Raw genomic sequence first — 121,896 nt, 5'->3', positions numbered from 1 at the left:
TTGGTACAAGTCTTCTCTCAGATATGTGATTTGCACATATTTCTGCCAATGTATGACTTGTCTTTTCATTCTCTTAACAGTATTTTTTGAAGGGTAGAAAATTTTAATTTTGATGAAGTCCAATTTATCATTTTTTCTTTATCTATCATGCTTTTGATGTCATATCTAAGAAAATTTTGCCTAATTCAAGGTCACAAAGATTCCTGGACATTTTATAGCTTTAGGCTTTACATGTAAAGTCTATGACTCATTTTGATCTAATTTTTTTGTATATTATGAGGTATGGGTTGAACTTCCTCCTTTACATATACAGATCCAATTGTTTCAGCATCATTTTGTTGAAAAGACTATCCTTTCTCCACTGAACAGTCTTTGCATCTTTGTTAATTGTCCATATATGTGTGTGTTTCCTTCTGTTGTATTGATCTAGCTGTCTGTCTTGATGCCAGTACCACACTATCTTAGTGACTGTATGTAGCTTTGTAATAGGCCTTGGAGTCTGGTAATGCTAGGCCTCCAACTTTGTTATTTTTCAAAGTTGTTTTTATGTTAAGTCTTTTGCATTTCCATGTGAATTCTAGAATCAGCTTGTCAATTTCTACAAAAAAGCCTGCTAGGATTTTGATTAGGATTGCTTTAATGCTGCGCATTCATCTGAGGAGAAGTGACATCCTAACCGTCTCCTGACCTATGAACATGGAATGTCTCTCCATTTACTTAGGTCTTCTTTATTTTCTCTCAGTAATGGCTCATAGTTTTCAGTGTATTAGTCTTACACATCTTTTGTTAGACTTATCCCCAAATAATTCATATTTTTTATGGTATTGTGTGAAGGATTTTTTAAAAATTGATTTGAGAGGCAGAGAGGAAGGGAGAGAGAGAGATAGGAACATCGATGTAAGAGAGAAACATTGCTCAACCGATTGCCTCCTGCACGTGCCCCAACAGGGGATCAAACGGGCAACCTGGGTATGTGTCCTGACCAGGAATTGAACCTGCCACCTTCTGGTATACAGGACGATGCTCCAACCAACTGAGCCACACTGGCCAGGGCATGAAAGATTTTTTTAAACAAAAATTTAAGCTCTATTTAAATATAATTGACAAATAAAATTATAATATATTTTGAGTATCCATTGTGGTGATTTTCTATGCATTGTGAAAGGATTCCCCCCATCTAGTTAGTCAACACATCAGTCAACTCACATATACATCAGAGGTGTTTTTTTTGGTGAGAAATTTAAGTTCTATTCTCTTAGCAAATTTCAATTATACAATAGAGCATTATCAACTATAGTCACCATGTTATTATACTTTAGATCCTCAGAACTTATTCATCTTAGAGCTGAACGTTTGTACCCTTTTACCAACCTCTCCCTATTTCCCTTACCCTCCAGCCCTTGGCAACCACTTTTCTACTCTGTGTTTCTATGAGTTTGACTTTTCTTAGATTCACACATAAATGATACTATGCAGTATTTGTCTTTCTCTGTCTGGCTTATTTCACTTAACAAAATGCCCTTAAGTTCCATCCATGTGGTTTAAATGGGAGGAATTCCTTCTTTCTCGTGGCTTAATAATATTCCAGTGTGTGTGTGTGTGTGTGTGTGTGTGTGTGTGTGTGTGTGTGTGACATCTTTATCCATTCATCTGCTGATGGGTGCTTAGGTTGTTTTCCCATCTCGGCTACTGTGAATAGTGCTGCAGTGCACATGGGAGTGCAGATATCTCTTTTTTATTCTGTTTTCATTTTCTTTGGGTATATACCCAGAAGTGTGATTGTTGGATCATACGTTAGTTCTATTTAAATTTTTTTTTTTTTTTTTTACTGCTCTCGTTGACAACAGAGAAACTTATTGAGGCCCCAGGGCCCCAGGGTTCGGGCAGAAGGCTGACCTGCAGGCCCGAGGAGTTGGTAGAGGGGCCTTGTTTAACCTTCTCCTTGGGCACAGGTTGTGGTGTGGCCGCACTCCTTCCTGTGGCAGCTGGCAGCGTGGGGGTGCAGGCGCATGGAACACTTGCGGCAGATTACCTTGTTGCAGTTGTACTTCTGGGTGAACTGGCAGAACTTGATGATGCCGCCCCTCAGACGAAGCACCAAGTGCAGGGTGGACTCTTTCTGAATGTGTGGTCTGAGGGAGTGCAGCCATCCTCTAGCTGTTTGCCCCCCAAAATCAGATGATGCTGGTCAGGCGGGGTGCCCTCTTTATCTTGGATTTTAGCTCTGATATTCTCAGTGGTGTCACTGCCCTCAGCCTCAAGGGTGATGGCCTTGCCAGTCAGGGTCTTCACAAAGATCTGCTTCTCTGCGTCTCCTGGGGAGGCTGCTCTGCTGCCTCCTTGAAGAGAAAGAGGTATTTTTAATTTTTTGAGGAACCTCCATAGTTTTTTCCACAGTGGTTACACCAATTTACATTCCCACCAACAGCGCACAAAGGTTCTCTTTTCTACACATCTTTGCGAACACTTATCTCTTGTCTTTTTGATGCTAGGGATTCTAATTTCCATTGGAATGCAATTGAATTTTCTTTTAAATTTTCAATTGTGCATTTGGGAGAAACAGTGTGTATTCATTCATTCATTCATTCATTCATTCATTCATTCATTCATTCATAAAACAGTTATTGGGCAGTGGCCTCTGCTAGGTTTTAGAGATGCAAGGGTCTCTGCTTAAAATCTAGTGGAGGAAACAGATATTAAACAAATAAACAGGTTATCACATTGATCACTCTAGCAATAAAGAAAAAGAACAGCATTTGTATGATATAATTAAGATTCATGGGGGAGAGACAAAGGGAGACCCTTCTGAAAAAGGAACACTGAAATGAGACCTAAGAGCTGAGTAGAACTATGCAGGGAAGGAGCGAGCAGAATGTTCCAGGTGGGGTAATGCAGGCACAAGGGAGCAGGCAATAGCTTGGCCCCTTCAAGGAGCCGTTCTGGCTGGCTGGAACGAGGCCTGTGAGCTGGAGTGAGCAGAGAAGAGCCTGGGGACAGACGCAGGGCTGGGAGCAGGCAGAGCCAACTGCCTGATGAGATGACCACATAATTTATCATCCAGACTAGAGCACGTTTGAGACTGAAAGGGTGCTACTAATAATAATGTTGGGATAACAGGTCACCCTACTTGTAGGTCAAGGTAAAGAGTTCCAGTTTTATTCTCAAGGATATGAGAAGCCATTGGGGTCTCAAGGAAAGGAAGATGGGACCTGATTTGCACCCGGAGGGCCTGAGGTAGGACCATAGCACTCAGAAACCTCTCAGCATCCTCCCCATCCTTATGGGGGAGCCTCTTGAGAAAGTTTTGGGAAATATTAGAAGTTGGGAGTGAGAGAAGCAGCCAGGAGCCCAGAAGTGGCCAGTGGAGTCCTGCAGGATAGGCAGTGAGCTGGTTACTGTTGCTATGCAGCAGCCACCTGGTGGCCCTGCCTGACTATGCCACTGTCTCCTGCCTGCTTCCGACAGATGCCCTTCCCAGCAAGTGAATCGGTCCCCAGTTCAATAGGAAGGAGATAGTGATGAGAACTGTCCCACGGATGCCACAGGCTGATACGGGGGTGGGGGAGGGGGATGCTGCATTCTGCCCCAGTTGCAGGTAGGGGTGGGAGGGGAACAACCCCCTTATTACAGCCTAGCTCAATCTCGCTGTCACAGATTTTACAAGGCGTGAGTGTGAGATGCATGAATAAGGTGACAAAGCTCCTATTTTGGTGTCCCTGGCCTTCAGCATGCTGGCCTCCACCTCATTTCACTCACTCAGTACACTGTCTGCCCCAAGCAGAGGCCACGGCTGGCTCTGGCACTCACACATAGTGGAGTGATCATGGTGTTACCCCTCCCCACCCACACATAGATCCACAGAACACAAACTCCCCCCACCGGGGAGCTTTCGGTGCACAAACCAAGAGAAGATGGTAGCTTAGGAAGGAACCAAATCACCAAAGCTCCCCAAAGCTGTGTGTGCACACCCTGCAAATCAGTCTTTCTCTAAATGGGACTCAGGTCTCTTCTATGAGAACAAGAGGTAGCCAAAACCCAGGACCCTGGGCCATCTTCCAGGCCCAGGAGGCAAATCGTGACTGGTTTAAATGAGTCATGGCAACTCATTCCCTTGGGCGGTGATTGGCTGAGATTGGGAGAAGGTGGGGGATATGAGATCCAGTTTGGTTACCGAGATGCAGAGGGAAGTCTGCTGGGGAGGGCTCTTTTTCCCAAATTAAAAAAACAAAGCCTTGGCTGGAGAAGTCCTTTTCTCTCTTCTGCCTAATCTGTTTTCGCTCCCTGGACTGACCACATGATGCCAGGTGGTATAGCAGCCACTTTTTAACCAGAATGCAAGGAGCTAGAATGCAAGGAGCACGGTGAAGGAAGATGGCAAGGGTCTGGGTTCTTGAAGTCTTTCTTGAGTTGCACTAGTCCTACACAGACAAATGGCCTGTACTGTTTAAGCCGCTGCAGCCAGGCATTCTATGACATGCAGCCAAAGTCTGCCCCTAACTCCCACCCCCACGATGCAGCCGAGGCTTCCAGATTGGGGGACCCCTGCCTCAATCCTCAAAGGAGGAATTAAATGGCACAAAGAAGTGAGAGGCTCCCAGGATCCCGAACCCCAGCTTTGCCTCTTTCCACCTCGCTGGGTCTTGATGTCCACTTCTGCACAATGGGGGCATTGAATAGCTCTTGGCTCACAGAGTCGTTGGGGAGGTAATAAGATAATAAATGGGGTAGTGAGAAATAAATAAATTTATTCAGGAAATCACCAGATGTAAAGTAGATGTTCAATAAAAGAGAGCCCCTTCCCTCTCAGGACGTTACGTGGAACCACCCCTCCAGCCCTGGCTGTCAAGTCACACACATTCATCGTGCGTGTCACCCTTGTTGCCAGAAGATTTTGCATTATGGAACCTTGAGTTTTAAATGAAGCGTCAAATGTAATTTGGCAACACTAAGAATTAGTTATGTGATTGCCCTTAGAAAAGCCAGGGAGCTCAGTTTTGATTGTGAAATTGGTATCTGCCCACAGGGGAGGGGACCTCCCTCCCTCGCCCGGGGACATGGAGAAGGGGACAGGGACAAGGCTTTACATGGTCAGCACATTTCTCACCCCAGACCCTGAGAAGTGGGGCTCCTTGAGGAGTGACCAGGGGGCGGGGCTGAGGGGTGCAGCGTCCCCCGTGTCACTGCGGCCCCTCCTGGCTACCTCAGCCTCCCTGGCTTGTGCACTCCATCTGTCAGCTGCAGACACACATGTGGCTCCTGTCAGTCCTTCCCCTTTAAGGGAAGGGAAGCATTTCCTGAGAGGGTGGTGGGGGGAGAGGGAGACAGGCAGCCAGAAGGGAGGCCACATTTGTCTCGATGACAAACCAAGGACAAAAGCTCAGTCTGGAGCATTCCAGGAGGGGGCTGCCTCCTCCCGAGGATGGAGAGAGCCATCCTCCCCTGGCCTCGGGGCGGGTCATGTTCTGAGCGGGGAGTCAGTGTGCAGGGAGTGAGCAGCTGTGCGTGGCCACCCGGGCCCCACCCAAGTCACCCGCCCCCACCCGCTGTGGGCCTCCCCCTCCGAGGAGTCTGGGTTTAATTTTCTGGTCAGTGAGGAAAGCAGGAGGAAGGGGACCAGGAGGAGGAGAAGAAGAGCGAGCTGAAGTTCTAATGCGGTCGGCTGGGGTCTGTCACTCAGCACACAGCCCGCTGACGACTCAGGGCAGCCCCAGCTGTAAGCAGCCCATGATTTATGGACACTGAGTGAACTCCTGCGGCAGAAACCAGCCTTGAGATCAGAGCAGCAATAGGGCCCTTTTTTTGGCAGGAGACAGGGCCTGCATTTTTCTCATTCATGCCAAACTGCTTTGCACGGCAATTAGCTCTGTCCTCATTTAGTCTCCAGTCCCAAAGGGTAATGAAAGTCATATATCATCTTCAAGACTGCTAATTATTGAGCTCGCTTACAGGTAGGCTTTGTAACTGTGAGAAGGGCCTGTCGGCCCAATATTTATTACTCTTCCAATAAGTAAGCAAAGGGGGTGGGAGGGAGAGGGGGAAGGAGGGAGGGGGGGAAGAAGGGGGGGGAAACAACTTTCTGGAGAGACGGCCCAACCCCAGCCCCGGGATCTCTGACATACCTTCTGCAAATGTGCTCATCAGAGGGGAAACATCTTTATTCCACGGAGCCATTTTTCATGCCCGAACAAACCAGTCTGGGAGAGTGGAGAGTGGTGAGGAGAGGCCTGTGGAGGGGGCGGGCTGGGGTCTGCTCTGGAGGGGGGAAGGGGACTGAGGGGCACAATGGGGAGGAGAGCACAGGGAGGGAGCTGAGCAGGAAAAGAAGATAGAATCCCCCAGCCCCTGCCCAGGTCCAGAGCACCCGCACCCCTCATTCCAGGGCCTGCTGGCTGGATGGCAGAGGTGACAGTCAGGACCAGGGCCTGGGATTAGCTGCGTCTGTCACTTCAGGGCGTGGGCTGTGTGAGAATAATGCTGGAAAGGTTTTCATCTGAGCCTTTTGCTTTATTCTGCTGTCCTGCCACTAAGTGGACCTACTGCCTGGATTACAGTCTACACCAGCAGATTTCCATGGGTGTGGCTGACTAAGGGGGAAGTAGGCTCCTATTTCCATTCAAACAAACTTAAAAAAAATATAATGACTTTTCAGAAAAACCGAGCATAAACATTAGCCAGGGTTATCATGGTTATTTTAATTTATTTATTTTAACATTTACCCCTTTACTTTATTATATTATTTTTTTCATCACCATTTATCCCCCATATACCCTCTTCCACCTTTCCCTATCCTCTCCCCCCTGCAGTCACCACACTGTCCAACTCGTGGTTATTTTTAAATAGAGGATACAATTAAAGCAAGAGCTAAAGAAATACAAATATTTAAGTAGTGCTAGATGCCATACTCACTGTGCAACCAGTATTTATTGAGTTCCTACTCAATAAATGTGTTAGGCACTGTTCTGTGTGGGAATAAAGCAGAGGTCAAGATGGACTAGTCCTTGCCCTCATGGAGCTTCTAGTCCAGCAATCAATCTCTACGTAGTAATCCTGGGGTGCTTTTTTACACCCTGACTCACATAGTAACAACAGCTGACCACCCTGACTTGAGTTGCAAACATAGCTGACATCTGTTTAGTGTTTATCATGCGCCAGGCACTTCACTGAGAGCTTTGTGTGCACATTTCTCAATGAATCCTCACAACCCCTATGTGGTTGGCCCTGGAGCCATCCCCATTTCATAGGTAGGTTGAGTTACATGTCCAAGGTCACACAGCTGGTTAGGAATGGACTCATGCCATCTGGCTTTAGTCTGTTCTCTAAACCATGACACCACAATTCATGAATTGTGAGAGCAGACAAAAGGAATGTCTGCCTAAAAATTCAATGGATGAATTTTCCTCAATTCATCCTAAACCACGTAAAATTCTAGTTAATGACATTGTTTTGGCATCAAAAGCCATCATGAACAGATTTATCTCTTCCACCATCAGCAACCCTCCCACTCTGAGCCTTTATGGATGGTGGACTCACTGGTTTCAAACTCAATTGAAGGAAGACTATTAGGTTGATTTCCAGGTAGCACCAGCTGTTCTGGAATCCTTCGTGACTATGGGAGGAACGGTGGTATGCTGGAGTACCCCAACTCCATCTAGGAACATCATACTGGTTGCTTAAAATTGACCAGTGTAGGAATATTTACACTTTGGAAAATGGCAAATGCTACAAGTCAGGTTTTTTCGTTGGTTTGTTTGTTTCCTAAAGAAGACCTGCTTATTAAACATTTACCAGCACACCACTGGGGCAATCCCAAGGCAAAGGGGTAGCTCACAGTAACCTCATGGTAATTTCTTTCCACCCAAGGGAAGTACAGAGAGCACTGGAGAGGGAATCTAGAGACATGAGTTCTAGACCTGGCTTTGCTGCTAAGGGATCCAGATTTGAGCTCTGTCCTCAATCGCATCAGGTGGCCACTTAGGTGCCACCATAGCCACAATTAGGTAAGAAATTACTTTCATAAAGAGTCTAGAGCCATAAAATGAAGCTTAATTGGATTTCATTAAGTTTTTGCTCACATACATAAGGCAGTTCCACCATATGTGTATATAATGGGCTAGGGTTGTGGGTATATGTGTGAAACACATGTGGCTACGAGACATGCACAGGGCGTGGAAGACATTCCTTCTGCCTGCTCTCTCATTCTTCACGGTTTTGCAGCTAGACAGACAGGGCTAGAAAATCACGTCCTCCCACCTCTGTGACCTTTGGTGAGTGTCTTAGCTTCTTTGTGCCTCGGTTTCCTCCTCTGTGAAATGAGCATAGTCAATAGTGTCTATTCGCAGGGAGCCGTGAGGGTTGAATGATAGTGCACATTGGATGCTGGGCACTGACTTGTTACAGAGGAAGTGCCCAATACCCACCCTGTGCTGCTCCCATTTCTTCCCTACCTTGTCTCTTTCCTCTGGGGGAAAGGTGCCCCACACCCAGCTACCAGCTGCCAGGACCCCATACAGGTGACAGGGCTGAGACAGATGGGCTGCCCTCACCTCCTCCTCTGCTGGACCTCCCAACCCCCGGCAGCTGTGCAAACCTTTTTGTGTTCCTTAAGTTCCCATCACTGGGAGAGAGGAGTGATCCTAGAGTGTCATGTTCTCAGGTGTGGAGGCTCCAGCAGTAGGGGCATGGCCCTGGACTCTGTGGGCAGGTCAGCTGGAGGACACCAAGCAGGCTCTGGAACTCTCCAGTCTACTTACCCTGAGCCAGTCTGCCTTCTGCCCATGTGGTTTGGAAATGCCCTTCTGCACGGCCAGCTCCTGGTTCTTGTATGGAGGCCTGATCCTCTCTTGTGCATCTGGTGGTGACCATCTGTGGGGTGGATGCCACCTGCCTGCTTCTTCCCATGCTCCTGGTCCCTGACCTTGGCTCTGGGAGACTCCGCCTACAGTCTCTGAACACAGACACAGGAGGATGCTCTTTTTTTCCATCTTTCAGCTGTCCCTGTCCCGTGATCCTGAAAGATGGATCTATAAGCTTGGATGCATGCCCCGCCCCCCTCGTCCTCTCTCCTGACCCTCTGTCTGACCTCTTCAGCCCACCCTGCAACACACCTTTCATTCCTCCCCATCCTGGGCTTGTTTCTGTTTACTTTCTCAGTTTCCTACCATCCCATCCCCACTTACCAGGGTCTTGTCTTGTGGCCATCTTCTGGACCTTTGACTTAAGGCTTCCTGAGAGTAGGTTGAACACATCGAGCCTTGAACAGGGCAGAAATGAGTGGAACCAGGGCTTCTAACAAAGCCAGGACTCGAGGCTCCCTCCCTGGGCTCTGTGGCTCCCTGTGATGATGGCATCCTCTCTGCCCAGCTTCTCCTGATAGCAGAGACATGGTTGCCAAAGCAGTGGCCTCTCATCCAAGCCCATGGAGGAAGAAGGATATCTGTCCAGAGTCTTGTTTAAAAATTCTGGGGAGAAGTTGATTGTCCAAGGTTAGGACACGTGTTCAACCCTATCACTGTGCTGAGCAGATGGGGTCCTGGGACAGGCCAGGCACAGGCCACCTACCAGCTCTTGGGCACCATCAACACAGTGCTGTCAAGAAGAAGGAAGATGCCATGCTGAGCAAAGGCAAGTGACTCCACTGCAGGTGGAGATGGTCACCTGACGTTCCAGCACCTGCAACATGTGCAAGCAAAGCGGTGGGGCACAAGGTTTAGACACAGACGATGCTGCCCTGTTGGAGATTTGTCTCAAGAGAACCATAACCATGTTTGGAACTAGAGGGTCATCTTTTTATTTTTTCCCAGGAACCAGGAGTGATTACTGCAGAAATTGGCCAAGGTTCCATTGGGTGGCTCCAGCTGAGGTTGGGCTCCCAGCCCAGGAATGGGCAGGTGAGAAGAGCGGAGTAGAGGGAGTGTGTCTGCGTCTGGGCCTCAGAGTTGCAAGATGCTACTGGGAGCCAGGCTGCAGAAGTGGCCTGTGCCATCGGGCCCCATGTTCAGAGCCATTACAACTCCATCCTCTATCACCACAGAAAATCTCCTGAACTGTTGATTCCCAAACAGTGGCACCAACAAGTCAGGCTCTTTCCCAAAGGCCCCAGGGGATGGGGGCAGGGGGTCAACCAAAAGCTGAACCTTGCTTTCTGTGTGTGGGCTCTCCCTGCCTCACCAGACACAGATGTCGTGGACACTCAGACATGCCACCCTTGCACCTCTTGGCCTGAAAAGCCCCAGCCTGCTCCACAAACCCTGGCAGGTGAGCCTTGGGACAGCCTAGGATGAAGCAGTGACTAGAGGCCTATGATAATGTGGAACACCTGCCACAAGAAGTTGGGTCAGAATGAAGGGGTAATTCACTTAAATTTTGAATTCGTGGGTGGAGTTCTAAGTGAGAGCCACAGAGCAGGAAGTATTTTTCCCTAAATTTTGCTGTCCCATGGCTCTGAAAAGAGGGCATGGGTGGGGGGCCTTGTGGGTGGAGGATCCTGTGGGGTGGGGGGCCCTGTGGGTGGGTCTGTGGCCATGAATTCCTCACTCTTAATACTTGTTATTGGGTGGGAGAGAGTGGATTTCTGAGGCCAGGAGTGGGGAGCAAGGACTGTTTATATGAGGGGCAAGTTCTGGGTTTCAAATTGGGATACAACCTGGCTGGAGAGAGGGCCATGCTGCAGAGGGGGCCCTTGCACAATAGAGAGCAATAACTGAGTCACCCATGGGTCCCAGCCCTAGACTTGTCTCGTGCCCGCAGGCCTCTGGCCCCTACTGTTGAGGTTGCATAACAAACCGTTCCAAACCATTTCATCATGTCACAGATTCCGGGGCAGGAGTTGGGACAGGGCACAGTGAGGATGCTGTGTCTCTGATCTCAGCTGGGCCCACTCAGAGGCTGGGGGCTCATCTGGAAAAGTCTTCATTTATATGTCTGGTGGTCGATGCTGGCTGTCAGCTGGAACTTGGTTGGGCTGTGGGTCAGAAACCATGGCCTCAGAAACCTCCACGGCCTCCATGTGAACTCTGTGTTGCCACGTTGGGCTTGCTCACGGCACGCAGCTGGATTCTAGGGACAGGCATCCCTAGAGGGCCGACAGAAGCTGCGTGGCCTTTTCTAACCTAGCTTTAGAAGTCATGCAGTGTCACTTCTGCCACCTTCTCTTAGTGGGAGCAGTCATAAGCCAGCTCAGATCTAATGGGAAAGGAATTAGCTTCTACTTCCTCACGAGGAGAGGCAAGTTTATATTGTAAGAAGAGCATGTGGGACGTTGTCGCCATCATTGAAAGTCCAGTTGGCCCTTGAATGACGTGAGGGTTAGGGACACCAACCCCCCGGGCAGTCAAAAATCCATGTATAACTTTAGAGTTCCCCCAAATTTAACTACTAATAGTCTACTGTTGACTGGAAGCCTGATCAATAAGGGAAATAGTTTATTAACACATATTTTGTATATTATATGCATTATATAATCTACTCTTACAATAAAGTAAACCAGAAAAAAGAAAATCTTATTAAGAAAATCATAGTGAAGAGAAAATGCACTGACAGTACTGTATGTATTTATTGAAAATAGTCGGCATATAAATGCAAACCCATGTTGTTCAAGGGCCAGCAGTACCCTTGAACCAGCCACATCTTTGGAAAACCCACCTGCCACACCCATAAGTTTAGGTAGATGAGGTCCAGTAGCAAACAGAGCCTTGCACCCACTTCACAAAGGGAAAGACTGAGGCTACAAAAGTCATTTAATTAAAAAAGGGTGCTAGGCCCTGGTTGGATAGTTCAGTGGGTTGGAGCGTCTTCCCGATACCCCAAGGTTGTGGGCTGTATCCCTGGTCAGGGCACATACAAGAATCAACCAGTGATTGCATAAATAAGTGGAGCAACAAATCAATGTCTCTCCTTTTCTCTGTCTCTCTAAAATGAATAAATAATTTATTTATTTTTTTAAAAAGGGTCCTAAAAGCCCAATGTCCACTCAGTTTAGGGATTTTTTTCTATAATATCCCATGGGGTTAATTATCTAACCTCTGAATATCTGCAGTGATGTAGAGATCATTACCTTACAAAGGGGCCCATCCCAGTTGCTGCACAGTTAGAATTGTCAGAAAGCTCTAAGACTGAGATAAGATTGTAAGTCCTGCTAGCTCTGGTTCTGCCCCTGGCGAAAGAGGACTGGACAAGATAGTTCTTGAGTGCTAACTATGTGACTGGCCTGTGCCTGGGGCTTTCACAGCTCTTTTACCCAGAAAAAGCAAGTGCCAACCTGCTCAGTGTTGATGGAGATGTCACTTCTCTATCCTGAGGTCTTTCCCCTGTTCCTCAATGACTAGGTTGTCCTACTGCTCATTACCTTTGCCTATGTTACAATTTCTCAGATTTCTTAAAGCATCATTTGAACTTGATGCTTTAGCCTAACACTACAACATGGCTCCTTTTTTTTTAAGCAGCCACATCATACATCTTAAGCTTGCAGTCAACTAAACACCCTCAATCATTTTTCACTTTAACTGCTGCTGTACCTGGTCCCTCCCATGCCATTTTTGTCCAGGAACCTTCTTATCAGACCAGAATTAAAATGAGAATGAATATCCAGAGGTCCATTATTGGCTGCAAAGGACTTCAAAGACCAAAGGGACCTGTGGCCTTGTCCCTGGTGGACCAGAGCTCAGCTTGAGCTCTGGCTTTCTGGCTGACAGGAGGACAGATCAAATAGGTTCACTCAGAGGCTGAGAGAACTGCCACTCAGTGTGTGCCTGTCCCCTTCTCGCTTGGGGGTGGGGACAAACCATAGGGATAAGGAAGTGCCATTTCTGACACTCTCAGAAATGCAAGTCACTTGGGCCTGACCGGGGAACAGACTGCCTACCTGGCATGAGCGGTGAGGTAACAGGAAGTACTGTCAGAGGAGAGATCAGAAAAGGCTTGCTCAGCCCCCCTTGTTATGGGTCTCGGTGGATTCTTTTTTTTAAAAAATCCTAACCTGAGGATATTTTTTCCATTGCTTTTCAGAGAGAGTGGAAGGGGGAGAGAGAGAGTGAGAGAGAGAAACATTGATGTGAGAGTGACACATCAATTGGTTGCCTCCTGCATGCACCCTGACCAGGGAGAGGGATTGAGCCCTTGGCCAGAATCAAACCCGGGACCCTTCATTCGGAGGGCCAGTGCTCTAATCACTGAACCAAACTGGCTAGGGCTTGCAGTGGATTCTTATTCATGTACATATATGTAAAAAAAACACAGTAGAAGCATTTATTGATCTTAGGTGCATCCTCCTAAATTGACATATCCCCCAACCACCAGTATGAAGTCTCTCTGGGTTGCAAGTGACACAAACAAAATTAAAAGGAACATATTGGCTTACCTACTGTTAAAGCCAAAGATAGAGTGGGCTTCAGGTTTGACTAGACCCAGGAACCTGAAGAAGTCATCAGACTTGTCATCCACTGCTCTGATTGGCCTCATTTGCTTCTGGAGGTTGGTTTCTTCCAGGCAGTGGCAGCCATGGCACTGGCACTCTGGGGTCCTAGCCTTAAAAGTCTCAATCTTAAAGAAATGGAGAGTGTCTCTTGTTCAGAATCAACATATAAAATCCTAGGGAAGGACTCTGATTGGTCTGACATGGGTCACATGCCTATCCCTGGACTAACCATTATAAGCAGAAAGATAGGATGGAATATATTAGCCAGGCCTGGGTCGTGTGTCCTTTCCAGTGGCCAGCTTCCTCACAGGCATCCAAGGCATGGGGTGTTACAGCCAGGCCTCAGGGGACAGGAATGGTCAAGTCGGGAATGGAAGCCATGCTGTCTTTGGGTGTTTCATACCCGCTTCTTTGTGCCTACCCTCTCTTTCTCCTGCCTCCCTTTGAAGATCAGCTTTTTTCTCTCTTCAGCATGTACATGGTTCAGAATGTCCTGCCCAGTCCCAGACTTTCAGGAGCCCAACACCACCTGTGGCTGAGTTTAAGGAAGAGGGGATCTGATTGGTTGCAAGGATAGGTATTTGCTACTGGACCAACCAATCAGCTGTGGTAAACGGCAGGTTTCTCTATTAGGAGCACGGCCTCTGGGCAGGCCTGGAGCAGGGGGGCCCTGGGTGGGACAGGCACTTCAGAACGAGATGACTAATCCCAGGTGACTCAGAGAAGAGCAAAGGCAGGTATTGTCCCTGCCCTCAAGTAGCTTCAAGTCCAGCTGGGCAGGCGACGTGCTCATCTGGGCCAGGGGGGGGTCACAGGATCTCAGAGGATGGCAAGGTCATCATGGGCCAGGACAAGCAGAGTAAGCTTCCTGGAGGTACTGTTGTGGGAATGGAGCGGGCCTTTCCCGGTGGGCAGAAAGGAAAGGAAGAGCTACTCTAGAAAGAGCATGGAGCAGACATTGTCTCTCAGATGCTCTCTTCTTACATGTGATCACCTCACCTGAAACAATATGCAAATGCATTTAAAGGTTCATGTCCATGATGGAGCCTTTTCTCAGAGCATGAGCCCTATACAGTAAGTTTCTACATGGCTTCCTCTCTCCTCCCTCAGGGTCCTGCCAGACTCCTCATACCCTTGGTCCCCAGATGCCCAGGGAAGTGATCCCACCCCCTCTGCTGCTCACCATCTCTGGACATGTATGTGGAGTTCGTAGGGAATTTTTCATGACTTTTTGGAAAGTCAAGGGATGTCTTCGCTCCCCAAAAGCCAACAGTGAAAAAACAAACAAAACCCAACTAACCAACCTACCAAACAAAAATAAACTCCAAGAATAAAAGGAGGAAATTAACTCTTTGTATCTGGAGACGGTGAAAAGATCTGTAAGAGCTCTGAGGTTGGGACTCCTGCTCAAAAGAGACAGAGGTCCAGGAAAATTTTGGACTTGCCCAAGTTCTCATGGAAGAACTAGAACCCTGGCTTCTCACCACAGGCCCAGGGCTCCTTTCATTAGCCTTGCTGGCCAGCAGCGGGGAGTGGGCCTGGCAGGCAGAATGTGTGAGCAGGGGGTGGGGAATGCCCACCTTCACAAGGCAGGAGTAGAGGCTCCTTCCCAGTGCGGCCAAACCAGGTTCTCTTGGGAGCCTGGGAGGATCCAGAGAGTGGCTAAGAGGTCACGGTATCTCCTCAGGGACTGGGGGGACGGTCCATCCAACGCCGTTTATCTGGGCAGAGTCCATTTCCTGTTGGAGGAAAAGATCTTTGTGTTCCTCTGCTGTTTTTTCCCCTTTCACACAGATCAGACATCAGATCCCGTCAGATAAGCCCAGCTGAAAAGAAAGGGGCAGGGGCTGGCGCAGAGAGGGAAGGGTCCCTTGCCAAAGTCACACAGGAAGACACCCAGAGAAACCCTACCCCGGGAGTGGACGCAGAGAGGGGTTCCCGTGGGCCTCACTTTAACTTTTAACATTTCCACATGAGGTCACACCTAGGGCAACTGCAATTACTTTTGCATCTGGTTAAAAGCGACACATTTTAAAATACAGACTCGCAGGCTTCGCACTTCTCGCCTGGGTGCGGCCTCTGCCCTGGTTCTGGAAGAGGCGACCTAACAGGATGGAAAGTGGCCCAAACCTCACTTGACCTGGGAGAAGCCCAGGGCAGTCAGGGGAGGGCAGGGGACCCAGAGGGGGGGGAAAGAGGGGGGAGGAGGGAGGGAAGTGGGGGAGCCAGTGAGCCAGAGGGGCGGCCAGGCCGGGAGAGAGGGAGAGGGGAACCCCCGGAGGACGACAGGGAGCCCCAGCGCGCGGGGGAGGGGGCGGCGGGGAGAGGGCAAGGTGACCGCGGGTGTCAGTGCGCGGCCAGTTGTCAGGGTGCTATCTGCGCGATGATGGATGCGCGCCCGGGCTCCTCTGTCAGCCTGTCACGGCGCAGGAATGTTTAATGTTCTCATTATTGGTTACGCTGTTGTGTATATTTCTCTGTCAGCACCGCGGACCCAGCTGAACTGGCAGAGCACTTCAAAGGCCTGCGGGTCATTCATCATCCCCATGACGCTCCGGCAAATGCTCAGCTTCAGCTCCGCGCCAGGGATTTGTTATGACTTGCGAGCCGGCTGACAGACAGGGCGGGCGGCCGCGGGAGGGGCCGGGAGCCGGGCGCGCAGCCCTTCTGTCCCCGGCGAGCGGCAGCGCCCCGCGCCCTGGCTCCGCGGCTCCCGGGGCGGCGGCGTGGACCGGCCGGGGCGACCCGGGGCGGGGGGCGCAGGGCTCCGGGCGAGGCGGCGGCGCGCCCCAGCTGGGGTCCCAGGGCCCCCCGAACTCTCCCGCGAGTGTCCCCCCCCCTCCCCGGGGCGCCCTCTCCATCCAGTGCCACCCTCCTCCTCTGGGCTGGCGGTGGCGGCTCCCAAAGTTGTGCTGAAAACCTAGAGGTTGGGGGGGGGGGGGGGAGCGAAACTTGCGAGCGGCCAGGGCCCGGGGAGGGGCGCGCAGGCCGGGGCGGGGGGGGGGGGGGGGGGGGAGAGCGCAGGAGAATATCGGAGCTTTGTTTCCTTTCCCAGGCCGTGACATGATTAATCGTTTTCTTCTGATCTAATTTTGGAACATGAAAAACAGCACATTTGTCTTGAAGAAAAATGATGTGCCGAACCGCGCAGATGGAAATTTCGAGCAATGAGAAAGATTAAAGTGAAACCCCACTCCTTAGACCTAATCATGAGTTGTAGATTATTCTGTCGGCCCAGCCAGATGGTAGCTCTGATTCCACAGCCCCTTCTTATATTAATGAATACTAGACTGTTATATTTGACTTAGGTAAGTGAAATGTCTATCAGAGCTAATGGACTGCCAGCCAGCATAACACATGTTGTACCGCTAAGGGTCCTTGCTGCATTTTTCATGTTTTATACTAATGTAGAACATTGTGTTTCCTACTGTTTTTCATCATTGTCACTGTTTGCTAAATATTTTCACATGGAAGGGGGGAGGGAGACAAAGTCAGGAGGAAAAAGAACCCCCCTCTAAACTTGTGTCCAAAGCTAATTTCCTCCCGTTGGACTTGGCTATAACTCTACAAGTAAAACAGTCACCCCGAGCAATGCGTACAGGAACTCAATAGTAACGTGATTAAGTTCCTAGTCAACAAGACTACACTCGACTGTATGTTAACAAACCTAATTATAGCCCTGTGGTGATAAATTGGGCCAGGGCCCTTGCTGCACATCTCTGAGGTCATGTCTAGAAGAGCAGCTTGACCTTCTCTCCCCAGGGGAGAGAATTGTCCTGGAGCAGGGTCCCAGGCTCAGCTTGGTGGAGGGAGGGGCTGTTCCTCCCTGACCCAGTTGTTCAGCCCCTGGGGAGAGTGGGCAGGTGCCAGGAAACATTTCAGAGCAGATGGTCAGAGATATGAGCAACCGGGCATTGGGGCTTTTCTGGTTGAGGTTGGAAGGGTGGTGGCTTCGGAGCCACTGGCCACCCCCCAGATCATTGGTTTCCCGCAGGCCTCTGAACCTTGGGGGGTTCATCTGGGCCCAGTAGAGGTTGATTTAGACCCTCCCCTTTCTTCCAGATGTATTGTCTATGCACTGGGGAGACCCCCAAAGAGCTTGCTCATCAAGGGGAAATCCTGAGTTAGTGTTTGTGAAGGACCCAACCCTGGGTGTCTTAGAGAAAATAAGTCATGGAGATGGAATCTGAATCCTGTTTGGGGACAGATAAGATGGAGGTGGTTGCCCAGCTAGCTTGGCTCAGCGGTTGAGCGTCCACCTATGATCCAGGAGGTCATGGGTTCAATTCCCTGTCAGGGCACATGCCCGGGGTTGCGGGCTCGACCCCCAGTAGGGGATGCGCAGGAGGCCGCCAATCAATGACTCTCTCATCATTGATATTTCTATTTCTCTCTCTCTCCTTTCCTTTCTCTAAAATTAAAAAAAAAAAAAAAAAAAGATGGAGGCTTTTGTGGGACATCTTCAAGGGAGAAAAAAAAAGTAAAGAAATACATAGAGAGGGGAGACCTAGACATGAGAACACATGGATAGAGAAAGAAGGAAGAGAAGACTTCAGAGAGATACCGGCAGAGTAGAGGGCCCGTGAGCTCAGGGGGCCGGTGAACTCAGAGAAACTCTTCTTGGGACAGCCAAAATGAGCTCCCTAAAAGAGCAAATTTGTTCCCTGCTTAAAATTCTCTCTTGGCTGTAATTCCCGAAGGAGTGAGCTCAATGTCTTGGCTGGCAATAGATGACCCTTTTCCACCTATCCCCAGCTTACCTCTCTGGCCTCATCTCTCACCTGTCCTCAGCCATGATCCTTACACTTCTGCCACATGAGCTTTCCCAGGGGTCCTCAAAATGGCAGGCTCTTTTAAAACAATGTGCTTTGCTTGTGTTTATCTCTGTTTACCCACTTCCTTGCATTCTTTTTCTGGCAAACTCCTATTCACCCTTTAAGGCCTAGTTTCCATGTGTCCCCTCAGCCACACTTTCCTGCCATTCCGAGCCAGGAGGCATCATTTTATCCTCTGGGACCCCAGAGCATTTTGTCCATATTTCAGCGTTGCCCAAGGTGTATTGAAAAATTTCCGTTTGCAATTCTCTCCCTCTGTGCCTCCCTTCTTCTACAACTACTCCTCTGTTCATTCATTTGCTCACTCATTCAAGAAATATGTACTGGGAATGCACTACATGCCAGGTATTGTTCTAGGCACTGGGATTCCACAATGTACAAAATTCCCTACCCTTGTGGAGCTGACATTTTGGTAGCTATATGTGTGGGTGTGTTAGTGAGGCTTTTTTGTAGTGAGAAACAGAAACTCACTTAGGTTAGCCCTAGTAATGGGGTTATTTATTGTAAGATAGTGGCAATAAGGGGGCAAAATCACATGGGGACCCAAGAACAACTCTGTAGCTGAGCCTCTCAGTTTCTGTAACTCATAACTGGCTCATTCATGGCCCCTCTCAGACCCTAGTGCCATTTTAAAGACTTTTATTGTGGTATAATATACATACAGAAAAAGCACAATATGAGAATACAGCTCAATGAATTTCCACAAATGAGATTAAGAAACAGAACATTCAACACTTCAGTAGCCACCCCCCATCTTCCTTCTTTGCTTTATTTTTAAGTTAACTCCGCACCCCAGCTTCTCCCCCACTATTTACTATGACATTTTGATTTCTGTTTTCAGAGGGTTTGTTTTTTTGAACAGCTTTATTGAGGTAAAATTTACATATCATAAACTCCCCCATTGTAAGTGAACAGTCCAATGATTTTCAGTAAAGTCATAGAGTTGTGCAGTCATGATCACAATTCAGTTTTAGAACATTTCCATCATCCCTCAGTATTCTCTTGGGCCCATTTTAGTCAATACTCAGAGCCAGCCCCAGCCCCAGGCAACCAGGCTTTACATGTAGGTCTGTAATCCATTTGAAAAAAATAGGCCCTGGCAGGCTAGCTCAGTTAGACCGTTGCCCAGATACACCAAAGTTGTGGGTTTGATCCCCGGTCAGAGTGCATACAAGAAATAACAAATGAATGCATCAGTAAGTGGAACAACAAAGCGATGTTTCTCTCTCTAAAAAATCAAATCAAATCGATCAATAAATTTTAAAACATGGAATGACGTACATGCCAAAAAGTCCATCCTTTAAAAAGGTAAAATTCAGTGGTTTTTAGTATATTAACAACATTGTATAAATATTGCCACTAATTCCAAAACATTTCATCACATGAAAAAACAAAACATATCCATCAGCAGTCACTCCCCACTCTTCCCTCCCCTCTGTCCCTGGAAGTCACCGATCGACTTCTTGTTTCTATGGATTTGCCTATTCTAGACATTCCATATAAAAGAAGTCATGCAGCATGAGGCCTTTTGATTCTGGTTTCTTGACTCAGAATAATGTTTTTAAGATTCATCCATGTTGAGACAGGTATGAAAACTCCATTCCTTTTTATGGCCAAATAATATTCCATCCTATGGATTTACAACACTTTGTTTATTCCTCACCAGTGGACATTTGCATTGTTTCCACTTTTTGCCAATTATGAATACTGCTGATATAAACATTTATGTACAAGTTTTTGGGTGTACATATGTTTTTATTTCTCTTAGATATATATCTAGGAGTAAGTATGATTGCTAGGTCATATGCTAACTCTATGTTTAACTTTTTGCTGCAATCAGTTTGAAGTTATTTTTTGTGTATGGTATGAGTTAAAAGTCTAAGTTCATTTTTTTGCATGTGGGTATCCAATTGTGTGAGCATAACTCTCACCCTTTTTAAAAAAATCACGAATTAGCGCTGGATTTTGTCAAATGGTTTTCATCCATCTACTCAGTGAGGTATTGAATTCTACAATTATTACTGTTGACTTGTCTATTTCTTCTTGAGATTATGTGAGTTTTGTTTTTTATTATTTTAATATTGTGTACTATATGAATTAATTAATTTTCAAATAGTAAACCAACCTTACATGCCTGAGAAATACACTTAGTCATGGCGTATAGTCCATGTTATATGTTGCTAATATTTCAGTTTGCTAATATTTTGTTAAGTATTCTTGCATCTGTGTTTATGAGGGCTATTGTTTTTCTTTTTTTGTGATATCTTTGCCTGACTTTGGCTGCTGAGTAAATATATCCTCAGGATGAGTTGGGAAGTATTCCCTCCTCTGCTATTTCCTAAATTGTGAAAGATTTGTATTATTTCTTTATTTCTATTGATTTGAGAAACAGAAAGAGAGAGAGAAGGAACATTGCTTTTTTGTTCCTCTTATGTAGGCATTTATTGTTTTTTTCTTGTGTGTGCCCTGACCAGGCATTGAACCCACAATCATGGTGTATGGGGACAACACTCTAACCAACTGAGCCAGCTGGCCAGGGTCTTCTTTAAATATTTGATTTATCAGTAAATCCATCCAGGCCTACACTTTCTTTGTGGGAAGATTTTTACTCTTTCAATTTTATTTTTCATCATAAGTCTAATCAGGTTTTCAAAAAAATTTTAAAATACACTTTTATTGATTTTAGAGAGAGAGGAAGGGAGAGCAAGAGAGAGAGAGAGAGAAACATCAATGATGAGAGATGTTTGAGAGAATGATGAGAGGAACAGTCATTGATCGGCTGCCTCCCACATGCTCCCTGCTGGGGATGGAGCTCACAACCCTGGTATGTGCCCTGATTGGAAATGCAACTGAGATCTCCTGGATCATAGGTGGATGCTCAACCTCTGAGCCATGCAGGCTGGGCAGATTTTCAAATTTTTTGAGTCAGTTTTGGTAATTTGTATACTTCTAGGAATTTGTCCATTTTATCTTAAGTGTCTAGCTTGATGGCATGAAATTGTTCATGTATTCTCTTATAATCGTTTTAATTTTTATAGTGTTGGTAATAATATACTGTCTTTATTCTTGATTTTGACCATTTGTATTCTCTCTATGACTTTCTAGGTAGTCTGGCTAAGGGTTTGCCCATTTAGTTTACTTTTTCAAAGAATCAACTTTTGGCTCCATTGATTTTCTCTACTTTCCATTTCATTGATTTCTTTTCTAAGGATGTTGTTTAATTTACAATTTTTTGCCATTTTTCCATATTTCTTTGTTATGAATCTCTAATTTAGTCTTGTGGTCAGGGAGCATACTTTGTATGATTTTAATCTTTTTAAAGTTATAGAGATCTGTTTTGTGGTCCAGCATATGGCTTATCCTGGAGAATGTTCCATGTGCTATTGAAAAAAAAGTTTATTCTGCAGTCTTTGGGTGGAGTGTTGTGTAAATGTTAGTAGGTCAAATTGGCTGATAGTGTTATTCGTGTCTTATATGTCCTTTCTGACTTTCTATCTGGTTGTTCTATCAATTATTGAGAATGGGATATTGACATTTCTAATTATTATTGTTGAATTGTCTTTCTTCTTTCAGGTCCATCAGTTTTTGCTTTATGTATTTTTGGGCTCTTTTGTTAGGTGCACATACATTTATAATCATTACTTCCTGATATATTAACTCTTTTATCATTATAAAAATTTCCCTTTTTATCTATAGTAATATTTTTATCTTAAAGTCTGTTAGGTCTGTCTGACCCCATTGCCCATGGCCATTCCAGCTCTCTTATGACTACTACTTGCATGGGATATCTTTCCCCATCTTTTTACTTTCAACCTATTTATGTCTTTGAATCTATGGTGTGTCTCTTGTTGATAGCATATGGTTGAGTATGTCTTTTTTATTCAGTTTCACAATCCTTGCCTTTTTCTTTTTTTCATCCTCATTTGAGGATATTTTTTCCATTGCCTCCCGCATGCACCTGACCAGTGATGGGAAGCAAACCCACAACCGAGATATGTGCCCTAGACTGGGAATCGAACCCATGACCCTTTGGTGCACAGGCCAATGCTCTAACCATTGATCCATACCGGCTAGGGCACAATCCCTGCCTTTTGAATGAGGATTTTAGTCTATTCCTTTTTTTCCCCTCCCCGTTTTATTTACCCAACTGTTATTTAACAGACTGTTTAGTATGTATCTGGAAATCTACTAGGCAGTGGGGATATAGCTTTCACTTGCATTTTGGGGATTTAATGAATTAATTAATTTTAAACACCCACAACAATGCCTGGCATGTAGTTAGTGCCATACACATCTCCGATACTATTATGATTGTTCTTGTTATCTCATAACTGAGATCTAAAGAGATGAAGTTATTTTCCCCAACATGATGTATCTCATCAGGCACATCCAGTTAATATTTGACTCAGATTTTTTACTCACAACACTTACAATTGTATTATGCTTTTCCTACCTTCTTATGAAATGAGCAGGCTAAGTGCAATTATGCCCATTTTGCACATTGAAGAAACTTTGGCTATGAAGAGTTAAGAACTAGTCAGACTGTATTCTCTTTTAATATAATTATTGACATGGTTGGATTTACACCTGACATTTTTCTATTTGTTTTATTTTTTCTTGTTCCCCTTTGCTGTCTTATTTTGTGTTAAATAATGATACCTTGAATAAAGGTATCATTTTTTCAATAGCACATGGAACATTCCCCAGGATAAGCCATATGCTAGACCACAAAACAGATCTCTATAACTTTAATGATACCTTAAATAATGACTCCCTTGTTTTCTTACTCTATTACTTCAAGTTACTTTCCCAGTGGTTGCTCTAGGGATTATAATATGTATTTTAACTTATTACAATCTATTTCAGAATAATACTACCTTAATTCTGGTAAAATATAGAAACTGTATTCTAACTCATCTCTCTTCTTCTCCTTTCTTTGTGCTATTATTGTCATATATATTACATCTAAATGTGTTATAAACTCAACAATAGTGTTAAAATATTTCTTATTGCAATCTTGTGGTTTTTATTTTTAATTTAATTAATTAATTTTTAAATTTTCACTTCAGGATATTTTTTTCCATTGCTTTTCAGAGAGAGTGGAAGGGAGAGAGAGAGCGAGTGAGAAAAACATTGATGTGAGAGAGATATATCAATTGGTTGCCTCCTGCACTCTCCCTGATGAACTGGGGATCGAGGCTGCAACTGAGGTATGTGCCCTTGGCTGGAATTGAACCAGGGAACTTTCAGTCTGTGGGTTAATGCTCTAACCACTGAACAAAACCAATGAGCAGGCTAAGTACAATTGGCTAGGGCACAATCTTGTGGTTTTTAAAGAAGTGAATAGAAGAGATAAGAAAAAATATACATAGAGAGTCTTTTATATTTACTCACATGTTTATCATTTCTGTCACTCTTCGTCTCTTTTTGTGGATTTGAGTTATCAATTGGGGTCACTTTCTTTTAGTCTGAAGGACTTCACTTAATGTTTTTTTGTAAGATAGATATGATAGCAGCAAATATTCTAACTCTGTTTACCTGGGAATGTTTTTATTTCACCTTCTTATTTGAAGGATTATTTTAGCTGGATATGAAATTCTTGGTTGAATGTTTTTTTTCTTCTTAGTACTTTGAATAAGTCATTCAATTGCTTCCTGACCTTCATTGTTTCTGCTGAGAATCAGCTGTTAATTGTACTGTTTTCCTGCCCCAAACGAGTCATTTTTCTCTTGCTGCTTTCAGGATTTTCTCTTTGTCTTAGACTTCCAACAGTTTGATTATGTAGATCTATGTGTGGATTTCTTTGTATTGATCCTATTTATGATTTGCTGAACTTTTTAAGTATGTAGATTAATTTTTTTTTTTTTTTTTTTTTACAAATTTGGGAAGGTTTTGGCCATTATATCTTAAAATGTTTTTTCTACCCCTTTCTTTTTCTATTCTCTTTCTAGGATACTCAATAGAGATATGTTGGTACCCTTAATTATTGCCTCATATCTCTACACATGTGCATAGGCTCTGTTGGCTAGGGGTATGGGTATCTTTGGCCCTCTTTGGTCTCTGCTATACATGCACAGAGCCTGTGGTCAGCCCAAGATAAATGGGAAGCCCTCATGCCTGTCTTAACTCCTGAAACTTCTTGATAAATCCCTGGTTAGTATACTAGTCCTTTGCTTATCTGAAACAGCCCTGGAACTTCAGATTAGTTAAGATACTGGTCCTGTCTGTTTGCTTGCCACTGATATCTGACAATGCTTCAAATCAAGTGTGCCCCCTCCAATGTCAATGGTGAAGCTGCTGGTTGTCATGGCACTGACAGAGCTGAGAGGAGGGGAATGATGTCAGGCAGTCATAGGAGCATGCTGTTATTACCCAAAGTTGGGTAGTTTTAATGAATAAATGTTTCTCAGTTATTGTATGTCATTGGCAGAATTCCAGAGTGCTTGTTTTTGTTTGCTTGGTTTGTTTTTTGTTTATTTTTTTACTATATTTTCCACCTTACCATTTCTTTTCTGTGTGAAATATTTTGTGGATCTCCTATTTCCATCATACCAAAGTCAGAAGCCCATTGATATGTTTTTTGAGCTTCTGCTTCTGTTATTTGCTGAAAATCTCTGTCCTCTATATTTCAATAGAAAGAATTTGATTGGTTCAAACAGGTTTAAGGAGTGGCCCTGCTCCAAGTCATTTCATAGGTGTCTGCTTGGCTTTGACTTGAAGGAGGTGAGAGGGTTAGGGGAGAAACTCATGCAAGGAAAACTGAAGTGTGTGAAGCCAGGGTTAAGTGTGTGACACAAATATATTCTTTGTGATTTTAGCCCAAGTATAAGTGGCCCGTGGCCCCAGAGATAGTTAGGATGTGGTTCTGGGTAACCTCAGTGAAATGGATGGGAGTTGTGTGAGGGTATGGGGCAGAGAGGATTGGGGTAGTGAGCAGAAAGGCTATTGAGTCCACATTACACCTTGTAAGGCCAAAATAAGGTGGGCAAAAAGGGCCTGGACAGATGGAATTGCTCTTGCCTCACTCTTGTCCTCCCTTATCCCTACCCTGACTTTTCCTTTATTCATCATCTATATCTCTGTATGGATTGAGTACGTACTCTAGTGTTAAGTATAGGTCCTCAGATTCTTTTGTGCAAGCAGTCGCCCATTAATTTATTTATGTATACATTCAAACAGTATTTAATCACTCAACTTGTGTCCGATGGTGTGCTAGTTACTGGGAATGTTGTGGTGAGCAAGGCAGACCTAGTCTTTACTCTCACAGAGATTATAGTCTATTACAGGCCAAAGATCTTCTCACCACAGACAATTAAAATGGCTGAAATCAAGGTAGGTTGAATTGTTAGTTTTGGTTTCTGGGAAGAAGGTATTTTATATACCAAATGAATGGACCAACATAAACAAGATTGCTACTAGTTAGTGTGTAATCTTTTGGGGTTGGCTTTTTTTCACTTAGCATAAATGTCTGGAGATTCTGTTTCTGTTGTGTGTATCTATAGTATCTTTCTTTTTATCATTGAATAGTATTCCATGGTATGGATGTATTACAGTTTAACTATTCATCCATTGAAGGACATCTGGGTTGTTTCCCCTAAATTTGGCTATTATGAATAAAGTGCTATAAACATTCATGAAAAGGTTTTTGTGTGAACTTAAATTTTCATATATATGTATTTTTATTTATCAACTGGCCAATGTTTTTTTAAAAAAGGTTTTTTATTTTTATTTTTTAAAATATATTTTATTGATTTCAGAGAGAGGAAGGGAGACATAGAGAGAGAGAAATATCAATGATGATAGAGAGTCATTGAATGGCTGCCTCCTACATGCCTCTGCTGGGGATCAAGCCCTAAACCCGGGCATATGCCCTGATTGGGAATTGAACTGTGACCTCCTGGTTCATAGGTTGACACTCAACCAGCCAGGCCAATTTATTTATTTTTAAAACAATTTTAATAGTACCAAGATTTGACTTTATTCTAAAGTTATCAGAAAGCAAAAAATAATAATATAATATAAATATAACATAATATGATTATAATATAATATAATATAATATAATATAATATAATATAATAAATATAATAATGGTAATACATTTTTAAAAAGGTCACCCTGCTCAGGTATCATCCAAAACATAATTATGTTCAGGAAAAGAAAAATTAAAACAAAATTTGGGACACACACATGTAAAGACACACACATACACACACCAACGTAAACAGTGTATATTTGTTATCTGAGGGGGGATGTGCAGTAATTTGAACAATACACTTTGATGGCCTGAACAAAGGCAAAATTAATACTGCCTGTGTTAAACATTGTTTAAACATCTACTTTTAAGCAAAGCAAGTTATCTTCTTAGGTCAGCCCCTGCCTGGTCTGACCAGTGCAGCTTGGCCAGCCTCACTGTCAGTATCTTATTTCCTTGTCCTTCCAGGATGATATAGTAATATCTAGGCTCACAGAGAGCCGTATGCATCCTTCCTGCCCTCTTGGGTACAGAAATATAGGCACTTCTCTACCCATCACTGTACCTGTTGATGTCTGGCCCACAGTGGAACAGAATATAGTGTGATTTTTCCCTAGGAGAATAGGAAATTTATAGCCACCTTAAGAAAGGTGGTAGATGGTGCTTGTCAACTCATCATAAATAAAAACTAAAGAACATGGCCAGTGGTCACAATTCATTCCCAGTCACTGAGAAACCAACGCAACTAGATTGCATATTTGAGATTTATATGGTAGAAATACTACTCGCAATGTTTGGAGGAAAATCCCCAACACCATAGTATCCTGCCACTCTACTTCCTGCAAACAAAATGACAAAAGATTTAAAAAAGAGGCACAGGCACTGGCTGGTGTGGCTCAGTTGGTTGAGTGTTGTCCTGTGCACTGAAAGGTTGCCAGTTTGATTCCTGGTCAGAACACATACCCAGGTTGTGGGTTCCATCCGCAGTGAGGTGGGAGGCAGCCAATAGATGTTTCTCTCTCAGTAAGTGCTAAATAGTGGACCAACAAATCAATCTCTCTCTCTCTCTCCAAATCAATAAAAAATTTTAATTTTTAAAAATAAAACAAAATGTATATGAAAAAAGGCAAAAGATCTAGCATAATCAAAACAATTTGAAAAGGAATAGCAATGGTGTGGGACTTAAACCACCTAATTTCAATACTTACTATAAAGCTACAGTAATCAAAACAGTTGGTATTAGCAAAAAAGATAGATGCATAGATCAATGAAACAAAACAGAATTTAAAAACAGACTAAAATGATTTTTAACAAAGTTCAAAAGCAATTTAATGGAGATAGTTATTTTAATAAATGGTGCTGGAAAAATTAGATATCCTTGTGTAAAAAAAAAAAAAAAAAAGAATTTCAATCCATAGCTCACACCTTATGTGAAAATTAACTCAACTACTCCTAGGTATATACCCAAGATAATTGAAAAGTATAAGTCCACACAGACACTTGTATACAAATATTCATAACAGCATTATTTAAAATGGCTAAAATGTAAACAAAACCCCAAAGTTCATCAAATGATGAATAGAAAAATAAAATGTATATATCCATACCATGGAATATTATGCAGCTATAAGAAGGAATGAAGTACCAATACATGCTGCAAAATGGATAAATCTTGAAATATTATGCCAAGTGAAAGAATCGTCAGAGACAAAAAGTATATTAAGTGGTTGCCTCGGGCTGGGGAAAGGGAAACAGCCAGTAACTGCTAGTGGGCCCAGGGTTTTGTTTTCAGATGATGACGTGCTCTGAAATTACATACTGGTGACAGTTGTGCAACCTTGTGAATATATTAAAAATCACTGAATTCTACATTTTTGGGGATCATTTTATTCATTTAATTTTTTATTAAATTTATTGGGGTGACATTGGTTAACAAGATTATATAGGTTTCAAGTGTACATTTCTATGATACATGATCTGTATATTAAAGGATGAATTTTATGGTATGTGGATTATAGCTCAATAAAACAAAATGTTTTTAAAAATTAACTCAAAATGGATCATAAACCTAAAGGTATAAGGAGACGTTTTGAAGCTATCCTTCGTTGTTCTGGTCTCCCTTGTTTCTACAGAGGGGTCAGTTATTGTTAGTTTTACTACTTTGAAGGTAATATTTCTTTTTTCTCTGACTGTTTTTTAAGGTTTTTTCTTCACCTTTGTCTTTCAGCAGTTTTACTTTGATGTGCCACAGGTATGGTTGTGGTTTTCTTTTTATTTATACTGCCTGGGCATCTTAGCATTTCTTGAATACGTGGCTTGGTGCTTTTTGTTTCTTTTGGAAAATTCTTAGTCAATCATTTTTTTGGATATTACTTTTGCTCTGTTTCCTGGGACTCCAATTACACCTATTTTATGCCTTTTCACTGTGTTCCATGTCTTTAATGTATTTTCTATTTTTTTCTCTCTTTGTTCCAGTCTGTATGTCTTCTACTGATTTATCATAGATAGGTTTCTAGTCTTCTTTTCAACTGTGTCTACTTTTCTGTTAAACCCATCTATACAGTTCCTCACTGCAAATATTATATTTTTTTCAGTTTCAAAAATTTGATATTTTTGATTGATTCTAGTTCTCTACTGAAATTTTCTGCTTGTAATTTCTTTTCTTTTTTTCCTTTTTTCCAGCAGGCAAGTCAGCTGGGAGAGCTGGTGTAATTTATTTTCTTAAATGTATCGATGCCAGTTATTTAAATTTGTTTTAAAAATTATATCTTTATTGATTTCAGAGAGAGGAAGGGAGAGAGAGAGAGAGAAACATCAATGATGAGAGAGTCATTGATCGGCTGCCTCCTGCACGCCCCCTACTGGGGATCGAGCCCGCAACCCGGGAATTGAACCCCGATCGCCTGGATCCTAGGTAGATGCTCAACCGCTCAGCCACGCCCGGCTGGGCCTCTCTGCCAATTTTAAATTTATTCCGCCTCAAAGTTTCACTTATTCCGTGAAGCCTACTCGACATCTCCAGTGTACACTGTTCTTCTACCTCCCTCATAGTCCTCTGCTCACCTTGTCTATTCCATGCAATTTTACCTGCAAATTGTATGCTGGCCTCCAATAGAGGACCTGGGAACATAGTAAGAATTCAACACTTAGTACTTGCTTATTAGACTTACATGAAATTGGCAGAGAGAAGCCTTAGCTCAAAATTCCCAAAACTGATTCCTCCTCTCCCCAAAATAATAACATGGGTCGATAGGGATAAGGCCAGGAATTGCATTTGTTTTTTATTGCTACCTAACAAATGACCATAGCAGCTTAAAACATGACCCATTTATTAATCTCACAGTTCTGTCTGTCATTAAATTTAGGTGTGGCCAGTTTCTCTGCTCAGGATCACACAAGCTCAAAATGTAGATGCTGGCCAGGCTGAGATATTACTGGAGCTTCTGGGGAAGAAGCCACTTTCAAGCTCATTCAGGTTGTTGGCCATTTCAGTTCCTGATAGATGTAGGACTGAGGTTCCCTTCTTGCTGGCTATTGGCTGGGAGCCACTCTTGGTTCTTTCCACATGCCCCACCCCCCCCCATCCATCTCAGAAACAGAGACCCTCCTTTATGTTGAATTCCCCTCACATTTTGAATTTCCCTGACTTGTTCTGCCACCAGCGGGACAATACTCTCTACTTTCAAAAGGCTCACCAAGATCATCTTTGTTTCTAAAAGTCAACTCATTTGGATCTTTAATGATATCTGCAAAATCCCTTCACAGCTGTACCAAGATTAGTGTTTGACTGGATAACCAGGGGATGAGATTCTTGGAGGGTTATCTTTAGAGTTCTGCTTATCATAGGAGTGATGGAGCAGAAAGCCAGACAACCAGTAAGAAACGAACCACTTCTTAGATCCAATGGTTTGCAGTGTGAAAAGCACTTAGGGATCAGCTAGTTCAGTCCTCTTTTCTTTCCTCCTGATAGGAACACTAAGTCTCAGAGAAGGGAAGCAAATTCATAATTCATCTTCCACAAATCCAGCCTGGGCCACTGCAGTAAATGCTTATGGAGCATATAGAGATAAATAAGGCTGGGCCAGCATCTGCTTTAAGGATTTTATTACCCACATGACCAAGACCAGGGGAGTCTAGTTTTCTTTCAGAAAATAGCCAACTTAAACCCATGGAGACTCTAGAATTGTGTGCTAGAAAGGGACCTCAGAAATCAAATATTCCAGTGTTTCCCAAGGGTAGAACCAATGACTTTAGGTGACATGTTGACCAACATTTTTAATTGTAATCATGTGTTTATTTTATTAAAAAGTTTTTTAAATCTTCACCTGAGGATATGTTTTATTGATTTTAGAGAGAAGAAGGCGGGGGGGGGGGAGAGAGAGAGAGAGAGAAACATCCATGTGAGAGAGAAACATTGATTGGTTGCCTCCTGTACATGCTCTGACTTGGGACCTAACCTGCAACCTCCTAAGTATGTGCCCTGATCTGGAATCAAACCTGTAACCTTCTAGTGTATGGGATGCCTCTCCAACCAACTGAGCCACCAGCCAGTGAGTAATGTGTTTATTTTATTTTTATTTTTTAAATTTATCTTTATTGTTGAAAGTATTACAGATGTTATAATATATTTATTTTAACATTACCTTCTACTTATGGCAAATAACACTGTTTCCCTTGCATTACAGTGATGTGGAGTTTCCTCCCTCTTTCCCTCTCTCCCTGCGTCCCTTCGCCTTGCTCTTAGGGATCACTTACTGTGTGGACAATGGAATATGACACTTAAGGGCTTTGGGCTTGGAAATAGAGAACCCTGGCTCAGCCCACTTAGCAGTACCTCACTTAAACTCTATGAGTCTCACTTCCTCATTGGTTAAGATAAATATATTATTTAAGTGAGATAATGCATGTAAAATGCTTAACAGAGGGCCTGTCACGTTGTAAGGATCAGTTGATGTTAGCTATTATTAAAATTAGCTCTATTCTGGTTCACAGGGAAGGGGGTTCTGCTAAAGGGAGACAGGCCTGGTTTTTCTTGACCTCCCTGGGGACTCGGAAGCAATTCTGGGGCTCTCTCCTCCTCCCCTCTTTTGAGGGAGTTTTTAGAGCTCAGAGAGGTGCTTGAGGTGTGATGCTTTCTAGGGGGAGAGAGGAAATGGATGCAGAAAATAAAGGAGAGTAACACAGGGGACACCACAGGGATGTGTCTGTGGGAATTATCCATGCTTTGGAGAAGCAACAAACGTGGGCTGAGCACCAGCTGTGTGCTCTGCTTGGTAGTTCTCCTTGGGGGATCTTTAGTGCCCCCCGCTTCTGTAGTTACACCAAGCCTTTTCCCAAGTCACTGTCTCCCTTCCCTTCCATGAATTTGCCTCCCTCTCTTTATTCAAAGAGGTGGCAAAATATCTCCTTCCTCTAAGAGAGCTTTTGGTCTGTTTGGCGGAGGATGCTTCTCACATGTGCTGAAAAATTATTCAAGGTGGCCCTGTCAGAGGAGGGGATATGGCTAAAGACAGGGACTCTGGGTGGCCAAAGTCACCAGGTGACTTGGCAGTAGGTGAGAAAGGAGTAAATTACTTTGCATAGTATCTGACACCTGGTGGGTGCATGAGGTAAAAAAGTAAATTTACTTTCAGAAAGTCTCTTAAACTGTTAAGAGAATGTCTCTCTACAATGGATTTGGCATTTTAATGGAATAGAAAGTATGATACAAAAATTGGCAGTCGGGTTGCTAGAAAGCATGCAGTTGGTATGATCTCAATTTTAAAAAAAAAGTACATGCACCCATCTGTAAAGATTTAGTCAAAATGTTAACAGTATTTGAGTAATGTTGGATTAGGAGTGATTTTTATGCCTTTTTTTGTTTTAATATATCCAACCCTGTGCTAGAACAGATTGTCTTTATTACTGTCTTTCTCTTCACTCAAAGTTTAAAAAAAAAACTTTAATTACTGATATAAAGTAAAACAATTACTTGTTGGTTGGTTGAGAATTGCTAGAAATTAAAATAGTTTGGAAATTATTTAGTAAATTCTAATTACTTAGCAAAAGTAATTAAAATATTTATAAGCGAACACCCATAAAACACCACCAAGCAAATACATTACTCAATAAATGGTTTAATTAGTGTTTCATTACTAGAAATTAATCTCAGTAACCAAACATTACTACAAATTACATGTAGGATGGACAACTCATTTTACTGCTATTAATGATTTCAATTATGAAGTTTGTGCAAGTCTAATTCCTTCCCGTTTCCCCCGCCCTCCTCCTGCACCCACCCAGGCTCGCTCCCAGACACTGGGCCCGAGTTAGGATATTGGGGCTGGTCTGACACCTTCCACATTGTTGGAAATCCCAGATTAACACTTTCCCTCGGTTTATTTCTCAGTTGTCTTGCTGAAATACTGGCCCCGGGTGCCTCTTAATCAGCTAGAATCAGACTCCAGGGGCGGGTGGCTTCTTACCACAGATATACTCTCCTCTGGAGTCTCCTCAGTCACTTGGCTGCAGGGCTCTACTCCTTCCCCAGGCCTGTGCCAAGGCCTTTCGGGCCCTGGCTTCTGGAACTGGTTCAGCTCTCAAACTGGGTGGGCGGGGGCCAGGCCAGACTGCAGCTAAGTTACAAAAGGGCATCTCCCAGGTGCAGTCACATGCCAGGGTGGATGGCTGCTCCTATCTGTGTTCCTTGCTGAGATTCCCCAAGGAACAGGCTCTGAGACAAGATTTGCTTGCAGGAGTGTCATGGGGGAGTGCTCCCAGGAACAGCCCCTGAAAGGGAGTGAGGGGAGCAGGATTGGGCACAAGAAGTTCAACAACCCCATGGGAAGCTCTGAAGCTGGGGTGATACTCCAAAAAATGTCCTGGATTGAAGCAAGGAGGGAGGCAGGCCTTTGTCCTTTCAAATGACCAGACATCAGATCAGGCATCACTTTGAGGAGTGATGTGCCTCTCTTTGGCTGAGGACAATGACTGGAGAGGGACTCAGCTGCCAGCCATTAGCAGCCAACACCCCCAGCAGCTGGAGTGCCCTGGCTCTGAAGGAGGAACATGGGCAGTGCCCACCAGCATTCACTACAGTTTCCTTGTGTCATGTACAAGCTGGGGTTGGCCTGAGGCCATGAGTTGAATGGGCATGACTTGGCCCCTTGTTCTATTGGGGCTGGGAGGAGTCTTCTGGAGTTAAAGTGGATCCCCACCTAGGTACCAGCTGGAACTGATGCCTAGACTGTAAGCTCCATGAGGGCAGGTCCATGTCTCATGGTATCCCCAGAACTTAGCACAGTTTGTCACTCAATTAATATTTGCTGATTGATTCTATAGTGCCAAAGCATTAATATAAATGGTGATACACTTACTGAAGGTAAATACAGAGAATCTGATCTAGGAGGGGTCAGAAGAAGCTTCTCCAGATAACTGACGCTTGACCTGAGCCCCAAGACATGGGTAAAAGTGACTCAGGAGAGGTGGGGTGGCTTGCCTTCCATGCCCTCCCCTGGTCAGGTGTTTACTATTGCCACCTCCTGAGTGTGTCTCCTGGGTGGAAACAGAGGACCTGAGAAGTCATGCTCACTGAGTTTTTCTTGCTATCCGTTGCTGAAATGTATCCTTTGTCATTATCACAGCCCTATCTTGCATAAGATTCATGTGTCAGTGAGCTTTTCTACCAAACCTCTGCCGGGGCCACAGTGGGATGACTGTTTTCCCTTGGCAGGCACTTTCTGGAGTGTGAGACACAGGAAGGTGCCACAGTTTGAGGTGGAGGTGAAGATCACCCCAGATTGCCCACGGGTGTCATGCATGTGGATGTCATGTGTTTTGGAGAAACCAAGGCTGGAAACAGCTGTCTGCCCCATAGCCAGGCTCCTGTTTCCTATGTGACCTTATCTCCATCCTGCCCCAGCCTTCGCCCCCATCCAGGCCTGCCTCCAGATTCCTCACTGCCCCAGGACTGTGCACTGCTCATTTTCCCTCCACTTCTGTGCATGTGTCCTTCCCTCTCTCCAGGACCACTGCTCCATTCACAAAACCCACCCAAAGCCCCTCCATGGAACCCTGTCCAGAGACTCTGGCCATTCTGGACTCACCTCTTTCTGGGTTTCTACAACCCTCAGCTATAGATTCCTTAGGGCAGAGACTGTTTTAGAAACCCCGGGCCTGTTTCCATGCCTAGTAAAGAACAAAGGGGTTGGGAAAAAGGCTGGAAGAGAAGCCACACCCTGGAAGAGGGCCCAGTGTGCCTGCCCATCCCCACCACACTGCCCCAGTTGGTGCTGGGCAGTGTGAGCAGTGGCCTGGATGACATCTGCTGGCCTTTCAGGCAGGTACACTGTGAGGGGTGCCACAGTGTACCTGGCTTCTGTTGGAGGTGGCAGGACAAAGAAGGAGGGAGGAAGATGGAAAGTTCACATTTATCACATCTGGGACTTTGCCTGATTTGTCCTTAATCAGTCTACAGCTAATTAGCTGCTTTCCCCCAGCTCGGCAGAATACAATTAATCACTGCTGGAGAAAGCCAATGTCAGCTGGGCTTTCCGCTCGGGAGAAATTCTGGCTCCTTGGGTGGGCCCTTCCTGCCTGGGGCAGTGAGAGGGCCAGGGATGCATGGGGATCCTCTGGAGTTTCCTGGGGTTGTTGGGAAGGGGTCCTGGGGTCCTGTGCCACCTGGAGAGATTGTAGCGGGAAGTGTGTGGCATCTTTCCTCTTTGCTTCAGCATTCTTCTTTGTTCCTGGTGATATGATATCATAGCCCCAGGCAAGATATCACCAGACTCCCTTGCAGCTAGGGAAGGCATATGATATAGTAAAGACCAATGGGACATAAGCTGAAACCTTCTGGGGGCTCTTAGGAAGGCTTTTCCTTTCCTGATAAAAGGCACAGGAAGACACTTGTGCTGCTCTTTGCCCCCCCCCCTTTTTTTTTTTCCTGCCTTGAATGCAGACTTGAAGGCTAGAGCTGCAGTGGCCATCAGCTGGTATGAAGAGAAGACCAAAAAAATTGTAGTGACGCCAACCATGAGCTGGTAAACCAATGCTAGTAACTACGCTACCTCCATATTTCTGTCAGGTGAAAATAATAAGTCTTTGTTTAGTCCATTGTTGGTTGGTATTCTGTTACCTGCAGTTGAATACACTTCTAGCTAATACAGAGGGGAACTCTGATGGTGCCAATCTGACTGCAGAGATGCCCATGGTACCCAGCGTAATCCAGACATTCCTGGGCCTCACCAGCCAGTGGGCATGAGTGAGGCAAATGCTACTAGCTTTGACCTTTCCAATCTTTCATTCTTTAAAGTCTCATTCTCCAGCCCTTTTTAGCCACGTATGTCATTAAGAAAGTATCTGAGTGTGACATTGATATATATAAGTCATGTTAAATTCTGCGTAACAGAGTGCCTAATAAGGCAAAACTAGATTTTCTGGCAAATAAGTAATGCCTCTTCTCTTAGATGCAACTGTGAGACAAATAGGCAAACACAACACTTTGGAAAAAGGGTGTAACAAGAAATGTTGTGATTATAAGAAGGTTTTGGCGTGCAGAGCTGGTCACAGAGGTGGGGATATTTCCATGTGAGCCAGGAAGCCTGCTGGGAGGACTGGGGTCATGGCTCTGACTGACTATTCCCTTTTGGGGTTTAAGATTACTAGAGCCTCTCTGATGAACTAAGTTGGGCCCCTCTGAGATCCTTTGTCAGGGAAAGATAGGAAGGACCCAGAGGGAAAACTTACCATCAGAAATGGGGAGCTTTAATAGGTGACCCAAGCTATCAGGCTTAGTTGCTTGTTGGGGAGGCTGGTACCCACCTAGCAAGTGGCTTGGCAGAGACCCCTCAAATGCAAGACTGGCTGTGCTGTGAGTGTCCAGGGGTTGGTCCCGCAAGGGCAGCACTGAGCTGTGGATATGGAGGTGCTGAACTGCACTGGACCAGTGTTCAACAGTGTCCCCTTGTGGCAGTGGACTGATATGACTGCTCAGTTCTGCCTCCACCAGGCTTTCAGAGATGAGACAGATCCTGATGCAGTAAACAGCTTGAGTTCTTGCAGTTGGGGGAAGACGGGGGAAGAAGACCCAGCATATTAGAGAAGTGGTTAGGAGAGTGCACTCTGGAGTCAGACTGCTCAGGTTCATGTTTCTGTCCTATTACTTACTGGTTTACCTTGTGTACAGGTCTGGCTTTATGGACTGCAGATCTGTGCAGTCTCACCTGTACTTTAAATAAGCCCCATTTCTTGAAAGTCTTAATAGTTGTTGAACAAGGACCCCCATTTTCATTTTGCACTGGAGCTTGCAAATTTTGAGTCCAGTCTTGCTTAAACAAATGTTTTACTTCCCTATGCTTCAGTTTCCCCATCTGTAAAATGGGTAAAAAAAATATTACCTGCTTCAGAGAGTTGCTGTGAGCATTAGATGAGTTATATGGCATGTCCTTGAATAACATCATTTTGTTCAATGTCATTTCATTATAACGTTGATGAGATGCCGTAAGAACTTAGCCGTTGCTAATGTTCATTAGCATATGGTAAAACTGCTTTTGTTATACTTTGTTTTGCCACAGTTCCAAGAACTTATTGACGACGTTAAGTGAGGACTTACTTATACATAAAGTATTTAGAAGAGGATCTGGCACGCAGTAAGCTGTGTGTGTTAGCTGTTGTTGTCACTCCTATTAATTTAGGCAGATGAAGACTCCAGCAATTAATCTGCAAAACACAGAGACGTGACCACATTTGTGTCTCCAGCTAGTGAAGCAGATCAGATCAAGCACATGCGAGAACAATGCAAAGAGAGGAAAATGTGACCCCTGGACTTACTCCTCACGCAGGATGAGATGCCTCATTAAGCCCACATCCATCTGGGTCCACAGGGCTGACAAGAGAGGAGAACACCGAGGCCTGAGGAGTGTGGAGTCAAGGCCAACCTCCTGCCGCAGGGCCTGGCCGCAGAAGTCGGGTACAGCTCGGCTCCGAGGGGCAGGCTGGGGCACCTCCTGGAAGCAGCCTGCCTCCTGTCCAAGGGGCCAGGCTGAGGGGCAGGCTGTCGTGAGACTCACGCCCGCTGCCCCTCCTCTTGGATGTGACACACTCGCAGGGAAGGGTGGCCCAGCCCCACTCTTCCCTCCAGCCTGGGCCAATCTCACATTTATAGACCCAGGTCAGGGGACAGGATGTTGTACAAGAAGCTTTATGATGATATTACTCTAAGTAAACTTATCTAGTGACATATAACATACACACAGAAAGAGAAATTATAAGTGCCCAGCTCAATGAATCCTCTGAAAGTGAACACGCCCATTCCAAGAAATAGGATGTCCCAGAAGGCTGGAAGCTCCCAGGCATGCTCCCCTCTAGTCACCCCCTCCTTCCCTAATCAATCACTATTCTGCATATTATTTTTGAAACTATTAGATTTCATCTTTCCAAATTTTTTATTTTGAAAAATTTCAAATCTATAAAATTGGAAAAATAGAATAGAAATACTCATATACTCACCTAGATACACCAATTGTTAATATTTTGCCTCATTTTCTCTGTCTTTCTGTCTCTCTCCCTTTCTGTCTCTTTTTTCTCCCCCATCCCTACACACACAATTTTCTGAACCATTTGAGAGTTATTTGCAGACATCATGACACTTTATCCTTAAATATTTCAGCATATATCTCTTAAAAACTCGTATAATTATCACACTTAAGAAATTCAACATTGCTATCATATTATTATATAATATACAATTGATATTCATATCTCCCCAGTCATACTAATAATGTTGCTTATATATGCACATCTATATATGTATAGGTATATTTTAAAATCTATAATCCAAACCTGGAACACACTTCGCATTTAATTGTATGTTTCTTTAATCTTCTATAATCTAGAACAGTTTCCTTTTTTTGTCATTCATTTGACTTTGACATGTTTTAAGAGTACAGACAAGTTTTCTAGAATGTCTCTGAGTTCGGGTTTGTCTGTTTCTTCATGACTGAACTTAGTTTAAACATTCTTGGCAGGAATGCTACATGAGTTTTATTATTAATTACATATTTATTATTTAGAATTAATTTATTATTAATAATAGTGGCTGCAATTTCTTGAGTGCCCATCCTGTGATGTGGGTATTATTGTGTCCGTTTTACAGACCAGGTAACTGAGGCAGAGAGTTGCTAAACACTTTTCCCAAAGCCACATAGTCAGAAAGAGGAAGTGCCAGGATTAGGTCTGTCTGACTCCATTGCCCATGTTCATAGCCAGTTCAACCCACTGTCAGTGATGACTGGTCTCACTGGAAGGAGACCTGAGGCTGTGCCCCAGAGGGCAGGGACTGTGTTTTATTTTCTACTGAATTCCAGGCTTAGTCAGGGCCAAACCCAAAGCAAGGGCCCATAGTTGTTCATTGAATAAATGAATGAATGATTGTTCTATGGACAAAGGTTAACGTGGAGCCCATGGACCACTGCTAACCCCTGGGACCCTCATCTCTGTGGGTGGAACCTGAGAATCTATATTGTAGTTAGGTTTTCCTGACGATCCTGATATAGACAAAATTAAGTGAAAAAAGCAAGATTCAGAATAGTGTGTGCTGTGTAATTCTGTGTGTCTCTTTCTCTGTGTTTTAAGGTTACATGGTTATATATAGATTTACAGTTTCAGGGAAGATGCTAGAACTGTTAACAGTAGATACCTCTGAGGTGTGGGGCTGGGGGCCTGGAGAGGGGGAGGGGGATTTTACCTTCTACCTGATGCATTATTAGAAGTGACACAAGTGATCAATCGATACATTTTTTTTGTAAAAAATTAAACCCTACAGCTGAGTAGGGTAATTACATAATTTATCACCCAAACTGAACACTTTTGAGGGTGAAAGGCAGTGCTGTTATTAGTTACACCAGTAACAGAGAAAACAGAGGCCATTCTGTGCAAACCTGGGCAGGTGGTCACCCTGCCAAGGCCAAAGTTCCCTTTGATCACACCTCTCATCTCAGATATGGCCACCCTCAATCGGAGGTGACCACTGTTACCAGTTTGAGGGGTATTTTACAGATCTTTAAGTACAGCATGTAGCCACTGAAAGCACGTTGTTTGGGAATTTTTCTTTTTACATAAGCGATATCACACTAAATATAACAACAAGAAAGCTGCTTTTTTTCATCGACAATATGTCCTTGAGATTTAGCCATGTCAAGGCCATGTGGGTCTACTTCATTCCTTTAACTGCTGTAGAGCATTCCACATATAAACAGACCGCATCTTATTTCTCCATTCTCTTGTGTATGGATATTCAGCCTTTTCCCAGTTCTCTGTAACTGCCAGCCGTGCTAATGATCGTGATGATGAGGAAAATGTCCTAACAGTGGAACAGCCTAGCACTCATCAGGAGTCAGTCTAAAGTTAAAATATTATCAGGCAGTGGCAGTTTTGAGGAATGACTGAATGTATGAGCAAGGTCCCTCACTGGGCCCGAGGATCCTCTACTGTCCCCTCCCAGCAGGGTACAGGTGGGAGTCAGAAGTGGGGGTCCCCCAGCTGCACCATCAGAAGACTCCCAATGCTCTTGGACTTTTGAGGTCTTACAGTTGGGACCCTGCAGAAGCTTCCCTCCCCAGGCCTGACCCTCCAGCCTCGCTGTCCTTCCTCTTCTCCTCTTGCCCCTACAGTTCAGAAGGCTCTGTACTCACCTGAGGTGACAGTTGGCTGTGGTGCAAGGAGCCTGTTCTTTAGAGCCAGGCAGACTGCTCAGTTCCTGACTGTGTGACCTCAAGTGGGCTGCTTTACCTCCCTGGGTCTCTAGTTCTTCATTTGTAGTGTGTGGAAAATATCACCTACCTTCCCTGCTTGTGAGCTCCTATGTGGGATAACAGAACAGGTCATGTACATGCCCCGTCACCGCCATGTGGGTGCTCAGTAAGTTCATTTGAGTCCCGTTCTCCTTATCTCACTGCTACTGTGTGTGGATTAGTGTCACTGCAAAATTGAAAAGCCCATGGGTGCTCCTGAGGACATTGTGTCGTCTCCCTGTTTGGCACCACTCCCACCCCTCTCAAGTCCTGGCATAGGTTTGGGGTACACTTTGAGCTCCAGGAGGGAGGGATGCAAGGGGAATGTTCTTATCCAGGGTCCTGGGAGGCTACCCAGAGAGACAGAAAGACAAGGTCAGATTTTTTAATCTGGTAGGAGCAATTTAATTCTGGGAATCTCCTGTGTGGTAGAAGAGACCTGGTCTTTGCCTTCAGGCGATCTCCTAGTCTGATGGCAGGGACCTGCTCAGTATCCCCTGAAACATCTAGCTTGATGAGGGAGGCATAATATCAATTTCCAGGGAACCTTCCAGACTGGTGGAGGAGACGTACATCTGGAGAGCCTTCCTGAATTTCACTGAAGACTTCCACTTTGCACAAAACCTTCCGACAGCACCCCTTCTTTCTGTACATGTGTTGCTGGTGCTGCTCTCCCCACTGGCTGTGAGCGTCAAGGGCGCAGAATTGATATCTCCCCTTTGGGACTTCCAGTCCCAGCTCGTTGCGAGGCGCGCTAAAGGATGCTTGCCACTGGCCACATGCTCAGGGGCTCCTAAGGGCAGGGTTCTCAAGCTACTCAAAGGCACAGACAAAGTAATGCAGAGGAGAGTGGCTCATGAGAGACAGCTGAGAGGAGGGGCTGGGGTGGGGTGGGGGCCTGGGGCCTGCCCTCCCACCCTCTCTCCCCTCCCCTCAGGAAACTGCTGCAGCTGTCTGGCATCTCAGAGGGACACCCCCATAGCCTCTCTCCCCACGGGAGCTATGTGCTGAGTCGGGCACCTCTGTCTGTGTAGGAGAGAAGACACATCAGACCCGGAGCTGATGGGCAAGTCAAAACTGCTGGTTCAATGGCTTTAAAGTAGTGGCCATTTATAAGTTAATGAAAGAGAAAATAAGCACATTATACATACAGATTTGTCCTTAATGAGGGGACAAGGCATTGTTTACTGATGTTCAGCTCTAATTATCCAAGCACAAGGCTAGCTTTTTCCCCAGCAGCGCCCGGGCCCCATTCTCTTATCTTCCCCCATGTTCCTTTAACCCCTAGCTGGGCACCTACACATCTCCCAAAGTGTCAGCTTCCAGTGTTGGCCGAGAAGCCAATTCCTGACCGAGTCTGCAAGGATTTTTGACCCTGAGACAAGCCCAGCAGCTGCTTGTGTCCTCTGCTTGCCTCAGCTGGGCGACCAGATGGAGGACAACGCTGCCAGGCCCTCAGGGCAGCCACCCTTGGAGGGAGCAGAGCTCAGGGGCAGCTGCATTTCTGGGGAGCGGGCTGCAAGGTAGCAGGAAGGACCGACCAAGGAGGCAGATGGAGGCTGGGGCTGCACGCCCCAGGAGACAAGGGCTCAGAGGCACCATCCACCAATCTCATCCTTTATATTTTCTCTGCACTGTCAAGAGAGAAGGGAGCTTCATTGGGGAAGGTGAACAGTGGGATACATCTGAACGGGCTCCTCGCTGAAGCCATTGCTGAGCTACACCGGTCTGTTTTTCACCTCAGCATAAGAACACATAAGATAAATACCTCCTGAGATAAATACCTCCTCACTGCCCCATAAGCTTCCCTCTCATCTCCAGGTCCCAGCCCTGCTCAGCTTGGGAAACCAGTGAGGAAAGGAAGGTGTGGAAGGAGTTACATGCTGGAGGGCCAGAGGAGATGGCTGGGCCAGCCCCCACCGTAATCATCCAGGGGCGCGTTTGAGCTGTCTGTGGTGGCCCAGGCTGGGAAGGAACTTGGCCTTCCTTGAACTTTCTGGGTGAGCTTCAGGCAGCAGCTCTACCTTGTTAATGCCCAGATTGCCTTCGCCACTTTGCCCAGGGAGGTCCAGGAAAATGTACCCAGGGGCTACTCAGGTTGTTGCACTAGTGGTGGCAAAAATGCCACCTCCGTGACCACTAGACAAGAGGACATGGAGTGACCCGGCTGCAAAATTTTGAGGGTTTGATAGAAAGGGGGACTCTATGATTGAGTAAAATAGGCAGCTGAACAACTTTATACCGATAAATCTGAAAACTGAAATAAAAAGGACAAGGCCCTAGAAAAACACCAATTACCAAACTGACCAAAGAACAGAAAGCCTAAGTAATCCTGTAACTATTAGAGACTCTGAATCCTCCGTTACGATCACCTCACGGAAAAAAATGCCAGGCTCCAACTGCTGCCCTCCTTTTAGCGGTTATTGGGCATTTGCTACTATTAATAAAGCTGAGACTTCGATCCGCATGTACCTCCTTAAGTCTATTTCCAACACATTAAAACCCTGAGACAAGGAGAGTTATGTTTTAATTCTCCTTCCTGCCTTTAACCCAGAAAAGATGTCCTGCAGCATCATTTTCATAAACATCTCCTATTTATTTGCAGGTTTGAATGGGTAACCAAAAGGCCTTTTATGAAAATATTTATTAAGTGTCTATGTGCCAAGCAAGTCATTCATATTGATGTTATTTAATCTGTATAAGCCTGCAAGAGGGTCATTATTATCCCCATCTGAGACTCAGAGAAGTGGACTGACTTGTTCAAGTGACAGAGGTTGAGAGGGGAGGAAGGAAATACAGAGCTCAGGGCCACTGAGTCCAAAGCCTATTCCTTTCCCGCTGGACCATGCTGCTGCCCAAAACAAGCCCACCCCTTCCTCAGGGAAAGGAAGATCCTGAGTGAGTCTTCTCCTATCCTGGCTTCCATCTCTGGCTTTCAGCATGTAGGCGAGAGTTCCAGGTAACTCCCACCCTGATTACAATGCTTGGGAGTTTTTTCAGTTGGTCACTGACCCGCTCACCTAACAGCCCCCAGAACTGAGCCTAGAATGGAAAGGCATGATTGGCTATTCTGGTTATTTATGGCTAGGCGAAGAATTATCCCAAACTTTGTGGTGTAAAATAACCATATATAATGTTTCAGACTCTGTGGGTCAGGAATTCAGATCGAGTCCAGCAGGGATGCCTCGTCTCTGCTCTACAATGTCTCGACCTTATCTGGAAGATTTGAAGGCTCAAGGAAACTCAGCCACTGGGAGCTGGAATCATCTGAAGGCTTGTTCTGGTGGTTGGTGGCTGGTGCTGGCTGTTGGCTGGGACCTTAACTGGGACTTTTGGCCAGAATATCTATATGTGGCTTCCCCAGATAGATTTGGCTTCCTCACAATATGGTGGCTAGATTCCTGTGCAAGAGAGCGAGGTGAAAGCCATACTGCCTTTTATAACAGCTTTCTGGGTTGTGTAGTATCACATCTGTGACATTTCACTTGTTGAGATAACCACCAGGTCCTCCCCAATTCCAAGAGGAAGAGAAATAGACTCCACTTCTTTTACATTTTCTTTTATTTTAAATTGATTTTAGAGAGAGAGAGAGAGAAGTAGGGAGAGGGAGAGATAGGAATATCAATGAGAGAAAAACATCACAATCAGCTGCCTCCTGCATGCCCCCTATGGGGATTGAGCCAGTGACCTGGGCATGTACCCTGACTGGGAATTGAACTGCAACCTCTTGGTGCATGGGACAATGCCCAACCAACTGAGCCACACCGGCCAGGGCTAGATTCCACCTTTTGATGGGGAGTGTGAAGGTTCTAGAAGAGCAGGAGGGACTGGAAATATTGCTGTGGCTAATTTTGGAAAATACAGTGTGTCTCATGGACCCAGATCAGAGGAAGCTCTCCCTCCACACAGGAGGACCTAAGAGACATCAAGGGTGTTACTTACAATGTCATTTTTTGGTCAATACACAGTGATCAAAGTGTCTACCTTGTGCCAGGCTCTGCCTCCTCGACCATGGTCCCTAGTTGCACAGCCTTTCAGCCCCACCCCCATTGAGGCCCTCCCCCAAAACCCTGAGAGATTTTATCAAGATGAGGGAACTTTGGACTTAATTCTTTCCAGCCTTCTGGGAAACATTGTTCTGGGTCATTGTGGCTACAGCCCAGAGAGTAATTTCTCCCATCGGGGCCTGCTGTTGAATTGAAGTTTTATACTCCCATTTCTGAAAGAGCAGGCATATTGAACAGTTTCTATTTACTGAAAAAAAGTTGCTTTTACTTATATATAGCTCTTATTTTTGTTGCAACCATGGGAAAAAACAGGATTCCTCAGTAGGAAAGATGTTCTTGCCCTTGATGATTCTCAGAAGTGGGAGAATCTATTTGTGAATTAGGTCACTGTGGTATAGAGGAAGATGCTGGGAGAGCTCCTCTAACATTTTCCTTCAGCACACGAGTATGACTGGTATAACTGGTTCACCGACTATCACCCTGACAAAGGTAATGAGCTGGTTCTGACAAGTTGATAGCGTAATAACCACAACAACAACCTACAGGTATCACACTCCAGGCTTTGGGCTGAGCATTTTATACACTGTCCCGTTTAATCCTCTTAACAATGCTGTGAGGACGGTCTTAAAATTGTTTTCACAGAAGAGAAGATTACTTACTAAGGCTCAGAGAGGTTAAGTAATTTGACTAAGGGCATATAGCTAGGAAGTGGTGGAACTGGAATTTGAATCCAGACCCATGCACTCCAGAGACAGTGATGTGAAAATAATAGTCCTGGCAGCTTAAAGGGAGGGGCAGGAATTGGAGTATAGCGCGTTCTGCGTGTTGAGTCCTTTTGGTTGGGAACCAGAGGCTCATTCTGCTGCCTCAGTTTCCTCACCTGTAAATGGGGCTATCTACCTGAGCGAGTTATAGAAAGCACCAGGATAGTACTCTAAACCCCATGGGCACTCGATGCATGTTGGGGAGTCCCCTTGCTTTTCTCCTTCCTCCATATTTGCTGTGAGCTGACTCGTGGAGGGGGCCTCCTTGCCCAGAAGTGGGGGGATGGCCAACATGACTTTCTTACCCGCAGCTGCTCTAAAATCCCTGGTTCCCCAAGCTCCTGCTGGATTTCAGGATTCCAATCCCTCTCCACTGTGATTTTCATTGGGAGAACTTTAAATGATTTTATAAAAACTGCAAATGTACAAGGTAATTGAGTCTTCTGTTTTATTACCCTGGGCTGCCTGGACCTTGCCTGGCCTCCCTCCTCACTCATGGAGCCGCCGGAATAAAGTTGGAAGTGTTTGCGCTGGTAATATATAGGACTTAATTAACCTGGCCTTTTATAGCATTTCCAATGGAGGGCTGGAACAAACTTCGAGGCAGCTTGAGGAAAGAGAAGGGGGGCCTGGGGTGGGAGTGTGTGTGTATGTACAACACTTGATGTGTTTTTTCCTCTGTTCTTTTCTCTAGTACTTTAATCAGCGTTTAATGACCCAGTCGAAAATCCATCATTTGGACCCCAGCACTGGTGGGAAGGGCTGGAGGGGAGGCTTGCTTTCTTCCTTCCTTCCCAAGCCTGCAGCAGGCTCTGGGTCGGTCGGTGAGTCCAACCACACTAGGCACATTCCCAGAAACTTCCAGCAGAGGCTAATCCTGCTCAGCTCAGGTGGGAGACAATGAATGGGCATTAACAAATAGATTCTCTGTGTTGCTAATAGCTTTCCTTATTCAAATACAAACCAACCTAAGAAGTCTCCAATGGGGTTGGGTCCCCATTCTTGGGACCCAAGGCAAGTTAATCTCCTGTCCTGCCTACCCAGGCCCCCTCTACTCCTCAGTATTTCCCCTCTTTACCTCTCCAGCATGAAGCCATGCCTGAACTGGACAACCTTCTAAACCAGCCTAGGAAAAAGTGACTCAACTCAGATCCACCATGGGTGCAGGGGGACAGGTTTATAACTGCCAAGGTACCTTCATGTCTTACAACCGTTATTTTAGGGAGACTTCCAAGTGAGGGCAGTCAGAGTAAGTGCCTCTCACCACTGCCTGCTGAAACCATCGCTGCACATACCAAGGCTCATAAATCCTACCCTGACGCCACTGCCGAGCGGTTACATCATCCCTAAAGCTCATGCAACAATTCGATTTGGAAATAAAAAGGCAGGTGTTAATTGACTCACTCCCTCTGCCCCTTTGTGGTGCCCCTGACCCTCGATAGCTTTTAACCTAGCAGTTAATAAAAGTTTGGGGCCTAGCCCCGGCACAGTTCCTCATTCATTCTTTCATAACGTCAGCAAATTCTTACTGAGTGACTGTAATGCACAAGTCATTGGTCAGTCCCTGAGGGGAGAGGGTTAGGTGGCCAAAGATGAGCAAGAAGCATGTTATGCCCGAGGAAAGCTTCCAGAAGATGCTCATAAATTATGCAGATTTGGGCAGCAGGCGCTGTGGGCCCCAGAGAAAGTCTGGTGCAGCCAGGGCTTTAGAGGAGTCACCAACTCTTGACTGACCACTCTTACTTTTGCCTGCCCAGCATCCAACCCTCCTCCAAGGGCACCCAGATTCTCCTTCGGAGGACCCACTCTCTTTCACTAGGCCTGTGCAGCTCAAATGGGGGTGAATGGCTGGGGTGCACAGGGATCAGCGCGTAACTAGAACTAGCCGATCAGAGCAGGTCAGCCCCCTGGACGTGATTAGTTCAGTGACAAGCATGGGACTGGAGCTGGGCGAATGGAAGCTGATGCTGCAACTACTGGCAAGGAGCTCTTCCTCCCTCCCCCGCTGGGGTTACCCAGAAATCGGCCTGGAGCTGCCGCCACCATCTTGCCCTCGTTTAGGAGATGCTTCCTGAGCCATAGGGTGAAGCCATCACTTCGTTCCGTCCTGCAGGAGAACCTTTGGCTTGGTCCCAGGCCATGCTGTCTCGGGCACCGCAATAAGCAACTGTTGTGGGGGGTGTGTGCTATCCAAGGCCCAAGTGGCCCTCTGTCTACCTTCAACTAGTCTGTGACCAGGAGAAATTTCAAGGAAAGCAGAGCTGAGAGATGGAAAGAAAAAAGTTGTTGAGGACATTGGGCATCTGGACCCAGCCCTGCATAAGGCTTGAAAACCCCTGAACTCTCACTTAAGTGAGCTAGTGGACAGTTCATGCTTTTCTTCTGTATAAATCAGTTTCCTAAGAATTTCTGTTGCTAATCCAGGCCCTGAGTCCCAAGATTTCTAGGTACAGGGGCAAATTGGAAAGCACCTTTTCCCTCCCCCAACTCAATGGTGGGCCCGTTTCTACTTACCCGTTTATGATAGAGTGAGGGCAATTAAGGGTCAGGCCCTGGTGAAAGAGGTGCTTAGAGCACATCATTTTAGGATATTCCTTTTAAGGCTGCACTTGGGTGACTTTGAAAATGAGTGCCTCCTTAAATCTTGCACCCTAGGCTCCTCTCATCTCATCCCAGGTCTGGCCCTGTTCAGGTTGCTGAGTGTTCACATCCATGTCTCCAGATCTAGCCTGAAGAATTCAGAGTTGATTGCTACCACCTTTCCTTCCCCAGAAATGGGCTTGGCTCATTCTCTGGGCCTTGAAGGGTAATGTTCCATAAAGGCCTGTTCTGGTTTTACCAAGTCAAACCAGAGCAGAGCCCAGAGCAAGCAACTCCTTCCAGTGCAAGACTTCTTCAAAAAGGCAATCAACCTGCAGCATCCATGTTTGAGTAGACTCAAACACAGAGAATCTTCAAATTAAGGCGGGTTCAGAATCATTTGGGACACCAGACTTACGGTTATTATTTTGTTTGTGTTCATCCATAATTTGACTTATTTTAGGATAAGGTGATATTCTTCCTGACCCCAGTTGAAGGTAGACAGAGTCACGCACTCGGAGCTGGGGAGACTCCTACTGGGACAATAAACATACGAAAACTAAGGGCTGCTCACTGCAGTTTAGGAGAGCAGTGGTGTAATGCCAGAAGCTCACTGTCATCACAACAACTAGTTGTGTGTCCTTCGACACAGCTCTCTATTTCTCTGACCCCTGTTACCTTTATTTGGAGGGACAGGCTGTGTAGGAGGAGCTCTAGAGGCAGAAAGATCTGGTTACAATCCCAGCTCTTACTCACTTGGGCGAGACCCCCTCTGAGGCTTGTTTCCTCAGTATTATTCCTCAGTGGGAACCATAAAGGTGCTTTCCTCTTAGGGTCGTTCTAAGATTCAATGAGATAATGAAGTGTTTAGCACAGGGCTGATATAATGTCTCAATTAATTATTATTGGTGTTAATGTTATTGTATAAAACAAGAGGGCATATTAGAAGATCAGAAGCACTGCCAAGAATTGAAGTGCCAATTCCAGACCTAATCCTGGCCCTCTGGAAACAACCACTGTTTTCAGGGCATTTAAAAGCCAAGGTGAGTTGAGCACCTACTATGAGCTCTCTGGGGGAAGAACCCAGTCCTGCCTTTTCAACTTTAAGGGTTCTTCAGCACCTCCAGCTCACAGCAACGTCTCCACTAGGATTCTTCTCGAACCGTGGTTTTCACTCCCTTCCTTTTTTCTCAATGGGTGCCTCCCCCCGACCTTGGAAATCTTACAAAAAACTTGTACCCCCTCAAATATACCCTTCAGGGGATCCTTAAACCATATACTTCCTGACATTGATACTTTCTTTTCAGATGCATGCCCTCTTCCCTAGAGTTTAGTACTTTGAAAGCAGGACAGGTCTTAAACTTTTTGGTGTCCCCATAAGTCTAGGTACAGAACAGACCCTTAGACATCAGTATCAGGTCCATGAGATCCTGCCCAGCTGGGCTCTGTGCCTGGGCCTGGGCCTGGACCTGGACCTGGGGATGACAAAAGAGGACTGAAGAGATGGGAATGAAGAGGTCCGATACCCTTTTTGGACAACTGGAATAACGAAAAGTTCTTTCTGAAGCAGGAGCAGTCAGAAAGACCTGGGGGACTCGGTCACCCGAAGCCCTTCTCAAGGCTGCAGCTGCCCTGGGCTGCAACTGAACAACGTTGGTTTCTTAATAAAAACAGCACCACTGCCAAGTCCTAACTCCGATGGAGAAATAGCCCTGTGCCCCTCGATCCCATTAACATCTCACACCTTAATGCGGCCATATTTTTGGAAAGCCAATATGAGCTGAGTAGCTTATTGGTATGCAGCTCTGGGTGGGGGCTGGGGCTCCAGGGAGGAGGGCACTCTGCAAAGGGGATGTAATTAAGCCTCAAAATGTTCGATATATGCCCCCAAAAGAGGGAATTTCGGTGCATGAGAACAAGAGTGATAGGCTTGTCCAGAAAGTATTGCACACTAAAGCTAGACCGTCACTGATAAGTCCCAATATGGTCCCACCCTCACTAACCCCAAGCCCCCACCAAGTAGGGCCACCCACTCACCGTTTGGATCCCTAACTTAGCATTTCCCAAGCAGACCCTATCAGCAGCTCTTCCCAGATAAAATACATCATCATTTGCTCCATTAGAAAATAAATGTATGGCTATATTATGGGATTTGCATTCCATTACCTTGGTTTGCATGCCATAAAACATTTATTACACCCTTGGGCTAAAGTCTTAATAATGACTGGGTGCGAGGCACTAATGTGGTGCTGGTCTTGCTCGGGAACCAGAGATTAATGCCTTTTGATGTCACCCAGCTAATAGTTGTGCTCACCAATTTGTCCCATCAGAAGACATTAGAGTCAGGCCCTGTGTGGGGGTAGGGGGGCCACTGCACAGCTTCAGCTGGGAGTCAGAGCTCCCCCTTCTTACCCCCCAGCTGGTTTCGTTCAAAATGGCCAGAAGGAAACCTTAGAGTCGGAAATCTTAGAGTCCTCCTTCTTCAAATCTCCCATTCCACTTTCACCCCCACCCCCACCCCCACTCCCAGCCTTGGGCAAGTCCCCACTCCTGGGTGTGATGAAGCTACACTGAGGGGTTTAAACATCTGCTTTCCTGCCAGACCACAGCAGCAGCAGCAGCAGCAACATCTGCGAGAGTACATCACACACACACACACACACACACACACACACACACACACACACACCCTCCCTTGTCAGGCCTGCCCCATTCAGCCTCCCATGGCAACCCAGCGACCCAGCAGAGTAGGCTCTGAGGTTACAGGAGAGGTGGGAGCCCCTAGAATAACATGGGACCTGAGCACCCAGTGGGAGCTGAATATGAAGGCACCTTTTTAAAGAAGAAACTTGGTGGGCAGGAGGAGAGATGGGCAGAGTTCCCTAAAGTCCTTGCACAGGCCCTACTGTCTCACCCCCTCTCCCTTCCTGGCACCTGCTGAGACAGAGGTGAAGGGGGAAGCTTCATATAGGATGGGCCTAAGCACAGAACTGGTTAGTATGGCACAGAATAGGCCAACACACTGAACAAAGGGCATCTTTCTTCGGATAATAGTATAGGATATTGTTCTATAATAATATAACCTACTCGAATAAAATAATGCATGGTAAGCCATATTGTTAGGCTATATCTAGATTAGGAGGGAGGCATGGAAGATGTTTACAGAGACTGATGTTTTAAAAAGGAGGCCAAATAGTAATAGTGTGAATTTTATTTAACCAGAGAGACAAGTTAGTGAAATTCCTTCTCACTGGGACCTGCTGGCGAGGGGGCCCCCTGGCGCCGTGTGCCTCTGCAGGTATGGCAGCAAGACTGGTCACTCAGGCTCCACAGCTCGTGACCACTCTCCTCCCTCATGGTGGGAAGTGGTGGCACCAACCGTCTCCTAGACAGAGTGGATTCAGGGCTTCTTTTGATTCTCTCCCTCACCTTGGAAACCAAGTTGTCAATCTTCCCTGCTGTAAGATGGCAGCAGCCTTCACTCTTTGCCCTGATACTATGTGCCCACCTCCCTGGAGCAATATGCTGAGCCACCATGGCTTCAAGTCAGTCTCCACTCGGGAAGCCACACGGCTCCCAGCAGCCCATTGATGAATCCGCGCCCCTCCCAGGCTAGCCCTGCCCTCAACCCAACCTCCGGCCTCTCGGATCTCCAAGGGTGGTAAGTCCTGGTCCTTGCTCTGGGGAGATTCTAATGTAGAGGGAGAAAACCACTCTACAGAGGTGTATGGTTTATAAGAATTTCAGATAAAACACCGTAGGAGCACATCTCTCTGCCACTGCACTCAGAATACAGCTCCACACTTTTCACGGTAATATATCCCCCATCCCCTCCCATTCTCCAACATTCTCCCATTTGGACATTTGTGGAGGTGTTTTGTTGTTACAATGCTGGCATTTAGTGTATGTGTGTGGCAGGAGGACCCAGGAGTGCTCTCTGTATCCTTTAATGTGTAACACAGTCCCACGCCATGAAGAATTCTACTTGGAAAATTTCAAGCAAGTTGCCGTGTTCTCCACAACCCTAGGGGGCACCATTCACTTACATGATGAACTAAGTGGGGGCACAGTGCACAACCTGCACAACCATCAGAAGGCCCTAGGCCTGACAGTGATCTCCGTGGACAAATCTGTGTACAATGAGCTGAGCCTAAACCTAGCTCAGTCTTACATATAACCATGGAGTATTTTTGCATGGTTTTAATATATGACAAATTTTCTCAGAATGCAATGCCTGTGATGGTTGAGGGGGAAACTGTCCTCTGCTCTGTACAAAGTCTTACCAAGGACTGTTCACCATTTCAAAAACTGCTGTCGGTGTGGGCACATCACTCATGGCCCTTAAGTCACCAGAACTCCCCTCCCCCCAGCCCTGCTCCATGGCAGGAGGCACTGACAGCTGTCCCATCATGTGGTTTTATGTTTAGGTGTAAGTATTCAATGTCTTCATTGTTGCTGAGTATTTACATATTAAAATATGTATTAATTTATGGTAACTTTCCTTTGATTTCTCCTTTATATTAGAGTTTGGTCAATATATTGATTTTTAAAAAATTATGTGGCTAGGTTGGTTATATTATCTCTGCTTTCCATCCTGGGATAGTAAATGGGGTGTGACAAACCTGGTAATAAAAGGAGGCGGTGGGTCTGATGGGCCAAGGGCTACGGTCCAAAGGATTCCAGCCCTGACAACTTCCCCAGGAAGCCTTGTCTGGCCACTTTAATCCCATAGCCCCACCTGAAGCCTGCAATTCTTCCTCCTTAAATGAAGCCCCTTGTGGTCACAGTGTCCCAATAAATATGTAAGCTCCCCAAAGACAGACTTGAAGTGGCCTTGACCAGGCCCTGGAGAAAAGGATACTAACCTGGAATACACAGCCCAATGGTAAGGAGCCCCCTGTGGGGAAACATGAGAGAAGGGCACCCACAGAAAAGCACTGCCAAGTCCAGGACATCGCATCACGCATCTTGGGAGAGCTGGGAAAAGTAGAGGGAACCCAGACTCTAGACCAGAAATTTCACAACAGTCTCGTCAAAGTAAAGATTGATTAGGAAAAAAAATTAACAGGAAATCAGTGAGAAAACAAGGCACCCACAGTCTGGGACTGTTGAAAACAATTTATTGGAAGTCCAAAGCAAACATATTGAAGACTGGGGGAAAAATCGTGATGTGGTGAGATGGTGACTTCAGAGTGACTTCTGCAGGTGAAGAGGAGTCCTTGGTAAATGGGAAGGTCAGCCAAGCGCAGAGGCAGGGTTTAGATAAGTTAATGGCTGATAGCACCATAAAGGGTGATTAAGGGAACTTGGCTGTGGAGGTAGGTGCTGTACTAGTGATAACTGGAGGATGACCGACTGCACATTCCCGACGAGGGTCCTTGTGTCTTAACCTGAAGCAGACGATGGGCCTGGGCCCTGGAAGGAAAGAAGAAATGCTGAGGTCTCCAGGTATTTCTAGGGGTCCCCCAAGTGGATACAATAATACGTTTATGCTTTTTAAAGAGAGATAAAAAGAGAAGTGCTTAGGTCAGACACATGCTGCATTTTTGGAAAGAGGGATTTTTAGTGTGTGTATATTTCAGTTTAGGGGAAGCATGAAGCAAAACTCAGTGGGGGTACAGTGGGTATTAGCATTCCTAAGGTAGGTGACTTCATCACTGGAGTTCCAGACTCAGATGACCAAGTTCATATCCTAGCCCCACCACTGAGCAGCTGGGTGGTCTTAAGCAAGTTACTTAACCTCTCTGTGTTTCAGTTCCCCTTGCCCCCCAAATGGGACAATAATATTATTTAATGAAATTAAAAGAATTAATATAGTATATGAAAATGCTTAGAATAGTGCATGGCATATGCCAAGTGCTCAATAAATGTTTGCTGTAGCTGTTATTACTCCAGAGAAAAGGGCCAAGTCTTATTAGCTCCCACTCCCTCCTTACTGATTAACCAATGAAGGATTGCTTTGGGAACATAAGGGAGAATTGGGGAGGTAGTGGTCGCATATATGCTCCCCTACCCTTCCCAGAGAAGCCAGGGCATGGAGGTCAATGCCATGATCCTGGTTCTAAATCCACCGTCTAGAGTAGTAAGTGCATTGGAAGTGGAGATCAGCCCCTTGGCCCCAAAAAACCAGCTAGGTGGGGGACAAGGAGTGACTGTGTCTCTATGCAATCTGTACTCCCTAGAATATTTTGATTAGAGAACGTGGTGCTCAGGAGGGATTCTCTCTGGTTTTGTCTCTTACGCATCTACCACTGCTCAACAGCAATCCTACTTAGAAGAATTCTGAATCCAAACCCGGATGCAGGAGAAAAGATGCCAAGATCAAAATTAGAGATGTTTGCTGGGGACATAGCATATGCAGGTGTCAGCACTGGCTGGAGGGAAAGAAACCCAGTCAGCTCACAAGAGTCTGGTCTGAGATAGCCTGGGTTCTTGGAAGAGGAAGGGTGGGGGAGCCTGCCACCAAGAGGCAGGCCACCTGACTTCTCAGCTCTTCTCTGCAAGGCTCGTGGCCCTGGGCACATCACCCCACTTACCCTCCCTGCCTGTTTCTCCCCATGTAAAAGCCTTAGACGGCTATCCAAGGGGAATTGTGGGCATTGTAAGATGGTAGTGCAGGAAGGGGTCCTTGAGGTTATAGCAGACACTGTCAATGCCCACCCCAACCCCTTGCCCTTGTCATGTCATTATATTGTGGCTCGAAGCCTGTTCCAGCTGCCAGCATTTGCAGGTTTTTTGCCGGAGAGCTTTCTCCAACCACGGGTGCATCTTTACACAGCAGCACAGAAGCAGTCCTCCACCACCGACCTACAGGGTCATTGTATAAATGGCCTAGCTGTTTTAATCCCATGGATGGGAGAGCTCTGAGATGTACATTCTAGGTTGTCTCCCAGAGTTCCACAATAGGAGTGAGCTCCAGGTTCCCACGGGGCTAATTTGTTTAATAACACACCCCTTATCAGTTTCCTTCCCTTTTCTGATTCACTTCCCCACTCCTGGGGTCACCTCCCAAATAAACTACCTGCCCAAGACCTCATCTCAGGGTCTGCTTCTCCCTGGGGGTTATCTGGCTGAGCCACTCGTGTTACTGAAGCAAGGTAAGTGCTGGAACACCCTCGTTCATGGGTACCGGGCGTAATAAGTGCCCGCCTGGCAGGGCCTATACACAACCCAGAGAGAATCAGAGCATTTGCATGGTCAGGACGAAGTTCCTCCACCCATTGCCTGGGGAGGCCCTGTTGTAGGTAGAAGCCCTGTGATGAGACCTCCCTCTGGCTTCTCTCTCACCAGCCGTCTGTTCCTAATAACCCCACCCAACACCGGAGCCTCTCTGACTTGATACTGTAGGACGCTGTCACTTGAAATTAATTGCAACTAATTAAAAATGATCCGGTTAGGACAATTGCACAATGGCGCTCCGGAGACCGCTTCATTCCCTGAGGTTTGGTGGCGTTTGCGGCTGCTGCAGCCCTGGTCGGCCGGACGGGGCCATACATCATCATGTCATTTTACATTGTTATTTCTCTGAAAGCAGCAATTTAAAAGAGTCTCAGATGAACCTTGAGCAACTTTGCACTAAAAAGAAAAATGTTACTGTCCAAGATCTGTAAAATATAACATATAGGCTCAAAGAAGCCACTTGACATGAAAAGCGGCCTTAAGTTTGTGCCGCGATTTGCATATAATATATAATGTTGTAGCGAAAGGACCCACAAAGCAGGCAGCGACCGCAGAGCATCGATCCTCAGCCCCTTTGTTCAAACTGGGTCACCTACTGTTCCTGGTTATTATTTTATCACAGCCATTCCTCATGTAGGTGACAGGACAGCATCTAACCTACTGGGTTCTAGGGGCTGCCATTCCTGCCCCTTACTTAGTGGAAGATCCAGGGTCCTTCCTGGCTCTGAGGCTGAAAGCATTGCCAAGTCCCAAGTTGGCTTTGCCAGTTTCCAAGCTAATCCCAGGAGGGGCAGTCCTGTTAGGACAACAGGCACTTTTCAGGTTTAGAAAAGGCCCATTAAACCTAGAGTTGAGGTATCCACGACACCTCATTTTAAGGGAACCCAGACATTTTGACTGAATTTTGGCTCTATGTCCTGGAGCTGTGAATCTCTCCAGTCAGGCCACCTGCTGCCTCACCTTACTTCTGTGGTCTCCACAGCACCCTCCAACCCTGTCCACATCAACAGAGCAGCGGAGAAGCAGGCCTTAGAACAGAAAGGGGTATGTCAGAGCAGCATCTTCCAAAAATAGTTTTCTAATGTTCAGGCTCATGCGGCAATTAAAAAAAAAAAAAAAAAAGAGAAAAAAAGAGCTGACTTTCAAGGGCATCAACAAAACTAGGAGACCTCAGCAAAACAGAAAAAGGAAAAGTCCAAAAATTAAAAATCGAGATATTTAAAATGAAGGGCCCAGGAGTTATCTGAACGATTATACAGATAAGAAAGGAAAACTAGCAAGCAGATATGCGTACAGAGTTTTGTGCGATTACTGAAATCTGACTCTGGGTTTCCAGGCGGTCGAAGCAAAAAGGGAAATAAGCATTGTGATTCATTACCAATGGCACATAATCCTTAAAGGAAAAGCAGATCAACTCTCCAGAAGAAGCAAGACTTTTTCTGCATGGGCCTCCGTGGGCCATGCAATGGTCGGCACCCTCCAGGACATCTTCATTTTAGGGGCTTGTGAAGGCCCCTGTTTGGGAGCTCCAGAGGTGGATTAAATACCATGCAGCTCACTGATGGGAGAAGACCTAGATCCTAGAAGAATGCCAGGACTAATCCCAACCTCATTTCCAAATTATTCTCCCTGCAAAGTGTTTCTTTCAGTTCTGTTTTATTAGCGAACATACAGCAGACAGTTTGCAGCTCTTGCCTCCAAAGACCTGAAATGCGGGGTTGCATGTGGCTGAGAATTGGATGGAGATATATGTTACAGCACATCTGTACAGTGGGATACCATGCAGTCATCAGGAACAAGGCAGAAGATACCTGTTAGGAAAAGTTGTGTAAGATATAATTGCAGAACAGTAGGTATTATATAGCCTTGCTTGGATTAAAAATGAAATAATAAAACAACTCAGGGGTATAGAAAATTTCTGGAAAGGATACATAAGAAATTGGTGAGCCCTGGCCAGGTAGGTCAGTTGTTAGAGCGTTGTCCTGATACACCGTGGTTGCGGGTTCGATCCCCAGTCGGGGCATGTATGAGAGGCAACCCATTGCTATTTCTATCTCATGTCGATGTCTCTCTTTCTTGCTCTCTCAAAAAAAAAAAAAAAAAAAAAAAAATCAATAAAAACATGAAAATTAAAAAAAAATCAACCAATGAATGCATAAATAAGTGGAACAACAAATCAATGTTTCTCTTAAAAAAAAAAGAAGTTGGTGACAGTGTTGAACATTGGGAGATGGAATTTTATAGTTTACCTAAGCCCTCCTTTCTATAATTTTGTATTATTTTTAGATTTTACAAATAATTTTTAAAAAGTTAATCAAGAAAACAATGCAGTTTGTTATGAAGAATGAAGCAGATAAGTATTACTGAAAAGGTAAGATGTAAAGGGAAAATCTGGATATAGATCCAGTGTCTAAAAGTGGTTATCTGGTATGTGGGGGGTAAGATTATAGCAGATTAAGTTTCTATAATAATCATTTTTGTAACATTTTAATAATAAGTAGATATTACTTCCATAATAATAATAATTTAAAAAACAGCATTTTAAGTCATCCCGAGGACTGTCAGATTGACTGCCTTTTATGAAAATTAAGAAGCCTAATCAAGACTTAATCCAAATGAATGACCACCCTGCCTCTGCAGGGCAGTGGGCCAGAAGAGAATCTGCAGGCAAGTCAAGAATTATTCTCAAGGAAACAATTGGGTTGTCTGTTCTGGCTCACAAATGAATGAATGATCTTGACATTCACATTCTGGCCTCACAGAGCACTGATGCTCATCGGGGAAGTCTTGTCGCACAATCCAGAGGCCCGTGTGCTTTTGAAAAAAGCACATTTAAAACTGCTGTTGTTTCATGGTAACATAATATGTTTGAACTGTTAATTAATTTTTAACAATTCTGGCTATCCCTCCCCCCCCCACACGCCCCTTCAAGCTAGCCAGTTCTGTGCTGCATGCCTTGGGGAAGAGATGGGGTAGCAGAAAGGGAAAACAGTGGCTCATCCTGGCTTTTACTTTCAAAAGCTTAGGGGAAAAGGACCCAGGGAAAGAAAAAGTAATGATTGGAGAGAATATGTCATTTCCAAGGCAAGAGAATGTGGTGGTGCTGAGAGCCTCAGTGCCCTGTGAGGCCCTGATGGAGCAGAGGCATCCACAGATCTCAGAACTTCACTTTGGGGAGCTGAATCCGCTCAGTGTATTTCTGGTAAATGAATGAATGAACATGTTTGCATGCTTTATGGGCAGGTGAGACTGAACAGAGCAAATCTACTAGTGACACCAATGGCAAATTGATATCTGTCCATGGGAAAGGAGGAACAAAAGGCCCCAAGCGTGGCTAGAATATTTAACATCCCCTGCCAGGACCAAGGCAGTACCTAGGCTGTCCCTTGCCACACCAGCCAGGGAGCTCCTTGAGGGCAGAAGCTATCTGTCTAGTATTAGCTGAGCACCCCACTCAGTCCCTGGCATGTGGCAGGTACTCAGTTGATATTTTCTGACTGTGCCAATGCACCAAGGTGCCATAGAGAAGAGCAGAAAAGCACCTTCAGACGCTGACATATTCTGCCTCTTGTCTCAGCCCATGGCATTGGTCAGTGTTTCCCAAAGTATGCTCTATAGAACCCCAGCACTAATAGGCATTAAGTAGAAAACAATTTCTGTGGTTCCATGGTCAAATAAGTTTGAGAACTGCTGGGATGAATAAAGTTAAACAGGTTTCCTGACTTTAGAACTCTTAAGAGCCTCTAATTTGTGAATATAAGTTGCAACTCCAAGAGAGGGCTTATGTTTTAAAAACTTTTCCAAACTTATCTGGTCATGAAACCCATTTTTCAAAGTGAACAAAGGTTGTACAAAGGTTACTCTTGGGGAAACACTGGCATAACCTCACACCTGTCAGAAATGGAAAGACTGTTGGAGAAAATCTAGTGCCATACTCCCTCTTCAAAGAGGAGGCAAGAGAGGGGAAGACCAGAGAGGGAAAGGGATGGGTTGCAGGGAACACAGCAAATCGGAGCTGGGCCTTGGACTAGAATGCAGCCGTATCTGGCTTCCGGTCACTTGCTGCTTTCAGTCTTGATTGTGGGGGTCTGGACCCTGGTTTGTCAGACCCACTTTGCTCATTTGCACTCTCAGAGTCACAGAAAGTTAGAACAGGAAAGCTTTTCCCCGGGGGTGGCCTGAGGGACAGGTTGGCTACTTGGCATGAGCAGTTGGATTGCTATGATGAACTTGAGAAAGGTTTGGGCATCCTCAAGGGTAGACATGTATCCAAATGAAGTCCTCACAGATCCTGTAGGCTGCCCACCTGTGCAGTCCCCGTTATCTCCACAGACATGACCAGCCTAGAAGAAAAGGGAACTAAGCCAGCCATTCCTCACAGGTAAATTGGAAATAGTTTTGTAAAAGAAATTTTGTTCCTTTTGTAAAATAAAATTGACCCAGAAAACGGGGGGAAAAAAGAGCAGGAAAGCCCTCAGAGATGTGAAGTCCCACTCCTGACCTTGCTTCCTGTTTCTGGCCCCAGCTTCCTGCCACCACCCAACTCTGGGCTTGTAACCTTCCACCTGCACCTCCCTCCCTACTCCCTGGGAGTGGCACAGGTGTTCCTGCCCCCAAACCCTGGTTTTCAGAGTATGGCCTGGGACCCACAATATCAGTACCACCTGAGTAGTTGCCAGAACTGCAAATTCTCTGGCCTCACCCCAGACCTACTGAATAAGAAACTCTGGGGGTGGAGGTCAGGATTCTGTGTCTTAACAACCACCAGGAGCTTTTGACTCATGCAAAGTTTATGAGCCACTGCCCGAAACCATACCAACTCTGACAAGCAGCTCCAGGGAGAGGCCTTTCCTTAGCCTTCCAGGTCCCCAGTGAGCAGAGCAGGCAACCTCAGTCAGAATCCTGGAAAAGCCCTGACACAAAATCTTTAGAGACTCTTATCGCTCAGTGGGTTCCAACCACTTGAACTTGGTGCCACCTAAACCCTGAAGTTAATTTACACTGTATCATTTCATTAGTTGATCCAATCGATAGATGCAATTTTACAAAACGGGCCTGGGCTGGGGAGTTTTTCAGGCTCCTGTTGTATCTCTCAAACACCCCACCTCGGGAATAAATCGCGCCAGGAGGGAGGCTAAAAGAAGCATGCTTTGCGGGAACCTGGAAGTGTCTGAGTCTTACCTCAGCCCACTTAAACCGAGGTGGGGTCTTTTTAGCGCATCAAGAGAAATGCTTCAGTTGAGTTTAATAGCTTGATTCTGGTACATGTTCCTCCCAAATCTATCTGCTTCCAGATAGATTCTCTCCAGGTTTCTCTCCAGGTTGACCTGGGCACCTTTCAATGGTTGTTGTACTGAGTAATTACTGGGAATGCCATTATGCAATGCAATGCAAGGTCTCCCTGGCCCAAAGGGATGGTCCTTGGAGCCCCAGCCTCTTCATTCAGAAGAAGGACACCCTTTTCCAACCCTCCACCCACTACTGGCTCTATCGTTGGGTGGGAAGCTCCTCAACTGTGCCCATTGGAAGGTTAATTGAGATAAGGTAGGTTGCTCTCTGAGAAATGCAGCCCTGAAAGTCTCCATGTGACATCTGCTGTCATAGTCCTGGCTCCCCCTGCTTCTGTGTTCCTGGGTGAGGGGAGTAGATAATTTGGGCACCCACCTACTCACTCACTCACTCACTCACTCACTCACTCACTCACTCACCCACCCACTCACTCAGCCCGGGGGGCAGTGCCGGCGGTTTTGGCAGCCCCCCATCCATCCTCGTCATTCAGGAGCCTCTGAAAGTATGCCTGTCAATATAATGCACGGCCTGTTGAGGGGAAGTGACATTTTGAATAGTGGACACTTTTCCAGGAGCATTCATCCTAGGTCAGCCTCATGATAAATAAATACATTTGGCGTCTGAAGTCAGCAGGCAGGATACAATGACCGAAACGCAAGCACAGATGCACGTACCATAAGGCTGAGTTGATGGGGTGGAGGGAGGGTGTGAGGGGGAGGGGAGAGGAAAGGCTCAGCTAGCAGATTTTGGGGGAGAATTTCTCCCTGGCACCTCTAGGGAAAACAAAAAGCCAAGGATGTTGCAATTTCCTTTTATCTCTGAACCACAAGAGGGTTCCTTCTTCCTGTCATCCCCTCCGCTGCTCACCTGTCCCCCTCCCAAAATATCCCAGTCCCTATCTTAATTACCCTTAACAGTGTCCTAAACAAAGTATTTATAAGGCTTGCTGCGTTTGTCTTCCCATTCCTATTAATAAAATCTGGGAATGTAGGGAAGAAATATGGGTGGGTGACAGGGTTTTTAATGGTGCCTCACCTTAAATGCATTTTAAAATATGTAAATCAATAAAAAAATTATTTGTAATAGCAGCCTAAGAGTGCTGGTTAGCCTGGCACGGAGTGAAATGCATGCTACAAGCCCTATTACCATACATCCTGGGAGCTGTAGTTAGGATTAATCTGTCAAAGGGGATGGTTTAGTGTTGATGAATATGACATGTGACCATTAACGATGTTGATTTTATCTCCCGAGATTAGCATGATTTACTTCGGATGGATAATAATGTCATTTGCTTGATGCAGTAGATCTGTTTACGAGCTGATTAAATTGTAAGGCCTTGCCTCATTTCATGCTATTTGGTTTACAGCTTCATTACCACAATCACAAAAGCTGGGGAAATGTCCCACATTCCATGTCACAATAAATCACTGCTTCATGTTGCTGGGATGGATTTTAGCAGCTCTGCCCAGCAAGGACCATTCTTGGCTCCCCACTAATCTGTGATCCAGAATACATTAGGGGGATCTTCAGGAACACTGGGACGAGATGGGGCAGGAATCCTCTCGGATCTATTAATTGAGATTAAGGAAGTCCTTGAGTAATTAGCTGTAACAAATTACCTTATTATTTAGACAGTGAAGTCACTGTTTCTGTTGCAGGGATGATTACCATAAATACTCAGAAAAGTGACATTCAAGGAACCAGAGGGAAGCTTGGAAGCAAATTTTATTTTCACCCCATTATCTTGTGCTCCGGGACAGAGGCCATCTGAATGCAATGTAGGTAGGGGACCTGTGCATTAGGTACTCAGCCCTGCCATGCTCCTTCAAAGGGGAGTGGGAAGGGGTGGCACCACACACCACAGCACAGTACCGGTCACCTCAGTACCTCTGGGTGGGATGTGGCTGAAGTGGAGGGAAGAGAGGAGAGCACCTGGTGCCTGGGTCAGAAGAGAGGTGTGTAAACCACAGACCTGTTCACTCCACGCCAACTCTGAGCCCAGACTGAGCTGGCAGTGGGATTCTCTACCTTTTGCAGGGGGCAGAGAGAGGGGACACATGAGATGGAAAAGACAGGGCTCTTTACCCCTCAAAAAACAGGGGAGGCAGAAAACACAGGCCTGAAATGACTGTGTTTTCTAATAACACCTAAGAGTTTTTACCCCCTGCCAGGTCCTGTTCTCACTACTAACACATCTCTGTGAGGGTGGCATTATCATTCTCACCCTGTGTTTTGGATGAGGAAACTGAGACTCAGGGGAGGTTAAGTGATGCACCCAAGGTCACAGAGCCAGCCAGTGACAGAGTTGAAATTTGAACCTAGGCAATGGGGCTCAGATCTTAACATAGTGCCTGTATGCTGAACTTTCTGTTTGGCTCAAGCTGAAGCCATTTCAGTAAAGGTGCAAGGAGAGAGAATATCCAAGATTTTTGGTTCTTACCCCTGAATGGAAGCCTCTGACACTGAATGGATCCTGCTGCAAAGAATTTAGGGTCAACAGTAATCAGGTGCACTGAGGTCAGGTTTTGAAAGGGAACTTCATCATTTTGTGATGAGCAGAACCAGGGAAGATATAAGACTATATTTCCTCAAGGCCAGGCCTCCAGAAATAGAAAGCAACGATTTTAAAAGGTAAAGCTGGCCTTTCTTTGCTTCTCAGCTCAGCGTCTCCCTAGGACACCAATGGGTAAAGGGGAGAAATTGTTGCCCTCTGAAAGTTCTGCAGATGAGGCGACTCCAAAATTCCAAGGCTCAGTGCAATTTCACCTTTGAACTTGAGATGTGGCCTGCAAGTGTCTGCGTCCCTTAACCAGAACTCATCACTGTGTCCTTATAGTAGCGACCACTAGTGGCCTCCAATCTCTATTTTCCTGTACTAGAACCCTGATTTGTAATTGATTTTAATAAAATAAAGACTACATTTCCCAGATTCTCTTGATGCTGTGTGGGTCATATGGCTAATACAGCAGCCATTTATTGAGCACCTACTCTGAGCCAGGTGCTGTGCTAAGCATTGGTTGGGTGCAAAGATATTTAAGGTGCAAACCCTGTCCTTAGCCAGTCAGGCTGTTGGTCTGTCCATCAATCATTGATCTGGCTATCTGTTGGCTACTTAATTGATCCATCAGTCAATAAGCATGCCAGCTAATTGATTAATTGCCAGACCCTTGCATTAGTAGGCATTGGTCCTAGCATTGAGCTCTCAAGGTGCATAAATGGGAGGTCCCTCAGCCACAGTCCCAGGATGTTAGAATTTGATGCCAGGCATAGGGATTAATTCTCCAAGAAATACTCTTATCTTACAAAATACATAAAAGTTAACTAAAGCCTTAAACATAAGATCTGATGAAGTAAAACTCTTCAAATAAAACAGGGAAGAAGCTCCTTGACATTGGTCTTGGCAATGATTTTTTTAATTTTTATTATGGCACTAAAAGCACAGGCAATGAGCAAATATAGAGGAGTGGGGTTACATCAAACTAAAAAGCTTTTTACAGCAAAGGAAACAATAAAAAAATGAAGAGGCAACCGACACAATTGAAGAAAACATTTGCAAACCATATATCAAATAAAGGGTTACCCAAAATATATAAGGAATTCATACAACTTAATAGCAAAAACCAAACAAATTACTCATTTAAAAATGAGCAAAGGATCTGAACAGACATTTCCCCAAAGAAGACATACAAATGTCCAACAGGTACATGGAAAGTGCACATCACTAATCATCAGGGAAATACAAATAAAAACCACAATGAGATATCACCTCACAATTGTTAAGATGGTATAATCGAAAAGATGAGATAACAAGTGTGGAGAAAAGAGAATCCTTGTACACTCTTTCTGGGAATGTACATTGGTCTGGCTATTATGAATTAGTATGGAAGTTCCTCAAAAAACTAAAACTAGAACTACCATCTGATTCAGCAATCCTACTTCTGGGTATATTTCCAAAGGAAATAAAATCAGTATCTCTAAAAGATATCTGCACTCCCATGTTTACTGCGGCATTATTCAAATAGCCAAAATATGGAGTCAACCTACATGTTTATGGATAGATGAATGGCTAAAGAAAATGGAATACACACACACACACACACACACACACACACACACACACACACAGAAGAAGATCCTGCCATTAGCATCATGGATGAAACAGAAGGGTGTTATTCTAGTGAAACAAGCTAAATGCAGAAGGACAAATACTACATGATTCCACATATATAATAAATCTAAAATAGTCAAAACCATAGAAGCAAAAAGTAGAATGGTGGTTGCCTGGGGCTGGGGAGTAGGGGAAATGGGGACATGTTGGTCAAAGGATACAAAGTTATAAGATGAATTAAGTTCTGGGGAGCTAATGTGCAGCATGGTGATTATAGTCAATAATATACTGCATTGTATACTTGAAATTTGCTAAGAGAGTAGATCACACACACACACACACACACACACACGGTAACTATGTGAGATGACGGATGTGTTAATTAACTTGATTGTGGTAACCATTTCACAATGTGCCCCATTAATGCTCTGGCGGTGCAGCTGTGTCAACCCCCTACCAATGCCTTCCCTACTCACTGTCTTGTTGGAAGCCCCTGGCACTGAAGCCATGTCCCCTCTGAGTTCTGTTGTCCTCCCAAGATGTGGTACCTCCAATCACCTCCCCATCCCCTATCCCCTGGGTCTGCTTCTTGGTCACAGAGGTTTCCTCTATGACCCTCATCCTTCCAAGTTGGACATTTGTTCCTTATGCAGATATCCAAGGGAAATGAATATATTAAAGGGAACACAGACCTTTCCATCCCTTGTGTTCAGAGACCCTGTCCTCTTCTTCCACCTCTGCCACCAGACCACCCTCTTGGTCCTCTGGGGATAGAGGGAGAGAATGTCTTTTGTGGGGTGGACTGTGGAGCCAGGCCAGGGCCCAGACTGAGGGGAGTCAGAGAGGCAGCCATCCTGGGGGTCCAGAGGCTGGTGAAAGAAGAAAGCTAGGGGCTAGGTACACAGAAAAAGGAATGCATCATGGCTGGAGGAGGGGCAAGCAGGGGACAGATAAGAAGAGAAGTATGGGGATAAGTGAGATCAACCCAGAGTTACCCCTTTTCTATGTGGATTGAGGCATCCTCCTAGAACGGGAAAAGGGATTCTGGCCTATATCGGTTACCTATTGCTACAAGAAAATGACTCCAAAATTTAGTGGCTTGAGACAACAACAACATTTATTTTGTTCATGAATTGGTAATTTGCATGAGGCTTTGTGTGTGTGTGTGTGGGGGGGGGGCACATTTCTGCTCCACTCTGGGTCCGAGGAGGCAGCCCAAAAGCTGGGGGTTGGGATCTTCTGAGGCTCATCACTCCATGCTGGCAGTTGATGCCACTGTGGGCTGAGACTTTAGCTTTAGCTGTTGCTGGAACACCTAAACATGGCCTGTCCACGTGGCCACTTGGCTTCCTCACAGGATGGGGTTCCAAGAGTGAGCATATCTAGAAGAGATGGTATCACCTGTCCTGACAACCTTGGCAGTCATGCAGGATTATGTCAGTTCTGACCACAGGCCTGCCCGATTCACAGGAAAGAAACATAGACCCCACTTGCTAAGGGAGGTATGTCAGCTTCATAGTGTAAGAAAGTTACATGGGATGAGATATATTGGTGCCACCATCTTTGGAGAATAAAGTTGGCAATGTATTTCTCATATGTCTTCCCCAAGAGTTTCAGGCTAATTTCTTAGTCTAATTTCTTCTTCTATTTCCTCTCCCTGGGTACATCACTCACACCCAGGTTTTAGCTCTCTCTTCTCTGCTTACAGTTCACTAATTTACATCTCCAGCCCTGACTTGCAGGCATCAGAAACTCAACCCATTGAAAACCGACACTCTATCTCCCTGCCAAAGCCTGCCCTCCCTTGGAATTTCTGCCAGGAACCCAGATGTGGCAGACTCCTGGTTATTCCTCCACCCCCAAATCTATTCTGCCCACTTTCCTTGCACATGGCAGAAACTACATTTTACAGTCTCCCTTGCAGCTGGTTGTGGCCAGATGACTATAAGTAACTCCTTACTCACTTGTTCAAAAGGACATCGCTTGCCCTGGACTTCCTATCTCACCTCTTGCCATGGGTAGGAATAGTGTCCATATTTGATCATACCAATGAATATGCTAGAGAATGAAGGAGCACAAAGATGGAAGGAACTTGGGTCCCTGAATGACATCATGGAGGAGAGCAGCCTCCTCAGCATAGATCACAGATAAGAGAAACTTCTATCTGATTTAAGGCACTATATTTGGGGGTCTCTTTGTTCCAAAAGTGTAGCCCAATATCAAAGAATAAAGACCTCAAGATCCCATTTGCCTTCTCACTCTCCTTTCTAATCCCTGTCCTTCACTGTCCATTCTATTTCCTCCCTGTCCCCTGGAACTGTCCTTGCTTTTCCTGTCATAGCCTCTCCCTGCTTCCAGCTCTCACCTTCTGTCTAACCACCTGACCTCTGAATTTGTCTTTTTATCTCCAGTCTCTCATTGCTCCATCCCTACTCATACTCCTTTTTTAAAAAATCCTCACCTGAGGGTATGTTTTTATTGATTTCAGAGAGAGAGGAAGAGGGGGGAGGGGGAAAGAGGGAGAGAGAGAGTAGTATTAATGTGAGAGAGAAACATTGTTTGGTTGCCTCCCCTATGCATTCTGACCAGTGATGGAGCCCACAATCTAAGTATGTGCCCTGACCGGGAATCAAACCCGCAACATTTTCACAAACTTTTGATGTATGGGACAATGCTCCAATCAACTGAGCCACCCAAATAGGGCCCTAATGGTACTCTTCCACTCAAAGACTTCTGATGGCTCCCCATTGCTTATCAGAGAATAGGACACCACCTCTTCCCACTGCATCCCCACCCACTCCCTCTGCTACAGCCATACCCTACCAAGCACCCTCATGGGGCCATCCTTCCTCCATGCCTTTGATCCTGCTGGTCCCTCCTCCTGGTTTCCCAAACCCCTTATTTTCCACCCATCAAATGCCTATTCATTGTCTAAGCCCAGATCAAGTGCTGCCTCCTCCATGATGCCAGTCCATGAGCATTGCCACATTGTCCTATGGGAATTAATCTTGTGCCTCCACTGATTATAGCCTTATCACAGCCCACCTTAATGCAACAGTTGTTTCTGTGGCCCACTAGTCTGGATGGTAAGTAATTTGAGGACACACATCATGTCCTGGTCACCTTTTCACTATCTCCATGCCTAAGAGAATGCTATGTATGCAGTAGGTGCTCATTACATGCCTGCCAGTTGAACACTCACTTTCCATGGCTCACAACTGTGGGCAGTGGTTTTGCCATAGGTGACCAAGGTTGTCTTCCTTCTCACCTTGGGGACTTCCTCAGGGAATCCCAAGGGAAGCAAGAGGGGCTGCCTTTCCCACACTTCCCTGGGGCTTCGGGAGGAGCAGCAGTGGGCATTCTGTCAGCTCTGGGAGCAGCACTTGTGAGTTGAAATACACAGGTTTTATAGGCATGGGTTTTGGAGTGAGATAGCTCTGGACTTGAGTTTTAGCTTGCATGTTAGCTGTGTGACTTCAGGCATGTTTCTTAACCTCTCTGGATCTCAGTTTTCTCTTTTATAACGTAAGATTAATATAGTACATATCTCCTAAAGCTCTTGTAGGAATTAAAAAATATATAAAGAACTATAAAGCTCTTGGCACAAGGAAAATGTTCACTAAATGATAATAACAATAACAATCCAGTTTCTTTCCTGTGGCCTGAGATTTTGCCTGATGAAAGGGCACCAGGGCAGATTACACTTGAGGCCTGGTACACTGGAATCTATGCTGTGGGGTGGGGTTTCTCTCTGGACAAATGTCAGAGAATGTGTAGTCTTGGTCCCAGCTTGGCAGTTTTTTGGGTGCTCCCAGAAGGTGGAGGATAAGGAGTAGGGCTGGTACCTAGTGGCATAGGAGAGAGGAGCCAGCTGCCTGTGGCTAACCCCAAAGGGGTAGGGTTAAACTAGATCTGGCTGGCATCAATAACCAAGGGTCCAATGTTGGGAGCACAGAACTAGGCAGGCTGCAGAAGCTTCTAGGCAGCAAGCTGCTCCCCACATCAAGTGGGCTGCCAGAATCATCCCACAGTGGTCAGTCGGCTGTGGTGTAAAGTATCTGGACCTGTGTGGAAGAAGGGGTCCTGGCCCCCCAGATGACCAGACTTGGGTTCTAGGAGATGGGAGGTACTGAGGGTACCTGGAAGATGGCCCCACACACTAAATACCACACACATTAAGCCTGGGGGCAACAGATCATATCCAAATCCTCCTCCCTGGCAGGGAGGAATATTTCTGCTTCCCACTGATTCAGGGGTTGGGTGGCTGGATCTGTAGGTGGCAGCCATCTGAGTGGGACTAGAATTAATGGGTCCAGTGGTATGCTGGTAAATGCTTTATAAACAGCTCTGTGGGGGGAAAGCCTTCACTTGTATTGTTTGCCAATTGCTGTGGTGTAAATACTCTCATTGTGGCTGATTTCAACTTATCAATATAATGCCACAGAATGAAGAGTTGGAAAGAGATATGCACAACTGGCTCTAGAAAGCCAGTATGAGATGATTGCAGCACACTACTGGGTGGGGCCTGACATCTGCATTAGGGGAGAAAGGCAGATGTGTGTGGCTTCAGTGTACATAGAGGTAAAGGTCACTAAGCAGTGGTGAAAAGCACAGAAAATAATGGCTCTGGAGTCTAATGGCCTATAACAGAATTCCGCATCTGTAACCTCCTGGCTGTGTGATCTCCGACAAGTTACTTCACCTTTCTGTGCCTCAGTTTCTTCATCTATAAAGTGGGGTTAATGATAGTGCCCACTTCATAGAATTATCGTGAAGGTTGCACAGGTTAATACTGGCCTGTGATAGGTTGATATAAATGTTATTTATTAGAGTTAATCACACAGAATAGTTGGAATGTTGCCTTGGCCAAAATAATTTTAGAAAGGAAACCCCAGAGTCCCTTGGGGCATTTCCCAAGGGCCTGCTCTTTTTATAGTTAAAGCTTGGATTTCCTTCAAGATCAAAGATTTAAAATCTGTATATCCGTGAACTACTTAAAATTATTTTTCCAGAGTTGACTATGTGTACTTGTTTTATAAAGAGAGTCCATCATTTTTATCAAATTCTAAAAAAAAAAAAAAAAAGTCTATGGTTTCTGCATTCTTTCCTCAGCCCACAAAAGGCTTAAGAACTAGTGATGTGGAGTGTGCAGAATTCCCACACCACAGGAATTGACTCTGGAGGATGTGGGGGAGAATGCTTGCAAAGTGCATGAAAGGAAAATGGCAGAGACACAGAGAGACCTACAAAGAGGTCAGCCCAGAACTCTGAAATGTCTCTCCCTTGTTGAGACCTGATGCTGAGGAAGCTTCTAGCAACAGGGCAACCCAAACACTCACATTCACGCATTCCTGTTCTGCTTTCTCCTTACCTCTTCCAGTCCTGGGAATCTCCTGTTCCTTTCTCCAAGTTCCCCTTCCCTGCCCACACCCTCCGACCTGGCGTGGGTGTGCCCTGAGGGCCTCTGCTGTGCGGGTTATGGATTCATGACTGAAACTCCCTCAGTTGTTGCTGTGATTCAGAGATACCATTTGTGTTCTTTTTGGTCCTGGTTTGTTTCTTTTAGGTTTCTGTAGTTACACTATAATTATTTAAGGTAGGGTTAGTGCAAAGTTGATTTAGCATCAGCCTGCCTCTGTTTTGAGTTGGAGGCTGTATTGTTTTTTTTATCAATAACATGGAAGGGAATGGAAGGTAGGTTTACAATCTACTGCTTTTCTACCCCATTGTTTTTTGTTTTTGTTTTTATAAAAGATGATACCTTCGTCCTGGCTTCGTGTTGTGTGCAGAGTGCAGAGCTAAAATGAACAGTTGTCTAACCAAAGTTCTTCATAGGGGTAAAAATTACTTTGGACGCATCCCACTCTAAATCATTGCAATATGTAACTCCAGGCACCTAAAAGGAACAAAACCCACCAACCTTAAAATACAACTTTTGTGGGCTTATCAAGTACCACCCCTGCTCAGTTTATCAACAAGAGTCTGTGGGTAGAAGTAGAAACCACCCTCCGGTGACCCCTAGAAGGCCATCAACAAGAGAACTCTCTTCTGATCCCAGTTCTCGGTGACCCCACCTGTATATTGAAGAGGAATCTGCTAATATGCGGTCCCAACTTTCACCTATCTCACTGCCCTGAGTAACAGAACCCTGAATTTATTTAAAGCAGCGGTGTGCCCAGCTAAACATTGCACTTCCCAGTCTCCCTTGCAGCTAAGTATGGTCATCTACCCAATAAAGTATAAGCTGAAGATGTGTGTGGATTCCAGAAAGACTCATCAAAAGGGAAAGGACCCTTTTACCTCTTCTAACGCCTCCCTCCTGTTGTTTGGAATGAGGTAATGGTCCCTGGGCTCAAGCAGCAATTTTGGACTAGAGATGAGGGGAAGATGAAGGTTTCCTGGTTGGGCTGGTACAACTATAAACAGAAGGGCCCTAGGTTTCTGATGACCAAGGGCCGTTCTTAGTCTGAAATGACCACCTCCAGACTGAGAGAAAAGAACATGTATCTTCTTTAAGCCACTATTTAAGGGTCATTGCTATTGTCAGCAAATGCAATTTCTAACTGATGTATGGAAGCTCACCCAGCCCCGAGTTTTGTGCCGTGGGCAAAGAAATTTGAAGTTCCTCTAAGGGCACGGCTACTTTTCCTCCTACTCTCTTCGGAAGGATCGTCTTGCTCAAGGGGGCCCAATCCTTTCCCATCTCTCCTCTTTTCTTTTTTTGTTTTTGTCTTTCCCTCTCTCTTTCTCTTCATCTTTCCTTCCCTTTCCCTCCCTCCCTCTAACATTTATTGAGCATCTACTATGTAGAAATAGGTATAGGAGACAGTCCCTCTTTCCCAGTGTCTCAGAGTCCAGGCTATCAGGAAAATGTAAAGAGAGTGCTACAGGAGCAAAGAGAAGGGCGTTGGACACGATGGGAATGATGGGGAGGGAGGAGACTCCAAGAGGAGGAGACCCTGGCCTGAAATTTGAAGCAGAAGTTTTGAGTTGCTGGTTATTAGGAAAAGCAGGCAGAGGAAAAGATTCCAGGCACAGGGACTAGCACAGTGTAGTATAGGAATTAATGACTCGGGCTCTGGAGCACAGACATGTTATTTCTCTCCAGTCCTCAGTCTCCTCACCTGTCAAATGGGGGTAGTAGTAGTAGGACTAGACTGAGTGCCTGGAAAGTAAATGTGTAATCAATAGTATTTATTAACACTACTGTTGTCAGTAAATGTGCTGCTCACCTATGGTTTTCTCAGTCCTATACCAGTTTTGGAGACAAGTTTCACAGAGACCGTAAGTGACCTGCCCACGGTCACACAGCTGTGAAGAGGAACCACTCAAACCCAAGGGTCCTCATTCCTAGTCCAGTGGTTTTTATACCCTTACCCTCGGCCTTTGCTTTAAGTGATGAGGGGAATGCAAAGCGAGGGAAAGATCAGCGTGTAGTGGGGAAAAACCTGGAGGGCTTCCTGGAAGAGATATTTTGAGGGAAGGGTTGGGAGGAAGGCATTCCAGGGAAGGAACACATGATGGGCACCACCAACCAAGGTGTTGAGGGGCTAGCTGCCCGTCAGAGTATCTGAACTGTGAAGACTGGTGAGACATAAGGTAGGACAGGCAAAGAGGGGTCAGATCAGAAGATAAACCGTAATTACTGGCACTCTGATGGCCAGGCGGTAGAGTGGGAATCCGAGCCTGCGGGCCGCAGTTAGTTCTGCGGTAAGAGTGCTGGTCGTAATGAAATGAGACTTTGGGAAGAAAAGAGGGAAATAAATCTGTCTTTACTAAGAGCCAGTGCAGGACAGCCAGTAGGCTGGGCATTTTTACATTTATTACTTCACCTGAGCCTCACAACAACACTATTAGGTTAATATCATTGTCTCCGTTTTACAGATGAGAAAACCGAGGCCCAGAGTTGAGCCAGTGGTGGAGCTGAATTTCAATTTAGATCAGCCCATCCCCAAATTTGTACTCTTTCCACTGCACTATGTGGCTTTAAGTTGTCCTCACTCTCAGAATGCCCACTGTGCTGTGGGTGTCCCTGTCAGGCACTGGTGCCTAGCAGGGGGCGCAAGAGTCTTTTCACAACTCAGGCACCTCTTGGGCGAGCCCTGGGGTCACACTGGGTGGAGAGGGCTCACTACCCCTGGGGATTTGGGGGATCCCCAGCACAGCATAGGGTGAAGCACGTGGGCTCTGGGCCTGATAGGAACGGGTTCCAACCCCAGCTTTCCTCTGCACTCCCTGAACTTGAGCAATATCCTAAACCTCACCAAGCCTCGACTGAAGCAGGGCAGAGGGATGAGCCCTGGATTGGTTCAGACCTCGGCTGGAAGTGACAAAGGCTTGAGGGAGAGAAATGATAAGATGTCTGTATTCACTGCTAAATAATGGGGGACGCAAGATGGAGGGGGTCGAGAAGAAATAAGGTCGGCCATGAGTTGATCACTATTGAGGCTAGGCGACAGGTTTATGGGGGGGTCTATTCTATCATTTTCTCTGTCTCCTGTTTTGGGTGACCTCACTGCATATGTTTGAAAATCTTTATAATGAAAAGTAAAATAATAACAACAACACTGAAAACTTAAACAGCAACGACAAAATTATTTCCACTACACTCTCTCTCAGCTAAAACAGAATCTCTAGTTCCCAGGCATTGTTATGTTTTAAAATCTCCTAAATTGACAGCAACCAAGATGAGACTCTCTGCATAAACTCCCTCTCTGACTAGGTATGTGACCTCAAGCGGCTATCTTTCCCTTGCTGAGCCTCAGTTTCCTCATCGGTAAAGTGGGGGTAAAGATTCTAAGGACCTCATTAGAATTGTTGTGAAGTTTAAATGGGATAATAAAGGAGATGTGGGCTGGAGTCCCTAACGGAGTGAGCAGGTCAGCCTGAGCTTTGCAGTTACTCTGAGCAGGACTAGGCCTCTAGACATAGTGGGGGAGGCACTAAGCCAACATGTACAGAAGAGGCCATCGGATGGCCTCTCAGGGACAGGCCTCACCTTCTCCGCAACTTTTACCCTTTGCAAAGCACAGGTCGTTCATCAACTAGAAGGGCTTTTTCGTCTGCCTTTCCTTACAGCTTTAAGGTCACCCAGCACAAAGACACCAGGGTCACTCAGTGTCACCACCAGAGGTACAGATGGGGGCAGGGACTGAATGGAGGGAAAGGCTTGAGCTTTGTCTGCGGGCCTGGCTCCTGGCTCCTGGCGCTTAGCCTCGCGTTTCTCCATCTGTGTCAGGGGTTGGTAAAGAGCGCTCGGTCCAAGGTAGGCCTAAGAAATAATCAGTGGGTGAGAGCTAACGAATGAATGAATGAATGTGTGGGGACCGCTTTAGTATGACAGACAAGGTGACCCGCTGGAACCTCCAGGATGGGGGTGGGAACACTCAGGATTGGGGCGGGGCCCGTGGCACCCCTGGGCCACCTCCTTTGGGATGGGTAATGAAAGCAAGAGAACACACCAGCAGAGGCCAGAGCAGGTGGAGAAGCGCAGAGGACCTAGTTCGCAGCAGGAGAGAACCGAGGACTTATAAGCAGGAGACTCAGACACCGCTCCAAAGCCGAGCGAAAGCGGGGTCGCAGGACGACCACCCAGCCGGCCGCGCGCCCGCCCGAGCGCCGCGGCTCCTTCTGCGGCGCCGGGCTCCGCAGCGCCGCCTGGCGGAAACGCCGCGCTCCGCTCGGCTCCGGGAGCCGCAGCAGCGCGCGGGTGCGCGGGGGATCCCGCGGCGGTTCAGCAGAAAGCCGGAGGGAGCTCGGGGCGCGCGGCCCGGAGGGACGTTTGTTCCCGGAGGGGGCTCGCACCTCGGCCAGGACGCTCAGCGCAAATTGGCACCCTTTCTTCTCGAACCCCGCGCCCAGGGTGACAGCTCCGTCCAACCCGTCGGGGGACGCGTGCTCCTCCCAGCCCCCGGGTCCCCAGCTCTGGAATTTTGCTGCCTCTGAGCAGTTCCTGCGAGAAGGAGGTCTCGTTAAAATTTCAAGGCGTTTTGGTTTTGATTTTTGTTAATAAAATACCAAGAGTGGGCACAAAGGCACAGACGTGCCCCAGCTGGTCTCCCTGTTGGTCCCAGACCTGAAATTGTAGGGCTGGGTAATTTCTAGGTCCATCGACGCCCAAGCGGGTAGGAGCGGGCGAGGCGCGGTGGCCCCCAGGACCCCCAGTTTGAAGACGCGAGGGGAAGGAGGGCGAAGCTTGTGGAGCGGAGTGGCCAGAGGCGGGTGGCTGGTGCTGGTGAGGGGTGAGCAAGGGCCTGGCTTTCACGTCCCAAGCCGGGGGCACCAGTTGGTGGCGATTCGGGCCGCGCTATCTCCTCGAACGTCCCCCCCTCGCACTTCGCAGGAGGGGTGGTGCCCGTCTGAGAGCCTGGGTAAGGCCGGGGTTCTCGAGGATCCAGGCCCAGCCAGGCCCAGCCCAGCCTCTCTTAGCCGGACCAGAGTCGGAGCAGCGCTGCGGCGTCCCCGGACACCGCCGGCCAGGGTCCTCCTGCGGCGCCAGCGCTGTTTCCGGAGCCGGGGAGTCCGGGCACGAGCGTCGGAAGCGCTGGAGGCTGCCCTCCTCTGGGGAGCGGCGCCTGAGCCGGAGTCTCCACTAGTCTTCCCAGGCGGGGGCCTGGCAGCGCCCCGCTGCGTGAGGTCGCCCGGGCTGCTTTGCGTGCAACCGGGGGAACGGCCCCGCAGCCGCGAGGAAGGGAAATCTCAAAGTCACCAACCCCCGAGCGAAGGGCCTCGGGAGCGGCGCGGTCGCCTGACCGAGGCCGGAGACCGAGACCCTCGCGCGGCAGGGAGCCTCCCGAGGCTTCAGGGGGAGTTTGGCGCCGAGGAAGGCCGGTGGCTGGGGGGACCCAGAACCGCCTGACCCTAGGGAGAGGGGAGTTCGGCGTGCGCGCTCCGCTCAGCGGCGCGACTCCGCGGTCCCGGGTTCCCAGAAAAGGCGCGCTCCGGGCCCAGAGCACCCTCGGCCCCGGAGGGTGAGCGTCCAAACAGCCAGGGGACCAGAGAGTCACGCCCAGGCCTGGAGTATGTGCGTGTGTGTGTGCTAGCAGGAAGGGGGGCATGACCCGAACCGCCCCCCCCCCCCCCCAAGATTAGGGCTCTTCTCTGCGTGGTTCCACTGTCGCTTCAGGCAGCTCAGACCCGTCGCTCAGATTGGGGAGAAGGGAGCGGTGCGCACGGCGGGGACCCGCGCGGGCACAGAGGGTCCCACCGCGGCTTTGGGGAGTGCAGCTCGCAGCTCAGAACCGCACTCGGCGCCCACCTGGTCGCCCCAGCCAGGCGGAGAAGGCCCGCCAGGACCCTCGCGGGGTCGAATTTGAAGGGGCTTCCGGGCCCGCTGCCCCCGCGCGCTGCGCTGCGGCACCGACTGGGATAGAGCGCCCGCCGGCTGCGGAGAAATCGGGACGCGGAAAAGCAGCCGCGGCGCCGGCTAGTCGCGGGTGCCGACTCCAGAGAGGAGCAGGAGCCCGAGGAGGGGCTGTGGGAGGGTGAGTGGAAGCGGGGTGCTGGAGGAGGTCGGCTGGCGGCTACCTCTGGCGCTTGGCAGTCAGAAAAGGAGAGCAAACTCACTTTCCCCTGAGAGAGAAGGGGGTTCCGGCGCGCTCGCCCTGGCCCTGGGAAACAGGCTCCCAAGCGTCCCCCGTCGCGCAGGCGATCCCGGCGGCCCGGCCGGAGCAGGGATGCTTGGAAAGCAAAGGGAGCCACAGCAGGCCGCGGCGCCTCCCCTGGGCCGAGCCCCGCCGGGCGAGTCCGGGCCTGCGCAGCTCTCGGCTCAAACCGAAACCCAAACTCCTAAAAATCTCAAGAGGACATTTAAAAAAATCATTTTTCTTTCGCTTTTAATAAACAGGCTGCTGGGAGAAAAATAAAAAACGAAATGAGCGATAACTAAAGATAATATCTTTTCAAATTGTGAAATCCCCTCTTGAAACATAGTTTCCCTAAGACAAACCCACTACTGGCCAGCGCTTCCGAAGCCTTTGCCTTGTCCTGAAAATCACAGCAAAACAATCGGAAATGCGGCCACGGTCCTGGGAAGGAGTGGGCGTGAGGCCCCGGGAGCCCACTGCGGCTGCCTCGCTCTTCTTTCTCTTTAACCAAAAAATAAAAAAGATAATAATAATAAGTAAAACCTTTTAATACATCAAATATACGGAATTTTAATCTTTAAAGCGATACATTGTCTATTATTTTAGTACATGACGTAAACCTTACTTGTCCCCTTCTCAGCGGGTTTACTTAAAAATTAAAAATAGTTAAGTGTTCCTTTTAAAGAACAAAATAAGGCAGATGAGGTTTTGGAATAGAATTGTTTTTCCTTTTTTTTTTTTTTTTTTTGTTGTTTTCTTCCAGAATACATACAAAAAAATACCCATTCTCTTGCGATGGTATACACCTAAAAATAATTGCAATTTGAAATCAGAGCTGACAAATTGTGACTTGTTTTGTTTCTGTTTTTCATTTTTTGTAACAAACATGCATGTAAATTGTGTTTCCATCAGACATTAAATAAGAACGTACAATACAATTGTATCAATTTTAAAGTAACATTAAAGAGAAGACCTCTAGTTCTGTGGCGGTTTTGTATTTATTTATAATCTACAAGGGACGGGAGGGTTTGTTTTCCATTTTTAAATCCCCCCTCTTTCTTTTTATCTACGGAACTCAAACTAAATAATGCACTTTAGAACCGCGGGTCCGCTTGGAGCTAACATAAATAAATACCGGTGTCCACCGATGCAGTCCTTAGATGAACACTTTCTCAATTACTTTTTCCTTCTTTATCTATAAAAAGTCAAATGATATTTTTTTTCAACTTTTATAAAGTTTAGGTGGGGAGGTGAGGTGGGGGAAAGGGGAGTTTCCCACCGGGTCTCGGTCGCTGTTTCGGGTAGATAGATACGGTATATATATTTTTTCCTTTCCTGGCCCGGGTCATCCCCACTCACCGGTGACAGTAGCTTCTCCCAGTGCCCGCCCCTCCCTCGGCTCCTCCCCTCCCCCAGCTCCTTTCTTTCCCTCGCGGGCCCTCTCGAACCTCGCTCACTGATACCCCAGCGCCGAGGCCGTGGTCAGTCTCTGTCCGTAGAGGGCGTAGGGGGAGTAGTAGGGTCCGGTGGCGGCCGGCACCGGCACGGGAGCGCCGGGTGTGGGGAGCGGGCTCTTGGAGTAGGGGTGGTAGCGGCTGCTGAGTCCCAGCGCGTGGTGGGGGCTGCGCAGCGCCAGCGTCCCGGGGCTCCCCGGAGCGCCCGACGTGGGGATGTGCATGTGGCAGGCCATGGCGGCCGCTGCGGCACTGGCCAGAGAGGACGAGCTGGGGTAGCCCGACAGCAGTTTGTCTGTCCCGGGGAAGGCCGTATGGGTCCGCAAGTGGCTCAGCAGCTCTTCGGACGTGGCGAAGCGCTTGTCGCACGGCCCGTTCGCCGACACCCAGTTGCAGATGTGGGGGAGTGGGTCGTTAGGGAGCATGAAGCCGTAAGGGTAGAGGGGGTGGCCGGCCAGGGACGGCGGTGTGGCCCCGGCAGCGGCCGCAGCCGTTAGCGACGAGTGCACGCCGTGCAGCGGGTGCGTGGGGTACACCAGCGGGTATCCGGACTTGAGCGCCGCCGCGGCTGCGGCCGGATCGTGGGCGCACGACGCGCTGGCGGCCGCAGCCCCCGCCAGGTGGCTGGCGCAGTGGTAGCTGAGGCAGTACGGGTCCCGGCACAAACTGGCCGTCATCACGGAAGGCGGCGACGCCCCGGCCAGGGGGCTCGAGCCCGCCGGCTTACTGCAGCCCAGAGAGCCCGCCGCGGCCGCCGCCAGCTGCGCCCCCACCAGGCTGCCCGGCTTGGTGGGGTCGAGCGCCACGCCGTGCGGCAGGAACTGGGGCGGGTAGCCGGCGTAGGCCCCCGCCAGGCTCCCCGGGTAGGTCATGCCCGCGGGAGGCAGGGGGAACACTGTCTGGCCCGGCTTGTAGGGCGATACCGGCGCCACCAGCCCAGAGCCCAGCACCGAGGAGGAGGTGGGTGCGCTGGGGCCCGAGCCGGAGCTGGAGCCCGACGAGCCGCCACAGTCCGAGCCCAGAGCCTTGCCCCCGGGGCCCCCATCTGGGTGCTGGTTCACGTCCACATTCATCCCGCCGCCGCAGCTAATCCGGCCGTGTGCCAGCCCGGTGGGCGCCCCTTCGGCCGAGGCGCCCCCGGAGCCCTTGCCGCCGCCACCGCCGCCCCCCGCGTCGGGGTCCTTCTTGTCGTCCTTGCCCTCCGGGCCGCCCCCGGCCGAGGGCAGCATGCCTCCCGGGGAGCAGGCCGAGGCGCTGGAGCTGGGGCTGCCTGTCCTGGGCGTGAACGGCTGGCAGGTGGCGCTCGGGACTCGGAATCCGGACTTCTCCGCGGAAACCCCCCCGCCGCCGCCGCCGCCCCCGCCGCCGCCTCCGCCGCCGCCGCCGCCAGGCTCCTTCTTATCCGAGCCGGGTTTGGAGTACGGCTTGAAACTCGACTTGTCCTCCACGCCGATGTCACTCAGCTTGAGGGGCCCCGACTTCCCGTCCTTGTCACTCCCGGCGCCGCCGCCGGCACCGCCCGCGCCGCCCCCGTTGGAGGCGACCGAGGAGAGTTTGGAGGAGGGCGAGGGGTCGGGCTTCCCGATCTGCGAGCATGTTTGCGCCAACAGCGCCAGCGGGCTCTTCTTGGCATCAAGCTGCGCGGCCAGACGTGGGGGGGGGGGGCACAAAAAGAAAGAAGGGGAAATCCTTTAGAACCCCGGCTTCTAGGATTCAAACGCCCCTCCGAAACCGCCCGGGGTCCTCCCAGCCCCGAGGCGCATTCTAGGCGGCACCCCCTACGCACACACCCAGACTCGTCCTTGGGAAAGGTACCAAACAGTGCCCCCCCCCCCAAAAAAAAACCAAACAGGATCTTTCTTGTCCTCGCTAAGCGCTAAACTGGATTTTTAAAAAACTCACAAAATGTTTTGGTTTCTGACTCCTAGACGCAGAACGGTACACCCCCACCCCATCCCTAATTCTGCAGAGTAAGGGCTCGGAAGGTTTGCGCCTGAGAGGCTGTGTGCAAATACCAGCTTCTGGGGAGCCCGAGGACTGCGACTTTGGAACCGCATTTCGCGCTCCCGTCTGTCTTCTGGGCAGAAAGTGAGTGGGCCTGGGTCGTGGTCGGGGCTTTTATACCACAGGGAGGAACAAGTTTTGGTTGCCTTGCCCCTAACATTCACACCCCGGTGCACCTCCTTCCCCCCTTTCTGCCCTAGTGTTGAGGTGCGGGAGCACTGTCCTCTCCCCGCGTCCCGGAGCTGAATCACTCCGACCCCTCACCCACCAACTTCCACCCTCAGATCCCAAGAGAAAGAAATTCAGTGAAGCGAAAGACGGGGTGGTGGTCCCGTCCCAGCAGGATCCAGGGAGCGGGTCCTTACCTCGATGGGGCTGACGGGAGTGGAAGGCAGGGGCTGCAGGTACTCGGGGTGCAAAATGTGGCCAGTCCGTGCGGTCAGCATTTTCAGCACCTTGATGGGCAGTCGGTTAGCCTGGCGGAGAGGGTCAGAAGGGGGCACGGCGTGCACAAAAGGCTTGGTGCTGCCGGCCGGGGACGAGCCGGGGCCGGGGCCGGAGCTATTCCCAGAGAGCGCGCTGGTCCAGGCAGGGTCCGCGCCGCCGCCGCCGCCGCCGCTGTGCTTACTGCTTCTTAGGGCAGAAAGCGAGGGCGCTGTGCTCATGACCCACCCGCGCGCATGGGAGCAGCGGGGGGAGGGCTCCAGGAGGCGCGGGGCGGGCTCCGGGCTGCGCGCTCGCCCGGGGAGCGGGAGCGGCAGCGGCAGGAGGAGGAGCTGGCGCAGCGGCCACCGGCGCCCCGCGCGCCTTCTCGGCGCCTGGAGCCAGAAGTGAATAATCCTGGGTGGCCCGCAGCGGAGCCTGGGCCGCCCGGGAGGAGCCGGCCCGACTGCGGGGCTGTGGGGCGGCTCGCCGTCCCCGCCTCGGGCTGTGCCCCGGCGCTGCGCTCCCGCGGCCCGGCGCTGGCGCTGCTCTCTGCGGTGTGAGCCGCCGCCTGTCCAGCCGGGGCTCTGGCGAGGAAACTCACTTCAAAAGCAGCTGCACCGAGGGGGAGATTAAAGCCTTTGCCGCCTTCCAATCAAATGGGAGCCCGAGGTGATTGGAGGGTCAAGGGGATGTGACGCGTCCCGCGCCGCCGCCGCCGCCGCCAGGACTCTCAGCGCTGGTTTTAATGGGCAGCTCCCTGCTCGCCGCTCACCCCCACCCCCGCGGCTTGTCCCCTCCCTGGATTTCGATTCGTGGGGGAGCTGGAGTTTTATTCTACGTTTGCTATCTGCCGCCTCCCTCTTTTCCCCCCCTCCTTGTCGAGCTTCCCTTTTCCCAGCTCGAACATAAACCGAAACCTTCTCTTGCAGGAGGGTGTGTGAGGAACAGACCGAGGTGGTGCTCGAATGGAGCACCGGCAGGACCCGGGGCAACAGCCGGACTGCCAACTCCAGGGGCGCGCGGGGGGCTCGAACACCCAATGTTCTCTCCTCCCCAGTAACTGAGATCTCCCGCGGCGCGGCCGCCAGGGTAAGGCGGGGGGGGGGGGGGGGGGGGTGCTGGAGGAAGCCCGCCCGCCCGCCCGATTGGGTTTCCCGAGATTTGGTGGCGGAGAAACCAGAAGCTAGGTGCGCGGCGGTGGCGGTTCTGCCGCGAGCACCGCGCGGGGCTCCCCGCCCTGCGCGGCCACGTGACGCCCGGGGACTCGCAGATTGGGGCGGGAGCGCGGGTCACGTGCTTCCTCTGTTTCACACTCAGCCCCCCCCTTACTCTCCCCCTGCTACCCTCTCGGCTCCTACCCGCTCCCCGCCCCCTCCGCAAAGTTCTTTGGGCATCTCCACCCCTCCATCAATTGTCAATGTTCCTCGACCGCAATCAATCAGTTATTTGTCAGCTCTTGTCAATCCGCCCGTGATTTATGTCAGCTTTTGTTGCTGATTACAAGGCGGGTGCGACTTGAAGGGAGAAAAGAGAGAGAGAGAGAGACGGAGAGGAAGGAAGAGATGGAGGGGAAACCGGGGGAGGAGGCGAGAGGAGCAGCCTCCGGGGATGGGGGGGGGGGCTCTAAGCAAAAAGAGTGAGAGAGACGCTCGGCGTCGGGAAAATGAGAGTAAAGTGCGCAGGTGCGGCCGGGGCGCCGAGAGGGGTGGGAGGCCTGGGGTGCGCGCCTCACCCCTCTCGGTGGCGGAGACGGAGATGCACCCTTCCACCTTTGGGGACTTCGGTCCGTTGGGGCCGCGGAGCTCGGAGCGGCCTCCGGTACCCTAGACGGGCGGCGGCGATACCTAGCGTGGGAGGTTTTGTCTCCCCTGGGATATTCCCTCTGGGGCAAGTAGTGTGCGGGTGCCAGGCCGTTAGCCTGCCGCGAACCCCTCCACCCCCTCCGTAGCGTCCTGACCCCAAACTCCGAGGCGTTTTCCCAAGAGCCACATCACCAACGTAACCTTGAGTCCTGGAGGTCAACGGTGGGGTATCCCCCTCAATTCTCGGACCCCCCCTAGGATCATGGCTAGGACTGCAAAGAAGAGGCCTGGCCGTGGGTGTAGGGGGGAGACACGTCTCAGGCTCGCTCAGGGCCCCTTCCCCAATCCTACCGCGCTGTGCGCCATCCCAGCCGGCTTGGCAGCAGGCGTTTCTCCGGTCGGCTCGCTCGAATTTACTGGGACGCGTAGCTGGGACGGACCTGCGCCGGGAGAGCAGAGCGAAGGAGCGAAGGAGGGAGGGAGGGGGCGGCTGCCTGTGGGAACACGGGCTTTTCCAGGGAAGCGGAGCGGGACTGCCGCGTTCCCCTCGATTTGCACCGTCACTCGGGCTGTTTGGAAGGAAGAGGGGAGGCGCTGTGCGTGTCTCCGAGTACCCGGTTCTGGGCGCACAAGTGTGTGTATGCCTGCGCCGCTGTGTGAGCTGTCAGGGCTTTGCTAGCGTCCGGAGCGAGCTCTGGGGTCACCTTCAGAAAGTCACAGAAATTGGAAGGGAGGCGAGAGGCGGACACATCCCCTCCCTCGGAAGGACTTGGAAGACTTCGAGTCTCCCCTCCCCCACTTTTCCGCCCCGACTCTTCTTTTGTTGTCAATCCTTTTGATAAATGGCGGGGCAGGGAGCGCTGGGAGCCGTGAGCCAGTCGGTACCCGCGCGGGAGCGAAGGCCGGGCCTGGACACCGGTTTCCACCCGCGCTCCCGGGCGCAGCGCCCTTCGTAAGTGCCGGGGTCGGACTTCGGACCTGCCCTCGGCGTGCTGGCCCTCTGCTCTTTAACCATCCCATTCCCGTCTCCCCCATTTTTTGTCTCTTGTCTCCCACTCCGCACAGGTACCGAGAACTTTCCGGGGTGAGTTTTAGAGTTTTCTTGTAGGCGTTCATTTTCTACGTTTTAATCTTATCCCTTGGTGCTTCAGGTTGGTAAACTTCATGAGATGGTAACTTGACTAAAGATCATTTGGAGAAGAGGCGAGTGAGGCGGTGTGGATTTGGGGCTGCTGTTTGCTGGTGTGTGTTTGCGTGCGCGTGGGTAGGTGTAAGAACACACTTGGCGTTCAAGGGGGTTTGGAGTGCCTGTGCGACAACTGAGGAAGGTGAGTTGGGGAGACGGTGGCGAGGCCACAGGCAAGGTCGCCAAGGCTGTCCTGATCGTCTTTGCGGAGCAAGTCCCAGGTAGTCCCTAAACTGTCTCTGTAGAGCGGTGTTTGGGAAGCCGCTTGTATCCTGCGGGTGTGTGAGTGTCTGCGTCACTGCGCGGCTGTCGAGGTATCGGCCCGGATTAACTGTGGAGCTCCCAACTCTGCGAGCCCTGGGGTGGGCCGCGTGGAGCCGCGGCCTCCCCGCGAGGCCCGGACACCGAATGCTGGGGGCGGTGGCCGTCGCTGGAGGTGACTGCTGGAGTGCTCCCACCCCCTCACCCCTGGCTCCAGACTCAGTTCTTTCCCTCTTCTGGAATTGGGTGCGGAAGCCCCAGCGCCCAAAGCGTGGGGTAACCAGAGAGTGGCCCCTGGGTCCTGCGGAACAGGCTGGCGCCGTGCTGCGCGCGTGAGGGTCGCGGTCCGCGCGCACTCGCTCTTCCCCAAAACCCAACTCCGAGGGTCCGAGCGCACGGGGGCGCCCGGAGGCCTGCTCGCCCCGGGCTTTCCCGAGGCTCCAGCATCCGAGCAGGCGCTTCTCGCCAGGGAGGCCAAATCCCCGAAGGCCTTGCGGGCCGTGGGGGTGGAGGGTTATTAATTACCCCGCGCTCGGCCTAATGCCTCCAACCCCCAGCGGTGGTTGGCGTGGATGTCCTGTGGATTTTATTTGCACACAATGGAAATGATTTGTCGTCTCTAAAAAAGGAGTGGGCTTGGCAGATATTTGAGGAGGGGGTGGGAGGAGAAAGAAGGAGAGAGAGTTGAGGCAAAAAAGTTTGAAAATGCCTTGAACTATCCACTGTCGAGATGGCTAATCAGTATTGAGGCCGGAGGGCAGGCGGGCCGCCTTTCACCGCCGCTTCCCTTTCATCTCGGGCTCGGCGGAGGCGCTCAATTAAAAGCCTATCAGTTTGTAAGTAAATCAACGCCTATCAGAGTTGTCACATCAAACAAAACGATTATTATTGCAGCCCGCCTCCCCTATTAATCTCCCTCGAAGATAATCCGCCTGACAGGTCAGACCCGGCGAGCTGGAAAGCCTGGCCCAGAGCGCCCAAACAGTCCCGGACTGGCGCTCGCCCCTGGGGGCCGTCCCACCCCGGTGGCGCCCCGCCTTGTGGCCCCCTAGGCGGGGGAAGAGAAAAGAGCGCTTGGAGGCCGCCAGACCCAGACCTGACCCTCCCGACGGGGAGCGGGGTCCGGCTCCCGGGGCTGGCAGGACACGGTTTCAGGTGGCCCTTCCTCTTCTAGGAAAGGCCTTGAAGGCGCCCACCTTGCCGGAGCCAAAGCCGGGCCTGTTCCAGGAGCCTCACCTCGGCCTGCGCTCTTCTCTGCCGGCCTCCCCTGGCGCTCGCCAACCCCCCTGTACAGCTTCTCTTTTTTGTTTCCTCTCCCACTTCTTTCTTTCTCCCCAACCTTTTTCTTCTATTCGCCGGTCCCTTCCTTTCGCCCTACCTTCTTGCCAAGGAATATTTCCTGTTTTCTCTCCCTCCTCTCGGTATACGGCATATACTACTTAGGCACAGTCACACTCTCAGAAGCAGGGCATTCTCAGGGCCCGGGTTATTTCTCTGCGCCAGGGCTGCCTCATGAGTGTGCGCAATTCCCAGGAACTCATGACAAAGTCCTGCCTAATTTTATTCCCCAAGTAGGGGCTTCCCAAAACTCTATGCCTGTTTGAGGATTGGGTGCATTCGGAGGGGTGAGAGACAAAAAAAAAAAAAAAAAAAAAGGGAGAGACCAAGGCGGTGATCTCACTGTTGGTGGACAGTTGCAGGCTCCCTATTCTGGAATTAGTATTTGGTCTTGGAATTTCACTGCTGCAACGTCTCGGACATCACTGGTGGCGTTGCCTGGGCGTTGCAAATACTCAGAGACCTAGTGGGCATCTGGTCCCCAGCACTGAGTATGTAAAGGGGTGCCTAATGTTTCAGAAGTAAATACACTCTGACAACTGCTTCTGTGGCCTCAAACTGACGCTCCAGGGCGGGGGTGGCCTCCACAAGCGCATGGGCATGAACTTACGGCCTTTTTTCAGGTGGTCTCGGGCTTCGTGCTCTGGGACGTCTCGGAACCAAGCACCACCTGCACTTTTCCAGCTCTTGCTCAAAATTGATAGGCCCAGAAGGCCACTGCCCTAACCTGGTGGAAGCAGGATTGAGAGGTAGTTTAAGTGTTTGAGGGGGAAGGGCTGTGGGAGGTGGGAGTGTGTGGGGGGAGTGGGGTACAGGCCCTCCTATCCTAAATGTCGGGTTTGGAGCCGCAGGAACGTTTCCTCGCTGCGCATATATCCGGGGAAACCTCCACACCCACCCCTCGAGGCAGGCAGTGCTGGTGGTCCGGGCCCAGCTTCTCCCAGCAGTCATATCAGAGTCTGAGGCCGCGGTTATCGAATAGAGCCCACCTCAGGGTGCTGGGCGTCTGGAGATGCAGGACTCGTGCCCCCCTCCCCCGGGTTTCCGAAAGCCCCCCAATTTGTGCGCATTTTCCCACAGCTAACCTGGTAGGAATATTTATTTCTATATCTATAATTGTTGTAGGGATGCAATGGCTCAGTTACCTGGGCGCCTGTTTTTCTTAAATGTATTTATTTCCCCTCTGCCACGCCGCAGATATTTAAAGAGGCACACATACCGCACCCCTCAATGATGTGGAGCTCACTCTGGAAATATAGGGCTATAGGAAATATTGGGCTGGTTGGTTATTTGGACATAAGTGCTGTCTCGAGCCCAGATTACACCCAAGCAGGACCTATAAAAAGACACTTGCTGTAGAATTTTTCCAACTTAACTATATGTGCACACACCGAGAATTTAATAATATTTTATATCCCTCTATAGATCTAAATATTCAGATGTTATGTTACATGCCCTTGAGCCAGAAGCGATCTTCCGTTCTCGCAGGACGTGGAGCTGTTTGTATAATTTTCATCTCCCTGCACGACACATGAATCTTGATCTAATAAATTCAACCTTGTCATTTTTAGAATCGACGGGATTTCTCTGGCTGCGGTTTGCACTGTTTCTACCCGAAGAAATCCAGCTCGCAGGCAACGGGCAGGAAATGGCTCCTGGTTCTCGTGTACTCGGACGAATCGGCCCAGAACGGGACACAAAGTGGACCCTCGTGTTCGCGAGGGGGCAGGTCCGGCCTCCGAGGGCGGCTGGACTATCAGCGCCCTTGGGTGGAGCGGCCCCTCGCTGCCCCGAAGCGCCTGGCAGCCCCCACTCCGCCGATGCTTCGGGAACCCACCGGGCCGAGTCCGCCCCCGGCGAAAACTGAAAGCAAATTCAGCTGCAGATGAAGCGCGAACTTTCTTCCACGAAAGTTTGCAGCAGAGACCAGGTGGAGGCTTTGGGAGGACCGCGCGAAAAAGCGTGTGCGGGGGGGGGGGGGGGTAGGCAAAGGGCGCGAGGGGCAGCCGAGCGCGGCCCGGGGCGAAGCGCTGCGGAAGGTGCCTCCCCTTCCTTATTTCTCGCCAAGTCCTCTGTAAAAACAGTTTCCAACGTGCCGCGGACGTCTAGGATGTGTTTGTGGGGACTGCGCCAGGGAGGAGGTGGCTTTGTAAAAGTTGCAGAAAGAGCTTTGCCCAGATGTGTTGGCCCAGTGGGGTGCAAGGAAGCTAGCGACCAGTCAGCCTCCCCCCCCCCACCCCGGGGCGGAATGATCAGAAATCCACTTGGGGAGCCCCCTGCGCAGACCTCTCCCCTCACCTCGAAGCCGTGCGTAAATAACCTCCCGCTGCGCGCACTGCAAACTTCCCCGCGCGACACCCCGCCAGTCGGCGGGTGAGGCTGGGACGCGGAGCGCGCCCCAAGGGCCGTCCCTCTCCCGGCTCAGCCCCAGCCCGAAGGCAGGCTCGGTCCCAGGTGAAAGGACCGGAGAGGTTCCCGCTCCGACGGGCTGCCCCGACCATCACCACCTACCTCCCGACTCCTCGGAGCGAGACCTTCCCCTTGGGAGCGGCAGCCTGGGGAGGGGGGGCTGGCTAGGGAGCGCGGGGGGGGGGGCGCGGGCAGCGGGGTGCGGCCGCCCATCTCTCCGCGGGGCCTGTCGCCGGGCCTGCCGCGGCGGGTGAGTGATGAGGGCAGAGAAGGGCGCCCATAAATCGCGGGTGTCAGGGCGAAAAACTCTCTTTATTGTCTGCGTGATGGATGGGCCCAGGGACGAGACACCAAATACTTCGTATCGCCTTTAAATGGGAACACATTTTCCGCGGCCATAATTCATGTTTTTTAAATAGAAAGTTTGAAATGTTGCCTATATTTCACCGGCCCTGACATATTTATGAATCGCTCCCTGCATGCAAATATCATTATTTAAAGCACCGGGGAGAGCTCGGGGGAGGGGAGGAGGCACGGCCCCCGGGGTGTGGGGGTGGTGAACCGGAGAAATGCGGCTGGACGGGGGCGCATCTCCCTAAAGTGAGGACAGTGAGGCGCCGAGGAAGGCCTTATCCGGAAGCTGGGCGCACCCGGAGCTCCCCACTCGCGCTGGACCTAGCACGGCCGCTCGGGGAAGTTTTCGGGGCTTGGCGTCGAGGACGGGCCCTGGACTCCTGCCGGGAGACCAGGGGACACTCAGTGTCCCTCTCCCAGGCCCTGATCCAAGCCAAAGCCACCTTTTCCAAGAAAGAAGCAAAAAAGTAAAATAAAAAGAATTTAACAAACGCACATAATAACAATCCAACATGTTTCGTGTTTTTTGCCGTTGCATTGATTTTTATTGATTTTCATTCTGCAAACCTGAGGTGGTGCGCGCCCGGGCGGGGCGACTGTCAGACCCGAGTCACCGCAGGGAGTGGGCTGGGGGATAACCCTCCCGCGCCGCGGCCGGGACCCGCCCCCACCCAACTGCTCACTACCTCTCCCGCACAGCGGAGCCTGCGCAAGACGCGGGGTCACGACTGATCCGGCCCCCAAGCTGCGTGGGGCTTCACTCCCGCCCCTCTACCTCTCCAGTGCGTCGCAGCGCTCCTGGGGTCTGGGTCCGCCCTCCCCCAGCTCCACTGTCAATACAGTAGCTTCGGAAAAGAGCCGGGCACGGGCGGCCAGCCTGTCTCCCCCGCAGGTCCAGCCGGGAGGCACCCACACCTGCGCCCACAGTAGCCGCCTTTACCTGTGCAGTCCCCGGCGGCGCCTGCGGCCGCGCCAGTGACAGGGGAACGGGAGGCAGGGAGGGCGGGGGAGTGGGAGGGGCAGAAAGCACCACCGGAGACAGTCGGATACGCAGATCCCGAGCCTCTTCTTCGGACCGGGTGTTGGGATCTTGGCCGATCTTGGTCTAGGAGCCGAATTGCGCTGGGGAGAACTGGCCGGTAGAAAGGCTGGGGTAACCGGCCTGGGAGGGCTGGGAGGGCCCAGCGGCACTTCCGCTGGGGGCGGGGCCTCGGGCTGCGCTGCGGGCCCCGCCCCTCCGCCACGCCGGCCCGCCCTCGGCTCGCTAGGCTCCGCCCCCGCTGGCGGGCGGCGAGATCTCGGGGCCCTGCGGGAGACCTGGCGAACCACCGAGGTCTCGCGGGAGGGCGGTGGGCGGCTCCCTCCCCTCAGCTGAGGGTTCTGTTTTAAGATTTAAATCACAGGAACAGCAACACACACACACTAGCAACTTCGGCCCAAACTCGCACGTAAGACTTGGTCACCTGTGGCCTTTTGGCAGTCCTGACACCTGCTGGCCCCGGGGTTCTCGCGCCTTCTCTGGGGCGCTCGGACAGTGGGGATACCTATCCGCGCTCTCGGGGTCCCACCTGACTTTCAGGAAGAACAAACACAAACGTTAACACTTTTCTTGGAGCGTTCACTTTGTGCCAGATACTAAGAACTGCGTAGGAATTATGTCCTCACAGCAACTCTGAGGTAAGTTCCGTGAACGCCCTGCTTTATAAAGAATCTGAGGCGCGGAGAGGAAAAACTGGCCTTTGCCTCACTCCCATCTCATCCATATTCTTTTTTTTTTTTAAAGTACCATATATTTTTATTATTTTAAAAATATCTTTTTATTGCTTTCAGGGAGAGGGAGAGAGAGAGAAACATCCATGAGGAGAGTCACTGACCGGCTGCCTCCCGCGCGCCCCCTGCTGGGGACAGCCGCATGGGGCATGCGCGGTGACGGAATCCAAGGGCGAGCTCCTGGTTCTCCGGTCCACGCTCGACCCCGAGCCCCGCCGGCTGCGCCCCTTCGTGTTCTTATCCCCTTTTTCCTTCAGACCCCTAGCATCCCGGCCCATCACCCTGGGTTTTACTCAGCCTATGGGGGGAGTGCTTGAGGCCAGCCAGCGGCCCAGGCCTTGCTCAGCGGGAGGAGGACCGTCCACCTGGGATGCGCTCCGCTCGGCCCCTGGGCAGCTCCCAGCCTGACGCGCAACCTGGACCAAAGGGCACCCTCCCCTTGTTTCTCTGTGCTTTCTGCCAAAGTGATCTTTTATTTTTTTTAAAAAGAGTAACAGACCATGATCCTCTTTTGCTTACCAGCCTCTGGTTCTCATTGTCCTGAGGACCAGGTTGAGTCCATGGCTGGCAGGTCTCTGAGGCTCGATTTGCTCAGCTCACTGGTTTGCCTTTGTCTGTCTCCTACTCCCCCTCACCTTGAGCTCCTGCCATCAATGGCTGCCTTTCTGTGACTCAGATGCACCCTGCTACTTCCCACCCTGCCGGTGCTTTTTCTTCTATCCGGAGGCCCCTCCTGTCCCCTTAGCTGGCCCACGGCTCCTGTTTCCTCAGGGCTGCACCTTCCCAGCTGGTACTGGGTAAGGGCTCCTGTAAGCCTCTCAGCGCGCTCACCACACTGGGGTGTCCTTAGAGGCCCATCCCCTGCACCAGATGATAACTTGGAGGGGTCAGGGACTGGGCTAGTCCTTCAAGGAATTAATGAAGAAAACAGCATCCACATATCCAGTGCTATCAACTGTGCCGAATGAGTGAATAACTTTTGGAGTTCACTCGGTAAGTGTTCTCTATGTTTTCACATCCTAAGATGTTTTCCATTTAATAAAGGAAATAATACAAATCTCATGGGGGGAAAAAAGATGATTTTGAGTCTCCATATTATACATATCAAATAAGAAAATGCTCAAAGAAGTTGGAGAAGAGAAATGTCTATGAGTTTCCAGCCATTCGGATTTTCAAAGTGTAAGATGTGCTGACTGACACAGTGTAGTAGACCCCCCCCATGACCACGCCCCCCGCCTTCCAGGCATGTTTGTCCCAAGGCTCTAGCCCAGGTCCCTCTCCTCTTCTTTATCCACATATTATTGCTATCACAGTTAAGTTCTTTATTAGCTTCTAACTGAGCTGCTGCTATGAGAACGTTCTAATTGTTCTGTACATCTTCAGCCTCTCTTGCCTCTAATTCATTATATATACTCTTGCCAGGTGAATTTTCTTGATCACATCATTCCCTTGCTCATAAATCGTTAGTGGCTCCCTAGGTAACATTTGACTCTTCATAACCTAGTGCTACACAACTTTTTAAAAGCTTTGATTAAGTTTCATTCCAAAATTAGGAAACAAAAACCAACTTCAACCCCCAAAGCACTCAAAAATATATAAAGGAAAACATTATGATCTCATCTATCTCCTCTCCAATTTCCCACCCAGTCTCCTGATATATTCAGTGTTAACAACCCGGGGAGTAACTTCTATCCCTTTTTCCTATGTTCACCATGCTCGTATAAGCTACACTCATATATATATAGGGCTGTTATGTTGTTGTTTATTTATACAAAAATGATTACATTTGAGCCCTAGTGTTTTTTACTTTTGTCTGCCTGTCTTCTGAATCCCCTTCCGGTTTGTTGTAACGCAGGCCCTGCTTCTGACTGCGTAAGCTGAAGAGGCTCCATCATCCTTCTCCCTGCCCCCCGACAGCTGAGGTTACACCAGTGGGAATCTGACTCTCAGGAGGTGAGCAGAAGACTGCAGTAGGATGGAAATCCATCTCAGCAGCAGCAGAGACTGTGAGAGCCCACTAGGAGCACTGAGCCCAAATCAATAGCACTGACTATCTAGGGGAGGCAGAGTGGAAAGGACAATTGCTGCCATGTCCAGTGTGATAATGACAGCCACTCAGGCAGTGGCCTAACCAGACTGTTGCAGTAACATGACCAACTACATCTCCCATTTCCCAGCCACTCAGTTCCTGTCCATTTCCCAAATCTAAGTCTCCAGTCTTCTTACTGATTTTCTGAGCTTCCTGAAATCCTTCTGATAGATTTCTATTTTGCTTAAAGTAGCCAGAGCCAGGTTATATAGTAGCACGAAGAATATAAATTGATTTGCCATAGCATGGCTCCTCCAGTAGCTTCTAAACAGATTATTTCTTAGTTGGGTTCCTTGGATAGGTGCTGGTGGGAACCCCTGGCTGAATACCTCGAACTCAGCAGGCAATGATTTCTTTGAATAAACTGCTAAATTCAGTGAAGAGAATCAGTCATGCCAGACTTGAGTAAGAGAACATATTTAATGTTCAGATGGTTTTATTGAATGCCTACTCTGTCTTGGACACTGTTCCAGGTAGCTCCACAACATTACCTTATTTATGTCTTAGCAAAGCCCGGTGAGAAAAGAATTATTATCCCCGTCTGGCTTAAGAATGTACAGAATTCCTCCCCTTTATTTGGAACCCTCTCACCCCATAAGCCTTATGGCACTCAATATGTCTGATTAAGTTTCTAAGGCATCAAAGGGCACTGTCAAGATTGACCACCTTAGGTGACAATCAACTGTGATTCTTCCCAGCAGAGCTTAAGAGCTTAAGTGCCTGGTACTTTGGAGTGCACAAAAAAATGCTTGTGGAATGCAATCAATGGCACAGGAACACCTCTGGGCTCCATTTCCTTGGGAAGATGGTGGCTTGAAGCATTTGAGGTCTTGTGTATGAGTAGAATCAAGGAAGAGAGAACAGGTTTTTCTTCTACACTGCACTGCACTCTCCCCACCCCTTGGCTTTGGTCAGATGCTTCAGGTCTCTGGGCTCAGTGTTTCTTCTTTTCTCTTTCTTTTCCCATCTTTATTTCCACTTCTTCTCTTCCTTCCCCTTTCCCCCAAAGCCTTAATTAATTAAGGGCATGAATGACACCCTACTTTTATTTCCTGCAGAATCTACCACATCCATCAATAATATTCAATAGATATTGGTTATATGAACCCATTTTCAAAGATTTTTCTTTCTCAGTCCCCACCTTTGCTACTGAAACTTTTGTTCTCTTGGGGACTCTTTCTACCACACTATTCTTTTTGCCACATTCTCATATTCACCAGGCTTCACTTGAAGAGCCAAAGGCCATGTCCTTACTCTCCCTGCCTTCCCTCTTCAGAAGAAAAGGGGGCCTTTTCAGATGAAGGAGTGTGGGGGTGAGAAGTGGCAGCAGTCGCTTGAGGAGCTGGCTGATGTGGGGAGGGAGGGTTTGCCAGGCTCAGGAGGCAGGGGGGATTGGGGAGAGTCTGGTGAGGATCAGCTCTGTCAGAGAATCAGCATCATCTTCAACCTCCTCCCCCTTTAATGACAGTTAGCCACCAGGTCATGTAGATTGAATCTCCCTCTGACATGAGGGCTCCATAAGGGCTGATGGAATGAATGAATGAGCTACTTCCTGCAGAACCAAAGGAGTTAGTAAACATGCCAAAATGAGGCCAGAGGTCATGGGAACCAAATGTAGATGAGCCCCAAATGTCACAAAGATTAAAAAAAAAAAAAGTAGGGGAACAAGGGCTTTCTAGGAAGGATGGCTTTTATTGCAGGTGCTTCTGCTCCAGCTTCAGTCCTCCTCTCCTCCACCTAAAAGCCTCCTGAGGTGTTTCCTCCCAGCTCCACTTTCCAAACACTGCTTTGGTTGGACCTTGCATTGCCGCAGACCCCTCATGGGTAACTCATTTCCCACCAAAAAATGTTTCACATGTCTTAGCTCAGCTCCTTCAATCTTCTTACCATCAAAGCTTACTTGTCACTCTTCCTGAAGACTAGCCATCCAGCCAGACTAAGATCTTTCCCTTCATACCAGCATGCCCTCCTCAGTCTCATCTTTGCTTCTGAGGCTCCATCTTGTATCACCCATTTCAGGGCTCAGCTTCCCCTCCCCTACCTCCATCAGAGTAGATCACAGTGCTTCTGCATGGGGTGGGCTCCAGCATGCAACTGCTTGGTTCCAAAAAAACAGCACTACCACACTTCTTAGATGTGTGACTTGAAGCAAGGTTCCTAACTTCTTTGAAGTTTCAGTCTTCTCCTGTGCAAAATATATGCAATAATGGTGTCTACCTTGTAGGTCAATGGGTAAATTAAATGAAACAACGCATGTGCCTAGCACATAGAAAGTGCTCACAGTGGTTGTTGTTGTTACCCCCTGTGTTTTTTCTTACCTCTGAACCCATGGAGTGCTGCTCTCTGTGCCACTCACCTGGTAATTATCTACGAGTTGATGGTATCTTTTGTTAACTATTTAAATTCATATTGTTCAACTTTGTGTGTGTGTGTTCAACTTCCCAATTAGATTTTAAGCTCTTTCAGTCCTGAACCAGATGCCTTCTTTATATTCCTAACACAGGCTAGCAGAGGGTTAAGTAAGAAATAGGCATGAACGAACACTTTTTAAAACTAGTAATAAAGCATTCAGTTTCTGTATAGTCCTTTTACAACCACGATTTCCCTTAATCCTCACAACAATCCCATAAGGCATGTACTGTTAACCCCATTTTACAGATGAGGCAACCAAGATTTATAGAGAGGAAGTGATTTGCTCAAGTTCCAAAGGCCAGAGCTCTTTCCTGCTTCACAATGGCCTTCAGCTTTCAGAAATTCTGGCAATGCCTCCCTCTCCTATTTAATGCCCAAAGGTACTTTCTCTGCTAGCCCAATTCAGCATCCCTTTCAGCTCTAACATTCTTTCCATGTGCCCATGGGGATAGATGTTGGAGATATATCATTAGAGGAAAAGACCTGGTTCTACAAGATCAGGGAGATGCACATACCCACAATTAACACGTCACCTAGAAAGCAGGATGCAAGGGTTCTATGTGACCAACCACAGGTCATTTTAGTGGATAGGGTGGTGGGTGCTTTTAATTTTCTTCCTGCTCACCTGTAGTTTCTACTGCAAACATTTATTACCTTTTTAAACAGAGGGGGGAAAAAATACAAGTTTTATTTGTTTGCTCATTTAACAGAGACAACAGTGCAGTGCTTCCAGAGATCTCTTTGCTTACTTGCCCCTCCCAGTTCCCTTTTACTAAAAAATGCTGCCATTGGAGGCAACTCAACCTCTTTCCTCTTCTCCTTTCTCCGGGCTCCCAGCCAGGTGGGCAGAGTCCCATCCTTGGCACTTATTAGTCACAGGTTTGAAATGCAGGGGAGGGGTGGGGAGGGAGAAGTGATTAGTGTGGGGTGGGAATTTGGGGATTCTTTTATCCCCTGCATCTCAAAGGATGACAGGTTCTTGAGGGGTGGAAATGACTGGTAATTAGTGAACCTTCTCCAAAGCACATACTAAAGACACACTTCACAGTCTCTGTGACCTCTGCAGCCCGGTGAGGCTTTGTTATGTAGATGTTCTTAATTGGGTGAGTCACTTACTGCAAACAGCTTTGGGAGAGTGCACTGTGGGCTGTTTCAGCAGAGGTTTACTACCAGGGGTTCTAACCCAAGAATTGGGCAGGCAGCAATGGCCTCTAAGTAACTCCACAGAAGCGATAAGGGGTCCTCAAGACTGGCAGCGCTGAACTATGGCCTTCATCCTCCCTCTCCCCCTCCCTCTTTCACAGTTTATAGATCATCTGTTCTGGATGAAGCTGGGGATATTTTGAGATCTAAACTTGGTTCCCTACATCCTAGGAGATAACCAACTAGTTGGAAAGTTAGGGACAGATATTAATGTACATAACACCACCAAATAGTAGGCACTAATGTCAGGGAGAGGGAAGGGGCTTTATAGTGATGTTTCAGACCCTGAGCAGTCACTGAGGGCTGGAGCACTGGAGAGAGCCAGTCAACAAAGATGAACACCATTTGGAAAGGGTTATGGGGAGAGGGATTCCCAAGAGGAGGAGACTTTATGAGCAAAGGTACTGCCAGCCAGGTCACTGTCACACCCAAAGTCATGGCCTCCAGCATGCTGAGCTTGGCTCAGGTGTCTGATGCACAGAGAGTTCAGTGTGGGAATGACTCACTTCGTCCTCAAACGATGTGATTTACATCATCACATGCTGTTGTTGGTCCTAGAGTGTCCCTGCTGCTTCCTCTAGCTGTAGGCACGATGCTTGTAGAATTTTTAATTGCGTCACCTCCTTATTTTGGTAAATGGCACCATCTTGGCTCTTCCATCCTCAGTGTCCAAACAGATATCAAGTCCTGGCAATTGGGCTACAATCTCTTTGCAGTTTCTCCCTTTAGGCCCTCACCACTCTTCATGGAGGTCCAGTGCACTTTCAGAGCCTATGAGGACATTTTCCTGACTCTGCTCCTCTTTCCTCCTAATGCATCCTATCTGCAACTGATAGGATTGCTCTAAAACACAAATGTTTAATAACCATTACTTCCATTGTGCTCAACGTGAGACTTACATATCTCTTTATGATCTGGACCCTGCCTACTTTTTTTGCTCTCTTCCCATCTTCAAAGTCACCAATGACTTTGGTTGTTAAATCCAATGGTGAATTCTCTGAACTCAATTTACTTGACTTTAAGTAGCACTGGACAAATCGATCACTCTTTCTTCCTTTTATTCCTTCACATTTTATTTATGAATATTTTTCATACTTATGAGAACAATTTAAAGAAACAAGATAATAAATGCCCAATTCCTTTCACCTAGACTTGTCAGCTAACACGTTACCATGCTGGTATTCTTTCTCTCTCTCTTTCCCCCCCCCCACCCCACGTACACACACTCCCCCCCCATCCCGAACCATTTGAAGGCTTTAGGCATCTTGATGTTTATCCCAGATTTCTTTAGCTTGCGTCTCCTAAGGAAAAGAACATTCTCTTACAAAACTACAATATAATTTGCACACCTAAGAAAAGTAATGTTAATTCAATATCATCAAATGGTTCAAATGTAAACATTTCCAGTTGTCCCTAAAATGTCTTTTTAGTCCCCTGCCCCCCTTCCAGTTTCAGTATCCAATAAAGAACCATGTATTGCATTTGGTTTTCATGTCTCTTTAGTTCATTTTTATCTAGAACATTCCTCCCTGCATCCTCCCTCCCTTTTCATGATATTGGGATTTTGGGTGGTCTAGCCCAGTTTTGAAGAATGTTCTACTTTCTGGATTTGTCTGTTTTCTCACAAGTAGATTCTGGTTAAACATTTTGGCAAGACAACCACGTAGGCGATGTGTACTTCCCATTGCATCATATCAGAGGCCCATATTGTCAGGTTGTCTCACCCTTGGAGGTGCTAAGTTTGAGCTCTTTGTGTAGGACTGTGACCACCAGAGCTCTCCACTCTAAAGATTCTTTTCCCCTTTGTAATTTATAGGTAATCTGTGGGATGATATTTTGAGACCATATGAATTTCCTTTTACCCAATGCTTTCATAATCCCCTGATGATCCTTGGCTGAATGGGTCATTATGTTGGAGCCTCATCTTTTCTGATTACTTTCTTTTCTTGGCTTCCAGGGCCTGACATTATTTTGTTTTTTACCTCTCCAACTGCTGATTCTCAGTTTCTCTGTGATTCCTTTCCTTCTCCTTTACCTCTAGGGCCCAATCTTCAGATATTTTTTATCCTGTCTTGTGGCTTTAAATGCCACCTAAAAGCTGAGGACTCCCAAATTTCTAACTCTAGCACAGACCTGTTTCCTTAACTCTCATGTATCCAACTTCCTTCTTGACATTTCCATCTTAATGTCTCAGAGTCATCTCAAACTTCTCAAATCCAAAAGTGATCCCCTGATCCTCCCATCCCCTAATTTTCTCATCCATTTTAGTATGAAAACTCCATCCTTCTACTTGCTCAGGTCAAAGCCTTGGAGTTAACCTTGAATCATTTGTTCTCTTACTCTCAATGTCAAATCCATCAGAAAATTCTGTCAATGCCATCTTCAAGATATATCCAGGCACTCTTCACTGTCTCCAGGTTTCCTGCCATAGCCTGCTCTCTACTCCCCCTTCTTCTGTCCTTCCCTGTCCATGGTCCATTTTCAACAAAGCAGCCAGAATAATCCTTACAAAATGTGGGTCTTCGGTTAAAGGCTCCCCATCTCACTTGGAGTATAAACCCAAGCCCTGACCTCAGTCTATCAGGCCCTAGATGGTCTGCCCCCCTCCCTGCCCCACACCCTACCCCATGATTTCATTTACCATTATTTTCCCTCTTGCTCACTCCACTCCAGCTACTCTCACATCCTTGATGTTTTCCAAACCTGCCTTTGCACTTGGCTGTTGTAGCTGCCTGGAACATTTCCCCTCTAGATGTCCACCCTAGAACTTATGTGTGTGCCCATGAATACATCCAGCTGCTGCATCTCAAGGGCTTAGCTCACTTGTGCTATGGAGCTAGATGCAATTCAAAGCCTGATGCAGCTGTACCTGGGATACTCAGCTTTCTGATGGGGGTGACACTGTGCCCTTGGAAGCACTTGAGTTCAAGTTTACCACTCAAGCATAAGCACAGTGACAACATGAGACTAAGAGAACACTTACAGCTTCTGTATTTGCTGTTCCCTCTGCCTGGAAAACTCCTCTCCCAAGTCTTCTCATGTCTAGCTCCATCTTATTTTTCAGACTTCAGCTCAAATGTTGCTCCCCTTAGGGAATCCTCAGAACACTCCACAGCTGTCTGAGGCTGTGCAGTTTGTGCATCACAAAAGCTTTGTGAGTGGGGCTGAAGTCCAGCCCATGCTCTGGTCATCAGGGATTTCACAGAAGAATGGGCCTGAAGGGCTAGCAGAGACCTTGGACATTGTATCTAAATTAGTTCTCCCCACATATTGTTTGCAAAGCATATGTCGGTGCTATCTAAAATTTTATATCACACATACTTGAAATTATATCATTTATCTACTTGTTATGTGTGTCCTTCCACCAGAATGCAAACCTCATGGGCAGAAGGACTGTATAGGTCTTGTTCCTTACTGTACCCTCAGTGCCTGGCACATGGAAGGTGCTCAATAAATATTTACTAATAACTGCATTCTCTCTCATTTTGGGGAGATGTACACACTTACTTATGTTTTAATTTTCGTAACAGATAGCTGCTTAAGTCAGTTAGTTTACATTTAAGGAAACTGAGGACATTAAGAGTGAAAGGATTCATCCAAGGGCACCCAGCTAGTTGGTAGCAAAGCTGGGTCTTGAACCCAGGACTCCTAGGCCTGGGTACTGGGCACTATGAGACTTGACTACCCCTACAGCTGGCCTCAGCCTCCTGGCACTGGTGGTGCCATATGCAGCTGATACTTGCTTTGCCCCTGGCTCAGAGCTGCACAGAAAGCTGGGGCTCCTTTCAGAGAAGTGGGAAGAGACTCTAAATTAATATTGGTAAATCAAGCCAGAACCCTCGTGTGTGCATTATTGTTATTGCCCCCCATATATTCTAAAATAATCCCTGTAAATAATTATAAAAATAAATCTCAGTGACAAATTTTTTATTTTATGTTATTTCCAGGAACACATTTATTCATCATAATCTCTTCAGGGGTAGAACAAATTGGAGCACTGGGTAGTGAATACAATTTGCAAATAGGCAATATAAGTAGAGAGAAAATTAATATGTATTTCTCAGCACTCTAAAAGGAGAGGAAGAACATTAATAGCCATTTCCTTGCAGATATAACTTTGAAAATGTTATTTCTGATCCATCAGCGTGGGGCTCCATATGAGGAAAATGGTTAAAACGTGACAAGAAGCGATTAGATGTGAAATGGCATCCTTCTGGCGCTCCTCCCCAGTCTCTTCACCCTGTTCTTACTGGAACATAGGAGGAGTCCTGTTTTATTTTTTTCAGATCAGAGTTCTGGCCTTGGGTCAGCTGCTCATTTGCTGGGTGACTCTCTAGGTCTCCATTTGCACAATCAGTAGTTGGAGTAGACGATTTCTAAAGCAGTGAATTTGGATGATCACAATTCTAAATGATTTGGGGGTACTTGAGAAAAACATAGATGCTAGGGTACCACCTATTGACTCAGAATCTCATTTCCATATATTTTAATTTAGGTGTGGGGGGGTATTCCTCAGCCTCTAAATGGCAGAACTCCATGACAAGTTGGAATTTTGGAAGGTACTTAGAGCTTAGACATTGCTCCCCTCACCCCCATTGAACAATATACAGCTGAGCAGGTTCTTCTGGTCAGTATACCCTTTCCCTCTCAACAGTCCAGTATGAGCCTCTCTCCCCAAGTCAGGGATGACTTCCCTCCTGAGCTCAGCTGAGGACTGGAGTATTGGGCAAGTTCCGGGCAAACTGGGGAGTAAGACTTGTTTCTCATTGCTGTTTCGGGGATTTGTGAAAATAATGCTAAGAGACTGGCAGATAGCAATTTCAATTGTAAATTCTTTTTTCTTGCCCCTCTTATCCTAATCTCCTCCCTTCTTGTTTTTTATTACAAAAGTTGTAGTATGCATGATGCAAAAATCGCAGAAGTGGAGTGAAAAGCAGAAGCCCCTTTCCCACTCATCTTCCCAAACCTACTCCCTTCCTCACTCCTTGCAATTGTTTGCATTTTAATAGAGAGACAACAGAATCTTTAAAGATCCAAAAAGAAGGGAAGTGAGAGGCAATGAGAATTAATAATAATAGTAGTAATAATTATTATAGTGGTAAATAATAACAATAATCTTACATTTGTGCAGTGACTGCTCATGCCAGACCTTATGATTACCTTTAATATTTATTTTTTAAAATTTAATTTGTTCTGGTTGGGAGCATAGATCATCCTCAATCCCTTCACATATGTGCAAATTCTGCAGAGAGGGCCTGGAAACCTTTTCTCTTTGCTACACTTCCTAAACTCCCTCCTTTAGGCTGAAAGGAGGCTGCCTCAGCAACAAAGAGCATTTTGTATGCAGACATCCAGCCTTTTTTAAAAAATTGAAATCTGACTGTGGTGAGTCTGAACTAGGGGCTGGGGCATGATTAATTACAGCAACCATCTTAATCTGCCCAGGAGCTAGGCCTGAAAGAAATGAGGCCAAGCTGAATAGAAATTCGGCTAAGGATCGGTAGGAATGCTAATAAAACTTTGTTAACTGGTCCTGTCCTTCTCTCAGAGGCTGATACATAGAGCTGGAAGGTTTAAGGAATCAGTTCCTGTTTCACTGGTTCTGGCCAACCCCAGAATCAACTCCCTTGATTGGAAGTAAACAGGATCTTCCTTTTTGTCCCTAGGAATGTGATGGAGGAAGGACTCTAGGGGAAAGGGCCAAATAATAATAATAATAACAAAGATGACAATCGGAATAAAATATTGCCCTCTTCATCAAGAGCGATAAGGAAATGTCCAGTTGTGTGTGTTGAACCTTCTCACTCTCCATATGCACGTGTTAAGAGTTCCAGAATTCATAGACCCAGGATTTCCAGGTTAGATCTGATTTGAACTTTTTGTTCTGTGGTCATCATAAGTACACTGTACAAATTAGGCTACATGTCTCAATTTGGGATTCAGAAAGTAGGATCACAATTACAGTGCTTCTTGTCAACTTAGTACTGTAAATGTCTGAGCACAGTGCCTGGTTCTTGGAAGCTAGGGTACAGGGGCTGTGGGATAAAATGGGGGTGAGGGAGGGGTGCCTGCAGCTCACTTTCAGTTGGCTATGGAATGGGGTGAAGGGACTGAAGAAGAACCCAGGTGACTATAGGATGCTTTCCTTTCCCTCAGTGCTCCTGGACAGAAAGAGCTGTGCTCAGGGAGAAGCCCAACAAGACTTGTCCCCTCTGTTTGCTCTTGAAAACTCCTCCTATTCCAATTATTTGTCTATCTCCTGGGCCAGCCCTGTCTCAGCATTCCTTTGCTCTCTCCTCTCCCAAAGGAACATCCTTCTCTCTTCTCATCCTTGGTCTAGGCTAGAGACACAGATTCTCTTCTCTTTCTTTTTCTCTCCCTTTCCTTCCCCCTTCTTCCTTCATTTCCTGTTCTATGTTCAGAAGACTAACTTCCAAAAGCTGAGGGGTGGGGAGTAAGGAGAGGTTGATCCAGTCTGTTTCTAGAGGAGTCCTCCCCCACTACATTCAGCAAATTTCTACTCTGCTCAAGAACTTTCAATAGCTCCCCATTATCATCTGCTTACATTTCAAACACCAAAGACCACCTCAATCTGAGTTGTCCTGAACTTTATTTATTTTTGATTTCCCCAACTATCTCTCCCTGACAGTCACCTGGCCCTCCTGGTGTATTCACATTGTGGAGACAAGAGTAGGTCCAGAGTTATTCTTGGCAAAACTAACAACTAAAAGCCAAGCAGAGGATGGGAGATGTAGGAGGAGGCAGGAGAGGTAAGGGTTGAAGGAATGGGAACATATCTGGAGGGACATACTAGATATTTTAGACTGTGTTGTTATTCAGGAACCACTGAAAGATTTTAGGCCTTTAGAACGATCACCCTGTGGCTATGTCGAGGAGGGAGTAAGTAGTGAGGGGGTTTGGAAAGGTGGAAAAGATCCCTGTCCACTTTGATGTTATTGATAGAGTCTGCAGAACCTTCTATATTCTGAAGGCGCAGCTGTGTATGGAGGCAGGGGCATGGATGACAACCTTGAGCAGCCTCCTCCTGGGGTGGGGGTGTTTCCAATTTCGTCTTTGAGTAAGTTTATCTCTCCTGTTGGTCAAAACCCTTCTAGGAAGGTCAAGGTGAAAGGGATCTGGGGAGGGTGGAATATCATGACCAACAGAGACTGGGCCCGCTTCCTCCTTTTCAGGCAGGAAAAACAAACAAAAATGGACAATGGACTAGAGAGGGTGTGTCCAGCAGAGAAGGAGGGAGGAGCACGAGGAGCTGGGGGGCAGTAGGCCTGGAAAGATTCCCTTTGATCCCCCTTATCTCTGGAGGGCAAGCTTTCTTTCTGGGCCTGCAGGACCTTTTGTTACAGTATTTCCTGGAATTCCCCAAAGTAAACACAGCCAGGTCTATGTTCTTACAGGTCCACTTTGCTGTGTCCGCTCCTCCTGGCAGAGAGAGAGGGGCAGGCGGGTCAACCCTCACAGGTCAAAACCACTCATCAGGATGCTGAAAATGAGGGTTCACGTTACAGTGTGTTGGCACCAGGCCTGAGAGACAGTGATGAGCGCCACAAAATGCTTAACTACAATCATAGGTATCATCCTCAGCTATACAACTAGGAGTTTCTAAGTGCTGTTTAGACACACAGAACAATGAAAGCCCTGTGAACACCCCCTGGACAGAGATGGGGAGCTACAATTACACATAGGCCTGCAATGCATGGGAAACCTGGAGTCTGGCAAGTCAGGACTCAGTTTTCCTTTCTCGATTTGAGTGGGGCCTATATCCACTGGTATGAATAGAGTAGGGTTAAGGCTGGGGCAGCTCTTGGCTGAAATAGGGGACAGGTGATAACATGACAACTAATTGGTATCTGGTAATAGCTTTGTGTATCCTGGGCATGGAAGGCAAAAATAGGCACTGCAAAGTTTGGAATTTTTCAGTTGAGGATAGGCATGAGCTTCCAGTTACCTGCTTACCAGGTCTGACTTCATCCAGACAGGAGGCAGTAATGGCCAGCCCTCACTTCCAGATGAGGGGAAAGTGTGTGTGGTCTGACCCCATGGATAACTTTGAGCTTCACAAATGCCTTTACTCTGAAGAGGGAGAGACAAAGAGAAGCCTGAAATTTGGGCAGATCATTCAGCTTTCTTCCCGGGGCTTATTACTGTCAACAGGGGTGCTATTAGCGGAGCCAACACTTAATTTATAGGGAAATTCAGTTCCCCCCTCCTCCCTCACAAATGAAACCCACCCACCAGGTGTCCTTTCAACCTCTCCACTGCCTTCTTCCTCTCAAAAATTGGGGAGGGGAGTTCCAGCCAAGAGGCCCCTCCTCCCTGCCGCTGAAGGCAGTTACGTAATCCGGATTGTGAAATATTAGAAAGGCCTGGCTCTCCAACCCCCGCCCCCTCCCAACGGCCCAGATTGGGGGGGGGGGTCCCTGTTGAAGAGCCCCCCAGTCTAACCCTACTAACGCAGCAGAGCTCTGAGCATGGAGTTTTAGGGGACGCTATTCCTAGTCCCCTGGTAGGGTCCTGGGAAGCCCGGTGGCCCCGGGAAGTTTCGCGGTCACGCGGTACTGACCGGGCGCCGGGCGCCGCGGGCCACCTGTTGCGGCGCGCGCGGCGGGGTGGCCGAGGCTCACCTGCGCGGGGGCCGAGCGCACAGCTGAGCCGAGTCCTGGCCGCCCGCGCCTCGGGCTTCCGCAGGGTCAGCTGACCGCCCAGTGCGGAACTGAGGCCAGCCCGCGCCCGCCGCTGCCACGCTGCGTGCTCCCAGCTCTGCACCCGGGGTCGGGCGTTCGCCCAGTCGCCATGGCCGGGCTCGTGGTCAGTGGAACGCAAGTAAGTCTGCCAGCCGGCCCCGCCCACGCCTCGGCACCTCAGGTCTGCAGGTGGGAAGTCTGCCCCGTGCCCAGGCCTGCTGTTGGTTGGTGAGAAGAAACCCCACCTTGAGCCTGGCACAACCCTTAGCTGTGGGGGTAGGGGAAAGGGCCCCTGCCCCCCCCCCCCCCAGGTCGCCCGGGTCGCCTCCACCTCCCTCTGCCCCTAGCCCTCACTGACCAGGGCCAGCCGGACAGAATTCTCCATTAGGTAGAGTGGTCAACGACCCTAGCCCACAGTACGTTTGGGGGCCCACAAAAATGTTTTAATTTCTTTAATAACCAGAAGAAAAAATAACTCTTATCAAAGAAAACCACTTTATTATATTCATCTTTATACCAATACAATTGTAAAATACAGGGCTACTATATATTTTTTTTTTTTCCATTTATCGAGCTTCACAGAGTGTTTTCTGTAGGTTGAAGGCAAGCAAAAAGATCACGACTGGTTTATTTCGATACTTGCTTTATCTGTCATAGCTCCTAGGTGTGCCTATATACTTTTAAAAAATTTTTTTTAATAATGGAGGAAGGAATCCAGGAAGGCAGAAGTGCCTGGCCCACCAAAGATAGTGAAATCATTATGTATCCTGGCAGGCACTAGGTTGAGGGTCCACTGCAGACTGGCTTTGGCTCCTAACCATAGGTCCTTTATCCAGGGCAGGTGGAAGGCTAGGGCCCTCCTGTTTTGGCACCTAATTTCTTGAACAGGTGTCTATGGGAAGTATCAACTATGGTAGGCAGCAGCTTCACTTGCTTTCGGCCCTGTAGTGAAGTCTCAGGCGTTTTTAGTCATTGCTGGAGGGATGGGCTAAGCCACTTTGGGACCAGGTGACTTTTACTTGCTGGAAAAGTCAGGTCTCTCTTCTTAACCTCTGATTAAGCCAGCCCTCCTACTTCCTACCCTTCCTTGCACACCCTAGAGAAATAGTTCTAAGGCATTGAAACTCTCCCCTTGGATTGCCTAAGGCAGGTGGTGTCAGGCACAATTAGATTTTAAGATTACTTTGGGCTAAAGGGAATGTTTTCCCCTTCTCAGAGTTCAGAAGTGAGCAGGCCAGGGAGGTACCAGCCTGGCGGAGAGGTTAAAAATGGTCTTATTTGTTCTGGTCTAGTGGTTCCGTTGGTTGGATGGAGCATCGTCCTGAACACCAAAAAGGTTGTGGGTTCAATTCCCAGACAGGGCACATGTCTAGGTTGTAGGTTCCATTCACAGTTGGAGCGCATATGGAGGCAACGGATTGATCTTTCTCTCTTACATCAATGTTTTACTCTCCCTCTTCCTCTCTCTCAAAATCAATGAAAACATATCCTCATATGCATATTTGCATAACTCCGGGACACAGGCAATAGTGTGGTAAAGGCCTGGGGGGATGGGTGTGGGGTGGAGGGGGTGAATGGGGAGAAAAAGGGACATCTGTAATACTTTCAACAACAAAGATAAATTTTAAAAAAACCAAAAGCCATATCCTTGAGTGAGGATTTTAAAAAAAAAAAAAAAGGTCTTATTTAGCTGTCAGGGAAAAGGGGCTTCTGGGAGTTAACATGACTGCTTAGAGGAAGAGGCTGGAGGAGAGGGCCTCTGCCCAGGAAGGGTCCCCTTCCCCTCAGACCCTAGGCCTCTCCATTTCAAATCCAGCGTTCTCTGGGGTTAGCTTCTTCCAGCTTCATGGAGGACTTGACAGTGGGGCTGACTTTCCTGTCCCTCCTTTCTCTTCCCCCATTTTCCAGAGTGATTTTCTCTATACCCCCTGCTTTTAGCCCACCCCATACAGCCCAAGGGCAATCACTGACCTGTGGGTGAGGCATTTTTGAGCCTCTGGGGAGTGTTTTAAACAGATGGGCCTGCCAGGGGGGGAGCTGGGAAATGCCCCTGGGGCCTCAGTGCCCCATGTTCTAAAACCTCCTAAAGACCCTAACCCTGAGTGGCAGCGCTGAGGTGAGGGTCTTTTTAGCATTCTGCCCCTTGCAGTTTCTAATGACGGCCATCATAGGATAGTACCTTAAATGTGCCACATGGTACTTCTCAAACTTTGGTAGATCCTCTTCAAGGTGCGGTGCGGGGAGGGGGGGCACACATGGATGGACGGACAGTGGCGGGGGACTTACCATGAGCCCACAGTGTTAATATTGTTTTTATCATAACATTGTTTAAATACACAAATATAAAACCAGATGTAACTTTTTTTAGGCTCACATTTAGAGTCCTATAAACTCCAAATAAAGGGGTGGTTTAAGTATAAAGACGAAAACCATAACATCAGTAAAACTAAAGTAACTTAATGAGATGGACGATACTGTTCTGCTGGAACTAGGTCATAGCTTTCAACTCCACTGTGGACTGACTGCCGTTGCCCTGGTCTTTAGGAATTCCACAGGCCTGGAGAATGCAGTTCTCCCTCCACTTCTCTGTAAAATCTTTCATAAACATGGATTTGACTTCACTTGGCCTTCTCTTGGGTGAATGCATCATTTACATTCAGCATAAAGTTCTAAATCTTCATTTTCCACTAGTTTATGACGATTAAAGTAGTTTCATTAATACAATGGTAGACACAAATGCAAACTTGGGATTTGAGCATTGAAGTTTTGTGTCCAACAGACATCAGAAAAACAAATCCTTCCATAAGGATATTGGTCTAATTCAGTTATTTATCTGGTGGCCACTAGGTGCTGAGGACACAGCTGTGTGTTTTAAAAATGTTACCTCATTCCTGTAATTTAAGTAAAATGAGGATAACATGATTCAGTGGAGCTGCTTCATGAGGATTGAAGAGATAACCTCAAGGTGGTAGGCAGTTAATAAATGTTACGTTATTTTTAACACCTTTGGAGGCAGTTAGTGTTTGACTAGTTTACAGAAGAGGAAATGGGCTCCATAAGATTATGACCTGTCCAAGATAATACAGCTAGTAAGTAGCAGCAGAGGGACTTGAACTCATTCCCAGGGCTGTTTCTACTCGGACAGAGCTTCCAGCAGTGCAAATTTATTTATTTTATTATTTTAAAAAATTTTAGTTTTTTCAATTACAGTTGACACCCAATATTTTATATTAGTTTCAGATGTACAGCATAGTGGTTAGGCAATTATATAATTTACAAAGAGATCCCCTGATAATTCAAGTACCCACCTGGCGCCATACATAGTTATTACAGTATTATTGATTATATTCCCTAGGCTGTGCTTTACATCCTCATGACTATTCTGTAACTACCAATTTGTACTTCTTAGTTGTCCCTTCACCTTTTTCACCCATCTCCCCAAACTACTCCCCTCTGGTGACCGTCAGTTTGTTCTCTGTATCTATGTCTGTTTTTGTTTTGTTTGTTCATTTATTTGTTCTTTACATTCCACATATAAGTGAAATCATATAGTATTTGTCTTCCTCTGACTTTTTCACTTATCATAATACTCTCTAGGTTCATCCACATTGTCGCAAATGTTGGTTGGAATGTAAATTGGTGTAGCAGCTATGGAAAACAGTATGGTGGTTCATCAAGAAATTAAAAATGGAGCTGCCTTTTGACCTAGCTATTCCACTTCTGGGTATATATCTGAAGAAACCCAAAACAATAATTTGAAAAGATACATGCACCATTATATTCATTGCAGTGTTGTTTACAATAACCACTATATGGAGGCAACCCAAGTGCCTATCAATAGATGAATTGATAAAAAAAAGCTGTGGAATATCACTTCCATAAAAAAGAATAAAATCTTACCATTTGCAACAGCATGGATGAACCAGTACTGCAAATTTAAAATCAAGGATTCCTCACTCCTGGCTGGGAGCAGGTATTAAAATCTCTGTGTGACTAAGGACAAACACACCCTCTCCAGAAATGTGCTGGGAGCCAGAACATCCCAAGTGCAAAAAGAAACCCTCGGTGTTCTGCAGTTTGGTAATTTTCTGCAACCCCTTAGAGGGACTGGGTGTGTATATGTGTGGAGGTCCTGCCAAAACCATCTTGTCTTTCTCTCTGTAGAAGTCTTGAATTTGATATGTTTTAATTTCCCTGATAATGGTGTCCTTTTATGCTATCATTTCACACAGGGTGAAGGTTTTGGGGTAGAGGCTATATAAGGTAGGGAAATTAAAAGTATAAAACTTGGTTCCTCAGTTTAGTCTAAATCAAGATAATTGACTTAATGCAATCACTTCTCTGTTTTAGATGTGTTCTTCTGTGCCATTTAAGATTAATCTCTACATCCCCTCTCTTGTTTGCTGAAGCTGACAATTTTTGATGTGGTTCTTCTGGCCTCATGTCTTACATTAGGGGGTTGTGTGCTCCAAGGAGCTTCATGACATCCTGAGAGGTAATGTCTTCTGCTGAGGAGCAGTTCTTAAACAGGTCTCTCATTAGTGTTGGCTGCAGTGCCTGGCAGCGGCTGCTGCTTTTAAGCCTGTCGAAGCTGATTCTAACCCTTCAGTGTGGTTGGTTGGTTTAACTTGCATCTCTAAAAGCCTTCCAGTTTGCCAGGAGTGTGGTCTGAATATGCAAATAGCTTGTCAAGTTGGTTTTCCTATTAAAATTTGGTGACTTGGTCTCTGTCTCTGTAGAATGGAAACTAATTGTGCTTTGTTCAGTTTTCTTGGGATGTGGTGCTGTTAAGACCATGTAATAAAACAAGCTGATGAAAGTCTCGTCAGGTGTGTTGTGAGTGATTAGAATGCTTCGTGGTGATAGCTCTCCTTAGTGTAGCTGTTCCTCTGAAGGGGAATCCTACTGAAGAAAAAGGGGAGGAAATATCCATCTCTTTTCTTAGTGTCTGATACTCTTCTGGGCTTTCAGCATGCTGTCATGAGGTAGTTCTTGACCTTTTAGTTAGAAAGACTCAATTTGAAGCCAAAACCCATGATAGATGTGCCATTGGCATTTGTTGATCAAGAAAATTCACATGCGGATTGGTAAAAACTCCATGGCCCCCAAGTTGGAAACCCTTATTCCTGGTGTAGGACGTGGTCCAGACCCAATCACTAAGAAGGTGTACTACACTGGGCAGGCCTCTGAAGTCTTAGTTTCCTGGTATAAAACATGAGGGGTTTTGACAAACCAGGTTCCTACTAGGTTTAGTCCTTGACGAGTCTGAGGAAAGAGCTCAGTTTCTACATCTAAAGCTCAGCTTCTCTGCCGCATGCAGCAGAAGTCTTGAATGATGATGATATGTACAAGATGGTAGTGCATGCCAGGGTGGACAGGATGGGTTTTGTGGTGAGCACTGTGGGCCTGGGGGTCAATGTGAACTTATAATACAGAACAGGCTGCTGATCGAGTGGACATCCAGAGGGAAATTGAAGTCCTTAGATTGATTGAGCTTTATATCCCCAAGTCTCTCCTTGGTGCATGATTTCATCTTGGCTTGGAAGCAGGAGTTAATTTATTACACAGGGAGTTCTGAAGAAAGATGAGTCCCATGTAGAAAGGGGAGAGTTTGCTAGATTGAACTCGGAGCCCTTTATTTTTTAGCCTGTATCTTCCCCAGTCAAAATTACTTTATGGGAGTCAGCTAGTTTTCTGTCGCTTTTCCCTACTTTCCTCCAGGAACGAAGTTACCAAAGGACTATGAATACAGGCTATTGTGTTGTCAGCAGTGTGTCCTCCTTGGGTAGGAGAGGGTTGAGAGATGACTTGAAGCATTGAGGGTGCTGGGTGAAGTGTGATTTGTGTCAGGTTGAGCCATAGGAAAGTGCTATTTTTGTAGTTCTAAAATGATTGACTATTAGCAATCCTATGGTTAAACCTAACATCTGAGATGGCATCCTTTTTCCCATTAGGAATCATAACCCCCTGGGGAATGTCTTACTCATTCCAAGACATCCTTGTCTGTATTTGTAGAAGAATGTGGATTTGTGGGGACTGGAGGGAAGGATCAAGGCTGTAGCTGTGTGATGGGCCTGAATTTCTACCTGGCAGGTCAGGGTGGAGTCCCTCAGGGAAGTATGATATACCATGACTCACTGGCCAACTCTAACCCACAGGCTTGTTTTATGGATTTTGGAAATGAGTTACCAAACCTGCCCGCAGGGTGCTGTCTGTAAAAATGGGTTCAAAAACTGAGTGGTTGGAGCAGTGAGAAAGCCCTCCGACCCTGACACAGTCAGAAATTTTAGGATCAAATTTTAGTTCAGCCTCTTAGTATTTGGGCCTGTACTAGATTATTAATAATAATATAAACAAAATAATGCGTAGGGGAATAGCTCTGCAAGCAGAGTGGTGTTGATTGCAAAAGGCTCCTTGGAGGAGGGAGACTTGGAAGCCCTGGCCATTAGTTGTTGCCCTGTTCCCTTTGAATCAGCTTTGTCCAGAGAGAGGCAGACATTTAATACACAGTGGTAATAAGATGGGATTGGCAGTCTGGGAAGGTTTTCTTGTCCAACCCTATTTGCTCAGCACCCTGCAGGTTGAATGCTGGTAAGTGCATCTGCTGTGTCTTTATGAGGTAATGTGCATAACAGGGCATTTGGGGGGGGGGGGGGGGGACAGTGGAGGAGGAGAGCCAGAGGGGCAGCTGTTGGAAAGGCCCCTGAATGAGAGGCTGATTGCTGCGATTATATCACCATGCTCTGACATTTGGGATTTTTTTTGGACATCGAATCAGGCCAATTTTAGTCCAATTTCCATTGTGCAGGGATTAGTCTTCATCATGCTAAGTGTACCAGGAAGGGGGGAGCTGTTGGCAGAGCCCCTGAAGCCCCAAAGGTGATCTGATCAGGAAAACAGCCACAAATATGGCATTTTTGTGTGTGAGGAGCTTGCCTTTAAAGTTGCGGAAGCAATCATCAGATCAATGACTCAGGGCTGTGAGCAGCTGGGTGATTTCCGCTTGCCGTATTGTTTCTGTTCCATTTAATTTCCAGGTGTCCTACATAGGCCAGGACTGCAGAGAAATTCCAGAGCACCTTGGCAGGGACTGTGGACATTTCGCAAAGAGGCTTGATCTGAGCTTTAACCTTCTGAGGTATGTAACTTTCACAAGACACAGACCAGGCCTGGGAGACCCAGTGCCCTTGGTAACAGCTTGCAGGTAAGTCACCCAATTCTAGCTCTGCATCTGTGCAGGGATCTGAGACACATAGACTCGTACCCCATACGTTTGACTCTACTTCGAATGATTTTTCAGCTAGCCTCATTGTGCCCCTGAAGAAGCAGTGAGCTAGAGCATCATCCATCTCACACGAGTTCCTAGGAGAGTTTCACTTTGTTGTTTTCTTTTCTCACTGATAGTCATGCAGACAAGTTAGAATACTGTTGGGGGAGGAATGAGAAGGAACCAGCAAGAGTGTTTTGGGGGGCATTTAGGAATGCTCTTCTGGACAACCCCATTTCCCAAAGATTTGTCAAATCATAGGTAGGGTGTATGTGCGTTTTCTTTCTTTGTCTTTTTATGAATTGGAACCTTAAATATTTGTGATAATGATTTCTCCCAGATGGTATTTCAAAGTAATTCAAACATGATTGCCATGGGGTGGATGGGAGGGAGAACTTTAACAACTGTTCTAGTCTTGGAAGAAGGTAAATGTGACCTTCTCTATTATTCCAGTGGAAAATAGAGTCATTTAATTTCTTCTTAAGAGGTTTTGGATTGTGACTGGTTTGGGGGCAGGAAGTAGGAGATGCTTGGAAAGCAGGTATTAGTGGGATCAATGAGCAGGGGTCAGGGTGGTGGTTTTTCCTAGGCAGCTCGTCCCACACAGGGCTTTCCCCCAAAGTGCCCTCTTGAGAACTGTGTTATCCTCTGAATGGAACCAACTGTCTTGGGGTGGAAGGATTGATGAGGAGCCCGAATCCCACCCCAGGCTCAGGCACTTTTCTCCTTCTACTCCTTGGAGTCTTTCTTTCTCTACTTCTGAGTCAGGACACTTGGGAATTAAGAATCTGAGAGAAGATGGACAGAATTTGGGGCATAAGGCACCAGTGGGTTAGAGGGGACTTTTAAGTTTAAGCTGAGCCAGTAGAGCTTCTTTGGATGGTGCTCAGGAGCATGTGTCCATACTGAGATGCCTCATGTCCAGAGAAGTGGTGTCTGGAGGATTATGTAAAAAGTGGGTACTGTGTGTGCACTATCTTTGATTCCCAAAGGGTTTGTATGCTTTTGGGGAGAGGTGGAAACTGAAAAGTTGCAAAGTAATGCATAGAGATGAGAGGATGCCAAACAAACAAATGCTGACTCTTAAGAAATTAAGGATGGCTGGGTGTGGCTCAGTGGCTGAGCATCGACCTAGGATCCAGGAGATCGTGGTTTGATTCCCGGTCAGGACACATACCTGGGTTGCAGGTTCGATCCCCAGTCCAGGACGTGCAGGGGGCAGCTGATCAGTTATGACTTTCTCATCATTAATGTTTCTATTTCTCTCTCCTTCTCCCTTCCTCTCTCAAATCAATAAAGACATTTAAAAAAAAAGAAATTAACAATGGTTTTTGGTCCCAATGCCCAAGGAAAGGACAGAGTACATAGCCTGGACTATACCATGCTTTAGACATGTGCACCCCTTAAACAGCTCAGCATGGACTCAGGAAAGGGCTCTTTTTCTGGGGCATTGGAAGGAGTTCTTCCTGTGTGACTGGCTTCTAGAGGCTCAGGCTGTGGCTGCCTTGCTGGTGAGAGCCCGGATGTGGGTTTGAGGAGACTGGGCCCCATGGGGGAGTGTGTCAGCGGGAACAGGTCATGGGACTGGGCTGTCAGGTCTCAGGAAACAGAGATGTCTTTGTCACACTCAGGGGCCCTGTCTGCCTTTAGCAGAGAAGGGGCTGGACCCTGGGAGTGGTGGTGTGTGTACGTGTGTGGTGAGTGGGGTTGGTGGTGAGAAAGGGCTCTTGACTCTGAGGGGCTGGACCTATAAGGATTAATCAGAGGAAATGATGGGTCCCCTGGAGGCAGGAAATTTTAGTGAGAGGAAGGCCAGTAAAATGGATCCAGAGGAGGAGTTCCGCTTTTTATTATTTTTAGAGGAGAGATTTCCATGATGTTGAGTTTGAGGAACTATCAACATCTGGTCAGGAGCCTATTCCTGTTGGTGGTGTTGTCAGTGTGTGAACTGCACACTGGGTTCTGGCTGGAGTAGGGCAGAAATGGGCAGAGGAAGAGTGAGGTCTAAGGTTTGGGAAGGGTTCACATTAGGACTTGGTGTTAAGCTGGAGGAACTTACAGGCTGGAATGGAGAAGAACAGTCCTGACTTGACGTGGGTATGGTTGAGATTGGATCACGGCTCACCGTCTTACTTACCTAACGGGGTGAGGGGAGGCGGCACTGTTTCTCTCGTATGTCAGGGGAAGATGTAAGTGTGTTCAGGCATTGGTCTCTGTCTTTGCCTTTTCAGCTGGATCAAAATTAAAGATGTTTTGGATGCTTAGCTAATTCTTCTTTTAAAAAAAGTAGAGTTGGGGAGAGAATATGGAGAAGGGAAGAGAAAAGATTATAAGCTTACCTTCTAAGTAAATGAGTAGGTAACAGATGACCTAAGCTCACCAGGCTGCAGGGATCATCATATCCAAATGAAATTCCCATCCCACATTCTGCAAACGTTTCTCTCTAGCCCCCTTTACTGTTTCCATGGGACTTGGGGAAGTTTATCTCCTGGTTGGTTTGCCCTGCACCCAGATTCCCCATAGCTCCCTGCACTAACCATGTCTCTGTTCTATTGTCTGCTCTTCTCCCTCTTGGCAGCTTGTCTGGCCCCACTTGGGATACTCTCTTAATTTCTCCAAAGCTCAACACAATATTACTATGTAGTATAGATTTTTACTGATGGTTGGAGGTGTACTAGGGAGGGGCTAGGTGGTAATTGTGGCACACAGCAGCAGACAAGTTTGGGATGGCATCATTCCTGGAAATCCCTGGCTATGCCTCTCATTAAAATCAGGCTTCCTGCATGTGAACAGGTGCCTCTCTCTCCCAAACCCTTTCTGTGTCACTTACCCTCTTACCAGAACTGTCCTCAGAAACATAAAGTTCTTCTCACTTTGGTATATACAGAAAAATTGCCCCCACCCCCATTTAGAACATCTCTGTAGGTTTCCTTTTCACATCCAGAGAGTCCTGTCAGGGGCCTGCCTTAAACAGAGCAATACCCTCAATACAAATTTTCTTAACTCCTATAGATTGTAAAATCAGCTGCAGTCCATTTGTATTTTAGGTCACAATTTGTTTTTAGGCAAGGAGTTCTATTTACTCACTTTTTTTGAATGGTTAATATATGCACATGGAACAGCTTTATATGGTGTAAAGAAAGTCTCCTTTGCACTTATGTTTTTTGGCCTCCCAGTTCTCCTCTGCACTACTCCTTTTTAGTCTTCCAGAGATAGTCCACGCATATACTAACATGTGAATTTCTTCTTGTGTAGCCGCATTTGTATCACTTCTTGCCAAGATGTTAGTTAAAAGGGAGGTACTGGGCTTCAGTTAACCACTTACATTGGGAACATCCTTTTCTATTGTCTTACCATTAATTCATAGCCCTAGACCATCGTTATTATTAATCTAACTTATGAAAGTGATGGATCTGCTGATTCTCCCTAAGGCCTCCTGTTTGTGCTGGAGGGAAGGGTAGTTATGGATTTATAAGCTCTGAACTTTTAGGTTGCTATATATTTTTTCTTCCCATTACACTTTAGCCTTCTCTCTTCAGTAACTATCGTAAGTCCCCCTCTCCTTCCTTCAGGTTGTCCAATATTAAACTGGTTATGTCTCCATGCAGAAGGTCATGGGAATTCAGGCTGTATTTTCTATGACTCTGTCCTGGGGAATGTCAGTCCTGGAACTAGTGTGGGCTTGAAGTTGGAAAGGGAAGCAAGACAGTAGGTTTGAATAAAATTTCTGGCTCGTTTAAAGGACTCAAAACATCTCTCTCTTCTACCCTCTCCTCCCAGATCTCATTCTACCTGGATGTGAATCCTGGGGTCAGGGTCCTGCCATCCAAACTGGAATGGGGATAGCAGGTTCAGGTTGCTAATCTGGTAACAGCTGAGAGGAGTAGTGTTGCCCCTTGAACTTGAATGCATTAATTATCATGAGCCCAATGTCTACATGTGCATGAAATTATACTTTAGATTTTAGTTTTTGAAGATTTTTTCTTATGATAAGAACAATAATGATCAATATAGAAATCTTGGAAAACTTAGAAAGGTATGAAAAAACCCCTCTCTCAAATCACTGATAGTCTCACAGAGATCCCATGGTTACCATTTATCTTAATGCCAAATATCTTAAAAATGATGCTCTTGCTTACATTGTGTTGGAATCATTTTTCCGTCTCAAATACTGCATTATAGTTTTAATGGTTTCTTATTTTTCAGTGTTTTACATTTAGATTGTTCCCAGGTTTTTTACTGTTATAAATATCTCTATTATAAGTATCCTTGTAATACTGATTGATGAATATGTCTCTGATTAGTTGCTTGGGACATTTTCCTACAGACAGAATTGTCGGAGGGCTTTAATACAGATGTCAAATTGTCCTCAAGAGAGGTTATACCAATTTCTGCTACCAAGAATATTTGAATAGCTGTTGTCCCAAGTTCTTCCCTGAACTTGTTTTTTTAAAATTTATCTTTATTGTTGAAAGTTTTACAGATGTTTCCCCTTTTCCCCCTATTAACCCCCTTCACCTCTTTGAGCTTGTTTTTAAGATTTTTATATCTCACTTTCTCTTTGCTGATCAATAAAGAAATCCTCAGTTTTAGCCAGTACTGGTTCCTTGATCTGCTTAAGGCAAAGAGAGCTTGTTAATGATTTGTTCCAGCTTTAGTTTTCCTGCTCCCCTGACTGGGAAAGGGCAGAGTTCTCCCTGGTGGCCCTGTTCCTCTCCTCCAGGGCCCTAAGTGGTTTGCATGGATTGCCTGGTGAGCTTGTTGAACACGGAGGGCAGAGCAGGGCTCCCTAGGAAAACAGTGATAAATATGCCTGTGTCAATCTGGCAATGAAATCGAGAAGGTTTAACTGATCTGTGGCAACAGGAAGCTTATATTTTAAAATTTAAATTATTTGCAGTCACATCTTATTTAGCATCACCTTGATAAATACACTGAATGGGGGAATCACTTAGGAGAACATTTCTTAGGTGGGAGCTTACTTGTAGCTTCCCTGGCTTTGCCCAGGATGGAAGAGAAGGACTGGGGAGTTTGGACATTTCCAGTAAAGAGATGGTGACTTGGTCCTCTCTCCCAGGCAGTGAGGCAGACATATGGTGCACTGTCAAAGCTTCTAGGACATATGCACCAGCATTTCTATTTCTGTTATGAACTGCTATATAAAACTTGGCCTGTTAACTTGCTGCTCAATTGGGAAAATGGGCAGTGGAATTAAGAGGAACCAAGGCTTTGGGGTTAGGCCACCTGGGCTTGAAACCTTGCTTACCAGTGATTTAACTGGACTTAAGCTAATTGCAGAAATGTTGAGTGTAACTGTATGTAAATTCCTAACAGATTACCTGGTATATCGCAGGTCTTCAGTAAGCATAGCTCTGGTTATAGCTTAAACATGGTGCTAGTGAGGCTAAAAGCCTAGGCTTGAGCCTCCACAGGGACCGTTTCTTCAGTAGTCATATTGGGGTTCCTCACAAACATTCAGAATTTCCTCTCCTTCAGCACATGTTATGTTTCCACATCTCTGCACCCTTTGGTGTGACCACTGTGCAGAAACTTAAAGAGCTGGTGCAGATTTGCCTCTTCTTCTTCTGCCTGTTATGATCATCAGTCTTAGGTTCTAACATAAATGAGCAGAACCCCTTGCTGATTTTTGTTGGACATAGACTGTAAATGAGAAATCTATGCTAGAAGACTTTAGAATATTTGTTAATGCAGTATAACCTAGCCCATACTAACTGATATGAATACCTTAGTTCTCCAAATGTCTGACGTTCCATAGGCTAAATCACTAATCTCATACATACTTTTCATCCCTGCCAGCTAGGAGCATACATTTGTTTATGTTACACTGGGAATGAGTGAGAGAGAAAAATTGCCTACCCATACTCTCAGGAGAACAGCTTAAAGGGCATATTTTGTTGGCATTGGGTCTTCATCAGCTTGTTTCTTTGCAGTCAAGGGCCTTGTTTTCAATACCCCAGTGCAGTGGTCTTACTTGGGGAGCATGCTGATGTTGGAGTTGGGGTGGCAACAGAATTGATGTCAGTAAGCATTGAGAGAGGAAGAGACAGTGGCAGAAAAGACAGGATTTAGAAAGATAAACTGTTTAGTGAATTTTCAAAATAGTTCTAGGGCATTGATAGATTCCAAGGAGGCAAGGGTCTATGTGTTTTGGAAACCATGTTCTCTGTAAGCTGGGCAATGTTGCAGAAAGCATCTTTTTTGTTCCAAGAATATCGTTGGCAATTCTAGTGTCTCCAGCTACTAACACGGAATATACAGTAAAAAGGTGATGTGGAAAATGACTTGGCGGGTAATATTTAATGTCTCAGAAGCAGCACTTTTTGTAGTGACTTCCATGACTGGAACGACCAGAAACAGTTTGAGGGCGGGAAGGAGGGAAGACCACTAAGGGAGCAGGTTTATAAGGTACCGCCTACCTCCTCAAGCGCCCTGCTTTCCTGGATTTCCACCTTTTGGCCAGAGAAAATGTGGTGTTGAGCCACTGGGGTAAGACTGAGCTGGGGAAGTGGTGGGCAGTGGGAGAGAGTGTTGTCTAAGGGGCCATAATGAAGTTCAGCTTTCTCATAGGCTCCTGTAATGTGCAGTATGATTTAGAAACTGTTTTCATAAACATTGTCTCCATATTTCCTACAATGTTTACCACTAGGGTAAGAAATTCCTAGACTTTTTAGTAATGCCTTTTATTTTCCTTTTCATCCATTTTACTCCCCCAGCATCTTGGGCCTCACTGTTCCATCTTCTCCCCCTGCCCTGTTTTCTATCCTGAGGACATCATTGTGCATGTGGACAATGCTGTCCTCCGTGTTATCAGGGTGGCTGTTGTAAGCACTGGTGATCTGGGGGGAGAAGGGGAGGACTGGTAGATTAACCCTTTCAGACTTTGTATTCTCTGGCCTTCCAGGTTCTCAACCATGAAGTTCAGTAACAATGATGGGAAGAGGGGTCTGTCCTACTAGCATTTAGTGGGTGAGGCTGGGTATGCTAAATGTCTTTCAGGGCACAGAACAACCTTGGACAAAAAATAAGTTTCTATTCACTGTGCCAGCTGCACTCTGTTGAGGAAGGCCTCTGAGTTCTGTTTGAGATAGTTTGCAGAGTGGCTGTGGATGAGCTTCACAATAAAGCAGCCTTGTGAGTAAGTACCTAGAGGTGATTGGCTCTGCTCTCCAGTGGGGCCCAGGGGCACTGGATCAAACAAATGACATCAGTCATGTTTGTTCTGTAATGAATAACCAGAATTATGGAGCACTTACTATATGCTGAGTCTGGGCAGACACTTATCAGTGTGTTACTTCATTCAGTCCTAACAACATTTGATGAGGGACTGTTATTACTCACATTTTGCAGATGAAGCAACTGAGGCCCAAACATTTGCTTTCGAAATTTGCCCTAGACTACCCTGATGATTAAATGGGAGAGCTGGGATTAAATGGCCCCGGTGATCCGACTTCAGTTTTACTTCAAACTGCTTCTCAAAGTTGAAATCATTGCTTTCATCCTGTGAGGAGCTGGATGGCCATTTCCAAGCCTATATTTTTTTTGTGGGGGGAGGAAATTTTTTCTTTTAAATTCATGAGCAGCCTGTGGAAGTCACTGTAGCAGGATCACAGTGGATCCTGCACCTCCAACTTGAGGCTTCAGAGCTCTGTTGCATTTCCTCCTCTCTCCTGTTTCTCTAAAACCTTATTGATTTGTAAAGTTTGGGTTTGCAGGGCCTTGTGAGACCTGGGCTGGCTTGGAGGTGGGTGTTCCCAGGGAACCCCTTGGGCTGTGAGGCATGGCTCAGATGAAGGTCAGTGTTACAGGGAGAAATGGCTCAGCAATGCCCTGGCCAGCCTACTTGCTGACCTGGCTTTGAGTCGGGGACCCTGAGACTAATGTGTGCATGGAGTTTTGAGCCTGGAGGGAAAAGAAGAGGTGGGGTGTGCATGTTTGTCCTTGCACGTGTACTCACTGGCACGCACACACCCCACCCTCTGAAAAGCCTTTTTCCTTCTGTTTCCTCAGGGACCGCAATGTTGGTGATTTCAGCTGTTCCCTGCTCCTTTATGATGAAAGGGGAGCGATTATGCTTTTTGCTGGTGTCTGTGTTTAATTGCAGGATGTAATAACTACAAATTCTCCCTGGCCGAGACTTTTCTTAATAAAAGGTCTCTTCTCTCCCAGCTGCTTTCTTTTCCCCTCTGCACCCCCACCCCCATCACTGCCATAGCACAAGGTCACTTAGGGTTTTAAATGAGGGAGAGACACACACATATGTTCATGTTTTGTTTAGAGTTTATATTAAAAAAAAAGACACCTCCTTCTCCAGACCCATCATTACGGAGACCAGCTACGTGCCCCCCACCTTTGCACCACCTCCCCTTAGCTCCTCTCTGAGTTTATACAGAACCCAATTTTTCAGTCTCCTGGGTGTCTGCTTTTTCTCTGGTTCTGAAGAAATAAGAGACGGGTAGAGCAGGGAAAACCAACAAAAGAGGTTTAAAAAAATCCCCAAACCTTTCTTGAGATAAAGCAAGACTTATTAAAAACAATTGGAGAGGAGGGCAGGAGAAGGGGGTATAAACCCCCCACTTGGGCGCATTTTCTGCAGCTGGAGGAGCATTTTAAGAGAATGCACCATTGTTAAAACTTTTTTTCCTTGATGGATTTATTTTTAAGGTAGAGAAATATTTTCCCCATAATTGGGTAACTCTTAATAGTAGCAATTGCATATTTATCAGTGTGAGGGGCTGTTATTAATGTAACTGTCAGGCCCAAACACATTTCTGCATTAAATCCATTTAGTATGTGCATTATTCGGGCTGGAATGTCACCGGGACATCAAAGCCCCGTAGGCATGGAGAGCTCAGTGCCCTGCTGTGGCTGCCGAACAGGCCCTTGATCAATAAATGTAACATGTTAATGCAGAGCAAATAGAATAAAAGATTTCTTTGACAAGACATGAAAAATCACCTTGTGGCAGCTGGCATGTGATGCCGTTTCTGGGGAGACACTAGCAAAGTTGATCTGACAAGTAAAGAGGAGAGATGATGGTTGTAAGGTGCTTTTGTTTCAAACTTCTTTCTTGACCTGTCAGGTTTTGAAGGCGCCTCAATGGCTCTTTTTTGTCATGTGAAAATTGTAGTCTTAGGTAGTTATGAAGCAGTTATCTCTTCTCAAATTGTGAATGCTGCTGTTTAATTGATTCACTTAGCATTTGAAACTGTCACGCATTAATAATTGTGAAATCCTGTAGATACTGCACTAGTGTGTCATACTTAAATGTGTAGTTATCAGAAAATTAATATCCTTAATGAACCGGTGCTTTCAAACTAACAGTGCATGAAATCTCTTTTGCCCTTTCATTTGCTGAAGCCGCATCCGCCAGTTCGCTGAGAATCACCTCTCGACAGTTTGCTTTCTTGATGCCCGACAAATGCCAGCTTTGCTGTGGGTACATCGCGTGCTCAATGACAATAAATATAGTAATTATACTGGAGTTAGTAATTAACATAATTGTAGTCAATTACGACAAATACAGTGCAGAGCTAAATAAATGAGAGGGGAGAAATTAGCAAGCTAATTGATTTATCTTTACTTGGCTTTCTATTGTAACTGGCAGGGCTCTTTTCCTTGGGGTGGGGGGAGAGGAGGGAAGAAAAATCCCCACAAGGATTGTTTACAAATAACTGATTTTGTTTTGAAGTTGCTTTGTCTTTTGACTCACTATGCATCACCCCCGACTCTGCTTACAAGGAGGAAAAAAGGAAAGAATTTAAATGCCAAGGGAACATTTTGTTAATTTAGCTACATCAAGCTGAAAACAGCAGCTAAGGAGAGCAGGATTTAACTATAGCTAAGACTGAGGAGCTATAATTTTTTCTTCACAGCTATTGCTCTGGTAAAAGAAAGTCTGTGTATATGTGCATTCTAAGTCTCCATCAAGAGGTGGTGCGTTGCTGAACAGTACATTTGGGGGTTATATGTGTACGCTAATTTGCTCAATTCTGTGCGGCTGGCTTGGTGTAAGAAGTGGGCATCTTTTACTTGGTTCAGCCCCACTTGGTCTTGCTGTGCCTTCATCCCTGGGTACCCATGGAGAAGATGGAGGAAGGGCGCAGCTATGGTGTTGGAGAGGGCAGGGACGGGCTCCATTGAGGACCTCCTGCCCACTTTCCCTTCTTGGCCACACTTCAGGGCTACCCCAGGGTCCTGGGCTGTCACACTCTGGAGGCTGCTTGGAGAAGTTTTTGTTGGGGTCTCAGTGCTCATTTATTTCTAGCTGGTTTATTCTGTGCTGCCTGGAGTCCTTGTTAGTGATGTTTGTTGTGTGTGACTGCCGTTCACACCCCTGAGGATGAATGTGAGTGTTTGGAGGCTTGGGGTCCACCACAGCCCCGTTTTCTTCTCACAACTTTGAGAAACAGGATTTTTTTTCTTTACCCCTTGACATAGGATAGGGGCTAGTGGACAGAGCCTTTTTAGGGTTGGAGTGCTTAAAATCTTACCCTGGTGTTACCCAAGGTGCTTTTAAGACATGACTGTTAAAAAACTATCTGGTTTAGTAAACTGAAAATTTGTTTCACAGCTTTTTATTTAGCTCTGTTTCCTGAAAAGTCTACTGGGTATGATGTTTCTAGTCTGACACGAAGGGAGTTAGAGGCAGCATTTTTTTTTCTACATCTACATGGATGGTACATGTAATCACATGTGACTTCATGGGGAATTCAGTTTTTCAGTTGCATTAAAATGCTGCCTGCTTTTTAAAACACGAAGATGCACCCGGACACTGCCTAGTGTGGTCATTCTTTATGTGCACTTCATTTGGAAATCAATTTCTGATATGAAATATTTATATACAAGGAATCACTTAAATAATTTAGCGTTTGCAGGCATAATGGCTTTCTGATGAGGTCTCAAATTATTTTAGTAAATGTGTGGAACTTGTGAAGGGAAAAGACTTCCCTTGTTGGAGGAGAAATCACACCTGGAACTTTAGCTTGATTAGCTTGATGTGGGTCTGAGAGAAACTGGATGATTCATAGGTAGAGCTTTGTTTATGGAACAGATAAGTTCTGGGTCTTATACCCCTCTGAAGAGGGCATTCTTCTGTGAGCCAGTGAGAGGCAAAACCTTTGCTGTTGACCACTGTCAAAATGTGTCATCTGTAGCAGTTCCGTTGCTGTCAGTAGTTTCTGCTCAGCTGCTGGTTTTTATACTCTGTCTTTTCTCCTGAAAGGTGCACAGATGTGAGTGGAAAAGAACATAGGATGCTGGCAAAAGAAGCTTCTTTTCATTTTTATTATTTTAAAATTAAACTTGTTTTAATGGGAGCTAGCTTTATTCTGTCCCCCAACTGCTAAAGAAATACAGCATGGGGGATAATTTAGATGTATTCTTTTTCAAATAAAATGCTATTTTTGTAAAGGCACCATTTTTCCAAGACTCTTTTCTTGGAAAAATGGTGCCTTTTTCACTGAGACACACGCCCCTCTAGATGTTCAAATATGTGCATTTTGAGGTGCTTTGTTCCTCAGAAATTCTAATGAGCTTTCATTTGGTACTAAATTGTGTTTGTGAGGTTGGTGGAGCAGAAGGAGGGGATGGGGTTAAGAGCTTTTGCTGTTCTCATAATGAGAAGTTGGACGAGTGGACATTTGCCCACTTGTGTGCCAGTCTTTGAGGGGGTACATTAGAATTGCCTGGTGGGGTGT

At 47.2% G+C, this 121,896-nt stretch overlaps 2 protein-coding genes and 2 pseudogenes across 3 annotated transcripts in view; 2 read left to right on the top strand and 2 right to left on the bottom strand.

The window, feature by feature from the left end:
• Positions 1-1,853: 1,853 nt before the first annotated feature.
• Positions 1,854-64,538, bottom strand: LOC107545796 (ubiquitin-ribosomal protein eL40 fusion protein pseudogene; annotated as a pseudogene).
• An 11,199-nt stretch (positions 64,539-75,737) lies between these two features.
• Positions 75,738-79,824, bottom strand: ZNF503 (zinc finger protein 503). 2 transcript variants are annotated; one of them, XM_087824303.1, is made up of 3 exons: positions 79,326-79,824; positions 76,951-78,593; positions 75,738-76,003 (listed from the first exon to the last, which is right to left on the bottom strand). In XM_087824303.1, the coding sequence occupies exons 1-2, from the start codon at positions 79,623-79,625 to the stop codon at positions 76,956-76,958; spliced, it is 1,938 nt and encodes a 645-aa protein (XP_087680429.1). In that variant the 5' UTR covers positions 79,626-79,824; the 3' UTR covers positions 75,738-76,003; positions 76,951-76,955. The 2 variants fall into 2 exon arrangements, with proteins under 2 accessions (XP_087680429.1, XP_087680428.1); XM_087824302.1 differs by lacking the exon at positions 75,738-76,003 and having other exon boundaries at positions 76,047-78,593.
• LOC148091505 (uncharacterized) lies at positions 79,641-85,959 on the top strand (annotated as a pseudogene).
• Positions 85,960-102,993: 17,034 nt separating this feature from the next.
• LRMDA (leucine rich melanocyte differentiation associated) overlaps positions 102,994-121,896 on the top strand; it is a 957,694-nt gene continuing 938,791 nt past the window's right edge. The window contains exons 1-2 of the mRNA XM_016224104.2: positions 102,994-103,051; positions 109,950-110,050. Of these exons, the coding sequence (XP_016079590.2) occupies positions 103,022-103,051; positions 109,950-110,050 (131 nt within the window). The 5' untranslated portion in view covers positions 102,994-103,021. The remainder of the gene's footprint in view (positions 103,052-109,949; positions 110,051-121,896) is intronic.

The sequence above is a fragment of the Miniopterus natalensis genome, chromosome 14 (genome assembly GCF_054644295.1).
Source record: "Miniopterus natalensis isolate mMinNat1 chromosome 14, mMinNat1.hap1, whole genome shotgun sequence".
Classification (NCBI taxonomy): Eukaryota; Metazoa; Chordata; class Mammalia; order Chiroptera; family Miniopteridae; genus Miniopterus; species Miniopterus natalensis.
Note: the sequence above shows the minus strand (reverse complement) of the source record. Positions and strands in the feature narration are given on the sequence as shown.

Excerpts from the sequence above, each read along its gene's own strand:
- ZNF503 (XM_087824303.1), bottom strand. The coding sequence starts at position 79,625 with ATGAGCACAGCGCCCTCGCTTTCTGCCCTAAGAAGCAGTAAGCACAGC. Across the intron at positions 78,594-79,325 it reads CTCCCGTCAGCCCCATCGAG|CTTGATGCCAAGAAGAGCCC; the intron begins GTAAGGACCCGC and ends CTGGCCGCGCAG.